The 144179-nt window shown below is 43.2% G+C and overlaps 2 protein-coding genes and 1 long non-coding RNA gene across 3 annotated transcripts; 2 read left to right on the forward strand and 1 right to left on the reverse strand.

The window, feature by feature from the left end:
- The first annotated feature begins 66462 nt into the window (after nt 1-66462).
- CCNG2 (cyclin G2) lies at nt 66463-75721 on the forward strand. Its single transcript, XM_080797065.1, has 8 exons — nt 66463-66745; nt 67697-67834; nt 68474-68611; nt 70090-70340; nt 70533-70611; nt 70699-70797; nt 72935-73140; nt 74279-75721. The coding sequence occupies exons 2-8, from the start codon at nt 67697-67699 to the stop codon at nt 74397-74399; spliced, it is 1032 nt and encodes a 343-aa protein (XP_080653191.1). The 5' UTR covers nt 66463-66745; the 3' UTR covers nt 74400-75721.
- A 20443-nt stretch (nt 75722-96164) lies between these two features.
- On the forward strand, nt 96165-98440 carry LOC308338624. Its single transcript, XR_013966423.1, has 3 exons — nt 96165-96456; nt 96919-97134; nt 98228-98440. It is a non-coding gene; the product is annotated as an uncharacterized lncRNA (long non-coding RNA).
- A 1528-nt stretch (nt 98441-99968) lies between these two features.
- Nucleotides 99969-100866, reverse strand: LOC308338391 (dolichyl-diphosphooligosaccharide--protein glycosyltransferase subunit KCP2-like; the record flags this gene model as incomplete). The annotated part of the gene is made up of 1 exon (XM_080796386.1): nt 99969-100866. The coding sequence occupies exon 1, from the start codon at nt 100401-100403 to the stop codon at nt 99969-99971; it is 435 nt and encodes a 144-aa protein (XP_080652512.1). The 5' UTR covers nt 100404-100866.
- Nucleotides 100867-144179: the final 43313 nt, after the last annotated feature.

Consider the following 144179-nt stretch of genomic DNA (forward strand, 5'->3'; position numbering starts at 1 on the left):
ATCAATACACGTTGTTTCTTGTCAAACATTTATGGGGGATGTTTGGAGAGAAAGGTAAACATCTTTCCAAAGTGTATTTTTAGTCTCATCACAACATGTTTACCGCAACCCTTACTTCTTCCGAGTAAAGGGAAAGAACTGTTTGGGGATCAGTTTAAATTATCCACAATCAGGGTTTCCAAGACTTCTGTCTCACATAACTAAGCTACTTCTATTACCAGACAGTGATTTAGTAAATACTGAGTCCCAGTTGCATACTGGGCTTGGTACTTAAGAGATTGGAAGGCATGTTATACATAGTCCTGTTTTTAAGACATCTATTCATTCAATCATTGTGTAATTTAATAGCATTTATTAGCTGTGTGTCAGTGAGCAAGTGAATCAGGTTCTCTATAACTTGACCTCAGTTTCATCATCTGAAAGATGAGGGTAATAAAATATCTCCTCGGTTTTTATGGGAATCAAATGGGACAATATTTGCAAAAGACTTAGAACAACATACAACACAGGAAACACTAACTGTTAGCCTGACTTAAGAGTCCTTTATGTGCCAGGCTTGAGTTTGATTTTTTTTTTTTTTTTTCACTGAATACAGTTAAAGATAGCCCATCCTCAAGCAGCTCTCAGTCTTGCCAAGGAGACACACACGTTAAGGAACATTATTAATACAACATGAAAAGTTTTATAACAGTTACATGCAGAATGCTATGGGGAAACAGAAAGGAGAAATTCTGTAGGTTGGTTAGAGGGTGCTTCTACAGACTTGCATGCACCATTAATTATTTGCTGGGGATCAAATTTACAAAATTATACTTAGTTGTGCAAAACAAGTATTTGGTGTCTCACACAGTTTCTGAGGCTCAGGAACCAGAAGGATCTTAGCTGGGTAGTTCTGATTCAGGGTCTCTAATGGGGCTACAGTGAAGTCATTTGCTGGAGCCGAAGTCACGAAAAGCCTGCTCGTGAACAGGCAGCTGGTTCCCCCATAACAAGTGATGAGAGAAATGGAGACGAACAGAAACAGAGAGACAGAAGCAACTCACTAAGTCCAGGCTATACTGAAGGAGAGGGGGATTAAACATCAAGGGAAGAGTATCAAAGAATTTGTGAACATATTTTTAAAACTCCCAGCAGGTATGGAAGGAAAAGTAAGGTTTAAAGCTACATAGATGGGAACAACCTTAAGCAAGGAAATAGCAGAAGCAAAAGAATAGAGCATCAAGGGGAAATTGTTATTCCCATTTTAAAGATGTGGAAACAGACTTGGGTAAAATAGCTTTGCCATCCTGTGTTAAACAGTAAATGGCAGAGCCAGGATCTGAACCCATATTTCTGGTTATAGAATCCAGATCTTATCACTACCTGTATTTCTCAGAGAAATGGAACCAAAAGGATGCATCCGTGTTGATATCCACATCTTGATATGGAGAAAGAAAGGGAAATTTATTCTAAGGAATTAGCTCACATGATCGTGGAAGCTTGGTAAGTCCAAAGTCTGCCGAGTAGGCTGGCAGACTGGAGACCCAGGGAAAAGTTGCAGTTCAAGTCCAAAGGCAGTCTGCTGACAGAATTCCCTCTTGCCCAGGAGAGGTCAGTCTTCGTTCTATGAAGGCCTTCAACTGATTAGATGAGGTCCACCTACTTTATACAGGGTAATCTGCTTTAAAGTCCAATTTAAATGTTAAATCTCATTCAAAAAAACACCTTCACAGAAACATCTAAAATAATTATTGACCAAAAGCTGGGCACTCCAGCCCAGCCAAGGTGACAGATAAAATTAGTCATCATACTACCCCATACAGTAGAGGTAATTTGGGGTTCAGATCGCAAAGGGCCCCAAGTGCCATACTAAGCAGTTTGTTGAATTTACATTTAACCAGTAGCTCTCTCATGGCCCTGTCATGTCTAATCAGACATGACCTTAAACATCTGATAATAGTGAAGTGTTCCCATAGAATATTATAATTCTGTTAGAGAATGTATATTGGAATATTTGTCTATCAGGTTTCATCTTCAGTATTTTTTTTTTTTTATTTGACAGATCACAAGCAGGCAAAGAGGCAGGCAGAGAGAGAGGGGAGGAAGCAGGCTCCCCGCTGAGCAGAGAGCCCGACACGGGGCTCGATCCCAGGACCCTGAGATCATGACCTGAGCCGAAGGCAGAGGCTTTTAACCCACTGAGCCACCCAGGCGCCCCTCATCTTCAGTATGTTTTGACAAATGAAAAATTTGGTTTTATTGGCATTATACTTTTTCTTTTCAATATTTTCCTTTCCAGTCCACATAGTTTTAGCAATTAGCCTTTCACATATTTCAGAATGTTTATTCATTTCAAAAATATTTTTCTCTATTATTTATTCTCCCTACTTGGGTTTTTTCTCTTAACTTTTTCTTTTGTTTCCATGCCTTATTTCAAGGATTCTTTTTAGCCATGCCTCCTACCAGAGTGAAATACGAAATTAGGAAGGAAGACAAAAATGTAGGTGGGAAAAAAAGTACCCAGTTCGTACACCAGCTGGGCTTGGTGGCTCTTAAAGTATAAACATTGTTGAAGTATCATCTCTTTGCAGAGGATGCATAAAGCTGAAAAGATATTTCATCCTTTCTGCTGGAGAGATTTCTCTTTGTAGCTAACATAGAGCAGGGAACTCTTTACATTTTTGCTGGAGCCTCAGAATTTAAAGTCTCACGGTCCCAGCCTGTTCTTTTGGCCCACTCCATTCTGGGTCCTCTGTCCCCTCGTCCATCGGAGGACAAGACACAGATAGGATGGGCAGGAGAGTCTTGTGAGGCTACTTGAAAGTGATCTGAATTATAGGTTTATGGTCACCTCTCTCCAGAACAGGAAAGAACAGGAAGCAAAGTCTAGAAAACGAGCAGAGTAAAAGATCCAATAAGCCAGAAGGGAAGCAAATATGAACTTGCACAATAAATGGGGACAGAGACCTGGTGGGAAAGCATAAAAAAAGGAAAGCGAATTTGGCGGTTAGTTCCATGGACATAGCCCACTTTTCACTTTCCCTCTTAAACACAGCATTATATAATTTACGAGTTTCAGAGTACCCATGGGTGGATAACACCACTAGCTGGTTTGGTGAATTCTATTAAATGAGCAGATTTTGTGGGTGAGTGAAGAAGACTTCAGCATCATTCGAAGGAGATGCTAGTTTCCTAAAAAAGAAACATTTAATGCATCAGAGCTGCTCCTTGCTACTGATCATCCTACGAGCCCAACCCAGTGTGGCGTCCATCTTCAGTGCTATAGGAAAAGGGTTTCATTAACAGCATGAAGAAACAAAGGTTTTACCCAAATCACTTTCTTTTTTACTTTCAAACATATCAACACAAATATTATGTTGATAAATAAAGGAGTTTATCTTTCTGTCTTTAATGAAATTAAATCCAACTTGGGAAAACAGTTTTCCTATTTTACCTTGAAAGATTGCCACTGGAGGTATGCCATAAATTCTCTAAGTAGTCCATCCACAGGAATATTCTCTACCATTTCATTGTGTTCCTTTACATATTTCAGGAAGCTATTCTAAATATATTACTCCTTTGGACTGCCTGATAGCAGAAATTAAGACCCCCAAATCTAACCACACAAAAATACTCTTTGGATCAACCCATGTAGAAAATGATCAGCTAATTTTGACTTAAATCTTATTTATATTTATAACCACTTGTATTTTAAAGTAAAAAAAAAAAATACATACCCAAAATTCGCTACTCTATAAGATAATTTCCATTCCTGAATCCATAATGTCTTCTAAATGCTTGAGGACAGGGTTGGGTAAGGAGGAAAAATAATGCTGCAGAAATATGGTGAGAGGAAACAATCTTTGTGCTAAAAAAAAATCAGTATTCTTTGGGAACTTCCCTTCCTCCCACAATATCAGATATTCTCCATCATGTCTCTCAGGGAGCGCTACTGATCAATTTTTATAGGTCCATTGAAACTTGGCCTCCTGACCACTATCAGGAATTTATAACATACATATAAATAGGTAATGAATATTAAAAGCCTGATTTGAATGCCAAGTCAGGTTTTTTCCACCCAGAGAATTGTTGAATAGAACAGACTTCCTTTGACAGCTACTCCCACATACGTTATAATATATGCACCATATTCGTTACTGTAGAAAGTTACCGTTAAGGCCACAGAAACTAGATCTTGTCTATATGAAGAAAACAAGGCTATATATGTTACTAATAATATTGTTTTGTTATTTATACATAGTATCTTGCTTTCTGCCTTTGCCTTTAAAATATATTTTATATATTTGTGCTTTAGTGTCTAAAACTATTCAAAAGCCTAAAAACTATTCACTAAGTTCTCCTGAGTCACTGAATTCAATTTATAAAAATTTTACTGTCAAGGAGTGGCTGTAGACTTTTATAAGTTTGATACACATTAAACAAAGGAACCAAGACAAAATGTAATTTCTATGCTAACAAAACCAGGATCTTTTATCATAACACTAAAATTAACCCTAATGTCAGGAGTTAAGTTAGAGTAAAAGCCAATATTAGAAAAGATTTTCAAAAGGCTTTTTTGGGGTGGAGGGCTTTTTGTTTGTTTGTTTGTTTGTAGTAAGAGTCAACCATTTTACATTTAAAAATTCCTTAAAGTTTGTAGCAATCAATACATATTCTCATTTCCACAGCAGCTCGAGGGGGTATAACCCAAGGGGTAGACGTCATGACAACAGGAATTTCTGGTCTGAGCATCCCCTGTGTAAATCCTGGTACCCCATTCCTCCGAGCACTCAAACTTTCTCCTTTCCCTCGGCAGGTCCTAGAAGAGTAAACTCGATCTGCTTGGCAGCTGTGGAAAGAATTTCATCTCTGTTCTCTGCCTGGTTGCCTTGGCACAGCTGCCCCGTGGGCATTCTTCAGATGGGTAATGACCTCGGTATGACACCTAGGGGTCACTGCTTCACAGTTTGTGCTTAACCAACCATCACCGTCCTCACTGCTGATACTGGATTAGGTCCCTCTTAGTCAATGTCTGTTATTCTAGGTGATGAGGGAGTGGAGTGAACCGGGGGTCTGTCTCTGCTGGTGCTTTAACCCTTTCCATGAATTTCCAAATGGGGTGGTCCTGCTTTCCATTTTTATAGAGCTCGCAGTTTCAAATTTTACATTGACACATTTCCTTATGATTCTTAGCTCTTATGCTCTGTCTCTGTCATCAACTTCTGTGGCTCTGGGTCAGGTAACATTTAAAGTGACCCCACGTAACTCCTGAAGAGTCTGGACACTTTGACTCCCAACTATTCGGAGTGAGTTTCCTGCCTACTTGAGGTCACCCCCAAAGAAATCAGGGGGCAGTCTCTCTGTCTCACCCGATCCCTTCCTGTGGAGACTACTGTGAGTTCCAGAGTATTCTCTCTCTCTCCCTCTCCCTGTCTCTGACCCTCTCCCCACCTGTTTCTCAAGATCCATAAGAGCATCTGGTGGCCTTATTTTTCAAAGTGCAGAAGTAAAGAAAGACCTTGTGTTAAACATAACTGACTGGGGCGCCTGGGTGGCTCAGTGGGTTAAGGCCTCTGCCTTCGGCTCAGGTCATGATCTCAGGGTCCTGGGATCGAGCCCCGCGTTGGGCTCTCTGCTCAGCAGGGAGCCTGCTTCCCTTCCTCTCTCTCTGCCTGCCTCTCTGCCTACTTGTGATCTCTTTCAAATAAATAAAAATCTTTAAAAAAAAAATTGACCTTTTAAGAGAAAAATTCACTTTCTGTCAACAAAGGAGTAGAAACATAAAATTCTACTTATAATAGACTTACAATGACTTATTCATAGAATGTTAATATAAATAATAATATGACTCTTCATTTAATATTATGGTTAGTTCAGAAAGAGATAAGGAGAAAGCATTGCTCCTGAAGATTATATTTAAAGTCAATCTTTACTATTCAGTTTTCTCAGTTTTATTTTTCTTATCAGAAACCATTTTATCTAGTTAGGTCAGCCATCTTGGTTCTGCAGAGTTGACTGCGTTTTTATAAACTGTTATTCACAGTCATTCACCATCCTCTGTGTGTGTGTGTGTGTGTGTGTGTGTGTGGAGCCTGTTTTCCGAGTAGGCCCCTCAGAGAAGCTGTTGGGAAGAATTATTTCCTGGGATGAACTATCCTGGCCAGAGCAGCACAGTCCGTGTTGTATTTGCCATGAAGTTGATGAAATTTTGCCTCATCAACAGAGTCCCCCACTTCTCCTTCTTTCAAGAGTAGCCATTTTCTTTCCTTTTTAAAAATGTTTTTAAAAAGCTTTTGTTTTTTTGTTTTTATTTGAGAGAGAGTGAGCAAAAGAGAGAGTGGGAAGGTCAGAGGGAGAGGCAGAAGCATGCTCCCTGCTGAGCAAGGAGCCTGATGCAGGACTTGATCCCAGGACCCTGGGAGCATGACCTGAGCTGAAGGCAGATGCTTAACCCACTGAGCCACCCAGGGACCCTGAGTGCAATAAACTCTTGAAAGCATATTTAAACACAACCTGGTACATTGTGTGGTGCAGACTGAGGTTAATGTCAATTGATTTTTCAAGCCACATTTACTAGTAAATTCTGTGGTTATACGGAACTGTATCTGATTCAATAAACAAATATCCAAATGTTTATTGAGCATCAGCTATGTACAAGGCCTTGACCTGAGTTAAAATACCAATCTGAGCACAAACTGACTGCAGAAGCAGGAGAAAATGTTACGAACACAAGTGTGCTTATTGGGAAATATGCAGGGATCATAATTTTAAGGAAAAACTGAGAACAGCTCTGCAAATATTTTGTGGAACTTTTTAATGTATTCTTAGGAAATACTTAAGCGTTTCCACTTTCCTAATATTCTTTTATCCTGTCTTTTATTCCAAGATCCAGGTAAAATCCTTGTGGGTCGATCTCATCTCCCAGGGCTCTTTTTATTGTCCCAATATAGGCTCCCTGTGAAGTGCTCCTTCGACCGTCTCTCCAGCCGCGTTCCGCGCTCTTCCTTAGGTTTATGGCAGGTTCCAGCGCGCACGGAGAGAATCATCAGAGGGGTCTGCACAACGGTGGCCTTATATAGGATAATGCCTATGTTGTCGACACACAAGACTCACAAAATGCAGATACCAAAGTGGTCGCTCTGTGATACGGAGAACCCAATTCTGTCCACCTTGTCACTTTTCCACACTTAGGGAGCCGGCTTCGTTTTTGTGCCTGACAACAGCTGCCCGCCGCACCCTGATTCCAGCTCACCGGACGGAGAAGGAGGGAAGGAAGCACCTGACCCAGCCCTTGTGGTCCGGCTTGCGGTCCATGTCCATGCACGTGCGTCGTTAGCTGAGTTCGGGTCTAGCTTAAACGAGCGTCGGCGTGGAAGACGAAGGGTATCGAGAGGACCCGTAATAACTCGGCCACATACCGCTATGGTCTGCAGCTCTCAAACTGTCTTTAAAAAACAACCAGCAGGGGCGCCTGGGCGGCTCAGTGGGTTAAGCCTCTGCCTTCGGCTCAGGTCATGATCTCAGGGTCCTGGGATCGAGCCCCGCATCGGGCTCTCCGCTCAGCGGGGGGCCTGCTTCTCCCCCGCCCCCCGCCTGCCTCTCTGCCTGCTTGTGATCTCTGTCTCTCAAATAAATAGATTAAAAAAAATAATAATAAAAACAACAACCGGCAGTGGGTGCTCGGGCTGGTCCATCGCTCCCATCCTCGCTCCCTTGAGAGTCTTACAGGATGTAGAGGTCGGGGGCGGGGGGCTAGGAAACAGGGAAGGAACGCCGAGGTCTGAGCTCAGCTCACTTCGCAGCAGTGTGTCTACGCTGACTGTCACCGCGAGCAAGCGTGACCTCCGCACGGAGTGGCCCAGAGAGCCAGTTTAGAGGACGGCTCTGCCCGGCACATCCGAACGTGCCCGGATGGAACAATAGGTTCGGGAGAGAAGACCAGGTCGGTCGACTCTGAAGCGGAACGTAACCCTTTCCCATGCAGCTGAGATCTCGACGTTCAAATGCCCTCCACTTTGCTGTCTGTAGGTAAGGGGTTTCCTCTTCGGCGGCCCTGCCGTCCTGGCTTCGTGCCCTGTTGACCCGCGCGTGCGGGTCTCCTGCTTCCCGATGCCCGTCGGGCGGGGCCGCAGCGCTCCACGTGCACCTGCAGGAAGCCGCGCAGTCTGCAGCACGTTCCGCAGGCCATGTGCTTCCTTCCTGAGCGACTCCGGAAACTGGCTGTACGCCCGGATTGTCTTGATTAGGGATCTCGGCTGATGGGAACAGAAACCCCGTCCACCCAGCTCTGTCGGTGTGGGAGGGAGGGTTGTTGGTTGAAGGGATTCAGGGGATCCAATTTCAGGAGGTAGAGTACTGTTTCACAGGAAGTAGATAACCACCCCCAAACTACTTTCCCTGGTGTCATGTGACCTCTCATCTCTGCCCCTCGGGGAATGTCCGTTTGTGCCATCTCCATCCCCATCGATTTCGGATCTTTCTAAGGCTTTTGAGGTTTGCTCCCCTCAGTTTCTTATCTGAGACTTTGATTTGCCGCGGTGTTATGGTTGCCCCAATCCTCCCACGGCCGAGAGCTCCTCTGCACAATGTGAAGAGCTTCAGTCTCTGTGTTTTGGTTCAGTCTCTGAGATGAGAACATCTAATTGGCTTAGGCTGAATGAGACGTCTACCCGTGGTTGAATCATTTGTAGCCAGGAAAGCAGAGTCCCCTGAGACAAGCATAACCAAAGGCTAGAAGGCAGGTTCTCCTAGAGTAGGAATGGGAAGGTGACTGATACATCTAACACAGACATAGTCTTAATATTTTTAACCCCAGTCCAAATTGGGCTGCCCAAGTTAGTCCTGGAATAGTGTTAAACCTCTGGTTAGTTACAGAATGCCATCTGACCAAATACCATGACTGGTACCAGGCGTGACCCCCCAAACGTACTACAGGTCAGCTCCTCCCGTGACCACATAACTTGCTGCCTCTTGCCTTCATCCACTCATGCTCAAGAACTGGCAGCTTCAGACTCTTCCATAGTGGTCTCGACTTATGGAAATATGATACATCTAAACACGAGGATTCCTTCTTATTTTGGATGTGACTTCTTCATATCTCCTTTTGAAATCTTTCATGATTTCCATCATGTTCCTTTGAATTACATGATCTGTGAGTATCATTTATTTTTTTTTTATTTTATTTATTTATCTGACAGACAGAGATCACAAGTAGGCAGAGAGGCAGGCAGAGAGAGAGGGGGAGGCAGGCTCCCCGCTGAGCAGAGAGCCCGATGCGGGGCTCGATCCCAGGACCCTGGAATCATGACCTGAGCTGAAGGCAGAGGCTTTAACCCACTGAGCCACGCAGGCACCCCTGTGAGTATCATTTAGAAACACAAAAATATACTTTATGAATTTACCTGCAGCAGGAGTACATTGAGGTTTCTGTGGGTGTTGAAGCTTATATAGTTTTAGAGACTTTTTTTTAAAGAAAAAAGAATATAAAATTATCAAGACAAAATTAAGTATGAAATTGATCCTCTATTTCAAATGAAATAGGAAACACAAGAGATATCTGTTTAATTAATGGTTCTTACATTTCACTGGGCATAAAAATAACATGGCAGTCTTTTCAAGTACAGATTTCTAGACAAGCATGCCTACTCTCACAACTTTTATTCAACATAGTACTGGAATTCTTAGCCAGAGCAATTAGGCAAGAAAAAAAAAAAAAGGCATCCACATCTGAGAGAAGTAAAATGATCTCTGTTTGCAGATGACACGATACTACATATAGAAAACCCTAAAGACCCACTGTAAAAACTGTTACATGTAGTAGACAAATTCAGTAAAGTTGCAGGATATAAAATCAGCATCAAACTTCCTGATTTTGAGCTATAGTAAATAAAACAGTATGGTACAAACAAAAAGACATATAGATCAGCAAAACAGAATAGAGAGCCCAGGAATAAGCCCACACAGTTAGTTAGTTTCTGACAAAGTTGTCGGGAATATACACTAAAAATCTGCATAGCAGATTTTTAAATTTAATAGATTTAAAAATCTGCATAGCAGGGCGCCTGGGCATCTCAGTTGGTTAAGCGACCGACTCTTGACTTTTGCTCAGGTCATAATCTCAGGGTCGTGACATGGAGCCCTATGTAGTCAGGCTCCACACTCAGCGGGGCGTCTGCTTCTCTCCCTCTCCATAAGTTCCTGTGTGTGCACGCTCTCTCTCTCTCTCTCTCTCTCTCAAATAAACAAATCTTGTAAAGAAAAAATTTCATAGAATAAAATAAAAAAAATATGAAAATCTGCGCAGCAAAGGAACTGGTCAACAAAATGAAAAGACAACCTACAGAATAGGAGAAAATATTTGATAAAACACACATCCAATAAGGAGTTAATATCCAAAATATATAATGAACTCAACAAAAACAAAACAAAAACAAAAAAAAAGAAAAACAAAACAAAACAAAATAAAAAATGGGCGAAAGACCCAAAGAAGACCTACAAATGGCCAACGTCTGAAAAGATACTCAACGTCACTCATCACAGTGAGATACCACCTCACACCTATTAGGATCTCTCTTACCAGAAAGACGCTTATCTTTACCAACCTCTCCCCATTTCCCTCATTGCTGGTGGAGATGTGGAGGAAACGGAACCCTTGTGCACTGTGGGTGGGTATATAAATTGGTGCAGCCACTCTTGAAAGCAGTATGGAGGTTCCCAAAAAATAAAAAACAGAACTACCATGTGACCCAGCAATCTCAAGGAAAATCATCATTATCTTGAAGTGTTATATGCACTCCCATGTTCATTGCAACATTATTCACAGTAGATAAAATGTGGAAAACCCCAAGTTCCTATCAATAGATCAATAGATCGATAGAAACCTAAGTTTCTATCAATAGATGATATATATATACATATACATATGTGTGTATGTATATATAGATATATATATACTTGATGGAATATTATTTAGTCTTTAAGAAGAAACAAAGCCTGCCATTTGAAATAACTTTGATGGACCTGGAGAGCGTCATGCTAAGTGAAGTAAATCAGACAAAGAAAGACAAATACTGCATGGGTCACTTATACATGGAACCAAAGAAAAAAAATCAAACCCATATAAACAGAGCAGGCTGGTGGTTGCCAGGAGGTGGGGGTTTTGGGAAATGGGGAGAAGTTGGTGAACACAGAACTGAAAGCCTTGTTCGGTTATGAGATGAGTAAGGGCTGAGGATCTAAAGTACAATTTGGTCACTATAGTTCTTAACGCTGTGTTATATAATTAAAACTTGCCGAAAGTAGAACTCTTTTTTTTTTTTTTTAAGATTTTAATTATTTATTTGAGAGATTGAGAGAGAGAGAGAGATAGAAAAGGCATGAGCAGGGAGAGGGGCAGGGGGACTTGACCCCAGGACCCTCGGGTCATGACCTGAGCCAAAGGCAGACTCTTAACTGACTGAGCCACCCAGGCGTCCCTGAGAGTAGAACTTAAGTGTTCTTAGGAAAAAAAAGAAAAAAGGTAAATATGTGAGGTAATGGATGTGTTCTTTAAGTCAAACGCGGAAATCCTTTCACAATGGATACATATATCAAATCACTTTATATACTTTAAGTATTTGCAATTTTATTTGCCAATTATAGCTCAATAAAGCTGAATAAACACACATATGAAAGAGATTTTGTAAAAGTGCTGCTTGTTTGCTACACTGAGGGAAAAAAAACCCCGGATTCCTGGGTCAACTCTGACTTATGGAATCAGAATTTTTGAGAGGAAGTCCTGAATCTGCATTTTAGCAGCTGTGTCCTCAGGTAGTCCGAAGACCACGTTTTGAGATGAACCTAAGTGACCTCTGTAGTGGATTAATAAGGTTTTAATGATACATTTTCTTTTTTTGTACATTTACTGGAAATTCCAATTCTTATCACTGTCAGAATATAAATTTTGTACACATACGAGGATTTTGTCATAAATGTATCTTTTAAGTTAGCTGTTTTGTAACCAGAAAGAGTAAGCCAATGAAGAGAAGAAAATCAGAAGCTTCGAACGGTAACAAGGACTATCATAACATGTCACAGAATATTTACATTAGTTGGGGAAGAAAAATGCCCCATGGATGTTTTTTCCATATCATAAAATAAACACATGAATACTAAAAATATAACCTTAAAAAATGAGATTAATTTTTAAAAATTACTCCAAAGACAATAATGACTATGAAACAAATATAGAATATGTTTTTAAAATACGAAGTATTTATGATACATGTATAAAGCATCACACACACAGATTTAATAATAGTATAAATATACTTTGGTTAACCTTATGAGTTAATATTTTGAGTGAATTAGTTGCTGATTAATTCACATTAACTGAATGTTAATATGCATAATGTTCAAAATATATATACATATCTGGGGGCGCCTGAGTGGCTCAGTCGGTTAAGCATCTGCCCAGGTCATGATCCCGGAGTCCTGGAATCGAGCCCCACATCAGGCTCTCTGCTCGGCAAGGAGTCTGCTTCTCCCTCTGCCAGCTGCTCCCCGTGCTTGTGCTGTCTCTCTCTCACTCTTGTTCTATCTCAAATAAGTAAGTAAAATATTTTAAAAAATACATATCTGAAGAGATGACTTACACATTTATTTATGACAGAAAAAAATCAGTTAATGGATTGACTGAATTAAGTTACTGAACTAAAATGACAGCCAAACTATAATACTCAAGCAAAATCCCTGTGCATTTCATATTTACAATCAAAACATTCCTCAGTTTGGGGGGGGAAAAAAAGCCTGACTTTATAGCTTCAGGAAAGTACCGTTAAGTAAACTTAGGGGACTTCCAGAGGTAGCAAAATGGGGTGGGGAAAACCGTAGCATGATCACACTTTTCTGATAATTGGAACTCAAACTCCTGGAACATAGCTGCACAATTTCTTCCCTGAAAGACTGGTTCTTTCTGAGGGTCCACATCCCCTTTACCTTACAAATAAAAGGCAGAGGTATGACCTCAGAACTGGGAATCCGAAATCAGATTCAAAGGGGTTGGAGAGGTATAAGTCAGCCCAGGAGACAGAGTTGTCTAGAATGGAGCTTTCTTGGGACACGAATCATGTTTATTTTAGACACAAAACTTTCTAGCTCCAAATAGAAAAAAAAAAAAAATCATTCTTACTTGATGAAAAATGTCTCTGTGCCAGAATGTTAGGAAACCACTGAGTCGTCCAAGCCCCGAGGCTCTGTGGCTCATTTGCAAAGTTCCCCTTCTCCACCTGCTGTCAGTGCCTCCTCCCCGGCTGTGCGCCCGCCGCAGATTCTCAGTTCCACCGTTGTGCTAAGCACAGGCGTGTGTCTGTGCCCTGCATTCTCCGGTGACTTTGTCATCCTGCCCCAGGTAAGTCCGTGTCACTCAAGACCATCCTTGGGACACAGAGGGCATGTTGTGCCGGAGGAAAGCGACTCTGTTTGCAAGCCTGCCGCAGAACCTGTCATTAGTCCCTACTCTCTGCTTCAGGGGAGGTTCCCACACGATTGTTAAAGCAGCTGCATGGTTTACAGCTTTATTAGCTTCAGCTGCAAACTCGAGCACATACACAGCCTCTATTTGCCGCTAACAAACGTGTGCTGCCCTGAGTGGGGTTGTGTTCCTTTGTGCAGTTGCCATGCACTGTAGCGTTGTAAAGATAAATCCAGGCTCTTAAAACTTTCCAAATTCCTGCAGAGCCTCATTTAGACAGTACCCGTATATTTACCACGACCACTTTTTAAAATATATATTATGTATTTATTAGAGAGAGAGCATGCGTGCGAGTGGGGGAGGGGTGGAGAGAGAGACTCTTCAAGCAGGCTCCCTGCTGAGAGCAGAGTCCCATCTGGGGCTCCACATGAGGCTCCACGTCCCGACCCCCAAGATGGGACCTGAGCTGCAACCAAGAGTCTGATGCTTGACTGAGCCACCCAGGGGCCCACCACTGCTTATAAAATTGGTTCCCAGTAGAGTTTGAGTCAGTGGATCTGGAGTACTATAATCTGATTTGCCTCCCTAAGACATCGAGATGGAAGCTTGTGGTAGCCTTTATGGGGAGCAGGATTTCCCAGCCTTGGCACTACTCATGCTTTGGGCTCAGTAATTCTTTGTTGAGAGAGTTGTCTTGTGCACTGAAGGATGCTTAGCAGTATCGAGTTTCCACTAGGCTTGGAGCTTGCTAGATGCTGTAGCTAAATGTAGTCAACAAATTTTTGTTTTATTTCCCCCTTCCGGCAGTAGGAGCTGATCTGCATCTTCCCTTAAATGGAGGGCTGTGAGCCCATTTTCCCCTTTAGGGTCCCTAATCTAATTATTGCCAGCTTCTGAGTCTGCGCTCTGCACACACCAGGAACTTCAACACACTCTTCGTTTTTGCTTTTCATTCTGTTCTGTTAGCTACCCCGTATCCTTCTAATGAGTTCATCTTACGCTGTTGATTTTTCCTCCAGTTTAGGAAACAGCAATTCCCCTCTTTCAGATGCTCAGACCAGACACTTTGGAGTCATCTTTGAGTCCTCGTTCCACCCCCCCCCACATCCTGCGTTGTTCAGGGTCCCCCCAGGATACAATAGCACACTCAAGGGGTATATGAGGAAAATTCGAAAGATTGTTTAGAAATATGTGGTCCGGTTAAGGGAAACTATTAAGAAACGGTGAAGCACCCAAGAGGTAGTGGGAAGACTTTACTACCCCAGGCCGGAGGGAGCCTGGGGTGGGGAGGGTTTGCCAGCGCCTGCGCGAGCTGTAGCCTTAATCGACCGCGGCCTACTGGGAGCTGTGGCCTTAGGTGGAGAAGGACAGTCATTGCCAAGCTGTAGGCGGGCCGGGAAGGAGCCAGGAGAATAAACATCCTGCTCTCGTTCAGCTTTTGCCCTCCAGTCTCCAGCTGTCTGAACACAAGCAGGGGAGGACAGGAGCGTCCAGGCGTGGGGTCTGCGGGGGTCGGGCTCCCAGGCTGCGGGAGGGAATGGAGCGTAGATCTGAAGGGGCAGCGGGAGAGTCTTCGCACTCTCGTCGGTGAATCTGTTCGCTCGACCTTGAAATACATCCAGAATCTAACTCGCACTCACTGTCGCCCTTATTTCCTTCCTAGTCCCAGCCACTATTTCTCACGTTGACCACTGCACTAGCCTCCCATCGCTGTCCCTTTACCCAGCTTTATTTTTTACAGCATTTATGACGCTCTAAAATATTATATATCATTTGATAATTTGCTTATTGTGTCTCTCTCTCTACTAGAATGTAAATTCCGTGAAATTATAAACTGAACCTGTTTTGTAATGCTATTACATTCCTTATACATTATAGGCAGTCAATATCTTTTGAATTAGCTGAGTAATTAATCTTAAATTAATCTGATTTGGTTTCTGTTACTTATATCCAAAGAAACTTAGGTGATTCAGGTGTGTGTAAGGTAATCCCAGTTTGGTTTTTGAAAAGTTTATTTGTGCTCATAGAAGACAATGTAAGTATATTCAAAATATTAGAAGGGATTACCACTGGAGAGTGGGACTTGAGGTCATTTCCATTTTCTTCTTTGATTTTAGTACTCCTGGAATATTCTACAATGAATGTATATGATCCTTGTAATCAGATGAAGAGAAATCCCTTTATTTTAAAGTACAGACTAGGACTAGATCAGTCAGAGGCAGAGAAGCTCGGCAATTCTTTTTCATGTCTGGCTCCCATCCCTGCCTTACCGTGTCGTTGCTGACCCTTTTCTACTCTTCCGAAGCTCTTGTGTTGAATCCATTCCCCACCTTATCTACCCTGCTCGGTGCCTAGGGAGGTGACCATGAGATTGCAACCACCTGGCTTTTGCCCTCTGGCTTCCAGCTGGGTTCAGCTAAGGGTTTTAGCTGAGATCTAGAGGGTGGGAGGACAATGGGTCAGATTATTTACTCCCCAGCACCCTTTGTTACCAGTTCCCTGCAGGTGGGGTATATCCCTTTAGGTTAGGGCTAAAGGCCCTAGTTCTGGTCAGATGGTCCTCTCCAAACAGCTGTCTCTGGCCCCCCCACCTTCCTCTGGCTCCTTCGGGCCTAGGGATGGTTAGAGCCTCCCCTATTGCCAGCCCTGGGGTAATGCACCATCCCCTCTTCCTAAGCCTTACTCACAGCTCTATCAACTCCCCTCAGATTATCCGGTTCTAGTGTTCCCTGTCTTTTCTTCAAGATCCGAACGAAGCACTCGACCTCATCCTCTTCCACTCACTCTTAGCAAATGGCCTTGTTCATTAGTTTTTACTGAGAAGGTTGAGGCTTTCCACCAGCTTTCTTGGCGTTTCTCACGTGTCTGCGCCCCATCACTCCAGTCACAGGGGTCCACGTCATGGCCCACTGCCACCTCTACTCCTCACTCCTGAGAGCACAGAACACATCTGGGAGCAGGCTCCGCCCTGTTTTTTTCTTACTTTGAGAACTTTACATAGAGAACAAACCGATGGTTACCAGACGGAGGTGGGGGGATGGGTGAAATAGGGGAAGGGGATTGAAGAGTATATTGAACAGGGTGAGCGCTGGGTGATGTATAGAACTGTTTGGTTGTTTTTAAAGATTTACTTATTTATTTTAGAGAGAGAGCATGGTGGGAAGGGGCAGAGGGAGAGAGAGTCTCAAGCAGACTCCGTGCTGAGCAGGGAGCCTGACATGCGGTTTGATCTCACGACCCTGAGACCATGACCTGTGCCGCAACCAAGAGTCGGATGCTTAACCGACTGAGCCACGCAGGTGCCCCTGTTGCTGTGTGTTTCATACGGAATGCGTCACGAATTTGCGTGTCATCTTGCACAGGGGCTGTGCCACTCTTCTCCGTATTGTTCCAGTTTTAGTGTATGTGCTGTAGAAGTGAGCCCTCGAATTGTTGACTCACTGTACTGTACACCTAAACTAATACCACACCGTGCTCACTGTAGTGGATTCACAACTAAAAAGCTAAATAATAAAAAAAGGAATGTTTCTCCTTCATTGGCTCTTCTCCCTCCTTGCATACTTTAACTGCAGATGTAGCTGATGTCTCAAAACTTGGTTTCATGCCATGACAACATTTTTTTAAAGGAGAAAGCATATCAGTTTGTACTACTTTATCACTTTCATGCAGATAATTTTTCAAATATACACTTGCTGTCCTATTTATTTAACCTAACTCTAGTCCTTTATCTCTCCAATCAGACTTACCAACATTTTACATGGATTTCCAATTATCTCCTCAAATGCAGTATCATTTCATCCTTCCTCTCACCTTTGCCTGAACTGGATTTTCTCCCATTTTCTGTATCTGTTTCCAATGGCACCTATATTCTTTTGGACTCAAGAGTTTAAAACAATTGAAATTATTTTTTAATGCCTCTATTTTCTGTGCCCCTCGACTGCAGTTACTTCCTGAATTCTATGGTTTTTTTTTTTCTTAAACTAATTTCTCACAGTTTGGTTTTTTCACTCTCACTATTGATTATAATCAATGTCCTTCATATTTTAGGCCAAGATTGTTTCAATAGTCACCTAACTTGTCTTCAAATTCCAGGTTCTCCCACTCCTACACAAGGCTTAATATTTCTAGAATATTGCTAATATCATGCGGTGTTATAATGTGACTCCAATTAATAATCACACCAACAACTAATACTCACTGAGTACTCACTATGTGCTGATGGCTGCACTAGGTTCCAGCCCGGACTGATTGTTTTAATCTTCAGAGGAATCCTACAAATACATAATTGTACAGTTGGAAGATTTATTTATTTATTTATTTATTTATCTCTACAATTCAGATTTATTAGATCCGTCCACAGTCAGCCGTGATGGTCTTCTTACTAGTCTTGCCACTTCTGGACCAAAGCACCCCGGCTTCTACAATATTCATGCTCTTGTTCCCCTTGCCAAAGACCATCCAACCACTCAATCTCAGTACAGTCAAAAAGTTGGTTTGTCTTGGGTCCACCATTTGCTATGGACAAGATCAAGGCCAGTGTGATTCGGGATGAAATTCTATTCGTTAAATTTCACCCCGTATATGGGCTTACCTTCAGGGCCATTATGAAATGAAGTCACCACCTGGCACATAAAACCCAGAATAATTCTGTGAAAACAAGATGCTTCCTCCCTAGTGCTCACAACATGGAAGTTTTCTGCTGTCTTTGGAAATTCATCTGCAAACAGCTGGAAGGAGATACAGCCTAAGAGCTCGCCACTGATGCCACATCGAAGAAAGTGGTAGGGTTGACCGTGGCTGGGTGGCACAGGCAGCTCGGGAGAGATGGTTTCTGCAAGGCAGAAAGAATTTTCGAACATTTAGGAAACTTCTGGAATCACCCAACTGCTAGTGCTTCTGGGATGCGAACTCCACATGAAACTAGAAGTCAGCTCTTAATCTCTATTTTTCTCTGCTGTCCACATCCCTCAACATGATTTCTAAAGCATGCCACAAATTACTCCCACCCCTCTGAGCTACTGTCAGCTTTTATGTCTCTTTACATTACAGTGAGTTCGCTAACACACTTAAGCGCGCCATGTTCATTTCAGCTGTTTGTTCTTATGATTGCACCTGTAGCTTTTCTCTTGCCATAAAATTAAATCTCTGCTTGGGTTAAGGTCTCACTCAAGAGCGCGACAAAACCTTCACAATTGCCATAGTACACCTGGATCTTTTCTTGGACCCTCTAAAACCACTTATGGTCTGCGCCATTAACTTTCACACTCAGTTATGGGGCACCGTAAGTTTTTATTTAACTGATATATGTACAGTTGCTATTTATTCATCCCAGAAGAAAATACTGAGCCCTTATTATTTACCAGGCACTGTGTAAGTGCTGGAATACAAAGACGGTAAGAGTCAGCCTCTGAAAGAGGTTAATCCAGGGGGCAATAGAAGTGTTAGCTGAAATATTACACTACACGCTAAGAGGTAATATTGGAGCATTGTATTGCATAATGCGTTAGCACATGAGTTCCAGAATTGTCCAGATCTAGGTACATTTTGCAGCTCTGCTCTTCAATAGCTAAGTGAGACTTACACAGCCTCATTCTGCTTCCTCATTTGCAAAATGGAGATACTAATAGTAGCTACTTTTTAGTAGAATTTACAGAATTAGAGTTTATAGAATTAAAGGAGTATAAAGTACTTCGGACAGTGCGTCGAAGTCCGTATTTACCCCTTTCCCCCATAACAGGAATTTGCATTTATTCTATACATACTCCTCAGTGGAATAGAGAAGCTGGAATGAATCGCTGAGCTTGGGCGGTCAGGAAAAGCTTAGGAAAGAAGATCAAATTTGAATATAGTCTTGAAGGATGAGAAGGAATTCACCTTATTTTGATTTGGTTAGACTGTAAGTAGAATATGGAGAAATATTAGTGGAAGGAGTCTGGAAAGAACATAGGCAAATTGTAAAGGGCGCTGTGTATGCAAAGGTATTTGTTTGCTACCTTCTTGTTTACTAATTCCTGAAAGGCTCCGGTGTTGTGCCAGCAGGTTCCAAAGCCACGGGGCCCCCAAATACCTGTCTGTTAAGAAAACATAGTAAATCAGACCATGTTATGATTCTTACAGACAGTAATTATTAAAATATCAATGTATTTTAAGGGATTGCTGAAATAATAGTGACTTTTGGGCACCCTAGCTCTGTCAATTAATGAGTTCTAAAAGAATTGATATATGCCCGGGGCACCTGGGTGGCTCAATTGTTAAGCATCTGCCTTTGGCTCAGGTCATGATCCCAGGGTCCTGGGATCGAGCCCTACATCGGGCTTCCAGCTCGGTGGGAAGCCTGCTTCTCCCTCTCCCACCGCACCCCCACCCCCCGCTTGTGCTCCCTCTCTCACTGTAAAAACTTAAAAAAAAAAAAAAAGAAATTACTATATGTCCTATGCCAGTGATCAATTTATTGCCTCTCAGCCCCAAATTCACCCTTCATAGCCTGCTCCACAAAAGTGGATGTAACGCTCGTCAATATTTTCCCTCTGCACCTGGCGCAATGTAAAACTTTGAGAGACATTTCAGGAGAAAGAAGCACGAGTCTCTCTGGTTCTTCCATTGAGAATGGATGGGGGAGGAGGGACTGTACTTGCAGAAAGACCAGTTCGTTTGTTCATTCATCCTTTAATTTAACAAAGACTTAGGAGAACCCACTCAAAGTCAGGCAGTGAAGACCATCAGTTCAAGAAGACACAGTCTCTGCTTCAAGAAGCTCAGAGGGCAAGGGGAGAGGTTGGAAACCACGATGAGGATTGTGCTCTGCACCGACCGAGAGAAGCCCGAGGTGCTGTGAGCGCTAGAGGAACAACCAGCCACGGCTGGGGGACAGAGGACGGTGCTCTAGGGGAAATAGTGGGGATTGAATCTTGAAGGAAAATGAAAATTATTCAGGTGCAGCATGGAGTATAGTCTAGCTAAAGTGAACCACGTGTGTAACGGGAGAGAACAGTGAAGCAAAAGGTGAGGATTGGAATGGGCTAGTGCTGGGGGCTGGTGAGAGATGAGGTTAGAGAATTTGGAACCACACTTTGGAAAGCTTTCCTGACTATTTGATATTCAGATTTTTTCCATGTTTTAAAACTTTTTACTTGGAAACACTCTCAACTTTATAGAAGAGTTGACAGAACAGAACAAAGAACTTTTCCTCCCTGAATCATTTGAGGATAAGTTGCCAAAATGATGTTTAAACATCTCCCCCCGCCTTAAATGCTTTAGTGTGTATTACCCATAAACCAGGACATTTTCCTACGTTACCATCATACAACCACCAAAATTAGGAAAGAAGAGTGGACCTATTACTACCATCTCAGCTTTACACCTTCCTCAATTTTCACTAGTTGTCCCCAAAATATATATTTTTAATACTAAAAGGGTTCAGTCCCAGAATAAAGCACTGTGTTTAGCTGCCTGGTGTCTCTAGTCTTGTTCAATCCAGACACTTTCTCACCCTCTCTTGACTTTCATCTCCTTGATCCTTTCGAAAATTACAAGTTAGTCATTGTGTAAAATGTCCCACAGTGTGGTTTTCTTGGATTCAAGCCATCCATCTTTGGTAGGCATATTCCAGAAGCAATGCTGCGTTCCTCTCTTGTGTACTATCACTAGTCATGTTCACTTGGATCATTTTGTTAAGGTGGTTTATCCCAGACCTTTCTGCTCCACGGTTACCCCCCGCCCCTTATGATTAATAAATATTTTGTGAGGAGATCTTGGAGACTATGTAAATAGCCTTTTCAAATGGTCAATCAATCTCTTTGTCTAAAGCATGTGTTTGAGTACAGACCCTGTTACCTTATTTCAGTCAGGGACTTAGGTATCGTTTTGAGATGTTCCCGATATTCCCTGAACCCTTCCTTACCTTTTGGTACCAGATGCTCCGGCCTCGTTGTACATTCCCTGCCCCAGCCCTGGGATCCGCTGTTTCTCCAAGGAAGACCGTTTCCTTTCAGAAGAAGAGTATCTAGGAACCAACATTTGGGCACTAGTGGGCTCGTTGTTATCAGGGTGACACTGCTCCTAGACCCTCAGGATGGAGACACATACATGTGTATACACATGCGTTTATATGTATGTTTATTTTTATCTTCTGTATCTATTTCCTTGTACCGAAGGCCGTGAGTTCACAACCAATTTCCCCAATTCTAAGCCAACAGCTCTTTCTTATTTTCTCTCTTTCTATGATTGTAACTCGTTTCTCCGGCAGTGGGAAACCCGGCTCCCTTACCCTTAGTATATTTACTTATTTCCTCAACCCTCTGTATGTCATCATTGCCACTAACTACTGTCACCCTCTCACCCCTGCAAATACCCTCCTCACTCTGACTGAGCTATGGCACCCCGGTCTGGGCCGCCCCTACACCCTCCCACGGGTGCTCTTCTCTCGTCGCCGGGCCTCCTGGCTTGAGTCATTCCTCTGGCTAGCTCCGCTGCAGTGGTACCTCGCCATCCCAGGTGGGCTGCCATGTCTCTTCCCCAACAACCCCTGGAGACACCCATCTTGCTGAGCCCCAGTCTACCGGGTTTTCGATTGAATTGCTCTGGGAGTAAACAGTTGCATGGAGCGAGAGAAGGGAAAGATAGAGAAGAAGAAGACTATTTCTCATTAAAAAATATTTATGATAAATAACATTCTCTCTTTAAAAAAATATATTCTATTTATTTATTGACGGAGAGAAACACAGCGAGAGAGGGAACACAAGCAGGGGGAGTGGGAGAGGGAGAAGCAGCCTTTCCGTTGAGCAGGGAGCCCCCTGAAGCGGGGCTCGATCCTGCGATCGTAATCTGAGCCGAAGGCAGACGCTTAAAGACTGTGCCACCCCGGCGGCCCAACATTCTCTTTTTATACTTAAATCTTTTTCATTAATTTAGATTTTCTTGGACAGATTCCCAGAAATCAAACTACTGGGTGAAATGTTATAAACCAAGTAACTTGTCTTAAATTTTACTTTTACCAGCAGTACATGACAGTGTCTGTTTTATCCTAGACAGCTTTTACATATTATATTTAAATTTTTTGGGTTAATTTTATAGATGAAAATAACATTTTATTTTCATTTTAAGATTTCATTTTATTGGTAATAAGGTTGAACATTTTTCTATTTGTTTATTTAGCAATTTTTAGCTTCTCTTTTATAAATTATTTTCTTATCCATTTACATTTGGGAATTTTTACATTTTTCTTAGAGTGATGTATTAATATTAACACTTAATCATATTTATTTCAAGATTAGCTTTTAAAGTAGCTTCCTCTGGCCACTCTTTTCGGAGAGAGTTCATGGAAGAGAGTTTAATTTGTACTTGCCTTTCTCTGCTACCAATCAATATTTTCTAAGATACAGGCAAACTAAGGTTAATATTAATCTAGAAAATATAAAATTTGAAATATAAATGACCTGTTACAAAGCCATTCAAAAATATGGTGTACTTTTTTAAAAATAAAGATCTATTTATTTATTTATTTATTTGACAGAGAGAGAGAGAGATCTCAAGTAAGCAGAGAGGCAGGCAGAGGGGGGTGGGAAGCAGGCTCCCCACTGAGCAGAGAGCCTGAGGTGGGACTCGATTCCAGGACCCTGAGATCATGACCTGAGCCGAAGGCAGAGGCTTAACCCACTGAACCACCCAGATGCCCCTATGGTGTATTCTTAATTTTAAAGAATTAAAAGCACTTATTTGTAATTCATTCTTATCTGTTTTTAATCTCCATTAGGTTGACAGATTTATCTAATTCTTCTCTCAATTTTTTTCACTTCATATAATTTGATGCTATGGTAGTAAAGTTATATTACTGGTACAGTGATTTTTTTTAATCATGTATCTTTTTTATCTCTAATATTTTTTTATCTTAAAGTCTATTTTAGTATAGTGACATCAGCTTTTTTGTTTGTTTTTTGATTGGTATTTGCATGCTATAACATTTTCAACCTTTTATTTTCAGCCTTTCAGTGTTATTATGTTTTGGGTGTGTTTCCTGTTGTGAGTCAGGATTCTGGTAGGAAATAAACAGGCAGGGCACTCAAAATGTTCATGGAAGAGAGTTTAACAAGAAATTCTTCACAGAGGCATAGAGAGTATTAACAGAACAAATAAGAGATGATGAACTACTCAGACACTAGAAACAGAGAAAAGCATTTATACTCTAGCCCTGATGGGTGAAAGAGAGGGAGCACTGTTAGTAGAACCCAATATAAGCTGTTGCTGGGAAAGAGGGCACCCGCGGGATCTGTGATTTTAAGTAGAGTTAGCACAACCACTGAAAAACTCTGGCCCAGCAGGGAGGTAAACGGGGGTGAGGGGGGGAATTAATACCCTTACTTCTCTCTCCTCCCACCCTGTAACCTGCCACCATCAGCTACCAGCCAAACCCAGCCAGAAGTTAGAGAGGGAAGGATCCCAGGGATACAGAACATAGAGCTGGGCTTGGAGCTAGACAGAGAAGAACCAGCACACACGTAAACGGCTCAGAGCCGGACTTTGTTGTTGTTATCCAGGCTAATAGATTTTCTTTTTGAGTGGGCATTTGGTTCATTTACTTACATTTATTAAGATTACTAGTGTATTATTGCTAAGATTTTATGTCCCACGTGATGTTTTTTTCTCTGTCATGACTACTTTTTGATTATTTGAGCAGTTTTTTTCTCATTTCATTCATTCCATCTCTATTATTTTAGTGGTTACTTCAGACATTTATACTATCTTGGGCACCTGGGTGGCTCAGTCATTGGGCGTCTGCCTTCGGCTCAGGTCATGATCCCAGGGCCCTGGGATAGAGCCCTACATCAGGCTCCCCGCTCAGCGGGAAGCCCGCTTCCCACTCTCCCACTCCCCTGCTTGTGTTCCCTCTCTCGCTAAGTCTTTCTCTGTCAAATAAACAAATAATATCTTAAAAAAAAAAAAAGAAAGAAATTTATCCTACCTTTAACTTCCTCCTACACCATAGGAAGATCTTTGGAACACTTCTGTTCTGAGTACCCCTCTCCTGACTTACATTTAATTGTTGTTGGGTATTTTAACCCAATAACATATTATTGTTATTTTCTATTTATATATGTTATATTTAGATATAACTATATGTTAATAATAGATAGTTATTAATATTTATTTAGATTTATTTACTTTCTTTCCTCACCTTTCATCTCTGTATTTTAGACTTTCCATCTTGAATCACTTTCCTTCTTTCAATGTTTTGGAACATTCTTGTTAAGGTTTATTGGTGATAAACTCTGCATTTTCTTTTTTCTGAAAATGTCTTAATTTCACCTTTTTGCTTGATATATAATTTTACTAGATATAAATTTACTAGGTATATAATTTTAGGTTGACATGTTGGAAGATAATAGTCTATTGATTTAGGCCTTTCATATATCCGTTGAGAAGTCTGATGTCAGCATTATTGTCATTCCTTGGAAGGATAGATTTAAAAATTTTTTTTGTTTATGGATTGCACAAACTATGATGTGTCTGGTGTGGATCTCCTAATACCCTGTTTAGGATTCATAGATAACTCTAAAACTGTTGACTGGTGACTTTCATTCTTGATCCACAGAATCCATGAGTATAATAATATCACCGTTGTTTTAGGATACCAAGTTTGGGGGAGTGTGGGTTCTTATTCAGCAATCCATAACCAGTTACCTGGGGACAAGGCCAATATAAGACTTTAACTTAAATTCTAGGCTTTAGAGTTTTTTGGGGAACAAAAATAGTGTAATTCTGGCTACAGACTCTTTAGGCTGGTAGAAGAGGTATTTCCCCCTCTACCCAATGCCATGGTTCAAGAGTGGCAGCTTCCTTGTGGGTCTATCCATGGTTTGGTTGTACGCGTAGGAGACAGGTTTATTTCTAGCTCACCCTTACACTGAATGCTTATCCCTTTGGTTTAAGGGAGCTTTTATGAGGTTCCTCACTTTGGGTGGGTCTTGTGTTTCATCTCCTGTTCTCAGCTCCCTGTAAACTAAAAAACAAAAACAAAAAACTGATGTTTACGTTTACCAGGCTTTGACAAGCACTCTCAAAATGAAACCAGTTTCACTGCTCCCTTTATTACCTAGTTTCCCACTTTAGTTTTTGGCCTGTGTGTATAAGTATATATTTGTTCTCTCAGCCCCTTGATGCATTTAACAAGATGCTTTGCATATTATAAATGGCGGTTTTGGTGTTTTTCAGCAGGTGGCTTGCTTGGAACTCTGTTATAAATTTTATGGGGGACACAATACAGCTCATATGTTGAAGTCCTAACCCCCCGTACCTCAAAATTGTGACTGTATTTGAACATAGGATTGTAAGGACCTATTTTATATTTTTATATTTTGGCCAGAGGCTTTCATTGAGGTTAAACAAAAACCTTGTTGTTTAACCCTTAAACTGTCCCTGCTCCCCTTCCCCCAGGGGATTCACTTAAAAACAAGTCCCGGAAACCAGCTCCAGGTAACAAAGCCCAGATACAAGGGTGGGTCAGGCCAGGTGGAGACATCGATCAGTGGGGGGTTGCATACTGTCTCCCTAGCTACCAAGGAGTATTGCGCCCCCCCCCCGCCCCTTTGGGAGCCTTTTGGGCGCCAATCCTACTCAAGGTGTAATAGGCTGGTTCAAATGTCTACTACGGTAAATTGTAATTCAGTTGGTCACCTAGCGTCACTGTGGAGTTTCCTGTGTGTGTTACAATCTCATTGGCCACCTGTGCGTGGCCAGGCCCGACCGCATGGCCTTTGCCCTTAAAAGCTAGACTGTGAAACAGAGAAGGGTCGCCCTCTCTTGTAAGAGGTGCGGCCCCGAACGTTCGGTTAGATTCTTGATGCTTGGCGTGAAATAAAGCTTTGCTTGACCTTCGCTTTGTATCAGTCTCGCTCCTTTAATCACGGACCCATTATCGGGGCATAACAAGGATATCTTTAAATAGGTGGCTAAGTTAAAATGAACATTACGGTGAGTAAAAAAGCCCTCTTGTGCTATTAGTGGGAATGAAAGCTGGTGCAGCCACTCTGGAAAATAGTATGAAGGTTCCTGAAAAACTTACAAATAGAACTACCCTACAATCGTTATGCCCGAGTTTTCGTGTCTGAGAGACCACCAAGGAAGCCAAGCACCGATGCAGTCACACGAGGGTTTGAGAAGCTTAAGCTTGGGCCCAAGTATACACGGCGCAGCACGGTAGGGCCTTGGACCCCGAGCTTAGTTAAGGCAGGGGTATTTATGGGTTCCCGTTACTGAAGCAGGGTGGGGGTCTCTGGAACCAAAGCAGGGTGGGGGTTCCTAAAGCAGGGTGGGGGAAAGTTCAGCCCTTGGGCACAGGGGTCTGAGGTGGCTGCCGGAGCTAAGACGGCTGAACTTATGCTAAGGCTAAACCTGAGGTGGGATGGCCTTGATTTTCTCGGCCTCCACATTTCCCCCTGAACAATTTTGACCCTTAAATCTTTAAGGTTGTTGAAGGTGGAAGGTCTCGTCTTCTGTAACTTCTTCCTGCTGAGTAGGGGTGTAGAGCTGTCCCTACCTACTCGGGTGAACATTGATCAGTTGGGGAATGTATAGGGGAATTATGAAAGCCAGAGGCAGCTGAGTCCAGGGGTTTAAATCAATCATTAAAGGAGAGAGGGACTGTTTAAAGTGCTGATCTGAGGAGGTCAGAACCCAAGAAATATTTTGTGATCATCTGGAACATCCAGATGGCTGCACTTATGTCAGAGCTAGACTCGAGACGGGTACAGCCTTGTTTTTCTTGGCCTCCACACAATCTAGCTATCACACTGCTGGATATTTACGCAAAGGATACAAAAACAGTAACACCAAGGGATACACGCACCCCTATGTTTCCTTCCGCATTATTTATAATAGCCACAGGATGGAAGCAGCCCAGGTGTCCGTGTGTAGATGAACCGGTAAAGAACGTGTGATACGCATATATCACACACACAGTGGAATGGCTCAGCCATAAAAAAAACGTAATCTTGGGGCGCCTGGGTGGCTCAGTGGGTTAAGGCCGCTGCCTTCGGCTCAGGTCATGATCCCAGGGTCCTGGGATCGAGCCCCACATCGGGCTCTCTGCTCAGCGGGGGGCCTGCTTCCTCCCTTCTCTCTCTCTGCCTGCCTCTCTGCCTACTCGTGATCTGTCTGTCAAATAAATAAATAAAATCTTAAAAAAAAAAAAAAAACAACGTAATCTTGCCCTTTGCAATGATGTGGATGGAGCTAGAGAGGGTAATGCCGCACAGAGTAAGTTCAGGGAAAGACAAATACCGCGAGATTTCATTCCCATGGGGACTGTAAGAAACAAAACAAATGAGCAAAGGAAAGCAAGAGAGACAAATCAAGAAACAGACTCTCAGCTCCAGAGAACAAACCGAGGGCCACCAGCGGGGAGGGCGTGGGGGATGGGCGGAGTCGACGGAGGGGACTCAGAGCACCCTCCCTGCGATGAGCACTGGGCGACGCATAGAATTGTCGAATCACTTTATTGTACACCCGAAACTAACAGAACGCCGTATGTTCACGATACTGGAATTAAAAGGAAAAGCTTAATAAAAAAAGAAAAGGAAATTAGAACAGAGATGTACAGGGGGAAGATGACACAAAGACACAGGGAGAAGACCGCCCTCTACAAACCAAAGAGAGAGGCCTCAAGGGGAAAGCAACTCGGCTGCCAGCACTTTGATCTCGGACTTCTAACCTCCAGCACTGCGAGGAACTCTGTTGTGGAAGCCATCCGTTCTGGGCTACTTTGCTCTAGCAGCCCTAGCAGACTAACACAGGAGCTCCCCCCCCACCCTTCATTTTGTAAGGACCTATTTTATATTTTTATATTTTAGCCAGAGGCTTCCATTGAGGCTAAACAATAATCTTGCCGTTTAACCCTTAAACTGTCCCTGCTCCCCTTCCCCCAGGGGACCTACCTAAAAATAAATCTTTTTTTTTTTTTTTAAAGATTTTATTTTTATTTATTTGTCAGAGAGAGAGCGAGCACAGGCAGACAGAGTGGCAAAGGGAGAAGCAGGCTCCCTGCAGAGCAAGGAGCCCGATGTGGGACCCGATCCCAGGATACTGGGATCATGACCTGAGCCGAAGGCAGCCGCCTAACCAACTGAGCCACCCAGGCGTCCGCTAAAAATAAATCTTGATTTGTCTCTGAGCTAGATCCATTCCTAAAGAATGGAAGGTGGGGGGTGTCCAACCTGTTTGAATCTGAAGAGTGCCCGACTGTGTGAATGTGTCTGTGTGGCCCCACCGCTTGGGCTACGGAGTCTGAGTGGGCTGCACCCTGAGCCTCGTGGGGCGTCGTATGGCGTCAAGGTCAGCTACTCCACGGAGTAGCCTGGTCCGGGGTTTGTACAGACAGACCTTAGCTAAGACGCTCCTAAGTTCCCGCGAGGGACGCGAGCAGGACAGCATCTGAAAGATCCCCCTCCCTTTGCCTGCGACATCATTCACGATGGTGGGGGAAACCCAGAAAACTCCTATCTTAAGACTGCACGCTTAAAAATAAAAGAAGGAAAGACGCTGGTATAGAAAAGCTGGTTTCTTTCTGTTTAAAAGGGCAAAGTTTTCTTAGGTTAATTGATGTTTAAATGGTTTTCTTTGCCTGCCCAGAGTTGTAAATGAGGTTTCTTTGACTCATAAGGCTTTTCCTTGATATGCTAAGTTACTCAGGGGAGTACTGCTAAACCAACGATAATTTGGGTAAATGTAACTATTCTAGAAGTTCTATACATTTCCTAAAATTTTAATGTTTGATAAGGGTCATCACTTGATACTTAACTGTTATGCCCCAATAACGGGTCCGTGATTAAAGGAGCGAGACTGATACAAAGCGAAGGTCAAGCAAAGCTTTATTTCACGCCAAGCATCAAGAATCTAACCGAACGTTCGGGGCCCGCACCTCTTACAAGAGAGGGCGACCCTTCTCTGTTTCACAGTCTAGCTTTTAAGGGTAAAGGCCATGCGGTTGGGCCTGGCCACGCACAGGTAACCAATGAGATTGTAACACACACAGGAAACTCCACAGTGATGCTAGGTGACCAATTGAATTATAATTTACCCTAGTAGACATTTGAACCAGCCTATTACACCTTGATTAGGATTGGCGCCAAAAGGGTTCCCAAAGGGCGGGGGCCCATACTCCTTGGTAGCTAGGGAGACAGTATGCAACCCCCTACTGATCGGATGTCTCCACCTGGCCTGACCCACCTTTGTATCTGGGCATTGTTACCTGGAGCTGGTTTCCGGGACCCACCTTTAAGTGAATCCCCTGGGGGAAGGGGAGCAGGGACAGTTTAAGGGTTAAACAACAAGGTTTTTGTTTAACCTCAATGAAAGCCTCTTGACAAAATATAAACATAAAATAGGTCCTTACATTAACTATATCTGTTCTGAGTTTTTTCATTTGTAATTGTTTTAGTTCTCTGGTAAGATGAATTCTGCCCTAAAGGAAATTCATATGGGAGACTTTCAGGACAAATATAGGTCTTTGATATGTTAAAATAAATAAATAAAAGCTGCATTCGGACTAAACCAGAATTAGTAACATGGGACTAGACGATCTGAAAGGTTGTAATGCCGTGTTTCTTAATGTTTTGTCTTATTTTAAAACATGACTGGTTCTGTAATGTTTGCTCCTCCAGACTAGAAAAACTTTTTAAGTTCTCTGTAACTTACAGAGATGTAAAAGTACTCATTTGTAAATGAATCAAGGCATTCAACTTTTCTATCTGAACTCTCTGAAACCAAAACGTCTCAGTTAAGTATTCTTTCTTCCTTGGACCTCATTTGCATAAGGTCAATAAGAATCTGTTCTCCTTGTAGCAGGACGGCATTGGAAACCCCGGTTATTTTACCAAGGCTTTGACTGGATCGTCATATTTGAAAAGACTCAGGTATGACCAGACAGCTTAAAGGAACTAAGGTTGACTTTACAAAACCTGGAGCCGTAAAGCCCTTTGGAACTGTTGGCCTGATCCCTTGCTTACAGAGTTCCCAGCAGCCTCACCAGGTGAGTAAAGAATGTCACTCCCTGGTAGGAGGAGGAGCCTCAGGATGCTCTGGGCACCTCAGGGAGAGGAATTCGCCCAAATCGACAGGTATTGCAGGCACGTCTGATGGCAACTACGTGGCTTGGCTTCTGGCCCGGAGAGGCTACTAAAAGTTCAACCTAGAGATTCCTTATAAGAAGTTCCAGCAAAGCAGATTCTAAAAGATCTATATGATTACTTACTGTTCTCGCTGAGTTTATGTCAATAATTAGGCCAAGTTTGTTAAAACTGGACTTGTTTTTCAAATGAATAGGTCCTGATTTGGATATCTCTGGAAATGGTTATTTTAGAGAGAAAAATTGTGTTTTAATAACATGCCATTATGGGTGTTAAATTCTAGATTAGATTGTTATTAAGTGTTTGTTTACCTAAGCTAGACAGCTTAAGGTAAACTTCAGAGAAGTTGCACGATAACTCCGTGTAGATGATCTTGTCTTTGCCTGTCAGTCAGCCCCAGAGATAAGGAAGCTCCAGAAAATGGAAGGATTTGAAAGGAAGAATCTGAGTTAGTGGGAATAGTAGACATAGCCGCTGAGGACTAAGGGTCACGCTTGCAGGGGCGACTGAAAGAGTTTTGACTCAGACTCTGAGGCCTTGGAAAAGACCAATAACCTATCTTAGCAAGAAACTAGATCTAGTAGCAGCTGGGTTCCCGCTTGCCTCCGCATAATTGCTGCCATGGCCCTCCTGGTCAAGGATGCAGGTATATTTACAGAAATGGACTAAATTAGACTATAAAGGGGATTGGGCTAAGACTAGAACAGGAAAGTTAATTCTTCCTCGAAGACGAGGAAGAAAATTAGTAAGCCAAATACATCAGGGCACTCATTTGGGGACGCGCAAGCTTAAAGAGCTTATGGACAAGCAGTTCCAGGTTTCTAAATTAGAGCATATGGCTCAAGAGATGGTTGGTAGATGTACTCAATGTCAGGCAGTAAATGAGGGAAGAACTAAAATGGGAAGAAGAAAAAGAGACAGAGGTTTGGGTTACCTGGGTCAGACAATGGCCCTGCACTTGTGAGCTCCGTCTCACAGATATTGGCCGAAGCCATAGGCACTAATTGGAAACTACGTTGTGCCTACCGGCCCCGGAGTTCCAGACAAGTAGAGAGAATGAACCCGACTCTTAAAGAGACCTTGACAAAGTTAATTCTGGAGACTGGCGGTGGGTGGGTGGATCTCCTTCCCTTCACCCTCCTCTGGGCACAAGGTACACCCTACTTAAATGAGGTGATCCCATTTGAAATAATGTTCCGGAGCCCCCCCCACCCCCGCCCTCGATGACAAGAGGTTGCTATAGCAGAAATGACGGATCAGTCTGTACTCCAGTCACTGCAGGCATTACAGTCTGTCTTAAAAAGAGCCCACGCAGGGATCCGGGCTGCCCACACTGGGACAGAGGCGGAGATGAAGCCACGTCCTTTCCAACCCGGAGATTTGGTCTGGGTACGCCGTCACCAAGTGGGAATCCTGGAGCCTTGCTGGAAGGGACCGTTTACTGTCATCCTGACCACCCCCATGGCAGTAAAAGTAGAAGGCATCAGGCCCTGGATTCACACGGGTCACGTCAGACGAGCCGATGACGAGAACGTCCCGCAGAGGTGGATGCCGCTGCCGATGGACCCCGCTGATCCTGGACTAAAACTAAGACTCAAAAAACAATGAGTTCATTAAACTCATTGTTGCCCTTGTTGTTAAGATATAGGCGGGAGGTATAAGCAATTACAAAATAACAAAGCGGGGGCTTAACATACTGTTTCTGGGTAAATCACACTGGAGTCATTAAAACAGTCTAGTAGCCGTTAAAAGGAGGCATAGAACCTGCTGACGAGTCAAAGATTTGACTAATCTCCAAAGAAAAGGGGGGAATGTAAGGACCTATTTTATATTTTTATATTTTAGCCAGAGGCTTCCTTTGAAGTTAAACAATAATCTTGCTGTTTAACCCTTAAACAGTCCCTCCTCCCCTTCCCCCAGGGGACTTACTTAAAAACAAGTCCCGGAAACCAGCCTCAGGTAACAAAGCACAGATACAAGGATGGGTCAGGCTAGGCAGAGACGTCTGATCAGTGGGGGTTGCATACTGTCTCCCCAGCTACCAAGGAGTATGGGCCCCGCCCTTTGGGAGCCTTTTGGGCACCAATCCTAACCAAGGTGGAATTGTAATTCAAGGGACTCCTGGGTGGCTCAGTTGCTTAAGCGGCTGCCTTTGGCTCAGGTCATGATCCCAGCATCCTGGGATCGAGTCCCACATCGGGCTCCTTGCTCCGCGGGGAGCCTGCTTCTCCCTCTGCCACTCTGTCTGCCTGTGCTCACTCTCTCTCTCTCTCTGACAAGTAAATAAATAAAATCTTTAAAAAAAAATTGTAATTCAATTGGTCACCTAGCAACACTGCATTTTTCTCTGTGTGTTACAATCTCATTGGCCACTGTAAGGACCTATTTTATGTTTATATTTTGTCAAGAGGCTTTCATTGAGGTTAAACAAAACCTTGTTGTTTAGCCCTTGAACTGTCCTCGCTCCCCTTCCCCCAGGGGATTCACTTAAAAACAAGTCCCGGAAACCAGCTCCGGGTAACAATGCCCAGATACAAAGGTGGGTCAGGCCAGGTGGAGACATCCAATCAGTAGGGGGTTTTATACTGTCTCCCTAGCTACCAAGGAGTATGGGCCCCCCGCCCTTTGGGTACCCTTTTGGCGCCAATCCTAATCAAGGTGTAATAGGCTGATTCAAATGTCTACTAGGGTAAATTATAATTCAATTGGTCACCTAATATCACTGTGGAGTTTCCTGTGTGTGTTACAATCTCATTGGCCACCTGTGCGTGGCCAGGCCCGACCGCATGGTCTTTGCCCTTAAAAGCTAGATTGTGAAACAGACAAGGGTCGCCCTCTCTTGTAAGAGGTGCGGCCCCGAACGTTCGGTTAGATTCTTGATGCTTGGCGCGAAATAAAGCTTTGCTTGACCTTCGCTTTGTATCAGTCTTGCTCCTTTAATCACGGACCCGTTATTGGGGCATAACAGCCACCTGTGCGTGGCCAGGCCCAACCGCATGGCCTTTGCCCTTAAAAGCCAGTTCATAAAGGAGAGCGTGGTCGCCCTCTCTGTAAGAGGTGCGGCCTTGGCCGGCCAGTTTGATTCTCGATGCTTGGCATGAAATAAAGCTTTGCTTGACCTTCGCTTTATATCAGTCTTGCTCCTTTAATCACGGACCCATTATTCGGGCATAACAATTTGGTTAATCAATAGCTGAGAGCACCAGAACCATTATTAAGGGACTGGTTATTGAATTTGCGACTGTGATGCTTCTTCTCTCCCCCCTGCTGTCTCCCTTTTGACCATCTCATTGCCCTTCAACACTCGCCCACACCATGAAAGAGGAAAACGGAGGCAAGAAATCCCCATTTCTTCCGCTGTGCCCCCTAGCTCACGTCTTGGGTTCTTTAGTGTGATGTTGTCGGGGGCAGAACATTTTAGGCCAGGTCAAGTTTTTGTATCGCTCCATTTATTATTCTGGGGGACTCCACATATTTTGATAAAACAGCCTCTTGTTGTATTGTTACACATGACACTGCATAGGCCAAGGTGTAATCTATGCTAAACAACAAATGTCAGTTGAGTAAATTTTAAAGATCAAGTTGAAACCACTTGAAAGCATAAGGTCGAGCAGAAATCAAAATGGCTGCCCTAATGCTTCACCGAAGCTGGTTTCCCTCTCTCCTGCAAACCTCCCCTCTTCCCTCCTTAGCATTTTGTTTCAGGAACCCCGTAGTACCCTGAAAAACCACCACCCAGCCTGACAACACATAAATAATTCCTGTCGAAACCAGCTGGAGCCTGTGTTTCCTTATAAAACCCTCCAGCCCCTTCTTCTGGGCAGCCCTGCGGGTTTTGAAGGCCGTAGCCGGCTGCAGCCTGCTCTCTCCGGCAAAGCAATACAGACATGGTTCCTCTTTATCCCAAACTCTGTCCTCGAGTTTTATTTTGGCTCTGAAGCACAGAGATCGGTTTTCAACAACATTCCTGGCTTTATTCAATAATTCATAAGTCGGGCAGCATCCAGAAAGGAGCTCCAAGGAGCTGTACAAAATGAAAGACTTTTATAGACAGATGGGAGTTGGAACAAGGAAGTTATACTAGACAAAAAAGCGAATGGTTGTGGCCCGTTCACTTTCCTTTCGGGATGGCAGGGCGCTATCAGGCAGACAACCCAACGAGTGATTTCTGATTGGCTGGTTTGAGATTCTACTTCTGGGAGAGCCGAAACTGTAATTCTCAGTTGGTGACATGGGGCTTAGCATTAAGCGACTCCATTTCGGGCCTATTGTCTTGTTTTTAACATCTGCAGTATATTGTATATTGCCCAAGGTCCATAGGTTTTTAAGCTACTCAAATAACATAGCAAAGTAAAGTGACAGGGAAACCAGCAGGGTGGTTTTATCAAGTAGTTATATTTTTTGGACATTTTAAATTAAAAAAACACCCCTTAGCCCATCTAATTTTTGTAATTTTAGTTCCAAAAATAAATACTTAGAAAAGTAGAAGGGATCATTACTTATTACTCAAATTAGTGCAAATTTTACGACCCAGGCAATGAGTCAATTTTCCTCAGTGGAAATCTTATGCAGGCTTTTCTAAAAATTTTACATTATTTTTGGAGATAATAAGATGTAGCACAGAAACAGATGGAGAATCAAAAACAAATACTTGTTTTAGCAAAGTAAGTTGGACTTGGGTTTAAGTACCAAGTGAGTCACAATGTCTGTTCTGTCGGACCAGTTTAACTTCATTATAATTACTCAGGCCTAATGAAATAGTGTTCACAACGTATGTGTGATACTATGACTTAAAGAAATATATTTTGGTTCTCGGAATAGCCAAAATGTGTTTCTTAAATGTATTTGGTCCTCCACAGTCCCTGGCTTGCAGCTGCCCAAACCCTCCTTAGTTCCTCAGGGTTGAAGAGCAAGGTGTCTTTTGTTACGTAAATGAAGCGACTTTTCCATGCATTTGAAGGAAGGGGGCTCCTCGACTGGAGAACCAATTCTATGACCAGAGGTGTGGCACTTTGAGCTCCACACCCGCACCATCAGGAGAGGAGCTGGAAGTTGAACCAATCCAATGGCCAATGACTTAATTGGTTGTGCTTCTATAGGGAAGTCTCCATAAAAACCCAAAAGGATGGGGCTAAGAGAGCTTTTGGGTTGGTGAGCGCACGAGTAGTTGGGGAGAGAGTGTTATGCTTGGAGAGGGCATGGGCGCTCTGTGCCCTTTTCCCATACCTGGCCCCGAGCATCTCTTTGATCTGGCTTTTCTGGGTTTTATCCTTTTACAACAAACCTGTGACCCAGTAAGTAAGAAGTTTCTCCAAATTTTGGGAAACACTCATTCAAATTACTGGAACTCAAGGAGAGGATTGTGGGAAGCTTCAGCCGGTAGCCAAGAGATCCAAAGCACAGGAGATCAACCAGGCTTGCTTCTGGTGCATGTGTGGGAAAGGCAGGCTCAGAGGACTGAATCCTTAGCCTGTCGAATCTGATGCCATCTCCAGGCAGGTAGAGTCAGAATTGCTTGTTGGTATATGGGGAACCCTCACACGCACTGGAATTGACACCAGGACCCATTTTAATGTGAAAAAGGCGTGATGTCACATATATGCATTTGGTTGGGGGAATCTGGGGATTCCGGGTCCTCTAACGATGGATGCTGATGCGGAGGGGACAGGAGGGAAGCTGAGGACAAAGCGGAGAATGACGCCCGGCACCCGCCCACCATGGGATATATGTGACATTCCTCAGGCACTCCTGGCTGCCCTGGAGGAAAAACAAATGGTTAACTCGTAGAGATCACAACCCTGCGAGACCCGAGTCTCCCTCGGTTTACAAACGTCCTCGTGGTTTACAAAGAAGCAGCTTTCTTAGCACCAGCCTCACTTCCAGGGAGCCGCGACTCAGTTCCTGAAGCCCTGACATCGCCCTCCCCTCCATAAAACTGCGGGAAGCCGAGGCAGAAGGAAATGTAAGCAACGTTGGATTTCTTCTAAACCTGAAGCTCCTTGACGATGACGTGTGATAGGAGGAGTGTGACATCCCACCAGGCAACTCCCAGCTGTCTTCATGTTGGTACCTCATTAGAGGGAAAACAGCTCGGCTTGATACTAACTAGCTCTCCATTACCCTGAGAGTCTTCTTACCGTATGACAGTCCTTCTGGACACCCTCGTTGTCCTCACCTCCCCAGCTTCCGAGTGTATCATCAACCGCTCGTCCGGATTGCAGGGCAGCAGCTCTTTCTGCCCACGGGTCCTGTCCCTGTGCCTTGATAAAACACCGTTTTGCACCAAAGATGTCTGAAGAATTCTTTCTTGGTCCCGGGCTCTGGGCCTCACTTACATTCTAAAATTCCATCACTGAAATGAGGCTTTAAAAAAATATAACAATCTTGGGCGCCTGGGTGGCTCAGTGGGTTAAAGCCTCTGCCTTCGGCTCAGGTCATGATTTCAGGGTCCTGGGATCGAGCCCCGCATCGGGCTCTCTGCTCAGCCGGGAGCCTGCTTCCTCCTCTCTCTCTGCCTGCCTCTCTGCCTACTTGTGATTTCTCTCTGTCAAATAAATAAATAAAATCTTTTTAAAAATCCAATATAAAAATATATATGACAATCTCATTCTTTTGAGTACCTCAGGCATTTATTAAATCAGAGCATTTCAAATTTTTCAGAAAAGAGGTGATATAAAACTCAATTTCCATAATGAAAATATAATCGGATTCCCTAGAAAAAGTAAACTATGCATCTTAGTTCTTAAGAACATAGGAAGGAGAAATGTTAACATTTGGAAATAGAGAAGGCAGTGGAAACTCCTGCTCAGCCCGCCCAGAGAGGGGAGGCCCAGGAGGTAGAAGAAGGGGTGTTCTAGAGAGATCCACACAAGGGGAGAAAACTCGGCGACCCCTGAGGACTCCTGGGGACAGGACTCCTGGAAGCCTATCAGATCCTCCTGTAGGAGAGCGCGGTGCGTTTTGCAGACAGACTCACGGAGCTGTAATTTTTTTTTTTTTAAGATTTATTTTATTTATCTGAGAGGGTGAGAGAGAGCAAGAGAAATTTATTCCTACCCAAGTGTGAGCAGTTAATCAACGGAGGAGGAGAAAGTACTGACCAGAGAAGTCTGCGTTGTTGGGTGGGGAGGGAATTCCGCGTGGAGGGCAGGAGAGGTTGCGGAGAGCCGCGCGGGGACAGGAGGGCGCAGGGTTCCAGCCCATCGGGTCTCCCCTCCGGTGTTTCCTGACGAGTAGCAGAGGCTGTGAAGGCAGTTGGGGTGGCAGCCCTGGGAGTACTGGCCCAGGCCCCGTCCTGCTACCGAGGTTGTGAAGCAGAATTTATGGGGCTGATGTTAGGGTCGTGCTCGGTCGCCAGCGCCAGCCGCGGGATCCCAAGGACCGTCGTCTTCACGGAGCCCCGGGAGCTGACGTCCCCTGGAACGGAGTCAGGCTAATTTCTCTAACTTCTTGGGCTTTATTCCACAGAGTGATCATCCCACCTTTTTTTTTTTTTTTCCCCGTAACAACTCAGTAGCACTTATTAGGTACGACCTTATTTTACTTGAGAACCTGCCTCGTCCCACAAAGCGTCCCAGGCCGCCGGCAGGAAATACACTTGATCGGTGCGAACCACTGCCTTTTGCTTAAGCAGTGTTGGGTCTCGTTGCTGGTCCCTGCGAGGGAACAGAAAGCCGGGTCCACCCGCGGGAGGGAGTGAGCTGCTCTCCACCGCCGACCCGCCCCAGGCCGCTGCCGGGGCTGGGTGACGTCGGGCACCACAACCAGCCTTTGTGATTCAAACCCTACCAGTCCAGGGACTCGCTCTGTCGACGCTGCCTCCCGGAGTCTTTTTTTTTTTTTTTTTTTTTCTTTTTTAATGGGCACTTGGTAATCCAAATACATCTTCTATAAATGGAGGAAACCTTTTTGAGGGATGTGGAGGTCTTCCAAATTCCTCATTATGAAGCCTTCTTAAAGTCGCCTAAAGACTTCTTTGGGTAACTTTTTATTTTAAAAGTTGCATAGGAAGTACATTGTTACTGTAAAAGGACAAAAGCAGACAGATATTCAAGTTCACCTTCCCGGAAGGTCTTCTGCCTTTTCGAGAACTGAGGCCCTTTCCCCGGGGCTCTGGAGAGTGGTGAGGAGAGCGGGGCTGGGTGAGGTACCTCCTTGCTTCTGCTTCTGCATGGTTCTCTGTATGAGTCAGGACAGGCTCTGCGATTTGCAGCAATAAAGAAACCGGAAACGCTCACTCAGCTCACTCACTCATGCAAAGGGTCCTGTGGGTCCGGTAGCTCTTCAGGGCAGCTCCCCTCCAAGCGCTGACTTAGGAACCGGGTTGCTTTCATCTTACAGCTTCTCCAGAACCACAAGTCTTGCAGCAACACTGAAGCAGGGGGTGAGCGAGAGTGAGAACACGTATGTGCTCTCAACGGCCATAGACTGGACGTGACACAACGTTCCCACTCTCAGCTCTTTGGCCGGAGCTCACGCAGGGCCCCTTCTTGAGTTCCAGGGAGGCTGGAAAGTGCCTCTGTGTGCCCAAGACCGAGAGGGAAACCAATTACGATGAGCACCACTAAGATTCTACCTTATTTCCTTTCTTCCTAATGTCCTTTGCACGCAGCAGGGATGACCCCAATGTCCTCAACTTGTTTGCAGGTCTCTCTAGACCCATTCCCGAGAACTTTCCTCAGCAGGAAGCTATCAGAGGCACGTTGGAGGCTAAAGAAGGAGAGGGTTTGGACAGTGTGTGTGATACCTGTAAGGAACGAAATCTTTCAAAGGGTAAGATTCCGACGCTTGAGAAGAGAGAAACCAGTAGAAACCAATTTTCCTTGCCCCAAAGCCATTTGCCATCTAGCCCCACCATGGTATTATAATGGGGGTGGTGGAATTCTCCATCCCACCCTGCCACTGAATAATGACGGGATTGGTTACTTTCTTCCCATGAGCATCAGTTTCCAGAGAGGAGAATCGAATTACTGCCTGGTCTGTGAGAGAAGAAGAGATGACAGTGTAGGAAATTTTCGGAAATACTTAAGATTTATCCTCAGAGATCTATGAACTTTCTGCTTTCTTGCTTCCAAAGTATCCTATGCCTATCTGTCCCTGGCTCCCCAAACCCAGCTTTCCCTCTGACTTCACACCTGTAGGTATTTACACTCGCATTTAAAAAACACACACATACACAGTCAACTTCAGAAATACTCTCAGGGCCTCTGGGTGGCTCAGTTGGTTAAGCATCTGCCTTTGGCTCAGGTCATAATCTCAGGGTCCTGGGATAGAGCCCCGTGTTGGGGCTCCCTGCTCAGTGGGGCGTCTGCTCCTTCTCCCTCTGCCTCTCTCCCTGGCTTGTGATCTCTCTCACTCACTCTCAAATAAATATATAAAATCTTTTTTTTTAATTATTTAATTTTTTATTTGACAGAGAGAGAAATCACAAGTAGGCAGAGAGGCACGCAGATAGTAAGGGAGAAGCAGGCTCCCTGCTGAGCAGAGAGCCCGATGTGGGGCTCGATTCCAGGATCCTGGGATCATGACCTGAGCCGAAGGCAGAGGTCTAACCCACTGAGCCACCCAGGTGCCCCTAAATGTATAAAATCTTAAAAAAAATTCTCTAAATCAGTTTCCAAAACCTTCTGTTTCTACCCCTAAGTCCTCAACCCTGGTGGAGCCAGATGATTATTCGTGAGTTAAATATCTGGCATAATTTGTGGTTATAAGAGCCTTTTTTAATTTGTAATTCAATCTAGATGTAGTTTATGAGCAAACATTTTAATTAAGCTATTAATTCCATTAGTGTTTGGGTTTATACATCCTATGCAATAAGATCTTTGCATTTTTCTGATTGCTCCTTATTCCCCAATTTGCTCTGACTTAAGACCTTCAGTTACATAATTTCTATATCATGATATTTCGGCCAACCTATTTCCATTCCTTCAAAAAGTGAGGGCTTTCTAGAATGATCTGGCCAGCACGCTGTAGGTATACATGGTCAGATGATTATAGACAGGGAGAAAGTGGTCACCAGTTTCTCAAGGTTTAAGGAGGAGGATGGCCAAAACCCAAAGCAGAGTCAAAGAGGCCCAAGGGCCCTTGCTAAAGAGGAAGTAATATCCCTTTGGCAGTAACCTCATCAGATTCACCACTCAGATCTCTCTGCCCACCCCCTCTCTATATACATACAGAATGAGACCAGTTTGCCCGTGTACGTTAAGGTGGATAAGCAAAGACAGGCTCATCTTACCTCTTCTCTACCCACAACTGAGTGTGGAAGCTGATTCTAAGTTTCCAGGAATGTGTTCTCTAAACATGAGAGCTTCTAGGTTCTCATTCACAGCGTATAACATGAAAAGGGTTAATACAAGAAGAGACGTTCGAAGATGTAGTTCACCTGAAGCTAAACAGACCATTTTAAGGATTTATTACCCTGCCTTCCCAAAACGAGAGGCTTTGAGAGGTTCGCTGACTTCATTTGGATGTCCAAGAGAAGAGAGGTCATGCTAGCATCTCTGGGTTCTCAAGTCACTCTTACAGCCACAAGACCACATTTCCTTCCTCTCTTACTGAGATGCAGAGAGCAATGTGAGATGTAAGCAGCCGGGGTGGGAACAGGGCACGAAGGAAAACTCCACAGTGTTACTTAGCAAGTGTGCAGCATAAAATCTGAATTTAAATGACTCTTTTCGGGCATTGCTTTGTAAATTCGATGGACTACTGTCACTATGTGTTTTAAATCAATGAAAAGTTTATTGAAAACCTACCATAGCTAGGCACCGTGAGACGTACCAGGCGTACAAAGCGCGCACACAACGAAGCTCCTACTGGCATGTACTGAAAATCATCACTGAAGAACCGCGAGGAGCCGCGCGGTAGACGTTCCCAGCCCAGATCCCTTTTACAGGCCGGGACAGCCATCCTTTGGCTGCTGAACACGTCTGGGCTAACAGCTTAGAGCTGTGACTTGCTTCAGAGACCTGACCTGGGCTAAGTAGGGCCATCTCACTGGAGACCTCTGAGAGGTTACACCCTCCCTTCTCCAAGGGTGACCGAGGACTGACTCATTTCCACTCTTTCATATTTTCCCCAGATTTTACCTGGGGCCATATCGCGATGCAGCTCCTTTCTATACTGCTCCCTCCTCTCCTTACACTCAGGTTTTTCCTAAAAAGTGTTCGCTCAATAAAGTATGCATATCAGAATCCCTTCTTGGGCTCTGCAACTACAAAACCCGACAGGTGTTGTTTGAGGTGACCTAGATGTGCTGTCTAGGGGAGGATTAGGAACATTATGTAGGTCCTCAAGAGTCTTAAAGGAGACCCCAACATCTAACATGCTGCCTTATATCCCCCCTATTTTTCTTCTAAAGACTAAACAGTCTAGTTTTTCAGTGCCACTTTTTCATATTTGTTGGCACTTAGAGATATTCTTTGGGGGGCGGACCAACAGAACAGTAAATATGTATGTATCTACCTCAGTAGTATGTGTTTTCGCACTTTCCCACAATTGTGTGGTCGTTAAAAGCCCTTCAGTCAAGAAATGCTTTTTGGGGTGCCTGAGTGGCTCAGTCGTTGGGGGTCTGCCTTTGGCTCAGGTTATGATCCCCGCATCCTGGGATCAAGCCCCGCATCGGGCTTCCTGCTCCGTGGGAAGTCTGCTTCTCCCTCTCCCTGCTTGTGTTCCCTCTCTCGCTTGTGTCTCTGTCAAGTAAATAAATAAAATCTTAAAAAAACAAAAAAGACACGTTTTTCCATGCTCCTTACAGATTGATAGAATAGAATGTATCCAGGGGGAAACTGGTAGCTTTCCTATAGAGGCAATCTGCCTTAGCAAAGCTCTTACAAAGTGTTGGGAGGTTTAGCTATTGTATTCATCATTCCTGCATCTCGACAAGTGAGTTTATGACCACATGCTAAAGAACGGAATCAATGGAAACCTTTACTAAAATTGAAATTATTTTTATGATAATGCCAGGTTCTTTCTGGTGGAGGTACTTCCTGCTGTCCATTCTCCTAACTCTTACAGGCTGGTCCCTCCAAGCAATCACGTGCTCTTTTTCAACTCTCCTGTGTCGTTACAGCATAACCATTGCATCACCAAATCCTAAATATTAACAAGTTAGGTTGAATTATTAGAGACAAATTAAAATATAAGAACCATCTCAAGAATGCGTCTCTCCTCCCACACTGCACAAGGATGATTGATTATTTAAAGACAAAACCAGGGCAGTGTTAAAGAAAAACTTGTTCATGCTCTCGTTGGAGATGGTAAGGCAGACTTCACTCCAGTGGGGACTACCTCCTTGGAGTTCTGTCGTTGAAGACATAGATCTGACTCAACTCGGACTCCCACAAGGACAAGCCAAGGGGCGTGGGGAAGTCAGTGGATGGAAAATTGCCAAGAGGAAACATTGTGGGTCAAGAAGGACTCCTGCAGGCAGGTTCAATAGAATTCTTGCTACAGGCTGGTCCGAGGGATAAGAAATCAGTAAACTGATTTAGCAGGATTCTTGTTCAGACTGGGTTCTACAAGGACAAAGAGGGAAACCCGAGGTCTGGCCTAGTCTGGCAGAGAGCTCATGGGAAGCTGGTTAGAATGAGGTCAAGGAGACAGTCTTCATTAGCAGTACCCAAGAGTCAGTGGAGGTTATAAAGTTAGTGTGATAATAACTAACCCTTAGTATGGCCAATGCTATTCCAAGGGCTTTGCAATGTTAATTAATCTTCACAATAATCGTGGGTGGATAATGTTACCATTCCCATTTTACAGGTGAGGAAACTGAGGCACAGAGAGTTTAGGTGACTTTCCCTAAGCCTCCCAGCTATCATCTGAAGGACTTGAACCCAGGAAGTCTGGTTATGAGTCCATAGTCTAACCAGTAAGACATACTGTCTTTTTGTGCTAGAGATATATAGAATCCAAGTCTACGATCTGATTATAGACGTTATAACTGACAGAATGAGCCGGAAGCTCTGACAGAATAATTTATAATCTCCTTTCATTGGTTACTGTACCATAGTTACAGACAGAATTTTAGATTAAATAGGTCAGTTTCTTAGATGAGTTCCAACGCCTTAAATGAAAAGGGAGCTGAAAGTATGATTAATACTTATGATAAGGCACGTGAACATCAATGTTCCTTTTTAAGAAGCCAATTCTTACTGGACATTTGTATATCTGCATTTTCAGAGGACAGAAACTGCAAGTTCTGGAAAACTCCCACCTTTGGAAACTCTCTTAGGGCTCATTAAAAACTGCATTTGTTCATTCTCTAGGATGTTAGAAGGTATTGCACAAACACAGACTCCTTGGGATTTTGCATGCAGTGCCTCTGATTTATAACATTATTTATTCTGCAAGAACACAGTGTGATGGCTAAGATGTGCAAACACAGACAGCAATTACGAAGTAGATCTGGAAAACAAGACTACTGTTTGAAACGGAAACAGAAGGAAAGGCCAAGACCCACATTTTAGGAGAAATGGGTTGCATTGTAAGTAGCACATGGATGGGCCTCCTTTCTTAACTCCTCTTTTTGAATTGGCCCAAGGTTGTTGCTACTGTCAGAACCACCTCCTTAAAATGAGAAATTATATACATCTAATAAACATTTGTCTTATTTGGAATGGTTAACAGTATCCGACCATTAAAACTGTAACACAGATTACTTCAGCTGTCATCATGAAGCAAAAGGCTGTGATATAGAGAGACAGATAATACTTGGGTAAAGGACAGGAAAAGAATAGGTCTGGGATGTGGGACATTGCGTGAGGGACGGCCAGCCCAGGTCTAGTGGAGCACGAAGCACATTGGAGGGGGGCAGTCTGCAAAGGGAGAGTTTTCTTAAGTCATATTTTGGCCTTGTTGTTAGGTGTCAGAAAGTGATTTTGTTGTTTGTTTGTTTGTTTGTTTTTTGAGGGTGGTAGATCTGGAATGTCTTTTCCCAAAGCCATGTGATGGAGCCTCATCAATGTGGAATCACTTAAGAGTTGTTTTGGTGAATGTGATGGTGATACATGGTTCACCTTCTGTTGGAATCAGCCAACAAACACCACCCCTCAGCTAATTTCCCCATCTGATGATCCACAGTGATAAACCAAACACTCCCCACCCTCACATCTTTCCACCAGCATTTCCATTTTGTGTTCGGTAGTTCCTTGGCTCTGCCAGTAGGTTGCAGTTCATTGTACCAAGGGTGAGTGTTTGACCGAAGCTAGACCCATCAGAGTACTTTTTCTACAGATTTAGAGTTGAGGTGGAGGGAGAGTGGAGGGAGTGAAGAAAGCAAGAAGGAGGAAATTGAGGCCGTTTCCCTGGGAAGTCAACTGTGACCTGCATACTCAGGAGTTGCTTACTCTGCCAGAGAGACCGAGAAACAGGAGAGTAGGGGGTGCGGACGGAAGAGTGCAGTGGTTACACAGAGAGAAACGTGATGGAGACACAGAAGACATCCAGGCACTTTCTGAGGCTGAGCATCTCTTTAGGCTTCTACGAGAGGCCCCTGCAGTTTATAACAAATTCTCCCTGTTTGCTTAATTTAATTCAACTGGATTTTTTTTTTTTAAGATTTTATTTATTTGACAGAGAGAGAGATCACAAGTAGGCAGAGAGGCAGACAGAGAGAAAGTGGGGCTCGATCCCAGGACCCTGAGATCATGACCTGAGTCAGAGGCAGAGGCTTAACCCACTGAGCTACCCAGGCGCCCCGGATTTGGTTTTTTGTGACGAAAAGAATACCCTCTTGTCTATGACTCTAAAGGTATGTAGTTCAATTACTTTTCTTTTTTTGAACCAGGAGGAAAAAACAACAAAGTCTCCAACTACACAGTTCCCTTGGCCTTATCGCCTCTGCGTGTTGCGTGTTTCATGGCTTGTGGAGATGGAAATCGTCAACTTCGTGTGCTCCCGGCACACCGGTTGTGTGGGAGCGTTGCTGGTAAACACGCTTCAGGGAGAAAGAGGACTTAAATGGAGATCACGACGGGAAAGCACCTTGCACGATGACTTCCCCAGTAGTTAGGAATTAATTGGGCCCCAATGGTTACAAGGAACACTCAAGTTATTTAAAAAAAGAAAAAACAAAATAGCTCTTGGAAGGAAATACATAAACGAAAAGAACCTTGGCCAAGAGCTGAGGTCTGGCATGGCAACTCTGAGAACTGGATTTTCTAGTCAGCCTACTGAAGGAGTTGGTTGCCCTCTGCCATCCCAGAGACTTGGTTCTTCTTTGTGTCTTCCTGCTTTGCCCGCTCTACTGACCAACTCGGTCACCCTCTCCACAGCCCCCTTTCCCACCTCATCCTTTTCCTCACCCCGTCTGTCTCTTTTCTTGTAACTTCGGCTTATTATAGCTTCTATATGCTTGTGACATAGTTCAGCCCTGACTACCCATTTCTTTCTTTCTTTATTTAAAAAAGATTTTATTTATTTGAGGAAGAGCTGGAGTTGAGCGGGGGAAGGAGGAGCAGAGGGAAACGGAGAAGGACACTCTGCTGAGTGGGGAGCCTGACTGGGGGCTCCATCCCAGGACCCTGAGGTCACGACCTGAGCCAAAGGCAGAGGCTTAACCCACTGAGCCACCCAGGCGTCCCCTGACCACCCCATTTCTGATCTGCATGTTTTTTTTCACCCTCAGCTTCTATGTCATCTACACTTGCTGATTCTTTTCTTTCCTCTAGTTACGTTTTTCTTTTTTTAAGTTTCCATTTAAATTCCAGTTAGTTAACACACAGTGTGATATTAGTTTCAGGTGTACAATATAGTGATTCAACACTTTCATACCTCACCCAGTGCTCATCACAGCAAGGGCGCTCCTTAATCCCCCTGTCACCTAGTTAATCCCCGTCACCTAGTTAATCCCCCATGTTAATCCCCCATCCCCCACACACCTTCTTTCTAGTAACCATCTGTTGGTTCTCTGTGTTAAGACTCTGTTTCTTGGTTTACCTCCCTCTCTCTTTTTCCCCCTTTGCTCATTTGTTTTGCTTCTTAAATTCCACTTATGAGTGAGATCATACGGTACTTTCTGTCTCTAATTTATTTCACTCAGCATAATACTCTCTAGCTCCATCCATGTCATTGCAAATGGCAAGATTTCATTCTTTTTATGGCTGAGTAATATTCTGTTGTGTATACATACCACACCTTCTTTATCCATTCATCAGTCAGCAGACACTTGAGCTGTTTCCATAATTCAACTATTGTTTCCATAATACTGCTATGAACATTGGGGTGCATGTATCCCTTTGAATTAGTATATTTGTATCCTTTGGGTGAATACTTAGTAGTGCAATGCTGGATCATAGGATGGTTCTATTTTTAACTTTCTGAGGAAACTCCATAGAGCTTCCCAGGGTGGCTCCGCTAATTTGCATTTCCACCAACCGTGCAAGAGGGTTCCTTTTCCTCTGCGTCCTAGCCAACACCTGTTGTTTCTTGTGTTGTTGATTCTAGCCATTCTGATAGGTGATATCTCACTGTAGTTTTGATTTGTATTTCCCTGATTATGAGTGATATTGAGCAACTTTTCATGTGTGTCTTAGCCATCTGGATGTCTTCTCTGGAAAAATGTCTATTTATGTCTTCTGCCCATTTTTAAATTAGATTATTCATTTTGGGGGTACTGAGTTTTATAAGTTCTTTATAGATTTTGGATACTAATCCTTTATCAGATATGTCATTTGCAAATATTTTCTCCCATTCCATAGGTTGACTTTTAGTTTTGTTGATTATTTCCTTCGCTGTACAGAAGCTAGAAGTTACTGTTTGTGTTCTCTTCTAGGATTTTTGTGGTTTCAGGTCTCATATTTAGGCCCTCCATCCATTTTGAATTTTTTTGTGGGTACAGTGGTAGAAAGTGGTGCAGTTTTATTCTTTTGCATGTTGTTGTCCAATTTTCCCAGTTTGTTGAAGAGAAAGTCTTTTTCCCATCGGATATTCTTTCCTGCTTTGTCAGAGGTTAATAAACCACATAATTGTGGGTCCCCTCTGTTCTACTGATCTATGTGTTTATTTTTGTGATTCCTTTTTTTAAAGTTTTGCTTTGAAATTTTGGAGAGAGGGAATCCAATTTCTCCTTAATCTCTGTTTCAGGAGAGTTCGTGCGTTTAATGTCCTTATAACATTCTGGTTGCTGTGAGATTCTATATTGGGTGCCCTCAGTCCAAAGTCATAGCTAGACAATAATAGGGATGCCAGGTGTTATGAAAGGACTGTATGGTCTCATGGTAAATCATGGAAGCCTAGAGCTCTTCTCTCTCAGGAGAGACTGAGGGCATAATTCATTTGTTTAATAGAGCTCTCAATAAGACCTTTCTCTCTTTCTTTCTCTCTTTCTTTCTTTTGTAATGACTGGGGAAACATCTTTCCAGAAATGTTCAATCTTTCACATTTGTATTGTCCTTATATATATATATGTAAACTTCCCAGAAGATGACCTGTGGCTAGGTGTTTTTCCAATCGTCTTGTGCAATAGTTCTCAAAGTGTGGTCAATAGACTTCCGGGGTGAGCGTCTCTGGAGCATCTCTAAATTATTTTTATTATAATACTAAGATGGTGCAATCTCGTAACGCTGTTTCTCTGTGTCAACATTTGCACTACTGGTATAAAGCAATGGTGGTTAAAATTGCTGGCATCTCAGTAGGACTCAAGGCAGTTGTGCCAAACTGTACCAGGAGTCATCGTATCTTCTCACAGCCATGCGCTCGCAGTACAAACCAAACAAAAAAAGACAGAAAGAGAAAAAGAGAAAAGAAGGAGAAGAAAGAAAGCCAGTTTCCCTTAAGAATGTCCTTGATGGGGGTGCCTGGGTGGCTCAGTGGGTTAAGCCTCTGCCTTCGGCTCAGGTCATGATCTCAGGGTCCTGGAATCGAGTCCTACATTGGGCTCTCTGCTCGGCGGGGAGCCTGCTTCCTCCTCTCTCTCTCTGCCTGCCTCTCTGCCTGCTTGTGATCTCTGTCTGTCAAATAAAAAATTAAAAAAAATATTAAAAAAAAAAGAATGTCCTTGATGGAATGATACAATAAATTGCATTTATCTTGATACTTGGTTATATATTTTTTAATATCTTATGTCAAAAATGCAGCACGTCTGCTGCAGAGAGAAAAATACAATAGTTGCCTTGAGTAAAAGTACTTGAACAATTGCTGGAGGTGCAAGCTGAACTAGTTGCTTTTCTTAGGAAACATCATTTCTTGAAAAAATGGCTAACATAAAATGATGGTTATGTAGATTTGGGCATTGGCAGACATTTTACTTAAAAAAAAATGTATGAAGTGAACCTGTCACTTACAGAAAAACAAATGATGGTGCTTTTGCCAAAGAGAAAAATAGGACTGAAAGTTAGAGTTTTGGGAAACGTGTCTCCACCACAATGAGCTTGATAGTTTCCCAATACTTTAAAGACTTCACTGATGAGATTGGTGGTGATATTGGCGAAAATAGTTTTTGACATTATATAATGAAAAAGTCAACATTTGGAAGATCTGCATAACTCAGGGAAATAATACTTTCCAAGTAACCCATGTTTTATTTTACAAAATCATGCTTGGTTAAAGATCCACTCAAAATGCAAGATAGGGACGCCTGGGTGGCTCAGTTGGTTAAGCGGCTGCCTTCGGCTCAGGTCATGATCCCAGCGTCCTGGGATCGAGTCCCGCATCGGGCTCCTTGCTCCACAGGGAGCCTGCTTCTCCCTCTGCCACTCTGTCTGCCTGTGCGCGCGCGCGCTCTCTCTCTCTCTCTCTCTCTGACAAATAAATAAATAAAATATTAAAAAAAATGCAAGATAGACCAATGGATATTCTTGAAACAGAGTTTAAATGTATGGTTTCGGGTTCCACATTATGACTAACCTTTAGGAAACTGTCACTTTTTGAGTATTAGCGTATTATCAAAGAAAAGTGTCCTCAATTATCTGAAATGTCTATTAAAATACACACTCTTCCTCCTTTTTCAAATAACGTATGTGTGGGGCCACATTTTCTTCACATACTTTAAACTACATATCACACAGAATGAATGTTGAAGGAGGTATGGGAATCCAGCTGTCTTCTCATAATTCATACATTGAGAGATTTGCCAAAATGCAAAACAATGATCTTCTTCTCACTAAGTGTTTTTTGTTTTGAAAAGTATACCTATATTTTATAAAAATGGTATTTATGTTAAGTAGTGGGATTATTGTTGTTATTATTATTTTTTTAAGATTTTATTCATTTATTTGACAGAGAAAGAGAGATCACAAGCAGGCAGAGAGGCAGGCAGAGAGAGAGAGGGGGAAGCAGGCTCCCCGCCCAGCAGAGAGCCCTACGCAGGGCTCGATCCCAGGACCCTGAGATCATGACTTGAGCCGAAGGCAGAGGCTTAACCCACTGAGCCACCCAGGTGCCCCGGATTATTATTTTTCATAGAGCTAAGAAATACAAATTTCAAGAATTTCTCAGTTCTAATTTCTAATGCTATAAATGCTTGTAGCTATAATTTACATAACCCCAAAGTCTTTAAGTTTCTCAGTAACATTTAAGAATGGAAGGCAATGGTGCGTTGGAGTTGGCTGGCACCAGCTCATGGAAACCACTTGTACGGATCTCCTTCCAGCTCCGTGTTCGATGACATCATGCTGATAGCTTGAAATCGGCCATGGAGGAGGTGTTTACAAAACAAACATCAGCAAATGCTACCAATCAGAGCTTTTCTTTCTTTCTTTCTTTTTTAAAAACTGTTTATTCAACATTTATCAGTATATTACTCTCCAAAGGAATACCAAGATCAGAATATTGGTGAGCCCTGGTCTGTGACTCCTCTATCCCTGTGCTCTGTCATTGGGGAAATTTCCTAGATTACTCTTTTGCTCCTTTGATAAATATTCACCGAATGTCTCTATTTTCTAGGCATTATCTTGAGAAATGGAGATGCCAAGATGAATAATTTGAAATAAAGAATTCTCCATTTAGCAGTAATATAAGAAAACAGGCATCCACAAGATTATACGACAACTGTTGTGCCGGGGAGTTGTGAATGGTGGTAGTACAATGGGAAGGAAATTTCCAGCCTAGAGTGTGGGATGGGAGGAGGTGAGGGAATCCTGGGAAGGTGTCTGTATCAGTCCGCGTCCTGTCAGGAGATAAAACCGGACCGAAATTTAACCCAAGGAATTATTAACCGCATACAAAGTTGCTAACTAGGAAACTGAAAAGACAAAAGAAAAACACTAAATTGTTAGGAAGTAACAGTTGCTGGGAATAGCCGCCACTCCCAGCCTGGTGGAATAAAGAGATGTCGGAATTACTAATTTAGAAGACTGGTTGGGGCCCCATGGAGCTGAAATTCAGATATTAGAGCCCGAGATATTGCCCAGTCCGTGCTGGTATCTGTCAGGTCTTCAAGAGGAGCCCTTTGGGCTGGAAGCCAGATCTCCGAGGAAGCGGTGCCTGCTGCCTCCGTTGTCTCTAAAGTGGAGCAAAATGAGGATGTTCTGCAAGTAGAGGAAAACCTGCACGTGGTGTTAAGCTGCTGCTCTGGGAGGAAGAGGAGTGGTGCCGGTAGCGTGAAGGAATGATGCTCGGGCAATGCTAGGGCAATGCTCCCAGGTGCGGAAAGCAGGCAGAGAGAAAACACGTAGCAAGTCCCCTCATCCTCCTCCAGCTTCGCCGTATCCTTCTAGAATACTTCATTGGCGGAGCCTAACAGGAAACCAGCTGGCGAGGCAGAAATGTGGGGGTTCCTGTCAAAGCGCCGTGAAGCAAGAGTATAGATGGGTGCATGTGCCGTTGAGAGAACAGCTTCCTGACGGACGCAGTCTGCCCTCGGCTGCACAGCATCCATGCTTATCTGACTCCGCATCGAACTGGCGGCGAAAAGAACTCTATGTCCACCGAGCGAGACTCAACTCCTCTTTGTACGAATGAAGATATTTTCCCCTTCCTGCCACAGTGCTAATAATCGTCGAGTCACTTTCTGGGCGTCGGTCCCACCGCCTACGTCTGGACCCTATCGAGTCTTCCTCCAATGCGGTAATGGTCTCACCACACGGTTCTTCTCCCGCAGACGAACTTGTAAAGGTAGCCTGCAGCCAGACTTGGGCAAAAACGGTGAGGGCAAGAGGGACAGAGAATGAAATCGTCTTTCTCTCTTTCCCTCTGTGTATACACAGACGCACACGTTCACAATAAGCAGGGCAGGGAATGTACGGAGCTGCCGCAGTCTTTGTTTCTACAACTGGTCATGGGACCGTAGTTGTTACTAATATTTTCTCTCTTCCTGTCTATTTCTGATTTGTCCTCGGGTAGGATCTCAGCTTCTAGGACTTCCTTGCTTGGTAGGACAATCTAAGCTTTCAGTACCGAAACATCTGAACACGCAGTTGTCTGTCCTGATTTTTCTTTATGGCTGCCATTTTCCATTAATTTGGCGCAGCGAGAGGGTCCTCTAAGAACCCCCGGGGTTCTGCCTCCATTGGGCAGCAGCAGCGGTTCTGTGTGCCTCAGCGCTCTGGGACTATCATTCCCGTAGTCTGCAGTATACATTCAGCAGGAGCAAGAAGAGGCCCAAAGAGTCAGGTGTCGACCTCAACTTCTTGGTCACTGGAGTCATTGTCACATGGCAAAAATCTTCTGCCCATTGAACCAAGATCTCCACATCAACAGAACCGAAAGATTCCAAGGATGGGCGGCCGAACTTCTGGGAGTGGTCTTTAAGTGTAATATTGAGGGGAAGCATTTTCGCTTCCTCCTTGGTTCCTGAACCCATGTATTTTGGTTACAGAAGGGACGGCACTATATACTAGTTGCGGATACAGAGTATTTTTTACCTTGTACGCTAGAAGCCCACCCCTTAGTAGACATGGTGAGTTCAGGAGGCTCTCCCACCATCCCTGTAAGCTAACTGCTCCTGAGTGACAGTTACGGGGTAAGATCGGTGAATTCCACAGGTGAACCCATGGCTGCGCTTCTTCGGTTGTGAAATGAATTCTTTGACCAGGAGCAACATCGTACAGAATGCCGCGATGGTGGATAAAGCACTCTGAAAGTCCACACATGGTGACACTTGCAAATGCCTTACAACCAGGTCAGGCAAATCTATATCTGACATCTATGTCTATTTCGGTGGGGAAAAATCTGTGCCTCTCCCATGGTGTAGGGACCCACTGTAATGAGCCTGCACCTGGGAGCTGGCTGGTCCCCCAGGGACTCAGTGTGGATCCTTTATGTCAGCCCGTTATGCGGCCTGAGTGGCGAGGTCAGTCCACGTTGCGAAGTTCCCAAACAGCCTCCGTGCTTGCGACTGCGATCACGTGACGCACGGGCCCTGTGAGCAAGGCCTGTAGTGGCCGGTGAAGGAGCTGCTGGGCAGATACAGACCGCCCCGCCCCCCCCCCCCCCCCCCGTTTCCCTGCCTGCATGACCACCGCAAGCCGCCCTCCTGATGGACGCTCTTTGGAGGGTTTTCACAGACAACTTCACTCTCTCTGCTTGTAACGAGAGACCCGTTCACATGTCTTTGCCACAGACCCTCCTCCTCCTCATGCCAATCCTATTTTTTTTTTTAACAAGTCCCTGAACATCCATCCAAGCTGTCATCGATCACCCATGAACCATGGTAAGTCCATACCTCTGGCCGTCTCTCAGTCAGAAAAAGTGGTCAACGAAATATGTGACTCGAAGTTCTGCCTTTGGGGTGCATGTTCCTTTACCACTGTCCAGAGACTCCCCCCGAGTAGAACTATAATGCTGCGACTGTCCGTCCCAGTTTGTCCCAGGGTACTGTTTCACTATCTGTAAATTGGGACTCAGCTCCTTTCTGCTCATTCCACTGGTCGTAAGAAACTCCCCTGTGTGGCTATAGATACGGACTGAAGACGGGCCAGGAGTTGATATTGAAGGAGTATAAGCCACCTGCTTAGGCAATTTAATTGTGCCTTCTGGACCTGCTTGGGCTCAATCTCTTACATACTATTTCCATCTGATGACACATGGCTTCTGTGTAGTCCCAGCCTTATGGCTAGAAAGGTCACCTAGTTCATAATGGGACATTCAGAATATACGTAAAGCGTTCAGTTCTGATATCACACGAGAAGCTGTTTCTGAAAAGACTTTTATCTGCAGCAGAGGCCCGGATCGGCTTCAAGACCTTGGGTTCTCCGCTTAATTCTCTAACCGTTGCTTGCCAGCGACTTCCGGCAGCTTCCCATCTGCCACAGAGAGTCCAAGTGTCACTGAGTTCGCTGGGTCACAAGAGGAGCGGCTTGCCCCCCCAGCCTTGCTCTGGTCCCCCTCAACGCTGGCAGCTTTGCAGGCGACTTGATACACACACGGTGTGTATCACATCTAAAGTCCAAACAGGTCCACACAGTGCCTCTTCTTTAGAGGTAGACTGTGCACGCTGCGGCAGCTCTCTTCCACGTCGAAGGACACCCTGAGGTGGTCTGTAGCATTTGATTCCCGGGAACTTCACTTATGTAATGAGTCTCTGAAGTTTCGTGGGGTTTATCTCCTATTCTCCGGCTATGTCTGTCTAAATTATAGAAAATACCTGCTACTTCCTCTTCAGGTCCTGATCAGGATCAACCAATGTAATACCATCAATGCAGTAGATGTGATTTCATGTGGACTGTCAAGATAACCACAGTCTTTGCAGACTCTAGTATGGCAGAGGGCAGGGAAGCTGACTTAGTACTGAGGCTGCATCAGGTAAAAGCAAATGGCATCTGGTACAAACCGATGTGGGAAAAGGAGCATTTTCGAATCAATAGCTGCATACCAGGTGCCAGAGGCTCTTGATGTGTTCCAGGAAAGGGATCCCATCTAAAGAGCTGCTGCGTCGGGAAGGGCCCTGATTAAGTCTGCCGTACTGCGCGGTCGTTCCCAAGCATCCATCCAACCTCCCTATGGCTCAAATAGGCAAAGTACATGGGGATACTACAGGTCTCATTATACCTGCTTGTTGTCAAATCTTTGAGGGTAGCCTAATCTCTGGAGTTCTATCCGGGATGAGGCATTGTTTTAAGATTACAACCCCAGTAGGATGGAAATTTCCAGAGCTTTCCACTTGACCCATTTTTGCCATAACGGTCCTCAATGTGCAGAGATTCAATGCAACGGTTGTAGAACATATGACAGAAGCATCCGATTTCTGAGTTATCCTACCTGCGTTAAGAGAGAGCTGGGCTACGGACCCCCCATTCGGTCATTGGTTGAGGGTTGTTCTCACGTACAGCCCGAGCAGACTCTGAGGGCCGGAGAAAATGAACAGGGCGCCTGCAGCTTCTGCTACAAAGTTATTGGAACGGGACAGTTTCTAGGTTCTGTTTCCAACATGCTGTGAAGTTAATGATATCCAGTAGGCTGTCGGGTTAGTGAGTCAGAAATTCAGTAGAGAAGATTTTAGCTCCCCCTCTGCACGTCCATGGCCTTGTGCTCACATCTATTATAGCATTTACTATATTTTTATTTGAGTGACCTATCAATGTGTTTGCCTTTTGAGCAAACTGTGAAGAGCTGTATCTTTCTTTTTTCCAGTGCCCATCACAATACCTCGCGCACAATATTTGCTCATGAAGTGCTCACTGAGCCAAAGTGAATGTTTTCTTCCTCATCCTTTTTCTTTGTGCTGTTTTAGAAAACTTTCCAGAAGCGACAGAGTAAAAACTAATAAATAAGCAAGAGGATATCAACTGCATTTTGGATACCGGTATCGTGCCTAGCAAGTCCCAGTCAAGCTCTCTTCGGGCAGTGGGGAAAATCCTCTTCCAAAAGAAAATTGAAGCAGTCAGAGTCTGTAATTAATTTAGAGTGTGTATGCTAATATATTTCTAATATCAGGATAGGATGTGATATAAGTGTGTTTAATTGATTGTCTCGCACCTCAAAGTAATGCCAAGTCATTTACTGACACCATATACCATTCTTAAAACTTAAAAACTGGCTGATAATCTTCATACAGGATTTATTGTTCCTTGAGAACAAAAACAATGAATTATCATCAGCAGCGAGGCAAATATATGAGTCACACCATTTTTTTTTCAAATAGGAAATTGATGATCACAACAAACCCATATATGAAAGGAAATAAAACATGTGTCCTGAAACAGAATGCATGTGTACACTCTAGAGTCATCGAAACCCAACGATCAAGTTCCTTCAGTTGCATTAACAAATAAACAGGTGTTTGATTCCCAATACTTGTGCAACTGGCTGGGATAAGATCAGAAGTGACCATGATCCAGTGGCTTCTGGGAACACACAGTGCTGTATATTTATGGAGAAATAAAACAATATCTACTGGGTTTACATTACTGTTATTTTGTCTGCCACATACTACAATACACCAAAAATTTTATACTTTTTAATTGTATATCACTTAAGTTTCTTTCTTTCTTTTTTTTTTTTTTTAATGGAATCACATAAATGGTTAGCATCACTTGGAGCCAGATTGTCCCATACAGCTGTCTGCTTTCCCTGGCACGTTGCTAATCCGAATTTGGGTCACGATCTTCTTGGAGATGTCTGACCTCGAGGGCTGTAGGGGAAGGTGAATTAAGCCTGTGAGAAGTAACATATGGCTTTTCTCCATGGTCACCCACCTTGTCCACCTCTCAAAGAACATGGGAAAAAGACAGCTGGGTGGAGACAGCCAAACTCATTTGGTTGTAGAAATGGGTAATATGGAAGGACAGAGTACAGATTTGTATCCTGAATAAGAAAGAAGTAGGTCACGATTGAATTGTCCTTATATGAAGTAAGCAAGCATTATTAATTCTTATCAAACATTTTATGAGTAATAGTCATCAAATAATAGTGATGTTGATCCTTGGGCTTTGCAACAATATTCTCAGCACACAGAATCTGTTTACATAGTTTGTGTCCAGGTTGGCTCACCCCGTTAACAAGAAGAGCAGGCTCGTTTTTCGTAACGGCAGTTAGCTCTGGAGAGAGGAAAGATCTGTTCTCTTGCCGTGGCTTCATGGGTGTCCAGTTTGGGTCTCTCTCGAATGCAGTTCGTTGACCATGTGGGCAGTTCAGTATAATCTATTGTGAGTATTTGAAGAGTGGCTCAAAGCCATTTTTCCCCTGATATGGGTAATATCAAAGATAAGAAATAATAGTTACCCTTCTAAGTCCTCACCATCCACTCTGTGCTCAAGTTTTCCTTATGTTATTTCATTTAATCCTTATAAAACTGTGATTTCCAGGTAAGAAAAAAGGCTTTAGAAAGTTAAGTCACTTGCCATATAAGTCATAGAGGTATTAAATAATAAAGGTGAAGTTTGAGCCTCAAATAACATTAACAATAATAACAATAATAATTTACATTTATTTAGCACTTTATGGTTTACTGCTGCCCTCCCCGGCTCGACTTCATGTTTTTGAGCTACCTGCTTGTTTGCCTACAGCTAGAGCAATTACAATAACATGTCACATCGCATGAACATGCCACTCTCTATCATCTTACTGTGCATGGACTTCGGGTTTCCTTCCCGTTCATCACTGTTATAAAAACGTCTGCAGTCCATGCCCCCCACCTTTTTGTGCACACATCCAAGAGTTTTTCTCTATTAGATTCGTGTAAGTGGAACGTTGAGATCTCAGGGCATGAACATTTTCAACTGAACTGAGTAACATCAATGGGTTTCCAGGGCCGTTGAACCAATTTCCACTCCCATCAGCTGTCTCTGTGAGAGTTCCTGGGGTAGCACATCCTCGCCAATATGTTACCTGTTTTCATGATCCATAAAAATAAGGGTCAGAATGACTTATACCTCTGTATTGTCTTCTTTATATAAAGCTAACCACAGAGCAGATGCGCAATAAAAATTCTCTGGTTGCTCAGATCATGATCTGAGCTGACCAGAGACTTAACCCACTGAGCCACCAAGGTGCCACAATATATTCATGAATATATTCATTTTTAAAACTGGGCTGCTTCTGTCCTAAGAACAGATGAGCAGCATCTGAACTACTCAAGAGTACATGGTGGTAGAAATATCACCTTCAGAATGTTCTTTTAACACTGGTATCTCTGAGATATTTGTAATATTCATTATTTTAACTAAAACTACTCCAAGTTACATTTTATGATTTATTTAGGCTAAGTCAGAATATTGCCATTTCCCTATAAATGGAGTACTTTAATATATTTTCATTATGACTATAATAAAAACACATTACAGAAGATGTAGAAAAAGGAATCACCTATAGCCAAACCATCCAACACAACTAATGTTATTGTGGTGACATAAAAATCTGCTGGTCTCTTTTCTTTCTTTTTTTTTCAGTTGTGCTGTGAAATATACATACAAGAAAGAATATATAGTTGACACACAATTTAAAGACCTTTGATAAAACAAGTGATTATATATCCACAGTAGATATAGTCACATGGTAAAAGCAACTTTTTTTTAGAAGCAAGCAAGAACCCCCTCCTCTGCACAGATTTACCTAATCTCCCTTCCCTCTCCTGATACAACTTCTTTCAGGGTCTTGCTGCTATACTTTGTACACAGCGCTAGAGTTGTACAAATCGCATATATATCAAATCAATACGTAGAATATAAATGGTATTGAAACTTCTGGATGCCTTACCCAGGTCACATCCCCCACTCTCTCTCCCTAAAAGTAGTTCTAGTACTAAATTTTCAGTGAATCATTCCTTTCCTTTAAAAAAATAGATTGCCTTTTATATAGCCCTGAATAATATATACTGTTTCGTGTTTGAATTTTATGTAAGTGGAATCGCACTGAATACATTTCTCTGTGACTTCTTTTAACAAGAAGCATAACCAGCCACGGTAGGGCAATCAGAGAGTTTGCGGCTCAAAATCTCCTGTTTTTATTTTTATTTATTTATTTAACAATGGATGAAGTGAATTTTTTTTTATTTTATTTATTTGACACAGAGAGAGAGAGAGATGACAAGTAGCCAGGGGCAGGCAGAGAGAGAGGGGAAAGCAGGCTCCCCACTGAGCAGGGAGCCTGATTCGGGGCTCGATCCCAGGACCCTGAGATCATGACCTGAGCCAAAGGCAGAGACTTAATCCACTGAGCCCCCCAGGTGCCCCATTCTCCTGTTTTTATAAAGATAAAAAATACTTATACATCATAAAATGGACAACAGCCCAAATGTCTACAAAATAGCCCAGTATTAGGACCAATAAGAACATAGCAGCAATTTCCCTCTGGCACAGAAATATTTGCTGGCTACTGATATGATGTACTCACATGATATTTCAAGCCTTTAGACATCTCCCTGCAATGTCTAAAGAAAGGCAGAAAGAAAAGAGCCTCTTTTTTCTTCCCCTCTTGGCTTTCCTGGGATTTGAGTGGTGCTCAAAACAATTGGCCTGCTTTGTTAGAAACACTTAATCCAAACTCCAAGGTGAAGGGTTAATCCTGGTAGGCCTGGTCTCTATCTGGACAATTTCTTTTCAGATTAGTTTGGTAGAGAAAAAGCAGGTTTCTCTTGCTATTTAAGAGAACAACAACAACAAAAGAAAAACACATTACGAAAGTATGCAGGTGAATAAGTTACTGATTAATTTTCCTAATAAAATATCCAAATCCAAATTGTATTGGTTTCGGCTAATCTAAACTACCGATGCAACCATTTTACATGAATTTAATTTTTTTTTTTTTTTTTTTTTTTTTTTTTTATTTGACAGAGAGAGGGATCACAAGTAGACAGAGAGGCAGGCAGAGAGAGAGAGGAGGAAGCAGGCTCCCCGCTGAGCAGAGAGCCCGATGCGGGGCTCGATCCCAGGACCCTGAGATCATGACCCGAGCCGAAGGCAGAGGCTCAACCCACTGAGCCACCCAGGCGCCCCATTTTACATGAATTTAATAAGAAAAACACTAAATGGCACAAGCTTATGGCCGATTTGGAGTTTTATTCTCTTTCTTCCTGATACCAGAGTAACTATGGAAAATAGTGGTTAAGAGCGTGGATCATGGAATCAGACTGTCTGCTAGCAAACACTGAATCTGCCACTGTCTGGTGTGGGATCAAGTTACTTACACCCTCTAGACCTCCCTTTCAGCATCTGTGTGTGTGTCACAGGCATTAGAATTATGTCGATACACATAAGTCACTTAGTATAATGCTTGACCGGTAATTATTGATTACCAAGTGTGGATTTACGGTGAAGCTAATGAAATGTAGCTCACCCTCGCACGTTCTTTCTGAGGTCTCAGGATGGGCTCTAGCAGACCGTCCGCATACATTTCTTTTCCTAGTTTTGCAAAAGAAAAACATTTTACCGGTACTCAGTTAAGGCTGATGTCTCTCTCTAAGTCAAATTCCGCTGTTCCATGTTCTCTTGTGTTTGGAGGTGCTGGAGTGTCCACCAGTATTTTGGGATGTGGGGAAGGGGAAGTTGATCTGGGGACACCGATCTGAACTGGGGACACTGTTTTAACTGAAATTTGGAAACATGCAAATATTATGCGTTAGGATTGATGTCTTATTTAAGAAAAACTTTATCCACTCTTTTCATGTATTATGATGTCCAGAATGAGTTGTAAAACTGAATGAAATGTTTTAAGATACCAATAATTTTTTTTTTAAAATGATAAGTCATCCTAGAGGAAAGACTAAATTTTAAAAAAATTTCTATGGGGAATTGTAATCTTGTGAAGAGGTAATCAGAGATTTTGAAGCCAGAATCTTTGGCGAAAAGTTTTATAACTATGCCTTAGCAGTTTATTAATAAAAATTTCTTGCTGATTTGGTCTAAAATATTGACATTGATCAAGATAACATAAAACATAAATATGCTTCTGCAATAAGGAAACAGACAAGCTAATTACTGAGAATGGCCAGTTTTCAGTGATGTCCTCAAGTTTTACAGCTTGTACTGTGAATGAGAAAGCTCACAAAGATCTTTGTAAGTGGAAGAGGAAGACAAAAGAGTCAGAGTTGAGAAAGATTAGAAGATTCTACAATGCTGGCTTTGAAGATAAAGAAAGGGGCCACGAGCCAAGGAATGTAGTTCTCTCAAGAAGCGGGAAAAGGCAAGAAAACGTATCGTCCATGGAGCCTCCAGAAGGAACATAGCCCTGCCGACACCTTGATTTGAGTCTAGTGAGACTCATTTCAAATTTTTGGCCCCGCAGAACAATAAGATAATCAATTTGTATTGTTTTGAGCCCCTACATTTGTGGTAACTTGTTACAGTAGCAATATGAAATGAGTATAGAAGTGATGTGATTGCCAAGGATAGTTCATGAAAGGAGATGCCGTGTTCACCTGGTTTTCTTCAAGCTCTGTCACCAAGCCATGAGGAAGCAGAAAGACCACACAGAGAGACCACATACGTAGGTGTTCCGACCACCAGCCTCAGCTAAAGTCACAACCCTCTCCAGACATGTGAGTTGAGCATGCCACAGGATGACTCCAGCCCCAAGCACCATCTCAATGTAACTTCGTCAAAGTCCCCGAGAAAGGATAGCCTTGCTGAGCTCAGCCGACCCTAGAACCGTGAGTGATGATAATAAAATGATTGTCGTTTTCAGCCACTAAGTTTTAGGGTGATTCACCTCAAAGTCATAAATAACTGGTAACAGTTAATATATGTAAACTTTTAAAAATTTACATTTTTTCTTGATTTGCTTCATGTTAAATATTCACTTTCTGATTTCGTGTTTGTTAATTCTACTCTTTTTGCTAGAGAGAACTCCTCCCAACTGTAAAGCTTCAACCCCTCCATAACAATTTGGTTCTGGTCTTGCATGTAGCCAGAATTTCCTATTCGGAACGTGGTTAAATAGCATACTAATATATGCAATTAGGCAGACCTGAGGATCTGGGCTATAAAGCTATCTTTATTTTTAGAAAAAACAAAAACAACAACAACAAAAAAACCTTCGTTTTGAAGACACTTTAAAGCATTAACAAAAGCAAAATTTAAGCTTATTTTACTTATTCATATCATCTTAAATGTCAATTGCCTCTTCATTTGAGATCAAAATAAGAGATAATTACTTTCACAGAAAACGAAAACTTCCTTTAGGATTAAGATGATATATTCAACAGATGTCTCCTAAACGATTCTTTGCTGACAGTATCAACTTCCCATAGCACCGTGATGGCAAGAAAAGACAGGAAGTATCAGACTTAGGTTATGGTTCTTAAAACAAATCATAAAAGAATAATGTGTCATGTAAATAACATAACACAGCCTGGGTCACTTGAAATATATTTGTTTTGCGACAGACCCACCATTTTGAGATAATCGGCTCTGATTTCAAGCATTGCCGTATTATCAGCGGCATAATCCTTTAGCAATCTCTTGATGCCCTGTCAAAGCTACTCCATTCATTTTAGGTAACTTTTAGCATAACAGAAAGAGTTCTGGATACTAAAGTCATGAGTTGGGACAGTGAGGTCCAATGCACACGGAGTTGGAGGGTTTCAGAGATAGTTTGCAGAAGGCTAACTCACGTGCGGGCTAGTGGAGCCGGGAGGGTCTAGCCGGGCTGGCTGGAAGACCTGCTGTGCTCATCCAGAAGGTCTCCACGGTGTGGGTAAGTCCCACAGTTTCAAGACTGAGCACATCACTATCTCAGAATTAACTGTGTTATGAATGTCACTAACCGTTGCATTGGTAAACACTCCCTTGGAAAGATACAACATGCTTCCATCATTGACAACAACAATAACAAGAGATCTATAGAGTAAACAGATTATAAATGTTGCATTTGCTCATTTCAGATTTGGAGTTTGCCCATGAGAAAGTCGCAAAGGAGAACCTATGAGATGTTCACTCGTTTATTCTGATGGCTTGAAGAAAGGGATGAATTGTCTGCATATAAATTGTCTCATTCTTCCAAGTTCAGATTAAAAATGTGAGCACTTGGTTGAAAAAGCTGAGTCACTTCAAGGTGGCACCGCGGGTTAGTCTCAGCTTGCCCTGTTCCTCTCCCTCCAGCAAGCATTCCTGTCCCCTTTGGCAGGCTCTGCTGGCGAGGGTCACGTAAACAGGAAGTTTGGGGCTGCAAAACACCTCGGTGAGAAAATAGCCAAGACTTGGAACCAGAAAGACTGAATGGAGGGGAAGGGGATGCGGCGTTATGTCAGCTTTACCAGTCTGGATCCTGACGTTCTTTCCTTTCGGGCCTGCTTTCTACCAAATTCCTTTGATAAAGTTAGGGATGGTCCCTTCTTTTTCCTCAAGAAGTCACAACGTTGTGCAAGTCCTAACAGGGAAGGTGGATACAGTAAAAGGACTTTTACAAATGTTTTTATTTAGGGACGCCTGGGTGGCTAGGTAGGTTAAGCGCCCCCCTTTGGCTCAGGTCATGATCTCGGGATCCTGGGATCGAACCCCACATCGAGCCCCATGTCGAACCTCATGTCGAGCCCCATGTCTGGCTCTGCACTTGGCAGGGAGTCTGCTTCTCTCTCCGCTCCCTCTTCCCTGCCCCACTCATGCTCGCTCGCAAGCTCTCTCTTTTTCTCTCAAATAAATAAATAAATAAATAAAATCTAAACAATAACAAAAACAAATGTTTTTATTTGATATTTACATATGAAGAAGAAACAATTACCCCCTGGTGACTATTCCCCCCTATTTGTTTTTTGGATTGGAAAGTTGAGGTTCAGGACAACTGACATCATTAAAGGTACTTAAGGTGCTATTTCTATTAAGTGAGAAAGCTGGGTCTCAAAGTCAGGTGTTCTGATTTCTTGCTTAGAGCTTTTGCCTACACTTCCGTGTACCAGGGCATATCGTGGGACTCTGTTTTATTTACATATTTTTGTATCCCTGAGGCCTAGAACCATGCCAAGCATCGAGTATATATATTCATTAAATGTTAGATGAAAAGTTAGGATTTATTGTTTAATACTTTCCCTTGTGAGGAGAAAGACGCTATCTCAACAGTTGTAAGGGAATTTTGGCGCCTTACACAGTTTGGGAAGTCCCAGTATACGGCGGGAAGGGAAGCAGGTTCAGAGCGGCTTGCCCACACTCTCTTTTCCTTCCAAGGTAGACGCTCAAATGTTGAGTGGTTTGAAGGACTCTCCTCAGAGGTCAAGGATTCACTGAATGATGGCATTGTTTCTGTGGGTGTGCTACTGCGTATTTCCTGCTCTGTGCTCACCTTCTAGGTTCACAGTCTCAGATGTCACTGAGGACAACATGTTCCCTGTCTGTCCTTCATGAGGTTACTGGGGACAGGGTGTCACCCAATCCCACTGTGCTGTAGGAGACCAAGTATCTTATAATGAAATAAATCCCCTCCAAGTCTTTCCTGGGGACTGCCAGATGCCTGATTCCCTATTTTGTATGGGTGTTTGATGCGGGAAAGTCATCCCCACGAAAGCTTAGAAAGGCCTGAAAGGCAGCTGACAGGTGCCTAGGGGAGAATGTCCTTTAAATAAATAAGACCCACAGCTGTAGCAAAGTAAACCAAAGTGATAAGGACAGAAAAATAGAGCCTGGAGAAAGTCCGTCATTTAAAGAAAAGTGAAAAATGAAAAAATAAAGGCTGTCATAACAACCAACCAAAAAAATCAGCAGAACAAAAGGAGAAAACTTGCATCATTATCTGCCCCGGAATATCATCATTGTTGAAAGGAGTGTTTTGAAACAAAGGATGATGTTCAAGTGGTTATACTTGACCAGTATTTTTTTAATGAGTGCCGTCTCCTTTATCTTGGAAAGGTAAGTGGACTGAAGTGGACTAGGGGCTCCCTTTGGGACCATCGGATCCGTCTTTTCTCCTGTACTGAACAGAGTCTGCCAAGACCAGGAAACTGAAAACCACCTAGCAAGCTTTCTTGTCTTACAGAACTGCTCATCATTCAAAAGGCTTCCTGATCAAAGATACAAAAAAAAAATTACCAATTATGAAATATCACATAGTGTACATTTTGTATAACTTTCTAACAGTCAGTGATCTCAGCCAAGGACAATTTCTTGATCTCTTCCTTTTTGCCTTATGCCATCTCTATTTTAAAAACCTACCACACAATTTTACATTTCCTCTTTCACATCCCTTATTTTGTATCTTATGTTCCTTTTCTAACTTTGCCCTCCTACTTGAAAAAAGTCCCCAAGCTCCGCTGTGTTTTGGCCACACACTCTCCTTACTCTCATGGTGCATGTTTTCTGTCCAGCTGCTTTCGGTCTCTCTCTGGAGCCTCTTTATACACTGCAATGAGCTGTCCTCTATGCAATTCTAATCTTGGTTTTATTTTCCATGTTAGTTGCATACCCTCATTTATGTTTTTCAGCTTAGATCTCCAGCAAAAAAGTTTATGTCAAATAAAAACAACAGCTTTAATGATGTTTAAAAAAATCACACAAGTATTGCACAAAATGAGGCAACCTGCAAACCATTTAAAAGTAACCTGTTAACGTAATTTTCGTTCTTTTCCAAAACCCTGAACAAGGCCCCGTCTGCCTGGAGCAGGATTTGCTCTTCTAACCCCCCGTCCCCCCCCCCCCCCCATTGCTGCAGATTCTGGCGTTGAGTCCCCGCTCATCGGTAAAGGGATCTACTTCCGAAACGGCTCCGCTGCTCTGGGAAGAAGATAAAACCGCTTCTAAAGCTGTGTTGTGCGCCTTCGTGTATTTCACAGGGAACACAGCGATTCACGGAATACACGCAGGAGAGCAGACGGCAGAAATCTGTTCCTCGGGCTTGACTCAGATGAGAGCTCAGGAGTGTGCGCTGCCTGGATCCGTGTGCTCGGCCGCCGGGGGACCCGAGGCGAGCGAAGCCGGCGACCGGGAGTCTCTGGCCCCCCAGAGACACTGGGTGTGAAGGTCTCTCCGGCCTACGGCACCACCGGCTCTGCTCTTGGCTCCTCCTCAGAAGAGGTGCGGCCTCTTCACGGTAACGTTAATTGCGATGCGGTCAGTGATCCGGCGCGGGTGGCCGAGGACCCGGCAGCCTCTGGAGTCCTCGATCGAGCAGCAGCGCGGCCGCCGCCTCTGGAGGCCGGGACTGTGGCGATCCCCGTCCGTGCGCCCACGCCGCGCACGGGCCAAGCCCCCTTGGCACCTTTGCTTTTACGACGGAGACACGTCAGGGTCCATCCATTAAAAAGAGCAGCGACGACGAGCCCTCCCGCACCCACCACCCACCGCCTCCGACGCGACTTTTCGCTCATCTCGCTTCACCCGCCTCCACCTTCCCGCCCGGTCTGAGACACTGAAAAGCACCCCCGGGAGGCGGGACCGTTTAATCGCGTACATTCCTGCAGGCGCCCCACGCTCTTAGAACTCGACAGGAGAGAGCAAGATGGGCCGGCGGCACAGGGTAAAGGCTGTCCCGCTACCACAGCTCTCTGGAGGCTAGAGGGGGACACTGCAGGGACCGGCGGCGGCGGCTGGCAAGGCCCGGACCCCGGGGTCGGGTCTCTCTGCCGGCGGAGCTTCAAGCATGCGCCATCCGGACCCCAGAGTTGCTAAGGCCCCGAGGAAGAGAGAAGCTTCGGATAAGAGGAAAGCCAATCAGAGGGCTCGAAGACGACTCGGCCAGCCAATCCGGACTCGCGATTGCATCAGCTGCTCCGCGTTCTCATCGCTCGACCGGTATCCAATCGGAGAGCGCGCTGCTTTGGGCGGACTTTTCAAAACAGCAAAAGCAAAACAAATGGGGACCTTTAAAAGGTGCACTGCGACCAGAAACTATCTCCTTCCGCCTTCCCAACCTACCGGTCCGTTTCCTTCCCCGTCCCCGGATCAGTGCAGAAAGCCGACTTCCAGATCGCCACCCTCCGCCCGGGATCGAGAGGGAGAGGCGGCTCGGCCAAGCCCAGGCGAGGGGATGACGGCGCAAACCCGGCCGCCGACCCTGGCCCAGGGCGGGACTCTTTTTCAAAGTCTTCTGCGGCAGCCGCGGATCCCTCCGCGGGGAGTCACGTGCCCCGCCCCCTTGGGGGCGTCGAAAACTCAAAACAAAAACACGGGATCTGCTCCGGCCTCCGCGGTGGAGGCAGCGGTGCCCGCCGGGGACTGGGCTCGCGGGGTCGGCGCTGCGCCCCAGCTGGAGGGTGGGCGCCCGCGGAGCAGGATGAAGCGCGGGCTGTGAGGCCGAGGCGGCGGCGGCAGGGGCTGGGGGGAGGGTCCGATGCGGGTCCGGGGGCAGCGCTGAGGCGGCGGGTCCCCGGCCTCCGGAGACGGGTTCGGACGCCCCCGCTGCGGCCTGCGGTCGCCGGTGGTCGCCGGACCGTGACGCCGCGGGTTGGTGGAGGCGCGGCTCCGGCGCGGTGAGTGGGCTCGCGGGGACCGCGGGGTTTCTTTGTTCGCGGTGGGGACTGGGCCGGGGGTGGTGTCGGCGTCCGCCCTCGTCGGCCCGGGGGCGACTCCAGCCCTGCCGCAGCGGGCGGTGGGCTGTGGACGCGGAGGGGTGCTGGCGCGAGGGGCGCAGTCGGCGAGGCCGAAGGCAGGTCTTCGGTCGCCCCCCCCCCCCATTTTATCACGGGGGTCTCTGGGTGGTGCTTCCTGGATTGACAGCCCCGGGGCTCGGCGCGGTGGAGGCGCCTGGGCGCCCGCGGACGGACGGTGTCGTCGGGCACGGGCGGACCGGACTGACGGGCCCCGCCGCCCTCCCGCTCTCGGACCGCGCTCTCGCCCCTCGGGTGGGTCCGGGGCCGGTGGATCCGGGGTAGGCTCCGCGGCGGCGGCTGCGGACGGCTCGGGGGTTGGACGTCGGCGAGAGGGGCTCCGGGAGCGAGGCTCCCCGGGAGAGGCGGGGCTCGGCAGTCTCCTCCCCCCGCTTCTTTGTTCGGTCGCGAGACTTTCTCTCCCCGCCCCCCCCCCCCCCCATTGTGCGAAGCGCCCACCCCGGCCCCAGCGCCGCGGCGGCCCCGGGGCCTTTCTGCGGGGAGAAGCCCCTCCCCCGCGGCCTCCGGTGGGGCGGCCGCCCGGACGCCGCCGCCCGGGGCCGGCTTCCTGTTTGCAAGGCGGCCGAGAGGCCGGGGCTGGCCGGTCTGACCCGGCGCTGGCCGGCGGCCGGACCGCGGCCCCTCCCCCTGCCACACCTCCCCGGAGGCGGGGGAAGCCTGCTCTGGGGCTCGGGAGGACGTGACGGATCCCCTCGCCCGCTGCTCCCCGGGCTGTGCGGGGGCGCCTCCCGCCCGAGGTACCGGCGCTGGCTCCCTCCTGCCCCCAACCCCCCCCCCGGGTACCCCCTAACTGCGCGGTGTCTTTTGCTGCAGATGAAGGACCTGGGGGCAGAGTACTCGGCGGGTCGAGAAGGGGTGCAGCTCTTCGGATTGCTGAGCCTCTATCTGGAGCAGGAGCAGAGATTCCAACCTCGGGAGAAAGGGCTGAGCTTGATCGAGGCTACCCCGGAGGTAAGCGCCCGGAGGAGCTCCTTTCTCAGGCAGCTGAGCGGGCTCGGAGAAGGACGGCTCCCCCTGCCCGCGCCCCCACTTAATTCAAGGTTAAAGGCTGCAAAGTTTCTTAAGACCAAAATTTGTCTTCTGGAATACTAAGCTGCATCTTACAGGGTTATGCAAGAATGAGAGTGCCGCTAGCTGCAGAGAAGTGTTTCCTCGGATGTGCCGCCCGCAGCCTGCCCCTTCTGGGTGGGAGACTCCCCGGGAACTGAGTACTTCGTTTGTGGGAATCCCCTCTGCCCCTGAGATACTCCACAGTAGGCTTTTAGACTTTTTATTTAATAAAACAAACTGTCTCTATTATAGGGGAATTATTTCTGTTACAATCCTCTGGAAGTGTGACAACAGTTCACTTTATAGTGGATGGCTGAAGCTTTTATGCTGTATATATATATTTTATGCTGTATATTTTTAAAAAGCCATGATATAGATGTGTGTCTTGTATTTGAAAAAGTGTATCATTAGTTATATGATACCACTCTTTCTTCCCACAGTCTTGAAGGTTAAGAAAAAAAAAATTATTTGATTCTAACTGTGTATTTATCCATCTAGTTCTAGGAAAGTCATAACTTTGGCTCTTGGTTTTAATTGCAGGATGATAACACTTTGTGTCCAAGATTGAGAAATGCCAAAGTAGAAGATTTAAGGAGTTTAACCAACTTTTTTGGATCTTGCACTGAAACTTTTGTCCTGGCTGTCAATATTTTAGATAGATTCTTGGCTCTTATGAAGGTATTGAATCACTTTTGTATATGCCTCTTTATCTCTCTAAACCTAGTGCTCAGCACAGTGCCTAGCATACAAGTGTTCGATAAACGTTTGACAAGTGAATGTAATTATGTCACTACATACAGACATTTTTAATTGAGATTATGATCTTCAGTGCCAGAGTGAGGGACTACAGAATTAACTGTGTTTTATTTTATGTTTTGCTGTTACCGTTGATAAACCTTCTCTTTGATAATGTGACAAAACGGAGACAGCTGTTTTTAGATATTACTTAACGTACCTACGCAGTCCTTAGAATGAGGTTTTTGTATTTTTATCTCCCATCATGTTTCTCTTGGAGCTTCGTTCTTTCTAATACTGAAACATGACAAACGGAAGTATAAGGGTATATTAAAGGTGACCTACTGCCTTCCCTGTGCGAGAAGTCTTTTTTCAAAGCAGGGAGCCATAGTCTTACTAACCAGCAACTGTTAGAAAAATGTGGTGATTCTTGGGCCAATAGGATTGCTGTCAGCTGCTGGGTCAGTTTTCAGGACACTGAAAAGAAAAGGGCAGCCATCTGTCCACGGCAGCTTTTACATATGCTCGGCTCTGCACAACTGATGCAGTATTTCTCTTGGGCAGATTTGCACTGAAATGTGGGTTGATACTTAAATAGAGAAGATAAAAAGATAAGTCCCATGTATTATGTTTATATCCAAAGAAGTTTATATTGTCTTGGTGTTGAAAGGCTTAATTTATTTTGGGTGAGACTACTATTACGAATTTCATGTTTGAAATACAAAGTATGATTCAGTGTTAGAAACCTACCTTCTGGGGTGTTGGGTGGCTCAGTCGGTTAAGTGTTTGCCTTTGGCTCAGGTACTGACCTCAGGGTCCTGGGATAGGGCTCTTTGCTCATCAGGGACTCTGCTTCTCCCTCTGCTCTCCCCCTGCTTGTGCTGGCTCTATGTATCTCTCTCAAGTAAATAAATAAGAAATATTTTTTTTTTAAATTTTTAAAGATGTTATTTACTTATTTGAGAGAGGTCACGAGCAGGGGGAGGAGCAGAGGGAGAAACAGAGCCCTTGCTGAGCAGGGAGCCCTATGCAGGGCTCCATCCCAGGACCCTAGGATCATGACCTTAGCTGAAGGCAGACGTTTAACCGTTTAACTAACCAACTGAGCCACCCAAGGCTCCCATATAAGAAATCTTAAAAAAAAAAAAAAAAAAAAAAAAAAAAAGAAAGAAAAGGTACCTTTTGAATTTGCATTTAAATTACTTAATTTAAATGCTTAAAATGCCTTTTTAAAATGGGAAGTTAACTCAGTTTAAAATGTAAAAATGATTCAGTATAATTGTGAGTAAGAGTAAGTACTTGAAGCAGCTAGATAGTGTTCTGTTTTAAGAGTTAGGGACATAATTACAGTACTCTTGGGGCCTGGTTTGCTAAATCAGAGTGATGGTTGTTAGAAGAAGCCTTCATTTTTTGTTTTTCAGGTGAAACCTAAGCATTTGTCTTGCATTGGAGTCTGTTGTTTTTTGCTGGCTGCTAGAATAATTGAAGAAGAATGCAATATTCCATCCACTCATGATGTAATCCGGATTAGTCAGTGTAAATGTACTGCTTCTGACATCAAACGGATGGAAAAAATAATTTCAGAAAAATTGCACTATGAATTGGAAGCAACTACTGCCTTAAACTTTTTGCACTTGTACCATACTATTGTCCTGTGTCATACATCAGAAAGGTCAGTGGGATGACAAATAAAAATTTTGTACTTAGCATCGCTGTAGCTAACTAACAGTTACAATGCCAGTGAAATTTATATTTTTCCTTTTCTAAATTTTCAACTTGGACTTTCAACAGCAAATTCTTAGAGTCATCTAAATCTTTGGAGGTTTAATAAATAAATATTTTGCCCTATTTTTTCGTTGTATAGGAAAGAAATCTTGAGTCTGGATAAACTGGAAGCTCAGCTGAAAGCTTGCAGCTGCCGACTGACCTTTTCAAAAGCAAAAGTACGTCGATTTCTTACTTGCCTATGTCTCGCTGTTTTTATTTTGAATTTAAAAAAAAAAACTTCTTTTTCTTTTTTCTTTTTTTAGCCATCTGTCTTAGCTTTGTGCCTTCTCAATTTGGAAGTAGAAACTTTGAAATCCATTGAATTACTGGAAATTCTTCTCCTTGTTAAAAAACATTCTAAGGTAAGTTATCTTCAGTTCTTGTTCCTGAAAGCAGATTTCTCTCCTGATGTTTCTTTTTTTTTTTTTTTTTCCCTTGTGATTTAAACATTAAGTAATACTTTATGGGGCTCTTAACTTTTGTCCTTTTTCTTGTCTCTCAAGTGTTGAAGTTCTCAAAATGTAACTTTGGCGCAGACAGTATGAAGCTGCAGGGGGTACCTGATTACTCAGCGTCGCTTCTTTCCGTGTTCACAAGTTGTCCTTTCTCTGGTATTCTCACCAGTTGGTGACGTAGCGGTCCACATTGCTACATGCACATTGTTCTAAAATACATACTAGCTAGGAGACTTAGTAAATATACTAATGGCAGGCCATTACATCTGTAGGGCTGAATCATCATCCCACTAGTGGCATAACAAAATAACTTTAGCCGTGTTTTTCCTTTTAAACCTCTTACTTTGGCCCACTGAGAAGTTTTGCAGTCAGGGGTGTTAGCACTACTAGGGAGTGCTTTGGCTTTTGTTAGGACAGACTCAAGCACTGTGACTGAGAGTCCAGTTGGACCAATAGAATCTTCAACAATGATAGTTTGGGTAGCAAAGGCTTGTGGTCAGGAAGCTGGAGGACTAGTAGGATTTGGGAAACATTTAAATGTAGGCTTACAGTTAGAATGTCTAGGGGTAGTCACCAGCAGGAATAAGGATATCCAGCTCAAATAGTTTCGGAAGCCAAGCATGGAAATGAGTCAGAGAGTCACAAATGACCAAGATTTGAACCTAATGATGGGAAGAATATTGATGCCATTGAGGGAAGTTTGGGAGAAATGAATTTGTGATCAAAGAAGCATGATTTTAGGTTGTTGCAGGTCTTTCAGATAGGTAGGTATTTAGCAGATAACTTGGCAGCCTAGAATAAAAACTCAGGATAAATTATAGTTGGAGATTGAGATTTGAGGTTTCTCATGAAGAAATAATAGTAGAAACCATAAGAAACTTGTGCGAGTTCTTTGCTTAGGGGTCAGTTGAAACTCTGGGTTTTCACTGTTGGTGATTTCCCCTTAGGAGGCAAGGGAAGGATGGTCTGTGACACAAGTGCACCGTCAGGTTGGAAGAAGGTTTTTGAGAAGTATTTGCTGCTTAAAGAGTATGGAATTTCAGTGAGCGACCCGGTATAAAAAGAACCGAAGGAGGCTCTTAGATGGGGCAGCAGGAGGTGTCTGTAGAACGAGAAGCGAGTCAGCCAGACTGCAAGGGGGTGGAGATGTAGCTGGATTAGGTGCTAATGGAGACCAAGATGATAACATTTTCTGTTGGTGATGAAAGTATTCGTGAAGCATTTTCTTTTTAGCTGATAACTTCTAGTTTTCATTTAAATCCTGGATTTATTCATAATTTAAACCTTTAGTAATACCTAGAAATACTTTTTTTTTTTTTTTTAAAGATTTTACTTATTTGACATAGAGTGCACAAGCAGGGGGAGTTGCAGGCAGAGGCAGAGGGAGAAGCAGGCTCCCCACTGAGCAGGAAGCCTGAAGCAGGGCTTGATATCAGGACCCTGGGATCATCACCCGAGCTGAAAACAGATGCTTAACCAACTGAGCCACCCAGATGCCCCTTTCTGGAAATATCTTGAATGAAAATGTATTCATTGAAATAAATTGGGGCACTCCTCAGTGGGGGAGGAACTGTGCTCTTTGGGGGAAATGCCTCTTCTGTCATGTTGCTAACTTTCCCATTAGCATATATCTGGTGTCCTAATGTAAATGCATATTTTCAGCAATCCACACAGTGCTATGTTATAGAAACCTAAATTATGTTAAATTCCTTTCACTGAGACTGTTAAAGAATATACTTAATAATAGGTTGCTTAACCAACCTAATGTTTTTGGGTCAATGTATTTCCTTAAAATAGGCAAGGATTTTTTTTAGGGTCTGTGTAAATTATTTATACCTATAGTGCTCCTCCCTTAAACAGTTGGTTACCAGATTTCGACTGCGGATTAGAATCGCTTGGGGAGCTTTAAAAAAGTCTTGATGCCCAGCTTATATTCCACATCAGATAGGAACATCTGCCGGTGGGAGCCGGGCATCAGTGTATCGTAGGCATTACAGGGTGATTCTAAGGTAGCAAACCTCTTCATTAAAGTATTTTTTTGCAGGTTAATGACGCCGAGTTCATTTATTGGAGGGAGTTAGTTTCTAAATGCCTCGCCGAATATTCTTCCCCTGAATGTTGCAAACCAGACCTAAAGAAATTGGTTTGGATCGTTTCGAGGCGCACAGCCCAGAACCTCCACAATAGCTACTACAGTGTTCCTGAGCTGCCAACGATACCAGAGGGGGGGTGCTTTGATGAAAGTGAAAGGTAAGCAGGTTCCTTGACTAATTAGACTTCCCTGTAGCAAATAATGCTGATTTTATACTCAAAATGGAACCTGGGAGTATTACAGGCTTTTAGAGAAAGCCCCCACTCCAATAGCCTCATTTCTTCAGGTGAGAAAAGAGCTAGAGGTAAAGTAGGTGGTAATTTAGAAGTATATGCTCCCCCCCCCCGCTTTTCTTTATTAAAAAAAACAAAAACAAAAACGGGATGCTCTGTTAGTACGTCCCCAGGACTTGTACCTGGAAGTTCGCCCCTGTTGACCGCTCCTACCAGTTCTCATGCCTGCCCTTGGCGACCACCGGGCTGTGAGGTGTGGCTTTTGCGTTTGTCATTTTTAGATTCCACACACAAGTGAGATCGTACGGTGTTTGTGTTTCCTCTGTCTGACTTATTTCATTCCTTCCCTTTTTGAAAACTGGTCGTCTCACATCTCCCTTGCTCTTCGAAATAGAGTTCAGTTTAAAAACAACCAAAACCTGAAGTGGCGCTCGGGGCTTCTCGGGGTTGGTGGGGATTCCTCACGTGGTGCCGTGAGAAGAGGGTGTGGGTGAGACGACCGGAGGGTGAGGGGCCACCACTGCCGCCACGGACTGCCCGGGATACTTCGACCATTTTGTCGCATGCCACTGTCTCGTTCAGTTAATTTTTGTTCATAAGATGAATAATTTTATTTGGTTATTTTATGCTCTAGTGATAAAGAACAAGAAGTTTTCACTTTTATAGCTGCTGGTTTCTTGGCTTGAGTGTATCAGGGATACAGTTACTAACACAAGAAGGACCTCAAAACTGTGGGACACACGTTGTCCCTTGTCTCCACTTGCTGGATTTGAACTGCTTAGAATTGTATAGGTGCTGATATTTATTAATTGGTACAAGAATAATAGTTTGGCAGATAGTAATTTGTCTCAGCCTGTTAAAATACGTGTTTTCTAAGGACATCATAATAGATTACAGTTGATTTTAGGAAGTCCCTATAAGGTAAATGTTGTCTCTGTAAGGCTTAAATTTTGAATATAAAAATCCTGAAACTGGAGGTACTCGTTCAGTAGTTTTATTTGGCTTTTAAAATCTGTTAAGTATTTTCTAAATGGAATCTTCTTGTCTTTCTCCCCCCCTTCAGTGAGGACTCCGGTGAAGATATGAGCTGTGAAGAGAGTCTGAGCAGCTCTCCTTCCAGTGATCAAGAGTGCACTTTCTTTTTCAACTTCAAAGTGGCACAGACACTGTGCTTTCCATCTTAGAAACCCAATTTCTGTGTCAGAATTTAGTGTGTGTACAGGTTTCAAAGCAATAAATGGGGGAGTAGGTAGTTTTCTGGTCCGTCCCCCATCTAGACAGAAATCGCATAGACTGGGATACCTACCTTCTATTTATTATTCAGATCAGATCTGGCCTATTTTCATATTTAATCCTAAGCCATCAAATGGGTTAGTGCCTCTTAAACGATTAGCAGTGTTTTACACATTGGCACTTTATTTTTCTCATCGATCTTTAGCTGTTTGGGGGAGGAGGGAAGGTGCTGATACCTTCAGTTTGTTACTTTTCAAGAAGATTTTTAAAGATGAATAGTGTAGCTTATCTTAAAACTTTTTATAAAGCCTTCACCTGTCTTTATTTAAACAGATTGGGAGTGTACGAGTACTTTCTTCGCAGGGACTGTGGATGACCCTTGAATGGTTTATCATAGATCTCCCCTACTCTCCGGTCTCAGAACAGAGAATATATTCTCCAATGTCATACGTATTTTGTTGTTTTGTTACTCTTTAAATGATCACTTACTCTCTGATGCAGACTCTATAAACTTAGGAATTATAATACTGACATTTCTGTGAATTTTAGTATGTAATGTGTTAATTGAAGTTTCTGCTGAAGCAGAAATACTTGACAGGCTGTGGTTGTTAGATAGTTGCATTTTTAATGCCTAAGTATTGTCAGACTATAGTATTATTTTAATGTTGTTAAAACAATCCATAATCTGTTAGTTATGCATGCACCTGTATGAAAGCAGTGCAGGAAGTTGAAGAGAACTAGGTAACTGTGGAATTGATAAATGTTGATCTAGTAACATATTTTATTTCTTTTTCTTATATTCAAGAAGTCTGCATGATTATGTTATTTCCTTTGTAATTCACATTTCAAAAATAATGGTATGAGTGTATGGGTGCCAAGACTGAACATGAAGGTTAAAAAAAATAAAAAAGTTAAGTGTTTGTAGTATTCTAGTTTTAAGCATATCTGTGTGGTGGTACAGCCATAAGAATAGGGATTTACAAACTCTGTACACATGAGATTTTGTACAGAGAATTTTTTTAACTTTATAAATTGTATATGAAAATGTAAATCTTAAAAAATGTACATAAAAATACTGTATTTTTTTACCCTGTGTGTGTGGTAGTCTAGTCTCATTGCATGTAAATATAATTTATTGTGTATTCTATATTATAAATCATACATTGATGACTTTTTTTAATGGTAAGTCATCATTCATTGGATGTTTTCTGAAGTGGATCTTTTTGAAGTAATGATAGATTACAACTTAAAATAAAAACGTTAATGAATTCTACTCTTTGTTTGCAGTTGTATCTTAATATTTTGGTTCAAAAGAAAAAGTGCGTGCTGTGTCTGCATGGGAAGGCTTGGAGTGAGGCTGGAGTGCCTCCAAGATAAGCTCTCTCTCTGGTTACCAGAAGTCCTCTAGGTAGTGTTTCTTCGTCACAGTTTGGCCCTCAGTCTTGGAGATCCTGAAAGCATATCTGTCACTTGAGAATTGACCTCTCCCTGGGGTAGACTCATGCGAAACGGAAGAGTGATGTGTTGACCTGAAGGCCTATTAATTTATAGTGAAAGGCAGCAGGTATCAAGTACAGCAGGATTCTCGGGTTGGAAGATCAGTACGATTTCTTTCTGCAGACCGGCCATGCACTAATCAGAAAGTTGCTTGGAAGTAAACGCGAGAGTGCTGCGACTGACCCTGCCAGCCTCTGGCTCTTTGAACCTCTCTTCCCAAGACTTAGGCTTGTTTCGCAAGTCATGGTGGGGTTTATTTGGATGAAGGGGTATATGTTCCACCTCTGGTTTGATTTTGTAGACCTTTGTTTTCTCTAGTTGGTTGGAAAATCATATACTGAGTGAGGTTTTCATGTAATACTAATACCTCTTCTCTCTTAGTGATACAGCCGTGTTTTCCTAACTCTCCCAGTGGAGACTCTCGGCTTGAGGATGACTTTCCCTTCTTATTATGCCATTAGGGTAGATAGTAGTAGACAGTATATTCTGCTGTCAGATTTTGTTTTGTTGAGATGTGAAAGTTGTTTGTGGCTTTCCAGATCTCAAAACCCTCTTCAGTTCTCCAGGATTTTGATTGCCTTTCTTTTCTTTTTTTTTTTAAAGGTTTTATTTATTTGACAGATCACAAGTAGGCAGAGAGGCAGGCAGAGAGAGAGGAGGGGAGAAGCAGGCTCCCTGCTGAGCAGAGAGCCCGATGTGGGACTTGATCCCAGGATCCTGAGACCATGACCTGAGCTGAAGGCAGAGGCTTAACCCACTGAGCCACCCAGGCGCCCCTTTGATTGCTTTTCTTAATAGATGCTCGTACTATGTAAATCTACACGCATAGTTTCATCTGTTCCCCTTTATGGTTTTCAGCATATTTAGTCTAGCGGCCTTTACTGAGCTCCCAACTTGTTTTTTCACAACTGGCTACCCCACCTGGAAGTTTCCGATTCTTCCAGACCTGCTCTTCCTGTGTGTCTGTCTCGATGGAACGGTATTGTCTACTCAAGTTGGAAACTTAGGCGATCTCCCCATCTCCTCTCATCTATTTACTGGACATTTCCATTTATCGTTTATATGAGGTCATTTATACTGTCTGGCTCTACCTGTCTCCTGTTTTCTGCCACTGGCTTGGTTCAGTCCTGTTCTCTTTATCAGCAGGGTCACTATAGTGTCTTAGTCATTTCCTAGGATGTGGCAGGCATGCTTCGTAGCTTCTGCCGTTCTGCATGCGGTGGCATCACTGCCTGGTCCCTGGGTCTGCACCCAGTTGACCCTCAGGAAGTGAGATTGGACAAATGGCCATGTTTTCATCGCCTGTCAGCTGTGGATGCATTAGTTGCAGAACACTTCTCATGACAGTTTTAACCATTTTCTTTGTCGAGGATTTGAGATCTCCCTTCATTTCCTTTCACTTCCACACTATAACATGATGTTCCTCCCCCTCGCCTCCTGCCTTCCCCTGTGCACATACCAGTGGCTTATTTAGGCAACCCATTTTTATCAGATTCCTATAGGGACAAAGACCATGTAGTCTGCATTTGTCATTTCTGAACCGAGTTCTTCTAATTTTTTGTACCAGAAATGGGTGAAGAACCTACCGTTCTTGTGTTTAGCAAGTCAGGTTGTGTGGTAGATAGATAGTTTCCCAATAGCGATTGGATCTTCCCAGCCCTGTGCACACACTGGCTCTTCCCGCCAAGAGAGGTGGAGTCTGTTCCCCTTGAATTTCAGCTGGCCTTGTCCCTAGTTTTCCTTGCTAGAGTGGAAGAAATTCAGTGTATGTCCAACCCTATGCTTTAAGAAGACTGGCAGCCTCCTGTTCATCCTTGGAGGCCGGCCACCATGCTGCTAAGAAGCTCAGGTTGGATTACTGAAAGATGAGAGGCCAGGTAGAGGAGAAGCTCTTGAGGACGAGAGATCATCTCGGATGTTCTAGCTTGCCATGAGGTATCTTCAGGTACAACACACAGAACTAAGGAACCACCTTGCTTATCCCACTCAAGCCACAGACTCATGAAAAATAAATTGTTTCAAGCCACTAGCTTTTGGGGTGGTTTCTTAATACAGCAATAGTTAATCTAGACAGGTTGCTTGTTACTTATAGTCCCATGGTGTTTATCTCTGAGTGATGAGATGATGGGGATTGTTCTTCTAATAATGCTTATCTCTAGTTTCCACTCTCCTTTAAAAATGGATTTAAATGATTAGTGTATTAACAGAAAAAAGAATGAACTAGAAAAAAGCACACACTGATTATGTCCTTTCTTTGATTAAAATCCTTAATGGCTTCACATTGGTCTTCAGCATGAAGTTCAAACTCCTTACCATGGCTTCTAAGACCTTACTTGATTTGATTCCTGTTCCAGCCTGTCCCTCCCGGCATCCGCACACCTTTCCAGCCTGATTGCATTTCAGCTCCTCCCGTTCATCGTCCTTTCGCTCTCCGCAGTGAGTTCATGCACACTTTCTCATCTGTCTGCACATCTTCATGCACGTTTCATTCATCTTTCCTGGCATCCTCACCTGGCAAACTCCTGCTTTCCGCTGTAGGACTCATTTTATTTATCCCCGAGGTATCCGAGCGCCTCTCATGTGGCAGGTGCTGCACCAGGAGTTTAAATAGATAAAACAACACACTGTGTCCCTGCCCTCATGCGACTTACATTCGCATGGACAATTCACAGCAAAGAATATCATTTTTAAAGGTTATGATGATATTTTCTTCCAAGAAATCTTTCTGGAACTCCTTTACTTCCTATCTCAGTGCTACATGCTTCCATAAAGCTGTGTTTTTCTTATCCTGGCAGTTAATGCCTTGCTTGTCTGTCTCTGTGTGCTCACCTTACCTGTCTGACTGGAGAAGGCGGGGGCTGTGTGTCTTCCTTATTCATCCCCGAATCCCCAGCCCAGTCTCTGGCTCCAACTCCTTCTCCTGCAGCCGTTCCTTACTGACCTTACTGATCACTTTATACGTTTCAGGAACTTTGTAAGAATTATTTAACTTTCGCCACAACCTGTTAGACAAGTACGGCTGTTGGTCCCATTTTACAAGGAAAGAAACGAAAAGGTGAGAGAAGTGTTTGGAGGACGTAGATGTGACGAGGAGCGGGGCTGAAATTCAAACCACTCTGTCTGGCAAACTATGTTCTTTCTTAAACCACAATGCTAAAGTCATATCCAGATGTCGATGGTGCTCATTGAGCAGTTACTGAATGAACGAAATAAAGTTCTTATAAAGAAAGCCCTACTCATTACACCAGTAAGATAAGCCACAGTATTCTCTTCGATTTTTAAGTGCTTTCACCCATATAAGGAAAAAGCGGCTAAGAGAGTTAAAATATCTTGTGGTAATATCAAAATTCAAGACAGTACAGTGTAGAGAAAATGAGGTCTCATCAAAACCTGGGGATTTTAATTTTCCCCAGAAACTTCTTTGTGCTCAGGCATGCGGACCCTTCCCGATGCCTAGTTCCTTTTCATGCTTAAGTTATAGTTCAGACTTTATCATTACCTTGGGTTCCAAGGCCCACAGTAATTCAGGGTTCAAGGGGGTGGAACCTTGTATTAATTAAGGACTGTTTTGTTAGAGGTTTGCTTGCCCTTTGCCTGTCTTACTATTATCCAACATAACCACCATTTCCCACTTACTCATTTATGTTCTGGGATTTTTTCCAGTAATTATTTCATGTGCCTGTGGTTTATCCTTTCATCCAAACTCTAAGCTACTCTTGAGAAGAGGCCGTGTATTATGCTTCCTTTTCATCACTCGCGGTGCCAAGGCTAATGCTGGGCAAAGCATGTGTCAACATTTTTCTACATGTATCCCACCTGATGGTGTCTTTGCCATTCCTGACCGCAGTGATTCAGAGTTCGGAAACATGAACTTCCACGCGTGCAAGGATGGATTCACCCTCTCCAAAGGTAGGATTTCACGACAATACTGAGGCAGGCAGGGGGCCATCGCCCACTGCTACACAATTGTGCACCTTCCTCCTGAGTAAGACGTAGTGATCAGAAACACTTTCCCTCTCACCAGAAGGTCCAGGTTTGATCCCAGTTTGGCCACTCAGTATGTGACCTGACTGGCTGTTATCTAAAGTGTTTGTGCCTCAGTTTCTCTATCTGTGTAAAGGGTCGGTAACATTACCTACTTGTGTTGGACACAGAAATGTGTTGCCTAGATGCCCAGCTGTTGGGAGTGCTTTTGGCCTAAAACCTTCAGCTAAAAACTCCTCTGGGGCAACACACCCCAAGAGCAGCCCCACCCAAGGTCATGCCTTGCCCAGGAGGGCCCACATCTATGACAGATTAAGGTGAGAGGAGGTGTAAAGGTTCGGTCACTTTGGTCCAACACAGGACAACCTGATGGATCATTTTGGTCTCAGAGCTCCCCATGGCTTGGCCGAGGCTGCCGTTGGGCCTGCACTGGGGCTCACTTTCTTGCACCCAAACTTCCTTCTTTCCCTTCTCTGCCATGGATGCGGGTCCTGAGGGTGCTTCCTAATGAACACCCTGTACCCTACACTTTGTCTCAGAGTCGGCTTCATGGACATCACCACCAGCCAACACTGCCTTGTGGGGTTACCGCGTATATTGAATGACATGATGATACATGATGAAGAATTTGAAACAGCGCCTGATACACACCCAGTAACTATTAGCTATGGTAATTATTACCCCACTTTTGCCCTACCTTCTTACTTCCCTAACGTAAGACTCGATAATTTATTCAACTATTATTGAGCTACTATGATATACTGACTTCTGTTCGAGGGCTGAGGATGCAAAAACGAATCAAAAAGTTAAAAAACAGAGCTACTCCATGAGCCGGCAATTACACTACCCAAAGGACACAAACAGTGATCTGAGGGGCACCTGAACCCCAGTGTTTAAAGAAGCAATGTCCAACAGCTGAACTATGGAAAGAGCCCAGATGTCCACCAACAGATGAATGAACAAAGAAGATGCGGTACACACACACACACACACACACACACACACACACACACTGGAATATTACTCAGCCATCAAAAAGAAGGCAGTCTTGCCATTTGCCACAAAGTAGATGGAACTGGAGGGTATCATGACGAGTGAAATAAGTCAGTCAGAGAAAGACAATTGTTATATGATTTCACTCCTACGTGGAATTTAAGAAACAAAACAGGATCATACAGGAAGGGGAAAAATAAAACAAGACGGAATCAGACGCGGAGCCAAACCGTAGGAGACTCCTCACTACAGGAAACAACAGAGTTGTGCAAAGGGAGGTGGGCAGGGGCGTGGGGGATGGGGTGGCCGGGGAGGGACATCCAGGAGGGCGCGAGATGGAATGAGCCCCGGGTGCTGACGCATCCCTGAGCTCTGCCTCCGAAACGAGAACAGATGAAACAAAACAGAAGGAAAACCGGGGCGTACCCTGAGAAGCTCGCACTCCGACGGCGAGGCCGCCACGCCCGTTACCGTGCACTACGGGAAGCACAAGGACGGGAGTGTTCAAGGCTCGGGGGACCCTCCTGGCCTTGCCTCCGAGCGGATTCTCTCATCTCGGGGTGGACTGAAGAGCACGTGGCGGGGCCTCCGTCACCCCAGGGAGGCCCTGACGGTGGAGCCGCTTTCCCGCGCCCCTCACATGCCTGCTTCCCTCTCGGGCATCCTGTCATTCCCACTTTCAGAAAATCTTTCCTTTCGCTGAAGACTTTCCCATCTGACTAACCGCGAATGCCTTGAACAGGGCTTGCACGTCCGTGAGAGTCAGGCACGATGGTGCGGGTGCCCGTCGCTGAGGGGGCGGGGGTGAGCGCGAGCGCGCGCTCCTGCGGGCGCCTGAGGCAGCTGCGGGTGAGGAGAAGCCGGAAGAGCAGGGGCTCGTCCGCGGGCGGCGCCTGTGGGCCGGAGCGTGGGAGGCGGGCGGGCGGGCGGCCGCGGGAGCCGGCGCTGGGAGGCGGGCCTGGCCGAGACGCGCCCCGCCTGGGCGCCTGGGACTTGGGAGCGCCCCGCGCCCGGGAGGACGGCCGCGTGTTGTGTGGAAACGGCCAGGCCGAGCGCTCCCCGGGCTCCGTGGCTGACCGCCGTCCGCTCCCCTGCGAACAGGGCCGCGGCGCGGGCGCTCGGGTGGCCCTGAGGGGGCGGCCCCGGAGGCTGACGGCGGGCGCCCCGAGGCCGCAGAACGGCGGGTTCTCTCCGGACGGAGATCCGCGCGGCGCGCCTCCAAGGCGCGACGGCGCCTGATTTCTCCGAACGTATGTTGTCATCTGGAAGGGGGAGATCCTGAGACTTGCCAAGACAACGCCTCCCGAACCCCCGCACGGAGAGACTCGAGCAGCTTTCCCCGGGCGGCTTGAGGCCGTCCCCAGGGCGGCGGGGGGACTTGACCGTCCGCTCCGGCCCGCCGCCGCCCCCCCCCCCCCCCCCCCCCCGGCCCGCAGCCCTTACTGAAACGGGCTGACAGGGGCGAATCCCTTCTCTAGCCCTTTGATAGGCGCAGAACCCCCGTCGCTCGGGAGTGTCTTTCTCAAGGATCCGAAAGCCACTCCCCTGCGAGGTCATCATGCGGGGGGCCCGGGCCGCTGTCCCCGGCCTCTGCGGGACGAGGGGGCTGGGCCGGGGGCAGAGCGGCCGCAGCACCTTCGCACCCGCCACCTCTGTGGCTTTTCCCTGCGCCTCTGCGCGGCTCCTTCTCCTCCGAGTGTCTCTCTTCATCACTTGAATCAGTGTCTAGTTTTCTCTTATTAACTCATTTTATTCGCATTCAGTCAGTGAACGTACGCTGTGCCCTGACTTTCAGAGGCAGAGGTCGGTGACTCACGAGCTGCAGACAACACGCAGGGCGCGTCCCGTCACGGGCCTCCTTCGTGCCCGTCGCCCTGTTACCCCACCGCCTCCCCACCCGCCTCCAGCCGGCCTCCGTCCGTCTCCCGTTAGTCCTGCTTGTCCTTGGCAAGACTGAGACCGGCCTTTCCCACCTCGCGGTGCCGGGAGGACGGGGCAAGGTAACGGAGAAAATAAAAAAGTATTTTGCAAACTGCGAAGTTCCTCACAGATACAGGTGGGTGTCAGTGGGAAGGAATTGCGTGTGTTTTCCTGAGAGACAGTTTAAAAAAAAATACATCAAAATATTTTTACTGTCAATGTATCTCCTTTCTAAAAATGTAAACAATAAAGAAAAAGTGATAATACCTACAAGGCCACCCCTTGCAGATACCATCAACCAAATATTTATCATTGGATTCTTTTTAGGCAAGCATAAACATGTAAACTTTTAAAAAAAATATGTAAGTGGGATTCTACTCTCTATACTCTTCTATATCCCACTTTTCTCATGTCACAACGTGTTAGGCTATATGTCAGTGTTAACTGATAGGGGTCGCCTTCCTTTTTTTTTTTTTTTTTAAAGATTTTATTTATTTATTTGTCAGAGAGAGGGAGAGAGCGAGCACAGGCAGACAGAGAGGCAGGAAGAGACAGAGAGAGAAGCAGGCTCCCTACCAAGCAAGGAGCCGGATGTGGGACTCGATCCCAGGACGCTGGGATCATGCCTGAGCCGAAAGCAGCCGCTCAACCAGCTGAGCCACCCAGGCATCCCTCCTTCCTTATTTTTGATAGCTGTGAGTGTTTCATTGTATGCTCGTGTGACTAAGATCCTCTTCTAACGGATATTTTGTTTCTTTCTTTCTTCTTCTTTTTTTTTTTTTTGGATTTTTAAATTTAATTTGACAGACAGAGATCACAGGTAGGCAGAGAGGCAGGCAGAGAGAGAGGAAGGGAAGCAGGTTCGCCGCTGAGCAGAGAGCCCGATGCGGGGCTCGATCCCAGGACCCTGGGATCATGACCTGAGCTGAAGGCAGAGGCTTTAACCCACTGAGCCACCCAGGCGCCCGGATATTTTGTTTCTAATTGTTCAGTATTTTTATTAAAACAGCAATAAACATCCTCCTCCATACATTTCTGTTTACCCATATAATCATTTTTTTAGGATCCATGAAAACATTTTTTTCAAGTTTATTTTTTCAGTGATCTCCACGCCCAGTGTGCTGCTCGAACTCACAACCCCACTGTCAAGAGTGGTGTGCTCTTCCGACAGAGCCAGCCAGGCGCCCCTCTTCAGAATACATTTCTAGAAGTGAAATTCCTGGGTGTATTCTAAGGAGATGTACATTTAAACTTGACGTATTGTGGGTTTGTTCTCCTGAAAGTTTGTGTGGATTTACTCTCCCATCCATGAGTGTGCCACTGAGTTTCCTTACTTCTGTACCCCGGGGATTCTGATGGGGATGGGGGAGGGGGAGAGCCGGAAGTGTGCATGGGCTCATTCGATTCCTGAAGGGCTCACGGGGTGTGGTCGCTGTAGAAGACACGGAGGAGAGGAGGTGAGCACTGATCCCGAAAGCTGGGTTTAGAAAATAACTCGCTGCCTGCTTTCCAAATGGTTCTTTTCGGCTCCAGGTCCCAGCTTGCCTGCTGTCGGGCAGCGCACAGGCCGAACCCCCAGAAGGCCAGGACGCCTTTTCCTGGGAGGTAGCAGGCCAACAACTCTAGGGCTCTCCTTGGGCCCGGGCAGGCGGAAAAAAAGCCTTTCCGCCCAGCACTGCAGAAGGCCCTGCCTGCAGCCATGCCCGCCCGGCTCGAGCTCTTGTCCCATCTTGTACATTAAAGAGGCCCGAGGCTGACGTGTCCCACAAAGGAAAGCTGATCAAAGGCGAGGCAGGGTGCCGACTCTCAGAGGTGGTGCTGTGCCTGAACTTGGGGCCTGCTCCCAGGGGCAGACGTTGATCTTGGTTGCTCCAGGGAAGACTTTCCTGCGATTTTTGGGTGGAGTGCCTGGGCGGCGGGAGGAGGGGAGGCTGACAGGGAGCCACAGTTTTCCTGCTTCCATACTTCTGGTATACCAGCAGCCATAGTTCTTCCCTTTCTTCCTCTCTCTCTCTCTCTCTTTTTTTTTCTTATTCATTTTTTCTTAAGTTGATAAGATTTGAGTGCATAACTTTTATGGAAAAAAACTGAAAATACAAATCAAAAGGTCATCCATTATCCATTCTAACGCCATGAATGTCTTCATGATCTATATTATCTGCCAGTGGCTGTCTCAGGGGTTAGTACTCTTCACACAGATTTGGAATCCCCTATTCATTTGCATCTTACACTAATCAGCTTTGGGGCACAATGGCACAGCTGCTCAACAGCTGTGGCCTGGACTTCGGGCAGGAATCCTCTTTGAGGTTCAGTGACATGGCTTCTGTAAGCGGTTTCCAGGGCTCTGAGATTTCAGGGACAGCCAGGGCTGCTCAAGCAAGAAGTGAGATGGTCCTACAGGATATGCTTCTCCTCTGTCCGGGGAGCAGAGAGAACTTGGTTTGCTTACCTGTGGCCAGTCCCAGCATGTCTCAGGAATGCTTTCCCTTCCTTTTTCGATGCTACTAGAGGAATGTGAAAAAGATGGCACAGAGGCATGTAGACCTAATTATCTGTTTCCTCAAATCTTTACTACCCACTACAAAGTCAACAAGGTTGTGCACTCTTGAAGGGCAAATAACTTACCAAACCCAAAGCCACGAAATCATGCTCAGGAGGTATTTGGAGGTTTATCAAGTTGTAGAAGCTGGAAAGGGCCCCAAAATGCTAAAGAGGGAAACTGGCTAGACATTAGGGCCATGCTCATGGTGACAGTACTTTTATGGGGTCACCGGGATGTGGGAAACAAAGGCAGAAGAAAAATTATTAAATTTCCTTACTACCTACAGCCCACTGACAAGTCCTTGAAACAGGCAGAGTGACATTCCTCCGGGGACTCAACTGCCTCAATGTTGACACTTTGTTAAGGGCAAAAGGCAATCCTAGCCTGACCTCCACCCCTCCCCAGGATCCTGTTAAGTCTAACATATACAACTTCCTTTATCTCAACCCCTCAAGATATGTGTTGGCAATCACCCCCCAAGCACATGATCTACTGATACGCATCTGAAGGGTCTCATGACTAGAGTTTTATTAGACGGTCATAAATGACCTTTTCCCAACAACGGCTAGCCCTCTCAAGGTCCTGGAAACCCTGCTTCCAAAATTCCATACAGACTTTGCTGTCCTAACCCCTTTCCAGCTTGAAAGTACACAATGGGCCACTCCTCGCGACCCCATTGCTACTCCTTCGGCCCACGGGTCCTGCCCCAGGTTTGCACCAAAGATGTCTCGAGAATTCTTTCCTAGCCATCGGCTCCGAACCCTCACATCTTTCCTACATCAGCTGGAGGTCAAGGTCAGAATAGCAGCTCCGTAGGCTCCGAGCTAGAGTCTAACACATGGAGTGCAACAGCCTCTTAGTGGAAGGAAATGCGAGTACCAGCTAATTAGTTTATATTAGAAGATTTCCCTTCCTTGGATCTAGGAAATGCGAGTACCAGCTAATTAGTTTATATTAGAAGATTTCCCTTCCTTGGCTCTAGAATGTTAATGCCTGCCATCAAACACATGCCCTTCCTGCCGGCAGACTACCCAGGAAACTGAAGCATGGACTGAGAACAATGGGTTTGGTTCTGTGCAACATCCCATGCAGCCCTGATAAAATTTGGGGCTCAGCTTGTCTCCAAGCAGCTTTCTGCGGTTAACGTGATGGCACTTCGTTGTTTTGTTGTGTATAAAATTCTCCTCAGTCTTCCATTTCCATGGCTATGCAGAGAGTTAATATCACCCATTACATTTTGATCTGATTATATTACAGAAGACTGTAAGTCCCCTACAGGAACTTTATATCTTTCCTTGAAGTCCCGAGGGCCCCATGCAATCATTTCAAAACCTGCTCTGCTCTCCCAGACGTTCTTTAGTATGAAGCCCTGGGAATTCAGTAGCATTATTTTTCCAGGAGACTTTCTAGTGTATTTGTAGAATTATAATTTTAAAGATAGTTTGGAATTTCTATATGCATCAAGCTCTTCTTTTTTTAAAGTACTAAATATAGAGGACATAAAGATAGACACACGTATTGGTTTTCTTCCTCTACTGATCACAAAGACATGGAAAAAACCCAAACGTTTCAGGGACAGGAAACACACGGGACTGAGAGGAATGCAAAAAATCCTGGGACGGGGAAGCAAGAGAGAAGGAGAGAAAACTGCAAATGACAAAAGAGAAAAGAAAGAGGGGTGCAGGGTGGATGAAAATATGGACAAAGCAGAATTAGCTGTGGCAGCCAGTGTGGCCAGGCAAATTCAGCGTGGACAGCTGTTGGAAAGAGCCCGACCGAGAGTGAGGAATCTGGGGGGTTAGTCCTGTATCTGTCAAGCTGTCTGACCTAAGCAAGTTACTCTACTGCTTTGGAGCTAATTTTCCCTTTATAAAGTGAAGAAATTGGGCAAGGTGATTTTCTGAGGTCCACTGTAGCTTTGTCATTCTCATTCCAAAGCTTCAGAAGAAAATGCTAAAGCAACTTAAAACTCTTGTCTTCTGGGAGAGCGTTTCCCAAATCCTAGATCAGAGGACTGTCATTATTTCTAGTTATAATCTTCTTAAAGATTATATCCAGTCTTTGATCCAGTCAAGTCTGCCTTGAGCTTTGTTAATTTTTACTTAGAAGGACAGAACTGATAAATGATTATGTAAATAATTATGGTGGGAAAATGGAATGATAAACATTAATAAGTGGAAATGAACACATTTAGGACAAACACAGTCTGAAACCAAGACAGGGGGAAGTGGTTTAATGCAGACATCCTTGAGAACGTGCTGCCAATGTGCCTGGTGCAGAAATAGTCACCGTTTGGGCAGCTCCATCATTTTTCAAGCCCTGGTGAGAGAGAAGCCGTCTCGGGCAGGCAGCTATCAGCAGAGGCCATCTAAGGGTGGCACCAGACAATGCCAAGCAACATAGATTGGCAGCAAATAAGCCACATCCATATTTAATATCCAGTGCATGTAGGGAGGCTTATCACTCTGAAAGTCTCTGAAGTTGTATCTCATAGAGGATGGGAAACTTAAAGTATTTAGTTTGCAGAAAAGCTCTGATGAGCGACTCACGCTTCTTTTGGCTTACATCTCATCTCTTCTGACCTTTTTTTCTAGTTTTATTTCACTTAAAAACAGCTTCTATGAGATTCTTGGGAGAAGGCCCGTGTCTTCCTCTTTGTTGTATGCCCAGCACCTGCCAGAGACCCATCGCATCGCGGCTGCTTAATAAATGAAGGTTGAGTGAACAAACAAACAAAGGAAGCCACTTGAGGGTTCCTCAGAGGAAATTATGCTCTAGAATGGAAGCATTTTAAAGGGCTGCAGCAGAACTGTGTAAGACGCGAGAGGGAGTGGCAGTGGGACTTCTTCAGAACCCAGAGAATTGAAATTGTAGAGTCAGCACACGATGGAGGAGTGTTTTGGAGGTTTGGAAGGTTTTGGAGAATTATCCGGAAAGCAATAACAAAACAAACAAACAATTGAACAACAAAGAAAATAGAATGTCTTCCAGGTCCCAAGGTGGGGAAAACAGGGCTTGGCTCTACGGCATTCGGCATTCCGTGTTGGAATCAACATTGTTAAGAAAGCAGAAGCCAACAGAACAGGGTTGATTTGAACGGAAACTGAAAAAAAAGGAGTCAGGGAATTAGGGATCAAGTCTGTTCCCCAGTGTCGTCTGGGAGTCTGGATGTCCACACGCAAGAGAGGTGTGCCTACATTACGAATATCCTCATGGTGAAATGGATTAGTCAGAGGAGGCTAGTTTGTTCTCATCTTGTATTCTCTTAGCACAAATATTTGATTTCCATGGAGATTTCCTTATAGGGAATAGTTCTGCTGATGTATCTCTTCGCTCTCAGCTCAACTCCTGTAGGGAGCAGATGCTGAGAGAGAGTTAGGAGTACAGAGACCTATTGGGGGGGTGATGACCGTGAACGATAAAGGGAGAGGACACAGGACGGGGCAGGGGAAGTCTTCAGGCCGCAGTGCCAATCTGACACCTGTGAAAAGAAATGCGGAAGGAAGCAGAATTGTGCAGGGAGAGCCTCAGACCGTGATGTGGGATCTGAACAAGCCTCGACCGGCTCAACAGGGCGCTCTGGAGCAAAGTTGAGAGAAGTCTTGCATTGGGTACACACGCCCAGACCCTAGTACTCCCAGTTTGTGCAGTACTGGCTGATGGCCTTGGCTTGAACATGAGGCATATCCTTAAGGTACTGCAGCTAGAAGCCATCAGCCAACTGCCCTCTCAAAGCTGAGCAGTGAGCTCTGTTGAGGGGAGGCCTGTGCAGCACACCTCCCCAGCTGGTACACTATCCAAGGTCTTTTCCAAATCTTGTATTCGGTGCTGACTCTTACCACTGAATAGTGGTTGGACAGTTCGATGTTTGCTTTCTCAGCCTCCCTGACAATTAGAATGGTCATGAGACCCGATTCATGCCCATGGGGCTGGTGGGAAGCTAACTGGGGTAAAAGACTAACAAAGCCTTATGAGAAGAGATCATTTTCCCTCTCTTTCAACCAGCTACTTGTTTTCTGATTTTGAATGCAGTGTTGATGTCTGGGGTGGCAGCCCTCTTGTAACCACGAGGCCATAAGCAAACATGCTAAATGGTATAATACCTTGGTGACGTTGATGAGACTGATCGATCTTCTTGTTGAATAAACAATAAATAATATTCTTATGGTTTCATTGTTTTTGTTTTTTTGCTGTTATTTGCAAGTGATACCCTCATTCCCCAGTCCTCATAATATAGCATATATGATGTTCCTATATCATGTATGTTTTAAATTCTAAGCTGGCATTATGCCTTACATATCAATTTCTTTTTACTTTGGTTAGAGCAAATCAGTCCTTGTGAAATAAATATTCACTGAGTACACTGAGAAAATTAGTTTCGAGGCCTGAAAAGCCAGAGACTAACCCTCGAAATGAGTGACAATGTATATTCACTCAGTGTCTTCCCTTCGTTTGAGTTTCCCAATCTTAGCAAAGAGAAATGCCTTTATTAAAACCCTAGGATAAAGGAAGGCTATGTGTTCTAGTCAGCAAGAAATTTTAAAGCATTAAAAGCTTGAAATCTGTAACCTGTTGGGTTGGTTTTCCTGTAGTAAAGAAGTGAAGCAGAAAAGAAGACTTGTGAGAAGATCCGTGACCTCAGTTGAGGGGACACAGTTCACTTAAAAGAGGGAGTCAGGACCTCATACTCCTTCCTCCCTTTGCTCTCTGCAAGGGCTCCCTGTTTGCCACACCAGAAGCCTCTAGAGAGCAGGAGAGCCCTGTCATACAGCCCATCAAGCCCGCTTTCTGGGTAGAAAGCACAATTGAGAAGCATGGAGACCGGATCTGAAAGACGAAGGGAAGGTATCCAGTTCCTTCCTCTGTCCCTGGGCAGAAAAGGTGCTCAACATCTTTAGGACTAAAGCACGGAAGGGAGAGAAGGAACCCAAGGCTGGATCATCTGCAGAGGAGTATGAGTTGTTCTTCAAAAACAGAGTTTCTGAAAACACAAACAGATTAAAACTTTGGGCTTTCAAGTAAGACCCAGATTCAGCCGGCTCTCCAGGGAGGCGCTGAGGAGGTTGTTTGCAAATGTACCTTTGGCTTGTATCAAAGGAAGAAGAGTTCTCGTTTAACAAGTTATTTCATCCATGAAATAAGGTAATGAAAATGCATATGGAAAGGAATATTCAAGTGGATCTTTCATCCATTTTGAGTCATTTTTCGTGCATGATTTAAGGAAATGGTCCAGTTTCATTCTTCTGCATGTGGCTGTCCAGTTTTCCCAACACCATTTGTTGAAGAGACGGTCTTTTTTCCATTAGACATTTTTCTGCTTTGTTCACCAATGAATGAATAGATAAAGAAAATGTGGTATATACATACAATAGAACGCTATTAAACTTTTGAAAAGAGGGACGCCTGGGTGGCTCAGTTGGTTAAGTGGCTGCCTTCGGCTCAGGTCATGATCCCAGCGTCCTGGGATTGAGTCCCACATCGGGCTCCTTGCTCGGTGGGGAGCCTGCTTCTCCCTCTGCCTGCCACTCTGTCTGCTTGTGCTCACTCTCGCTCCTCTCTCTCTCTCTCTCTCTGACAAATAAATAAATAAATCTTTAAAAAAAAAAAAACTTTTGAAAAGAAAGAAATCCTGCAACATGCGACAACATGGGTGAACCCGGAAGACATTATGCTAAGTGAAATAAGCCAGCCACAGCGGGACAGATACTGTATGATTCCAGTTATGTAAGGTATCTTAAACGGTCAAACTTACAGAGGCAGAGAGCAAAATGGTGGTTGTTGGTTGGGGGTTGGTCAGAAGGATGAGGGGAAAATCAGGAGTTCCTAATCAATGGGTTTAGAGCTTAAGTAATGCAAGGTGAGTAAGTTCTAGAGACCTGACATATAACATTATGCCTATAATTAAAATCCTATTGTATACTTAAAAAATCTGTTAAGAGGGGTGCCTGAGTGGCTCAGTCAGTTAAGCGTCTGCCTTCGGGTCAGGTCTTGATCCCTGGGTCCTGGGATTAAGGCCCGCATTAGGCTCCTTGCTCAGCAGGGAGCCTGCTTCTCCTTCTGCCTGCTGTTCCCCTCCTGCTTGTTCTTTCTCTCTCTCTCTGACAAATAAATAAAATCTTTTAAAAAATCTGTTAAGAGATATAGATCTTATATAAGAATATAATTCTTATATAAGAATAGATCTTATATTATCTTACTACAATATAATAAATATAATATAATTATGTATTATGTAACATATGTAATATATATAATAATATAATATAAAAACAATATAGTAAAAATAAAATAATACATAATAATGTATAATAAAAATAATAAAAAATAAAATTTTTAAAATTAAAAAACCTGGGCTGTCTGGTTCCAACTTTTGGACATTTCCTCTGTCGATCTGCCTCCTTCCATTCTGGCTCTAAGGGCAAGTGAGAAGACCTAGGAACCATGGTTATGTACTTCTTATCATTTACAGATACACACTGATTAAGGGCTAGAATGTATGGAGGACATACCATGTGCCAAGAGCTTTCCATGGATTATCTTGTCTAATCAAAGTAACCCAGGAGAGCTTCTATTACTATCCCATTTTACTGACATGGAAATACATCGGAAAGATGAGACAACTTTCCCAAAGTGCAGACTTAGAATTCAGAGCCCCAACTCTGCCTGCCTGTATTTATAGATCATCTCAACAACTGTGAGGACATTTACTCATTTTCAGCATTTTCAAAGGGAGCATTTATACCCTTTTAAATGAAAACCTACAAATCAAGGTGTTTTTTGAAGCCAGGTTGCCATCAGCCCTAAAATACTATGGGTCTGTTATCAAGAGTCTCTCTTGATGTTTAGCCCTAATTCCCTATGTCTTGCATATCACAGTAGCTGCTGCGGCGGTCTTTTTCACATGTTCTCTTTGAAATGAGACAACCTGCGGCAGCTGTCAAATCCCACAGAGCTTCCTCAAGACCCCATATGTTGGAAGAGGTTCCCTACAGTGACCTCTGCAGCAGCTCATCTCTCCACCACAGACCTGCTTCAGATCCAGGAGCTCAAAAAAGGCAGAAAGTTTTTCAAAAAGAAAGGAAGGAAGGGAGGAAGAGAAAGAAAGGAAGGAAGGAAGGAAAGGAAAGGAAAGGAAAGGAAAGGAAGAGGCAGCATTGTTATTCTCTGTGGTGCACATTCCTAGCAGCAGTTCTCCAAGCGCTTGGATTTTGGTCGTATTTAATCCCACTGTTACTTCATCCAGTAAGGGTAGTATCTTGTCTTTATCTGGAATGTTCTTAATGAGTACTATGGGTGCCACCGTCGATTAAGTGTCCAACTCTCGATTTCGGCTCAGGTTGCAATCTGAGGGAAGTGAGCTGGAGCCCCACGTCCGCGTGGAGTCTGCTTGAGTTGCTCTCTCCTTCTCCCTCCTCCCCTCCCCTCCCTCGAACTCTCCCTCTCTCTAAAATAAATAAATCAATCTTTAAAACACTCTATCCATGGATAGTCGACATTTAACATCATTGTTACATTCCGTATCATGAGTTTTGCGATGGCATTGTTACTTCCATTTCATTTCACTGAATCCATCAAAATCCTTGCGGTGAATACAGGCAGCAACCTCTCTGATCCCAGACAGCCCACGTTTTGAGTCCTTCTCCGTCTCCTCTAATGCCGCGGTCTTCACTCAGTCTCTTTACTTCTCAGGACTCCAGTCCCTTCTCTGACTAAGAAATGTGTCTTTCCTCTTGGGCCTCTGCTTTGGCACTCTGGTACTAATATTGATATAAATAAACCCAATCCCTTCGTTAACTTCCACAAACAATCCATTCACAGGGAGCATATAATGATCTTTAAAAAATTCTGACTCTGGATCCATAATGACCACAGAAAGATACTTTGCTGCACGGAGTGCCCACAATCTCACTTGGAAAACCTCCATTAGATTGATCTCTCCTCTTCCCTCCCGGTCCTCAGTCATTGTCTAAGAATGCGTTCAACCCCGTTTTCCTTCCCCTTTTCTCCTTTATTATCTGGAGAAAGGTGCTTCTTCTGCCAGAACGCTTTTGTAACAGGTGTACAACTATTGCTCTCTTCTTTGTAACAACTGGCTTACCAACAGTTGGCTTCTCTCTCCTTAGAAGCAATTCTTTTTTTTTTTAATGTAATTTATTTGTTTTGTTTTTTAATTTATTTCTTTTCAGAGTAACAGAATTCATTGTTTATGCACCACACCCAGTGCTCCATGCAGTATGTGCCCTCCTTAATACCCACCACCAGGCTCACCCAACCTCCCACCCCCCGCCCCTTCAAAACCCTCAGATTGTTTTTCAGAGTCCATCTACTCTCATGGTTCATCTCCCCTGAAGCAATTCTTTTACCAGCTATAAGGAAGATAAATTTTTCTCTGATTATTGTTATTATTGAACTTCTTAACCTGTAGAATTCCATCAGTGATTCTATTCTTGGAAAGACACTGTATTGGATATTTTCCGTTTGCTCTTCCAAATGAAAGAGAGAGACTTTAGGGCATTGTCACTGTGTGTTGGATACAACCTCTACCAAAGACTACTACAGAGCTTATCCCTTGTCTGTTGATCCTTCCCTGCGGTGACTCTTCTGGCTTCTGGGAGGTACTTTCTCTCCTTGTAATTTCAGGCCTAGAGATGGTCCCAGCTCCCGCTGTAGCTGGCCCCAGGGATGCTTCATTTTTTCTTGTGGTTTTCCTTCACCTTGTCTACACCGTTATTAATGGTGAGCTTATTAAACTCCTCTCAATCGTATCATTTGAATTTGATATTTATTTTTAGATTCAGCAACCTGGACATTTATCTACAATTTCATTCCTTCATTCCCTCAAAAATCACAGCCAGGAACTATCCTAGGGGCTGGGTCATAAAAGTGAGTAGGAAGACATATTTCCCATGAGCTCGATTTTGATGAAGGAGAGAGACAAGTGAGCAGATGTTAACAATGGGGTTGTAACGAGAAGTGTATTAGCTTCTTTTTTTCTTTCTTTGACAGAATATGAGGGAGGTTCTTAACTTACTTTGGGGAGTCTGATAGAGAAATGCTTTCTGAGAAAGACAAAGCTTGTGTCGATCCTCGAAGGATGTGTGGGAATTAGCCAGGTCGATGGGGGGAGAGGATGTACCAGAGGATGGAACAGTGTGGGGAAAATGCTAGAAGGAGGACCAGTCAAAGGGGACAGAGTAAAGGTAGCACTTGAGTGATGGAAGACTGGATCAGTCAGTAAACGACCTCTCTTTACACTCTTAACAATGGAGAACAAAGTGAGGGTTGATGGAGGGAGGTGGGTGGGGGGATGGGATGGATGGATGAAGGGTATTAAGGAGGGCACTACTTGTGGTGGACACTGAGTGTTGTATGTAAGTGATGAATCACTGAATTCTACTCCAGTAGAATGTATTGGGCTATATGCTAAGTCAATATAATTTTTTAAAAAATGACCTCTCTCTCTCCTTCCTCTCTCCCTTCTCTCTTTTTTGTTTGTTTGTTTTTTACTAAGCAAGAATTTTGTCTTTCTCCTGAACATGATGGGGAGCCAGAGGAGGGTTTGTTCTAGAAAGACCTCTCTGGATGTAGTGTGGAGAATGGTCTAGAGGGTGGTACCTCGAAGGTAGTGAAAACAGCAGGAAGAGTAGAGAAAAGGAATAGGTGAGAAATAAGGGCGTCGACTACGGTGGTGGCAGGATGGATGCTCAGGTAGGAGGACTCAAGAGAAAGTCTGTGTGGGTGGGCTTTTTACTACACTGGCAGTGCTTTCTCATTTCACACAGGGGACATCGAAATATAGGCATGACGAGGAACTGGAGAGTTCTAAGTCTGTTTATATTCTCAATTAGATTTGCGCATTCTAAAAGTTCAATATCGTATGAACGCTGTGAGAGATCAAACAATACTATGATGTATCTGTATCTGTAACACCATCAGCCCCAACCAAGTAATGAGTTACAGAGCAACACATCCACGCTTCCAAAGGGCAGACCACCAACACGGAGAGTGCTCTCTTCTGTGCTGGTAGGGACGGTGGCCCCCTTCCAACCCCTGTTCGCTGGCTGCCTTTGTTCTTCAAAGAACAGGCACGGGATCCGAGCAGTCGTCAGAATGCGGGGAGAGCAGCGATTACGTCTGGTGAACCACCTACTGGAATCAGTCCAGCTGAGAATGAGTTAGGAGAACTGAAACTGGGATTGTTCTTTACACAAACCCTGTTTCCGCCTTCACCAGTTCAGACTTGGGTGGAGAGAGAGAAGACAGAAAAGAAGGAGGCTGAGTAGGGTCTGGATTCTGCGGCAGTTCGCCTTGGTTCAAAAGTAACAGAATTGAAATGAAGCTGTTGAAATAAAAGTCGGAGAGCTTTTCCTGCACCGTCTCTCTGGGCCTGTCCCTAAGGATGGCTCCTGGGATGGAAAGAACATTTTCCTCTTTATTCTCTTGTGGGCATGAGGGATGTCGCATTGGAAAAAGGGATCATAGGGTCATGACAAGTTGTTACTGGGTCTGCCCTTCAAATACGTTTTCTTGACAACCTCAACTCCGTAACTTAGTGCTGAAGAGCAGGGCCTTGCAGTTCGAACGGCGGGGCTTTAAACCCCGGCTCGGACCCTTGCTAGCTGTGTAACTTGGGGAAAGTTGCTTAATCCTTCTGAACCTGAATTTTCTCATTCGTAAACAACAATGTCAATATTTAGCTCAAGGGGGTCAAGGGTGAATTAAATGACTCAGAGTAGAGATTACCTGGCCCAGAGCAAGGACTCAAGGGGTGGTAACTTTTACCATTTGAACAGTAAATGGGAGATGAAGTTGCCAAATTAAGAGCCCAAGCCGGGCCTTCATGTTTGTGCTCCCTACCTAGGCTGGGAAGCCGTGAAGAACGTTGCCTCAGGCTTGGGTTGGCTTTCACCTTGAATAAGGATGATTCAGTGTGGAATGCTGGCAGGTCCTCCACAGTGAGGATTCTCATGGGTCTAGTTTTGAACTGGACTATCTGGTATTTGAGTTTTCTGTCCAGGAAATCAACTGAGAAAACACTGAGATAAGCATGTGGTGAGAGCTTCTCTAATTTGGTAAGCTGTACTTTTACAATGTTTACATGACTTATAAAAATGTTCTTTTTTTTTTTTTAAAGATTTTATTTATTTATTTGACAGACAGAGATCACAAGTAGGCAGAGAGGCAGGCAGAGAGAGAGGGGGAAGCAGGCTCCCCGCAGAGCAGAGAGCCCGGCGCGGGGCTCGATCCCAGGACCCTGAGATCATGGCCTGAGCCGAAGGCAGAGGCTTAACCCACTGAGCCACCCAGGCACCCCATAAAAATGTTCTTACTGACTTCTGGGCCTGCAGAAGCAAGTGCTCCCACTCCAATTGTCTCTTAGCCATGAACTTGGTATCAGTCCCAACTCATACCTGCGTTATTTATACCTTTGCAGTGCCACAGGAGAACCGACCATTTCTCTCTCTTGAAGGTACCTCTTTTGGACTTCTCAGCATGCCATGTCCCCTTTCTTCTTCCTTCCTTTCTGATAACAGAGAGGCAATACAGTGTGCTGCCTAAAAGCAAGGATTCTAAAGCCCGGCCGCGTGGGTTCGAATCAAGCTCCGTCACTAACAGGCTATGCTGCCTGGGGCCAAGTATTCCTTCTCTGATGGCTCAGACTCCCACGTGGAACAGAAGGATGAATAATGGGATTGTTGCGAGCATAAAATGAATCAGTACCTATTGGAGGCAGAACAGATCTGGGTAAGGTAAGTGCTGTCTGTGTGCCATGAACTATCCTAGATGCTTTTCGTACATATTAATCAACCCTCACAATAATCTTACAAGTGAGCACGATTTATTTCCATTTCACAGGTGAGCAGCTGAAGCTTACAGAGGTTAACTAGGGTGAGAGCACAATGCTAGTAAACAGAGAAGTAAGTCTAGTAGAGAATTAAACCCAGGCTTGTTTGCCTACTTTCAAAGTCCATGGTTTTTTTTTTTTTTTTAAAGATTCTATTTTTATTTATTTATTTACGAGAGAGAGAGAAAGAGCGCGAGTGCACACAATCAGGGAAAGCAGCAGGCAGAGGGAGAAGCAGACACCCTCCTGACCAGGGAGCCCGATGTGGGACTTGATCCCAGGACCAAGACCCAAGCCAAAGGCAGATGCCCAGCTGACGGAGCCACTCAGGTGTCCCCAAGTTCATGTTTTTAACTACTAATTACCCTGTCTCCCATAGTAAGTGCTATGCTTTATTTTTGGATTTCAGTGTTGTTTTTTACTTTTTATTTTTTAAAATTTTTATTTATTTATTTATTTGAGAGAGAGATAGCTAGAGAGAGCACCAACAGCGGGGAGGGGAAGAGGGAAAGGGAGAAGCAGACTCTGCACTGAGCAGGGAGCCCCACACAGGGCTTGATCCCAGGATCCTGGGATCATAACCTGAGCTGAAGGCAGACATTGAACTGACTGAGCCACCCAGGTGCCCCTAGTGTTGCGTTTTTTTCTTTTTTAAATTCACTTAGCCAGCGTGTAAGTACATCATTAGTTTTTGATGTGGTGTTCAGTGGTTCAGTAATTGTGTATGACACCCAAAGCTCATCACATTATGTGTCCTCCTTAATGCCGATCACCTAATTACCCCATCCTCCCACCACCTCCCCTTTCACAACCCTCAGTTTATTTCCTGGAATTAAGTCTGTCATGGTTCGTCTCCCTCTCTGATTTCTTCCCGTTCAGTTTTACCTCCCCTCCCCTGTAGTCCTCTGCCGTATTTCTTATAGTCCACGTATGAGTGAAATCATATGATAATGGTCCTTCTCTGATGTGTTGTTTTGTAAAAACACATTCTTCTCCAGCGTATTTGGCAATCTTGATGTGACCAGGCTACCTGAGAAGAGAATCTCTCTTCTGACTATGGATACATGAACGCTCAAAATGAAAATGGATGACTGGAATTAGCAAATTCTCGGAAAGCACTGGTAGCAATCACAGAAATAAATAAATCAATTTGTTTCTAGTTATTCACTGACTTACTGCCTTACACTTGGATATATCCCAGCTCGATTCCAGCTGGCCTGTTAGCCTCTAGCCTTATCCCATCCTTCAAACAGCTTTGGGATTCATCTAAATTTTCAAACTTTTGCTCTAAATTACCCCAAACATGGAAAAGTGCTTCTAGCAAGTCTAGGGGAGGCATAGTTTAAAGCAGTCTACTATAAGCACAAGATTTCTTTGAAGACTTGCATTTTATCTTAAAAATCCATGTGGATTTTGCTTATCTCCTTTTCTTATCTTTTCTTTCAAATAAATGTTTCATTTATGAGTAATTTTAGATTCACAGGAAAGTTGCACGGACAGTTAAAGAAACTTCCTGATTCCCTTACCCAGTTTCCCCTAATGTTAATATCTTACATGGTCCTGGTGCATTTGCCAAAACTAAAAGATTGTATGCACCAAAATCCAACCTTTATTTGGATTTCCCCAATTTTTCCACTAATATACTTTTCTCTTCCTGGATCCTACCCAGGGTACCATCTTGTATTTAGTTGTCATATCTCCTTAGTCTCTTCTGGTCTGTGAAGTTTTTCAGTCTTTCTTTATTTTTCATGGCCTTGATTAACTGTTTTGAGGGTACGAGTCAGTTTTGTGGGATGTCCCTTAATTTGGTTTTGTCTGATGTTTTTCTCATGATTATTTTGGGGTTATGGGCTTTGAGGAAGAATACCATGGGGATGAAGTGCTCTTCTCATTATATTTAAGGGTTTTTAATAGCAACATGACTTATCACTGATGATGTTAACCTGGATCACTTGGATAAGGTAGTGTTCCTTAACACCAAGGCAAACACTACCAGGTTTCTTCACTATAAAAGTATTTTTTAAAGTTTTTTTAATTATACTTAGTTAACGTAGAGTGTGATATTAGTTTCAGGTGTATGTAAAATGATTATTTTTTCCTTTCCGTACTCTGTTCTTAGGAACCTGAGTCACTAAGCTCAGCCCACACTCACAGGGAGGGGAATTAAACTCCACCTCCTGTATTGGAGAATATGGACATATATTATTTCAAATTTTCTGTAAGGAAGATTTGTCTCCCCTCCTCTATTTATTAATTAAATCACTTATTTATATCAGTTTGGCTCATTAATGTCTAAACATACTACTTCCTACTTCCAAATCTGTGAATGGAATTAACTTTTCAGAAACATGTATTCTGAGGATTCTGAGAAACACAGACAAAACCCAGGCCCTACTAGTCACTTCCTTGCTTCCTCTGAATCATAGGCTTTAATGATAGTTGTGAATGAAAGAATAAATGAATGACACAGGTGAGCATGATCATTAGTGCTGTCTCAGGGTAAGGATGTTTGACTCTAACACCGGTGTCTGACCAAATAGCTACTCATATTTTTTCTTCCTTCCTTCCTTCCTTCCTTCCTTTCTTTCTTTCTTTCTTTCTTTCTTTCTTTCTTTCTTTCTTTCTTTCTTTCTTTCTTTCTTTCTTTCTTTCTTCTTTTCTTTCTTCTCTCTCTCTCTCTCTCCTTCCTTCCTTGGTTTCTTCTTCTTCCCCTTCCTCCCCCTCCCCCCACCTTCTTCTTCAACAAAGAATCACCTTTATTGAACATCTGGGGTCAGTTTCTCTGTTTGTCCTTCCCGGTGTGAGGAATGGAGTTGTTGTCTGGCACAGAGTGGAGGAGATCTTATTGATGTCGTAGAGGCCAACCATGGGAAAGGTGAAGCAGGGGGTAATGCAGACTTGGTGGATGAGGCCAGATGCAAGGAGAGCCAACAGGAGACAGGGAAGAATCTCAGGGAAGATCTTTGCTTGGAATCCTTTGCCAAAGACCACATTCTCAAGATTCCTGGTGGCGGTGAGAGAGAAGACTAAAAGGCTGGAGCCCAGCAGGCACCCCTTGATGGTGAGCCACTGCGTGCAGGCCAGCTGGAGGTGATACACGTGCATCCCGAGGAAGAACAGCAGGGACAGGAGCGGCGAGAGTGCCAGTGAGCTGCCCGTACCCACAGTCATCATGCCCTGCCCTTGGGCCCTATCTTTGAATTGGGCCAAGAAAGAGGGGAGCCCAACTGCAGCAGTTGTGTGTGTATGTCAACCCTTCCTATTTCTCCTTTTGATATTCCTTAAGACACACTCAACATGTTTTATTCATTTTTAAAGACTTATTTATTTTTGAGAGAGAGAGAGAGAACATGCACACACAGGGGTGGGGCCTAGGGGATAGGGACAGAGGGAGTGAAAAACTCAACCAGACTTCACACTGAGCTTGGAGCCCCATGGGGACTCACTCTCACAACCCCTAGCCCATGACCTGAGCTTGAAACCAAGAGTGGACCCCTAACCACTGGGCCACCCAGGCACCCCTAAAATTCTTTTATATTAAGACTAAGTGCTAGAGGAGGAGCTGATTGAGCCATTCTTCAAAGGTGACTCTAAACTACTCCTTTACAAGGTCTTCAACCACTCGGCAGGCTTTGCAATGCAGTAAAAAACAAAAACGGAAACAAAGAGGCAGGGTAGTGCCTCTTTAATTATTTTTTCCTTTTATTTATTTATTTATTTATTTATTTATTATTTCTTTTCAGCGTAACAGTATTCATTGTTTTTGCACCACACCCAGTGCTCCATGCAATCCGTGCCCTCCTTAATACCCACCATCTGGTTCCCCCAACCTCCCACCCCCCGCCCCTTCGAAACCCTCAGGTTGTTTTTCAGAGTCCATAGTCTCTCATGGTTCACCTCCCCTTCCAATTTCCCTCAACTCCCTTCTCCTCTCCATCTCCCCATGTCCTCCATGTTATTTGTTATGCTCCACAAATAAGTAAAACCATATGATAATCGATTCTCTCTGCTTGACTTATTTCACTCAGCATAATCTCTTCCAGTCCCATCCATGTTGCTACAAAAGCTGGGTATTCATCCTTTCTGATGGAGGCATAATACTCCATAGTGTATATGGACCACATCTTCCTTATCCATTCGTCAGTTGAAGGGCATCTTGGTTCTTTCCACAGTTTGGCAACCGTGGCCATTGCTGCTATAAACATTGGGGTACAGATGGCCCTTCTTTTCACACAACACAGATAATCATATCAAAAAATGGGCAGAAGATATGAACAGACACTTCTCCAATGAAGACATACAAATGGCTATCAGACATGAAAAAATGTTCATTATCACTAGCCATCAGGGAGATTCAAATCAAAACCACATTGAGATACCACCTTACACCAGTTAGAATGGCCAAAATTAGCAAGACAGGAAACAACGTGTGTTGGAGAGGATGTGGAGAAAGGGGAACCCTCTTACACTGTTGGTGGGAATGCAAGTTGGTGCAGCCACTTTGGAGAACAGTGTGGAGATTCCTCAAGAAATTAAAAATAGAGCTTCCCTATGACCCTGCAATTGCACTACTGGGTATTTACCCCAAAGATACAGATGTAGTGAAAAGAAGGGCCATCTGTACCCCAATGTTTATAGGGTAGTACCTCTTTAAAATAGGAAACCTAATGAGAAGACTCGGGCATCTGGGCACCTGGAGGCCTATTTTTTTTTTTTTTTCCACAGGCCTGAAATCCTGGACCAATTGCAGAGTGGCGGTAGCTCCTGGGTGTTCTCACTGGTCTGCACCCAAGATGAAGGCGGGGCTTTGACTATAAAAAAAAAAAAAAAAAAAAAAAGGAGGCTGGTGACGTTGTTTCTTGCTCGGCTGCTGTAGGGTGTTAACGGTGGTTAGTGAGCGAATGTGAAATTTTACAGTCCTCCTAGTAGCTGGTTAGGAGGGGTTGAGTGGGAAGAATCAAACTTCTAGATTTTAAGGGAAATCGGGGGCAGCTTACTTTAGAAATGAAAGGCGAATGAAGAAAAAAGACATGGGAATCTCAAGCAAACAAAACAAAACCAGCTGTTTGCAGACAAAATGTCTCCTAGGAGGCTCTGGTCACTTTCTGAAGTCATTTTACCAGGCATGTCTTCTTTGAAATACAGATGGAGGAGAAACTTTTCTAACTGTTGGGGTTCCTAAAGGGAGTTCTTGGAGGAACAACATTGAAACTTCCAGTTTTCTTCTCTCATGCTCAAATCTCACTTAGAAGTCACCTGCTTTTAATTGGCTTCTCTTTAACCTCCAGCTTAGAAGATGTTTCAGCAAAATCACTCTTCCAGCTACCTTAGTGCGGTTGTATAACCTTCTAAGAGTACATGGTTCCTATGCTTGAGGCACATTCGCTAATTTCCGTTTCCTCACAAAAATCTTTTAAATGTTTTTTCTAGCCTTCATCTGGAGTTGTAAAGTCTCGGTTGGAAACTCCTGTCTAAAGTAATGGCAGAAAAAAGTAATGGCAGAAAGTGAGGGAAAACTACTACTTTCATTTTGGAGACTAAAAGTTAGACCAAGCTTAGCTGAAAATTAAGGGCAGAAAATGTACAGTATTTTGAATTTCATTTCTTCGAGAGAAGGAAGTATCTTTAGTGATAAATACTAAAGTGGTAAAGTGAATGTCAAGCATCATGTGGCTTTTCAGTCTTTTTTTTCCAGGGAGTTAAGGTTTTTAGCCACAGCCCTTTAGAAAGCAGTTGTCTGACCTGAAAAGGATAAAAAGAAAAAACAAAAAACAAAACAAAAAAAAAAACCAAAACCAAACCTGTGGGCTGAAACTCCCCTACTTGAATGTACAGTTGAGGGGGAAATGTATTACCTCACCTTGGACTCCTCCTTAATTTCAGAATTGTTTAGCTGAGAGAAGTTTCCCGATGAGTAAATGGTTAGAACCCTTTGCAGTGGGGGATAATGAGGAAACAAGCTGTTTAGATGGTTATCCAGAGCACTGTGAGAATTGAGGCTTCCCTGACCTTACTGAGGAACAGTGGTTGTCTTAGAGAAAGGGGATAATGTGGCATCTTTGTAAGAGATTGATCAAGAGTATCCTATGTGATGGATCTATTGACTGTGATCTCCTAAGTGCTACCTAGCAAACTGTAGTGCAGTTTGTGTTCAGCCATGTAAAGTGGTCTCTTGTAAAAATCAGACTATACCTAAACACCTAGGTCTACTTGTTTTGAGAAAAACCTGGAAAAAAAAAAAAAAGAAAAACCTGGAAAAATGGGGCAAAAAAGCCCAAGGATACACAACTTTGTCTACCCTCATCCCAATGAGTGGGAGTTAATTCTGTTAATACTGTACTCATGAAGGAAGCTGGGTTCAAGAGCAAAGATCTTGGGACGCCTGGGTGGCTCAGTTGGTTAAGTGGCTGCCTTCGGCTCAGGTCATGATCCCAGCGTCCTGGGATCGAGTCCCACATCGGGCTCCTTGCTCGGTGGGGAGCCTGCTTCTCCCTCTGCCTCTGCCTGCCACTCTGTCTGCCTGTGCTCGCTCCCTCTCTCTCTGACAAAAAAAAAAAAAAAAAAGAGCAAAGATCTTGCCTTATAGATCTTGTGCTCAGGATGTGTATAGTTCTGGGTAAGCAATCTGCTTGATGCAGAATCTCTTAACAGATGAGATTGGGTATCTTGAGTCTCAGCCTTTCCAAAGGACACTGCTAGTTAATGGTTACAATTAGAACTGGGTTGTTGGGTCTGTGTGGGGAAGGGACTCCAGCAAGAGGAAGCCCAGGGGTAGCAGGGAGTGGCTTAGCTTCTTCATGGCTCCCAACACAGAAAACCAATTTTCTCATTACTCATCCTGCAGGGTTCTCACCTGTAACTGTCTCTTTGTTGATAGCAAAGTTTCTCTGCTTCTAATAATTCCAGAAGCTGGTATATTAGTGATTTAATGGTCAACCAAGAATTCACTTAAGTATAAGTGAAATCGAAGATAAAGTGCATGGTATATTTTGTCCACTAGCCCTCTTCCCATTTCTGTAAACCTCACTAACTACACAGGCCAAAGGATATAACAAAAAGCAAACCATATTCCCAACTCCAAATTGACAAAATACTTAAGTGGATAACTGGACAAAATACTGGCCCTTCAATGGAAACCTGAAGACCCTGAAAAGTGGGCTTTTCTCACCTTAGAAGTGCTGGACAAAACCATTGATTCCTACTGTTGGACTAATTAAGGACTCAACTGCAGATGAGTCCCATGAAGCTGCTGTCTCTATGTTGGTGTTACTGTAGGGGCTTCTGGGGCCTCATGGCTCTGATTATCAAACCAAGGTATGACGAGAGGTGGGTTAGGAGACCACCTTGTTGTAGCTAAGACCATAATTAGGGACAGGAGAGAAGAGGTTGAATACCGTCAAACTTCTTAAATGTCAAACTTCTTTTAGAACAAAACCTGTAGTAGTGCAGGATTCTCTGCTGCCAATGGGAATTTAGCCATGATTTAGGGCAAGTCCTCTCTGTGGATACCTCTGAGCTTTGGCCTGATGTGCAGTCTGCTTTCTGGCCCATTGACCTCATCAGCCCAGCCCTCTTATGTTTTCTTCTAAAACTTGTCTGAGATTTAGCTCTTCGTAACTCAAACCCTAACAAGCTCTCACGGTGGCATTAATAGAAATGATTCTGTTGTGTCAAGACCATTTTTGGGTTCAACTCATTTCTTGGGTTTCTGCTTAGTATCTAGTGTTTACCTAGCACTGCTCAAAACCAGAGTTCACTGTTACTTTCCCAGGAAACTGGTTGTTTGCTGGATCTTATTTCTTAGCACCAAATTTTAAAGTGTCCCTAGTCAAAGGCCAATCTCCTTGCCTTAATTGTAGTCAGCCACTGAGATAAGTACTAAGCGAGTAGCAAAACTCAAAGGCAAGAGAATACAATTATAAATTGTAACCAGGTGAACCAAAACTTGTGCCTCTAGAAGTTGTAAGTTTCTCAAGGGTATTGTTAAAGGTAGTGCTCTGAATATCGAGACCATTTCCCACGATAAATCTACATGGACGTGAGGCAATATTAGATATCCTAATTCTAGCAAGTGGGCTTTAAACCCTTTTTTTTTTCTTTTTAACCTTGATGCATAGCAAAGAAAAGCCTGCTTTAGGAGCAGCAGGGGCAAATATATACTTTAACCAGCTTGCTGCCCCAGTTGGCCCAGAGAATATACAAGGTTATTGGGGAACATAGTTGGAAATGTTTAAATACGATACTTAGGCTTGTTGAACTCACCCATCTTTTTTTTTTTTAATATCTTCCTATTAAGACATCTCAAGCTTGAAGCTGTGACTATAGCATTAACTTCTCCAAATTCTCAGGGTCTGTCTAGGGAAACTCCATTTCTAGGCCTAATCTCCTTTCTTCCTCTGGCAGACTTTTGAGTTTGAGTAGAAATGATCTCGCTCTGGGTCTTCAGGCTTCTGTGATGTGTGTTTCAGTGTTAAGTTTGAGGTCTTCAATGGAGCCGGAGTTGGAGAAAAAGCTCAAAAGGAATCTGCAGCCTTCATTATGGGTCTGAGTACTTTGATGCATAAAGCAATTTGCTTACATAACGGCCTTTTCACAAACCTGATTCTGCTAAACTCCAAAGACTGGCCTTTCTTCCTCTTCCTGCAGAAGTTTGTGGGTGGGACCTATGGTGGTTAGAAGTTATCCAGGTCAGTTTTCCCTCCCCCTCCTCCCAAACCAGAGCCATGGTCATGAGACTGGTGACTGCAACATGTGACTGGCTGCGAGCAAACAACTCTTCTCTGAAGATTGTGTGTTGAGTGAGATTAGTCTCTAGGCAGGGAGATTGAATACCCTTGTGCTGAGCACACTGTGGTAAGGGAGTCTTGCCCTTTGGGAAACTAGAGCACAGCTTAAGGAGGAACACAAACACCCAGATACAGCTCAAGGTGCTTAATCAGTTGCAAAACAAACTCCACAGAAGAGGGTGAGGGAAAGCATGCTGGCCATCAGAACCAACTTTGAAGTTTGGCTGTTATTCTGAGTTAATGTTAAAGTGTTGTAGACTTCATCTTTAGCTTAAACTTCTCATTAGAATAAAAGCCACGATGACCTTATTTAAAACTTGGTGTCTAATCCAGGCACAATCTTACTCAACTGGGGGATAGAAGGGGCTTTTGAAGAACTGAAGTATGGAGTGAAGGAATGAAGCTTCACTGCTGTATCAGGAAAGCCCCTGAGCTGACCACAAAATGTAGTCCCACTTCCCCAGTGGGATGGTCTGATGGAAGCAAGGCCATGTTTTGAGCTGAAGGAGAAGCTTGGAAAAGCCCAAGGTGGTTTTTGGTCTGTGCTACCACTGGTGAGGTTTCTGAAGCATTCAGAGAACTGAGGCGTGTTTATATTAGAGGTAACAGACTAAAGGACAAAGAATAACTGTCAAGACACCTGATGTGGTGGGGAGGGAGAAGACAGGTAGGTGACCCTTGTTTCATCTACTCCCTTGAATTCAGCTAGATAACTCTCAAATCATTCTGAACACCTGTGATTCAACCTGAGCTCTAAAAGAATTGCTGAAATTCTATGAATAGAAAAGGGACAACTTGTTCAGGGTAGGAGGAGCAACGAAGTGAATCTGAGGGGATCAGAAGATAAATCCTGCATGGAGGGAGCCTCCATCAGGTGGTTACCAGAAAATGATACAGCAGTGTCAGGTGAACGTGATAATCACTACACTATGGAAACTCCAGAAAATGATACAGCAGTGGAGTGCAAAATTGAAACTTCTGGAAGCCTAAGGGACCTCCCTGCCTGAAAGGTGCTCGGGTGAAGTGGGACACAATCCAGGTGGAACAGTGTGTGGTCTCAGGATCCCTGGGGTCACAGAACAGGGGTGCCTGAATGTGGCAGAGTTTCCAAGCATTGGTACGGGGAAGCCAGCTGCAATGAGTGAGTTCTGGAGTGGGTTCTCAGCTGTTTGCCATAAGCAGTGAACTACGGCCTAACCAGGAGACCTCACTGCAAGCTGGGGTTGAGTAAGCCACAGAGCTGAAGCAACCCTCCTCCTTCCCATGGGAGGAGTGGCATGGTTGCACAACAGTCTGCAGAGTTTGGCACACACAAATGTGATTGACTGCTTTTCCCTGAGGATGTACTGAAGAGTGGGAGTGGTGATCATTCAGCTCCTGGGCTGAAGACTGGGGTGCTGCCATCTCCCCACCCCCCCCACCAAATCAGCACAAAAAGCCTTCAGGGAATAAAAGCCACAGAGAGCAACCCAAAGTAGCTCACAATGAGCCTGGCCCCTGGCAAGGGGCGGTGCAACTCTGCCCAGACAAAGACACCTGAGAATCAGTGCAACAGGTCCCTCCCCTAGAAGGCCAGCGGGAACATCAGGTGAATCCCAAGTATGGATCACACAGAACTGAAACTCCTGTGTTGGAGAAAATAATATAGAGAATTTGAGGGTTTTTTTTTCTCATGAGTCTTTAGTCTCTCAGTTTAAAATTTTTATTTTCCTTTTCAATGTCTCTTTATCAACTTGTTAAGTCTTCACTTTCATTTTTATACTTAGCTTTCTTTCACTGTATTCAACTTTATTTTTGTATGATTTTCTTTACAATTTTGGGATCAAGGGTCTTCTAACATACCCAAATACACCCAGGACCAAGTGTATCACCCTGTTTTGTCCACCTGAGAGATTATATTCTTTCACTTCCTGGTCTTGGGTCTCTTTGGATTTGTCTAGTGTGTACTTCTCTGGGGTTGTGGTCGACCCTTTTGAGTTTGTTCTCTCATCTACTCTCTGGACAAAATGACTAGAAAGAGAAATTCACAAACAGATAATGATCTCTGCCATAGATTAAATTGATATGGATAGAAGTATGTCAGATGTAGATTCAGAAATAATTATAAAAATACTAGCCAGACTTAAAAAGCATAAAAGACATTAGAGAATCCCTTAAGTAAATTAGATTTAATTTAATTTAGATTAGATTAGAACTAAAATCTAATCAGGTTGAGATAAATGCTTTAACTGAGATGTAGTCTAAAATGGATGCTCTAATGCATAGAGTGAGGCAGAGAATAGCAACATAGAAGACAAAATGATAAAAAGGAAGCTGAAGAAAAGAGAAACTAATGGATCGTGAGGGGAGGCTTTATGAAATCAGTGATACCATAAGGCAAAACAATACTAGAATTATTGGGGTCCCAGAAGAAAGAGGGACAGAGAAGATATATTTGAACAAATCATATTTGAGAACTTCCCTAATGTGGGGAAGGAAACAGGCATTCAAGCCCAGGAGGCATAGAGGAATCCCCCAAATGAATAAAAATAGATCAACACCTCGACATACAATAATGAAGCTTGCAAATGTCAGATAAAGAAAAATCCTGATGGTATCCTGAGACAAGAGGTCCTTAGCCTACAAGGGTAGAAACATTAGACTGGCAGAAGACCTGTCCAGGGACCTGGCAGGCCAGATAATGCTGGCATAATGTATTCAAGGTATTAAATGAGAAAAACATGCAGCCAAGAATACTAAGCAAGCAAGGTTGTCCTTCAGAATAGAAGAGATAAACAGCTTCCAGGACAGACAGAAACTAAAAGAATTTGTGAGTAATAAGCCAGCCCTGAAAGAAATATTAAAGGGGACCCTGGAAGTGGAGAGCTCCAAATTCACACAGGCCAGAAAGGAACAGCAATAAGGGACTTTACAAGTAATAAAATAGCACTAAATTTCTCTCAATAGTTACTCTGAATGTAAATGGGCTAAAAATTCTAGTCAAAAGGCACTTGGTATCAGATTGAATAAAGAAGACCCTTACATATGTTGTCTATAAGAGACTCATTTTAGACCTCAAGATCCCTCCAGATTGAAGGTGGATAGGGGGAGAGCCATTTATCATGCTGATGGGCATCAAAAGAAAGTGGGGGTAACCATCCTATCAGACAAATCAGACTTTAAACCAATGACTGTAGTAAGGGATGTAGAGGGACACTATCATAATTAAAGGGTCTATCCAAGATCTAACAATTGTAAACATGCTTCTAACTTGGGAGAAGCCAATTACATAAACCAATAACAAAATTAAACACCTTAACAATATAATAGGGGACTTCACCCCACTCACAGCAATGAATAGATCATCTAAGCAGAAGATCAACAAGGAAATGACATACTGGACCAGAAGGACTTCACAGATATATTCAGAGTATTCCATCCTAAAGCAACAATATATTCTTCTGAGTGCACTTAGAACATTCTCCAGAATAGATCACATATTGGGTCACAAATCAGGCCTCAACAAGTACAAAAAGATGGAGATCACACCATGCATATTTTCAGGCCACAATATCTTTAAACTTGAACTCACTCACAACAGGAAATTTACAAGGAACTCAAATACTTGGAGATTAAAGATCATTCCACTGAAAAAAATGAATGGGTCAACCAAGAAATTGAAGAGTTAAAGGTCATGGAAACAAATTGAAAACACAACTGTTCAAAACCTTTTGGGATGCAGCAATGGCGGTCCTAAGAGGAAAGTGCATAGCAACAGAAGCTTTTCTTAAACTAGAAAAGTCTCAAATACATAAGCTGAACTTCCGTCTATAGGAGCTGGAGAAAGAATAGCAAGTAAAGCCTAAACTCAGCAGAGGAAAATTAGTGAAGATTAGAGCAGAAATTGATGAAATAGAAGCTAGAAGAACAGTAGAATAGACTAATGAAACTAGGAGTTAGTTCTTTGAAAGAGTAAGATTGATAAACCCCTGGCCAGATTTACCAAAAAAAGAAAGAGAAAGGACCCAAATAAAATAATGAAAGAGGCTCTCCTTACCAACACCCAGAAAATACAATTTTAAGAACATATTATGAGAACTATATGCCAACAAAGTAGGCAATCTGGAAGAAATGGATGCATTCCTAGAAACTTATAAACTACTAAAACTGAAACAGGAAGAAATAGAAAACCTGAAAAGAACCAGCAAAGAAATTAAATGAGAAATCAAAAATCTCCCAACACACAAGAATAGTCCAGGGCCAGATGGCTTCCCAGGAGAATTCTACCAAACATTTAAAGAACTAATACCTTTTCTTCTGAAGCTGTTTCAAAAAATAGAAAGGGAAGGAAAACTTCCCAGCTTTCTGGTGCCAGCATTACCTCAATCCAAAAACCAGACAAAGACCCCACTAAAAATTAGAACAATATCCCTGATGAACATAAATACAAAAATTCTTACTAAGATACTAGCCAACAAGATCCAATAGCACATTAAATGGATTATTCACTATGACCTCGTGGGATTTATTCCTGGACTGCAAGAGTGGTTCAATATTCACAAATCAATCAACAGGATAGATCACATTGATAAAAGGACAAGAACCACATGATCCTCTGAACTGATGCAGAAAAAAACATTTGACAAAGTAAAACATCCTTTCTTGATTTAAACTATTCAGTGTTGGGATAGAGGGAACATATCTCAATATCATAAAAGCCATATATGAAAAGCCCACAGTGACTATCCTTCTCAATGGGGAGAAACTGAGAGCTTTTCCCCTAAGGTCAGGAACATGGCAGGGATGCCCATTCTCACAACTGTTCAACATCGTACTAGAAGTCCTAGCCTCAGCAATCAGACAATAAAAAGAAATAAAAGACATCTGAATTGGCAAAGAAATCAAACTCTCTTCACAGATGATATATACTTTATGTGGAAAACCCAACAGACTCCACCCTAAAATTGCTAGAACTCACATAGGAAATCAACATGGCAGGATATAAAATTAATGCACAGAAATTAGTTTCATTTCTATACATAACAATGAGACAGAAGAAAGAAATTAAGGAATTGATCCCATTTACAATTGCTCCCAAACCCATAGGAAACTAGGAATAAACCTAATCAAAGAGGCAAGGGATCTGTACTCACAATAGCCAAACTGTGGAAAGAGCAGAGATGTCCTTCAACAAATGGATAAAGATGATGTATATGTATACAATGGAATATTACTCAGCCATCAGGGTGAATACATACCATTTACATCGACATAGATGGAACTGGATGGTATTGTGCTGAGTGAAATGTCTTTCTCTGACTTACATGGTTTCATTCATGTGGAAGATAAGAAACAGTGCAGAGGATCATGGAAGGGAGGGAAGACTGAATGACAAGTCATCAGAGGAAAACCATGAGAGACCCTTAACTATAAGAAACTGAGGGTTGCTGAAGGGGTGGTGAGTTGGGTGATGGGCAATAAAGAGGACACGCGACGTGAAGAGCACTGGGCACTGTATACAACTGAATTATTGAACTCTACATCTGATCACTTCTAGGCCTTTTGGCTAAGATCAAGTGTGAACTCTACATCTGAGACTAACATACTACATGTTGGCTAATTAAATTGAAATAAAAAAAAAAAAACCTGGTGTAACATTTTTTTTTGTTTGTTTGTTTTCAGGACTGAAGTTTAGGAATTCCCAAGTAGATGGGATGTGGAATAAACAGCATCTTGTAATCTTGTCTAGTTCTTTGAAATCAAGTTCTCATCCCAAAGAACCCTCAACTTCTGAAACAGCACAAGTGAAAAGCTTCTAGATCACAAAGTTCTTGGTATATTATCTTTATAAAGAATTTCTAGGAGACTCCAGACTGATGCTGTCCAAGAGACACATGAGAAACAAAGTACAAACCAGACTATAATCCTAAGTGTTATAGTAACTCCATTAAACTGAATTTTAACCCAATAGATGAAATATATTTCAACATGTAATAAAAGAAAACAAAGGCTTATATTTTGATACTTTGTAACATTTAGTATGCATTTTAAGATGACAGCACATCCCCAATCGGACTAGCCCTGTCTCAAGTGTTCAGTGGCTAGTGGCTGTTCTGTTGCAACAGATGAAAGGTATTTGGAGGGGGGGGCAGGAGGGCGGTGTCCTACTATCCCTCTTCAACTTATCTTAGAGAGGTATCGTTCTAAGATGACCTGTGTAGAATGCAGTTTCATTATTGCTGTCAGTTGACTGCAAACCTTTGAAGAAGGAAATTCCCAGGAATCAGCCCCTGGAGCCATTTAAGCTGTTTACTTGGACTTTGTCAGAATGATTGCCTCTGTGTTTCACGTGATCCTACATTAGCAATATGGCCATCTTCCACATTCCTAGCAAGCACTTGATTGGATTATTGCTGACAAACTTTGTTCTGGAATCTTCAATGCCATGTATATCCAGACCACACAGGCTAAAGCTTAGGTTAGTAACGCACAGCTAGTCTAAGTACAGGATACTGGAAAAGTACCACATATAGCTCTTACCTTTTGAGTATTTTCTAATTAGTGGTATCCTAAAGCGATCAAGTACTTAAGCATTTAATATCTAACTTAACAGAGCCTCTGCTCTTCACTACAATCCCAGGCCTCCAGCATGCATACCAGAGTTTATTCAGTGTGGGAGAGACTGTCTTGCACTGTGCTGAATTACACTCCAGTTAGGTTGAGTGCTCTTCAGTGATGGTCTGTTACCGGAACTGCTTATACGCCAACTGAAGTATAGACTTAACCTAATAGATGGGTTAGGTGGGGACTTACCAGGACTGGAGATGATGTGCCTGTATAAGGACCAATGTAAATGGATATCAAACTGAATTAAGTTTTCCAGAGAGTAGGGGGGAAACCTTATAACACAACTACTCAACACTTTCAAAGTAAACTGATTGTATCTGGACTGACATTTAGTACTACTGGGCTAATTTCCCCCCAGGCATTCACATTCTTGGAGGCACCTACTTCTGCCAAGGGGAAGCTATTGTACTGAGAGTTGTAGAGAAGTGCTGATGTGTTGGGAAGGTAGAGAGGAGAGTGTCTCCTTCCTTAGACCTTTGTCAGAAAGCTGTGGTGAGGCTGAGCCCCAGGTTGAAGGTGGGCAGCTATAGGGTCAAGATGTCTGGTGTATGGAAGCAAGGCAGTAGCCTCATTTAAGAACCATAGTTGCAATCTCACATAGTGAAAGGAAGGGAACGCAGGTCTCCTTGGCACATCTAGAAGGTGGGAATTTATTAAGCTAGTAGCACTTCCCTCAGGAGCTTTTGGGCAATTGACATAAATAAGGCCAGAGCAGAACTGGAACCAACTTTTTCATGAGCCTGAGGCCCAGAAATGATAGGGTGCTCTGGGGAAGGTCTTGCTACTGTGGGGGTGGTGGTGATGGTAGATGTAAGCCCAAAAAAACTGTTTTCGATGTTATCCTGTTCTGTCACATAGGGCTAAATCATGAGAGGAGCAATTGGGGTTTCCTGTTTTAGAGGCATACCACTTCAAATAATATACAATGTAAAGCTGTAATATCTGAGCAGTTATAGAGTAGAAGCAGAGTCAGTGTCTTTACTGTGTGCCAGTTAAGGAAATACTTCATAATGGGTAAAAGCTATCCACTTGCTGATACTGCAAGTCCCTTAGTGATGCTAGCCACCAGCAGCCCCAAAGTTGAGAAATGGGAGCCTAAGCAATGTCAATGTGGCTGTTGATTGTCCAGGTGGCTGCTACTGAGATCTGTGGGGTGGTTGAGCCGGCACGTGCAGCATCTGCCTGATTCTTCAGAGCTCCCCAGCATTGCGGAGAGGAGGGGGATGCTTGTGGTGTTTCTAGATCTTAGGCTACTTTAAAATTTAGACCTCAGGTTGATGGCTAACATGCAGATATGTTTTGTAGCATCTTGTGTACAGACAACCCAGACATCCTTGAGCTGCAACAAAATTTCGGAGGCCTAATCAGGTCATCGGAGAAGTTGACCTACCGGTATTAGCTCTTGTTAAATCATAGCTGAGGGTAGCATCTCTAAGCTGGTAGCTGTACTGTAAAACTCATTACATGACTTGGAGTTACTAAAATGTTTTGGAATAGCTTAAGACTTGGCACTACTACCATACAACATCCCTGATTTAGTTGCAAAATATTGTTGGAAATTTTTCCTACTTAAGAATTCTACCTTAAACTTCTATGTGTTGTTCCATTATATATTCGAGGAAGCTGGGAGCTCATTTATGTTGTCACGTGACGATAATTCTATGTCACCTGGAAGCTCAGGTGCTTTGTCCTCACTGCTGTATCTCTGGATTTCTTGAGATTAAGGTAATGAAGAGTCAACAAGTACAGTCTGTGGCTTTGGCTCAGCTTCTAAATTATGCACAACAAACTGTACAATAATTAAAGCATTTTCTCAGAGTTCTTAACCAGTTAGCTTATAGAATAGGCTGGGCCAGCTTTTAAGTAGGAGTCAGTAGTGATGCAAGAGTGGTTTGCTTCACCTTATGGGCCACTAGGAGTTAGGCTTTGGAGAGACAAGTAATCCTTCATGTAGAAACTGGAAAGGTTTTTACCTAAAAAATTTTGTCCAGTTACCTTAACCTGCTTCTACTGGCGTTTGTTGTTTTTACAGGGAGCACTTTCTTTGTTCTTTTGAACTACTTAGAAAAGTTCAGATCTCCTAGAATAGCAGTGGTCCCTTCTACCCAGTCTTAAGGTGAACATCAGTATTCTTCCCAAGCTAAGCTTTGGCCACTATTCCAGCCATAAACATTTGTCTAGGAGAAGTCTGCAAATGCCAACCAGTCTTGACCTAATGTAACAAGATTACTTTGGAAGACCACATCCAAGAGACTGGTCACAGATCTGACTCAGGATGAAGGCAGTTCTTAGACACTTACTCTTAGGTAACAGCCCTTGACTATTAAAACAGAACCAGTCTTGATGTAAATGCTTAAATACAATAGACTAAGGCCCTAGGCATGGGGAAATGGACCAGTATTTGACTTGACTCAACACTTTTAACCTGCCCTACTGCCAGCTGTCAAATACCAAGTTTGTCACCATTAGGTAATGCTAACATGTGAAGTCTAGTCAATGTCTTTCCCCATCCAAAGAATCTACAGGATTAAGTGGCAAATGATCTTGTCTGGTAACAAAGCTTCCTCAAATAGATACTCTAAATTATAACTGTGATTCACAGGGTTTTTCCCTTAAAGTTTTCAAACCTGAAAGCTTGGAAATGTATTTTACAGGATTTGTTTTCATTTATGATCAGATGCTAAAAGAACTGCCTGAATCTTGGCAACCTGGTTGGTAGTTGGAATATCCCTATTACTAATAATTGGAATTAATAGACCTACCTGTTTAGAAGGGAGTTTGGAAGTTTCCTAAAGTGCTGCCTGTTGCCTACTTTCCTGTTCTCCTCTCATCCTCCTCATTTGTTGGAATTGTGGAATTGGGTGTTTTAAAATGCTTATTTGAAAGGTTCCTCTCTCAGGGGTGAGGAAGATTTATCAGATCACTTGATGAGTATGATAGGATGACTAAATGCCATGGGAACCCCAATCTAGGCAACATAGGTATTATTCAAAACATTAGAAATTCAAGTTGAGGAAGCCAGGTTTGTATCTATTCAGTGTTCTTCAAAGTGAGTACTTCATGAATGCAGCTTCTGTTCATTTCTTCCTGCTAGGTTGAGTGTGACCCATAACTGGAAGTTATTCTATTTTTGTGGTCAACTTAAAGCAGATCTTTAAAACACCCTGGATCCATGGCATAGGGCCCCTTTTGTTTGGGTTATTCTGTATATTCTCCTGGTTACATTCTCAAATCTCCATACTAGTTATGCTCTTGCTCGACTTTCTACCACTTTTGGGCTACTCTTATGTTCATTCTATTCCCAATCCTCAATCCATTTTACCATTTGCTTTAAACTTTAGTGGATATTGAGGATTCTGGTTCCCCCTTTTTTCCATAGGTTATCAAGAGTTTTCAGTCTATATAAATGTTCATTGCTCAAACATGTAGAACCTGGTCATGGTTACGTGAACAGTGGATCAGGGTCATGACTGACTATATAAAACATGTGCAGATATGGACAAGGCATAATAGCAATAGTAGCTAAGACATCATACTAGTCTGAATGTTTTACATATTTTGGTTCGGAGTGGCTTCATTTCATAGAGAAAAATCTGAGGCCCAGAGGTTGTTACTTTCTCAATCTCTCAACCTGGGAAATTGTTCATCTTGGGTTAGGTGTCTTTTATACAATTAAACTGCCCTTACAATGACTTGCTATAATGTACTGATAGAACAAACATTTCATCAAATGCTTCATGTTATAGTAAGTGTTAGGTAACATATAAATAGTAAACAATCTCTAAACCAAAACTACACCAATCAGGTGGATGCCACGCCTACCTTGCTTGGCAGGAAGCTAGACATCTCAAGGGACTTGTCACTTCCTGTACGTCTTAACTGCTTTACCCAGTTCCTGGGTACACTGACTCAAATGTCAACCATGGGTAACACGGGGCATCTACCATTATGTGAATGGAAGCTTTTGCTGTGGCAAGATGACTGATTAAATGTGGCAAGATGACTGATTGAATGTCGTGAGCTTAGTCATGTATACATTTGCTTCAGACTAAATGACCAAATAGCCATAAAAAATGTGGTATAAATCTGTCATAAACACTTGGAATGCATTTTTCCATCTTTTCCCATTTTTATGGCTTAACTCTAATAGATCTTTCTGGGTTGTCCTAATAAACTATAATCATTTAAGGGCTGCTGCTTGATACATGTATGCACTTAATTCTATGTAATAGTAAAATCTAGATTGATGTAACAGACTACCTATCCGATTCAGTGAAGCAATCAGTACCTGTCATCTGATAAGCTAGAACTGATGTAGAAATCTTCCTCTGAGGTATTACAACAGTCAGTTTCTACTTCTACTAACTTACCGGAGAATGCATGCACGTACTGGCCAACTGCTGGTTAAGTGAATCTCAATTACTCAGTCCTAGGTAGTTACCAACTTTTATAGGTGAGACTCAGAGGCTAACTGTCTGAAGCCTCCCTTATAAGAGGTACTGGGATTTGAACCCTATGTCTGGTTGAAAGCCAGATATTAGTTCTGTTACATGCAGAGGGGTAGGATGGTTGTGGAAATGCTTCCTTCAGCCTCTGACTCCCCTTACTGTCCATTGCTTCTATTCTTTCTTGAACGGGTGGTTAACACCTTTGTTATCCCAAGCAACTAACTTATTCTACTCACCTTGTCTTCTCTTTGGCTGTTCAGCTATGCATACTTCAGTACTATTAAGACAGTTGTGCATCTTCATGGGGACCTCCAGACCTCTCTGACCCCTTTGCTTTATCTGAATATTCGAGCTGCTGCTTTTATCTCCTTGTTAACTTGAATTCTTTCCCAAGTAACAATCTTAAAGGCTTTATCTATCACGCCTTTCTGATAAACCTCAATCCTGTCTGAATCTAAGGGTCTACTTGGTCCTAACACTGCGAAGGTAGAGCTTGGATGAATTCTTAAAGATGAAGGCAGATTTACACCTCTAAGCTTACAATTGAATTTGGATTCTCCCAACTGCTGAATATCACAGAAGGAAGGAGAGAGAAGGAAGAAAGATGAGTGAGAGTTATTAGGCAATCTTAAGCTTAGACTCCCCTTGTGCCCTCTCCCTGTCCCCTGCCCCACCAAAACCAGGTAACTTTTGCTTAATTTTTGAGCAGAAGTTTCCCCTTGCCTTCAGAGATTATAAACAAATTGGTAAAACATGACATTAATAACCATAAATCAATGTGGCGCAGGAATTGAAATTGGTGTGTTGGTCTTTATCCACACCAGTTCTTGCATGTTAAACTCACCAACCTAAGTAGCTGCCATGTTCTAAGATGGGTTGCACCCACTGACTTCCTTCTTTTTGAATCTCTGGTCTGATTGTTGGAGGCTAAGTCCTGGGTCTGTCCCTAAGCAGCAGGGACACTAGGAGGGGGCCCTTGCGGTGTCAAAACTCAAAGTGAAATTCTCAAATGGTTCAATAGCTCTTAGGCATCTATGAACATGACAGCTCTACAACTGTGCTGAATGACTTGTCCTAGGAGGGCTTTGGTGACTGTTTCTAACCAGGTCAGCAGACAGCTGAGGCTCGTCTCTTCTCTGGAAGATTGTATGAAATTGAGAACAGGTGTCTTAGGGTAGACACCAACCAAAGTGTTTTGTTATATCTCTGCCCCGTGGTAAAGCATTCCCTCTTTAAAGTGGCAGTGTCCACCCTGGGAACCCCAAATTTTCCAAGCAATTTAGCAAAAGCAGTCACGGTTTCACAACTTAGCAAGCTCTCGTCTTTTTCGTGGTTGTTAAGTGCCCCCTGTTGGAAGACGTGTTAAAAGCTCTAACTGGTGATCATGTCCTGTATGTTTAAATAGCAAGATCCCGCCTGTTGAAAGGACCGAGGTTCTGCAAACATGAGGGCATGGTGTTAGACTCTATTGTTTCCCTCCCTGTGGCATTTGCTTTGATACACATTTGCCATAGTCTTTGTTACCCTGGGTCTCTTATCCCAGGGTAATGCTTTTTAGAGTTGGTGTCAGTATTTATAAATGCCACTCCTCCATTTCTCCCTGTAAAGGCTAGTTGTTTTGTCTGTATTTGCTGAAATTTGAGAATGGGTAGAGCTGGAAGTTTTAGACTGGTTGAGACCCTGAATGCTGGCTTCTGATATTATCAAAAGAAAAGATTTCTTCCAACAGCTATCTTCTGATTTTTAGGTAGACGCTTTTGAGCCTGGGCTTAATGGGGTGGCAGGAGTAAAATGGTTAATGTTCTGGTGGTAATAACTTATCAAAGAAATTATAAGGCTGGGTGCCCCAGACAGTCTGAGATATACAATTGGATGTCAGGTCAGTTTGTTTCTAATCTGTTGCGGGCCAACTCTTCATAGAATATAGTGAAAATAACCAGAAAACCAATCTCTAGTAGGCCTGATAGATGCAGAAGTATATTTTGAAAACACTCAAAGGGGAAGAAATAAAAATTTTATCCAAAAGGAGATTCTTTGACAGTAAGGGGAATGGAAGTCAAAGGGCATAAAATCTAGAGGCTGCAGAGAAGGGGGTATTTACAGCTTACAAAACTGGAACACGAAGTCCCATAGCAGGGTGTTATAGCATGAGTCTTTCCAATCACTTCCGGTCATGGCTCACATGGAAAATACTTGTAGGACACCCAGACTTGAAGGGATTTGGAAAGCTAGCTGAGGCTTCTCATGGCTGCAGGTCCCAGCTCTCCTGAGGAATGGGAGATTTTTTAAAGAAGGATTTTTTTTTAAGATTTTATTTATTTATTTGTTAGAGAGAGCACAGGCAGACAGAGTGGCAGGCAGAGGCAGAGGCAGTGGGAGAAGCAGGCTCCCCGTCGAGCAAGGAGCCGGATGTGGGACTCGATCCCAGGACGCTGGGATCATGACCTGAGCCGAAGGCAGCTGCTTAACCAACTGAGCCACCCAGGTGTCCCAGGAATGGGAGATTTATATCACATTCCTATCAGTATAATTCACTCTACTATGACTCACTAGCTAGGGAGCTCTGGCCATGGGTACTGACTCTTTAGTTTGGAGAAAATAGCTCTGAAGATAGGCCTTGCCAGGAGGAGTAAAAAAGGCATTTCATATTATGTTCTGCACATGAAGAAAACTTGGAAGTGAGTCACTCTTAAACATAATTGCTAGTGGGCAGGCAAAAGGTAGGCAGGAAAGAGGACTTGGTTTAATGTCTAGAGCATCCCATCTTTACAGATGAAACGTCTTAGCTCCAACCCAGGCTCTAGAGCCAATTCTACTTCTTATGGTGTAATAGTCCAGCAGTGGTTATTTGCCATTAAGTCAGATCTCTTATTGGTCCATGCCAATCTCAGCGAACTTTAGTGGCTGATTACTTGATCTTCCCATCTTCTAAATTTCCACATTAAACCCCCATCCTAAGAACTGGATCTCTGCTTAGATCCTCAAGCCTTCTTGGACTATGGCAATGTATACTATGAAACCTACTGAGGAACAATGGCTGTCCCTGAGGAAAACTTTCCTGTATAGTGTCCATGTCTTGACCAACCCTGGTACAGCTTGTTCCACCAATGAAGTTTACACTGAATCAGTTCTGATCTAGGTAGTCTGCTTCTTCTGAGGTTGATGTTCATCTATAGAGAAAGGTTAAGGGTGGAATTCTCAACTACTCAAAATAGGACTTATAGTGGATTTCTCTTGGTGAGACTGATGGTCGGGGAAAGAAGGTAATGGAAACATAATAGAACTGTCTTGACCTTGTAATGTACCACTTCAATATAATATGGAATCATGTCTTAATGATTCTACCTTGCTCAGAGTTTTTTGATCAAATTGTGGGTAGGAGTTGTAACTAAGAAATATGCCCAGACATGGGCTCAGGGGCCTTCCCCATGCCTGTTTGTACAAGAACAAGTATAACTATCTCTTTTCTATATTGGGTTTTCTCACTGTTCCAAGGATATAGCCTTGAGATAATGTAGTGTTGAACAGCTACATGGTATATTTGAGTCTACCCAGTTAAGGCATCACTGTAAACTCTCAAGATTTGGTGAGTGGGTGTGGGGATCCATTCATCTTGTTGATCCCCAAGACAAGTCTCATATCAGTTCCCTTTACTTAATCTGCTACCTATCAAATTGGAATGCCCTGCCTCTTTCTTTGGTCTCTTACTGCCCTTTGCATACAACTTCAGATTATGTCTTGGTAACTCCTGAGAGCATTGGGAAATGAAAGATCTATCGTTAGATCCTGAAAGGCAAGGAGCCAAGAGCTGCCTGAATAATATAGTCTCCTTGATTTTAGGGGGAAAGAAGGGATGGGATTCCTAGACTAGGAGGAGGAATAGTGAAACACCAGAGGCATGGGAGTTGGAGGATTGAGGCAGTGGCCACTGGTTTGAGTGGTGCCAGAAGACCATGTAGAACTAAGGGGTAGGCAGTGGAATTGCAGGGAGAAGCCTACTTTGCATATACTTGGCCATGTGTTTCTTGCAGTGCTGATTGACAAGGCTATAGTTACATCTTCAAATGCCAGGAGATGACCAAATTTTACTGTAGGCATAAGACTCTCAATAACATTTACTAGGTTTATGTTAAGGAAAAAGAAATAGTTGGGGGTACATAATGTGACTAATAGGGTTTCTAGCATTGGAGCACCCTAGAAGTAATTGTTGGTCACATGAAAAATACAAGTTTTGTTTTCTTGCAATGTCTCGTAAGAGGCAGCTATTGGTTCCTTGAATAAAGGACAAATTCAAGGAAAAAGTCCAGGTTGACAATTAGTCTATTTAATATAGAAAGGAAATCTGTCTTGGTGCACATAGCACATCTATAAAATTCTCACCTACAGTTAATTTCTTAAAAGTGGGGTAAAACCTTTGTTAGGCAATTGGCAAGTATGGAAAAAGGCTTCGGGCTTTACTTGTTTTGGAGTTTGTTGCTAGACAAGGCTGGCTGCTTTTAGTTCATAACATCTTTTATGTGTTGGATAATGTCAGTTTTGTTGCCCCAATATCCATTGGGATGCATTACCAGAGGTCCCTTGGAATGGGAAGTAGAGTTGGGCAAGAGTTGGAAGGCTGTTTAAAAAAAATTGTGGGGGCACCTGGCTGGCTCAGTTGGTGGAGCATGTGATTTTTGATCTCAGGGTTGTAGGTTTGAGTCCATGTTGGGTGTAGAGTTTACTTTAAAATCTTAAAAAATCCTGGCTCATGGGGTGGTTTTTGTGTCCCTGTGAAATAGAATTTGTTCTCATTGTAATATTAGGGACTTTTCTAGTTTCTGTGTCCCTATCTCCTCACTCAATTTTATCCAAGGGAAGAACAGGAATTGGTTTGAGACTGGGAGGATTCATGGGGCATATGTAGCTGAACGCTTCTCTTCAGCTTTGTGCAGTCTGCCCTCTTCAGTTTGTAAAAAAGCTGTCCACCAAGCAAGAATTCTTTATTTATTTTTATTTTTTAAATTTAATTTAATTTCTTTTCAGTATAACAGAATTCATTGTTTATGCACCACACCCAGTGCTCCATGCAATACGTGCCCTCCAAGAATTCTTTATGGTAGAAGGCCATCCAACCAGGTTCAGGGGGACTTTCAAGCTTGGTTCTTTTTTGGTGTAACAATGGTTGTCTGATTCTGTGACTTCTAGTTTTCAATAGGTTCAGAACCACCTGGGGAAATGAGGGGACTATGGCATCTCAAACACCAACCTGGGATCAAAATTTCTGTGGTGTCATGACAAAGTAGCCTAGAGAGACACATTGGTTAGTGGTGCTAATCTCCTATCCATGGCTCCACATAAGTATGCAGGAGAGTTGAGATCAGGAAAAGGGTTTTCAAGGTTCTCAGGAGCTTCCAACAGTGTGTGGACCAATGGAGTACAGGACCAGGTTCTCCTTTGTGGTGGTGGTGGAGTAGGGATACCACAATTCTAGGTAGTTACTGTAAAGATAGGGTCAGACAGATCTGGAACTCATCCATGTCCTCAGATATATGGAAGTGAGTCTAATGTCCTTGGGCATTGGAGTCTGTCAGGATCTTATAATGTGCCCTATCATATATATTCCGGATATTTCTTCCTAGATAGGTTGGTTTGGGCACAAAACTTGGGATTCCTAGGATAGACAAATATCTAAGTCTAATCTCCTGGAAGAATCTGGTCTTATGAGAAGGTCTTGGGATATTGAACAGCTTCATGTGCCATACAGCAAGTTGAAGAGAGTGTTCAGCTTTTTTCCTTGCTATATTTAGTTCTTAATTCGTTTGTTGGGAGTAAACCCATAATAGCAGAGTCTACATCAGGGATTTGGAGGAATGACCTTCTCGAAGATTTTAGAGATGGGTTTCTGTTGTAAGTGGTAACGTCAGATGAGGTTGTGGAAAGGGAGATGAAACAGGGGCAGGCAGAGAAAATCTTCATGCTTCTTTGTAATGCCTGAGAACAAGGTAGAAGGGAAGAATAGAAAGAGCCTAAGACTACAGTACAGCTCTGCAGTCTAGTCTCTGCCAACCTAAGGTGGAGTTCCAATGCAAAGATGGCCAGTAAAGTGGTCTTGGATTAGGTAGAAATGGCGAGACCTTAATACTGCATTGTTCTCAGCCTTTGGATAATTGCTCTTGGGGAAGAGCATGTCCTCGGCTTGCAAGCTGTAATAGATCCTGAAGCATTGCAGCTGGAAACTCAGTGGATTCAAATGTTTATAGTGGATTCTGTCTTAAAGAGAGATTTGAGTGCCATCTTCTTGGCTACAACAGCCTGACTTTTGTGCTAGACAGATATATCTCCAAAATCATTTGGGGGAGAAAGTCTTTCATGATTTTTATGGTCCCCTCTTCCTGAGATGAGTCTCATAAGAGATTAGTGGGAACTACATTTCTCCTGTAATTACTTTCCAGGCTGTATTGTTACTTATCTCCATCCTCCACTTGCCATTCTAAATTTTCCTTATCCTCAGCTCTCCCCCCTCTACAAGTCATGGTGGCTTCCCTCATGCCTGAAGCTTCTATTGTCATAGAAACCATTATCTTCTGAGACCAGGGTTCCTATCTATCTTTTTTCAGTTACAACTGGGCAAAGGCATATCAATCCACTTAGATCACCTACGTTCTATAGACCTTCTTCTCACTAGAATAGCCTTACCACTTGTTGATGATAAAGGTCAATTATTTTTGCTAAGATGGTGACTCTTTTGTGGGTTGGTTCCTGGGCATGAAGAGTCAAAAGTACCATGGTAACAAGTTCAGTGAAACTTAATCTGGATCCTTTGGTAAGACTGCATATCTTTTGTAGTTGATGATCTCTAACCCAGCAGAGCCAAGCGTTGCAGGTATGAGAGTCACAAAGTCCCCCAGTGGGTCACTGGGAGATAGTTCCTAGAATGAAGGGAGTGTACCATACTCACTATGTAGTTATCTTACTGGGGACCCAGCACCATATAGGCCTCTCCCCCTCTGTGCACACACTACTTCATTAGCGGTTGGAGCCCCATCCTTATAAAGTAAGGATTGGAGGTGGTAATTCTGCTTTCAGCAGAAAATATTAACACTGAGGCCAGGAGCTTCTGGGTGGTACAATGCATGAAGTGACCAGTGGATCCCGGTCATAGGTCATCCCAATCTTTGCTTTGAATTGAGCCTCCTGGTCCTAAGCTATGACATGGGCAATTTTTTTTTGTGGATTCCATGAATACTCTGGATAGTGTTGCAAGTTGAGTCTTGCAAGCCAAGCAGGAAAATCTATGCTTGGATAGGCATCTTACTAGGAGAAGCAACTTCTGGCCCTAGGATAGAAGGTGCTCAAGAGTTAACTTCCCCAAAGTAGCAACTTGGTACTCAAGTAATACTGTCAGTCTGGGGCCTCCATGTTGTCCAACCTGTTAGCAACAGAGGTTGTGCATAGATTGTTATAACTAGGCTGGTTCTGGTAAGAGCAAGTGTGTGATGTTGGCCCTGCATATGGCCCCTCTCTCTGCCTGTTGCAACTTGATTTATGTATCCGTGTGACTGAAAGACTGGCTAATTTCAGGTGGCAGTCATTTTAACTACTTGGTTATTCAGTACATCTTCTGTGGTAGGTCCTTTCTGGTGGGTGTTAACATGGGATAAAAATCTTCATACTTCATGCCCAGTACCATATGTCTGTATTATTTTATGAATATCACCTTGTTTCTGACTTTCAGTCTTTCTAGGCTGCTGACCAGATAGCTAGGCCATAGCCTATTGTCCAGGTGTTTATGTATATTCTCACCTCAGGTACATTTACTCTCATACAAAGTAGATGACCAGATGTACTCCTTGAAACTTCATGCATTTGAGAACTGGGGCTAATACTTGACTGAACCTGAAGCAGTCTGGTCATTCTCTAGTATCTGGTTTATTTATGAGTCAGAATATAGGATTAAATGGAGATAGAAGAATCACCAACTCTTTTTGCTTGATTCTTAAATATAGCACTAAACTTGGACACTCTCATGGAATATTTTTGACTTAATATTTTGGCTGTGGTTGGACCAGTTTCAGAAACTTGCAATTTGTGTTATCCTGTTATAACTCTTATTTCACTTGCCAGGGATCCAATGTAGGTATTTTGATCCAAATGCCAAGTGTGTTAATCTGTTATATAGTCAGACATGTGTAGTAACTTCTGGATGGGTCCCCAGACCTATTGCATTATTTGTCAGCCAAACTTTGGCCAGAGTTTCATTTATTACTGGACCCCCATATGTCTGTATTTTAACATGGGGTCATGATCCTTTGGGTCTCCAGATGTCCATGTCAACTCAGATCTTCTAATAGTTCTCAGTAGAACTCAATAGTTCTAATAGTTCTCAAATTGCCCATATTCCAGTGTATATTAATGTGAATAAATGGCTATAAGAACACTTGCCTCCCCAGCTGGTCTGATCTCCTTAGCTATACCCCCAGAGGTCTTGGCACTAGAACCCCTGCTTCTATAGGCATTAAAACTGAGGCCAATGTGAATAATGACTGATCCAGTCTTTGGATGAATCACCCTTTTTTTTTTTTAATTTTATTTTTTCTGAGTTCCAAGATTTATTGTTTATGCACCACACCCAGTGCTCCATGCAATATGTGCCCTCCTTAATACCGACCACCAGGCTCACCTAACCCTTTACCCCTCTCCCCTCCAAAATCCTTAGTTTCTGAGTCTACAGTCTTTCATGGTTCATCTCCCCCTCCAATTTCCCCCAATTCAATTTTCTCTTCCTTCTCCTAATGTCCTCCAAGTTATTCCATATGCTCCACAAGTAAGGGAAACCATATGATAATTGACTTTATCTGCTTGACTTATTTCAGTCAGCATAATCTCCTCTAGTTCTATTCATGTTGATATAAAATTTGGATATTTATCCTTTCTAATGGAGGCATAATATTCCATTGTATATATGGACCATATCTTCTTTATCCATTCGTCTGTTGAAGGGCATCTTAGCTCTTTCCACAGTTCAATGATTGTGGCTGTTGCTGCTATGAACATTGGCATAATATTCCATTGAATATTGCTGCTATGAACATTGGCATAATATTCCATTGTATATATGGACCATATCTTCTTTATCCATTCGTCCGTTGAAGGGCATCTTGGCTCTTTCCACAGTTCAATGATTGTGGCTGTTGCTGCTATGAACATTGGGGTGCATATGGATGGTCAACCTTATGGGAAGGATTGTATGATGACAATAGAGCATCTTGATACTAGAGAAAAAGCACAAAGGTCTGTCATGGGGGGAGGGCCACAGAAAGAGCCCTAAAATAAGTCTCACAGAACTGTTTTCTCTGCGAAAAGGTAGAGGTTGAGAACATGGCTTTCATGTAGACAGGCAAAGACTATGGAGAACCTCAAGAAGTTTGGAATTGCCAGTACCAAGCTGGAGAGGGGAGCAAGTTTTAAGACAGGTATGTTACCTGAAAGGTAAGACATTTGGTCTTTAGGCAAGAGTATCATGGTTAGAATTGAATCTTCAACATTCTAGAACATTTCAAGTAGGAAAAACTGCCTTTTTTGGAACTAAAAGGTATGTTCAAGTGTGGGTACTAATATGACTAGCTTATAGGTTTCTGCTATAGGCATCCCTGAGTAGATAAAAAAAAATCTAGCTTATGATGGGTAACTCCAATTGGGATATTTCATTTTTGGGACTAAATCTCTATCAGGGCACAATAGTAAGTCATGATCTGTGTTTCAAGTAGAGTATAATTCACTGCCATAAAAGATGTGGCCTTATGCTAGAATCATAGGGATTCTAATTTGCCTGTTAAGGTTTCCCAAGACTTAGAGAATCTTTATGTATCACAAGTACCCCTAGCACCACTGGATTTGGTAGATCAAGGTAGATTTAAGGCACCTTGTACTACAGCCTGGATGTCAGTTTTCCCATGGGTCTGTAGGCTTACTGGATGCTTCTAAAACCATGGCACTTGTCTTTTGTTTGTTTTTAATTTTATTTTTTCAATGTTCCAAGATTCATTGTTTATACAACACACCCAGTGTTCCATGCAATATGTGCCTTCCTTAATACCCACCACCAGGCTCACCCATTCCCCCCCACCCGCTCCCCTCCAAAACACTCAATTTGTTCCTCCAAGTCCATAGTCTCTCATGCTTCATCTCCCCCTCCAGTTTCCCCCAGTTCACTTTTCCTTTCCTTCTCCTAATGTCCTCCATGTTATTCCTTATGCTCCACAAATAAGGGAAACCGTATGCTAATTGACTTTCTCTGCTTGACTTATTTCACTGGGCATAATCTCCTTCAGTCCCTTCCATGTTGATATGAAAGTTGGGTATTCATCCTTTCTGATGGAGGTGTAATATTCCATTGTATATATGGAACCATGGCACTTGTTTAAGCATAAACAATTTTCTCAGGATGAACCCACTGTGGGGTGCCTTCATCTCATTCATTCAAAAGAAAACTTTTGAGAATGTCCCAGTTTCTTAAGGATATTACTTTTCAGCACTGACTGCCTCAAGGTATCAGATTCCTATATACCAGATGGTGGGATGTAAATGTTCAATTTCAATGCGCTTAAGACCATGGAGACCTGCCTTTGGGTTGGTGCTTACTCTGGCACATTCTTCATGGGTGACATATCTATATTCAACTGCTAATCACATGGATTCTTAACAGCTGCCAAGGAAATGAAACCCCATACCCAGTGGTAGGTTGTTTCCTCCTAGAGGGGTAGGAATAACTAGAGACTGCACAGGAGGTTGGGAGGCCTTGGTGGTTGAAACCATCCAGATCCTCAGGTGAAAAATACAGCTCCAGAGTACCTGAGATAAGGCTGAAAATCAGAGCAGGTACATATATCTGTGTCTGGTAAAAATGCCTAAGATGAACTTTATTAATCTCTTTAAGGCATTTAAGGTTTAAGCCCTCAGAGGCTCTTTTAAATACCACAATATAGATAAATGGTACAATGTGACCCCAGAGTTCCCCTGAACTTTGAGGTAATGGACTAGACCAGGTTTCACATCTGTTAGGCTTAACCAATAATAAATATGAACATGGCTTCAGCCATCTGTATTATACCCTTATTGTCACTTGTTTCCCTTCCTTGTGTCACTCAGACTGCCTTCAGGAATTCCAATTAGTTTTTGACCAGCTCTACGCTTCAACTAAGATTTCTCAGGATGCTAACACACAAGTAAAGCTCATGAAATTCTGTAGAGGAATGCTTGTTCTTGATTTCTTCATAACATAGCTGGGAGAAGGGCTTAATAGTCTGTTCAGCTCACCAACAATGGTTCTGAGGTTCACAATTCAACCTAGCATTTTCACACACTTTAAGCCTTCTTAATGAAACTCTTGTGTTCACTTAGAACTTACTATTTATAGCTAACATGGTAGACCTGGAGATGTACTGAAGACTTAGGCAAATAAATGAATTCTTTTACCCAAGGTTCTGCAGCCATCTTGCACTATTTAAATACCCATTTGGATGACCCGACCAACTTACATCAGTTTCTTTAAGCTGAAGTTTGATGTAGAGTATTAATTGGGGGAGGGAGCTGTCCTGTGTATTGTAGAATGTTAAGCATCTGTAGCTTCTACTCATTAGGTACTAGTAGCTGTCTCTCCCCATCTGAAATATCTGTAGATGTTGCCAAATGTGCCCTGGGGGGACAAAACTGTTTGAAAACTATTGCCCTGCAACTTTTTGCTTTCCATACTTGTTGTCCCATTGCAAACCTTATCTGGAATGACTAAATATGAGTTAAATATACTAATCAATGTTCTATTTTGATATAAACTTTGACCTTTTAGATGGTGTCTTATTCCCCAAATTCATGTGTTTAGGTCTCTGACATCAAGATCTTAAGCTTTCTTTCCCTCCAATCCCTTCATTCTGGTCCTATTTACTTTCTCTTCTGGGATCTTTGCCTATGAACCTCCAGGTACTTTGACTAACCCCTTCATACATCTTCTTGCTGGTAATTCATCTTGGACTTAGATAAAATAGCAGGTGAGTATTTCACATTGGGTTGTGACATTGAAGCCAATAGTGTCTTAATGCTACCGCATCTCTAGGCTATGAGCTGCCTAGGTTCTCCCTGATTTACATTGATACGAATGTCACACCAGGGACTCTGCTCTAAGCAAATAGTAGACCCAGCAGACCACATCCTGTCTAGTCAATGCTTTCAGCTATCACTGTGGAAACATGCTGTAGAGTGGAAATATCTCAGTGGGACCGTCATTTCTGTCCTCTCCCAGAGGGGAAGTTACTTTCATAGTATACGGGAACCTCTTCTGAGTGGCCCTTCAAAAGGCAAGGCCAGGCTTCTCTAGAGCCTGACTAGGCTTTTTTAAGATTAGAATCTTCTTTATAGATCCTGGATATCAACCTTTTGTCTGTACTGTCATTTGCAAATATCCTCTCCCATTCCATGGGTTGCCTCTTTGTTTTGTTGACTGTTTCCTTTGCTGTGCAGAAGCTTTTGATCTTGATGAAGTCCCAAAAGTTCATTTTCGCTTTTGTTTCCTTTGCCTTTGGAGACATATCTTGAAAGAAGTTGCTGTGGCTGATATCAAAGAGGTTACTGCCTATGTTCTTCTCTAGGATTCTGATGGATTCCTGTCTCACGTTGAGGTCTTTTATCCATTTCGAGTTTATCTTTGTGTACGTTGTAAGAGAGTGGTCGAGTTTCATTCTTCTACATATAGCTGTCCAGTTTTCCCAGCACCATTTATTGAAGAGACTGTCTTTTTTCCACTGGATATTTTTTCCTAAAACAGGAAATTATTTGACCATAGAGTTGAGGGTCCATATCTGGGCTCTCTACTCTGTTCCATTGGTCTATGTGTCTGTTTTTATGCCAGTCCCATGCTGTCTTGGTGATCACAGCTTTGTAGTAAAGCTTGAAATCAGGTAACGTGATGCCGCCAGTTTTATTTTTGTTTTTCAACATTTCCTTAGCAATTCGGGGTCTCTTCTGATTCCATACAAATTATAGGATTATTTGCTCCAGCTCTTTGAAAAATACCGGTGGAATTTTGATCGGAATGGCATTAAAAGTATAGATTGCTCTAGGCAGTGTAGACATTTTAACAATGTTTATTCTTCTGATCCAAGAGCATGGAATGGTCTTCCATCTTTTTGTGTCTTCAATTTCTTTTATGAGTGTTCTGTAGTTCCTTGAGTACAGATCCTTAACCTCTTTGATTAGGTTTATTCCGAGGTATCTTATGGTTCTTGGTGCTATAGTAAATGGAATCGATTCTCTAATTTGCCTTTCTGTATTTTCATTGTTAGTGTATAAGAAAGCCACTGATTTCTGTACATTGACTTTGTATCCTGCCATGTTACTGAATTGCTGTATGAGTTCTAGAAGTTTGGGGGTGGAGTCTTTCGGGTTTTCCATATAAATAATCATGTCATCTGTAAACTCAACACACACAAAACAGACAATCATATTAAAAAATGGGCAGAAGATATGAACAGACACTTCTCCAATGAAGACATACAAATGGCTATCAGACACATGAAAAAATGTTCATCATCACTAGCCATCAGGGAGATTCAAATTAAAACCACATTGAGATACCACCTTACACCAGTTAGAATGGCCAAAATTAGCAAGACAGGAAACAACGTGTGTTGGAGAGGATGTGGGGAAAGGGGAACCCTCTTACACTGTTGGTAACCCAAAACTTTTGTTAGAGTTGTAGGTGGTGGTGGTAGGACTGCTTTTGTTGCATCCCGAAGGTTTTGGGCTGTCATGCTTTCATTTTCATTTGCTTCCATGTATTTATTTAAATTCTTTAATTTCCTGATTAATACATTCATTTTTAGTAGTGTATTCTTTAATCTCCACATATTTGAGGTCTTTACAATTTTTTTTCTTTAAATTTCAGTGCATTGTGGTCTGAAAATACGCATGGAATAATCTCAATCTTTTACTGGTTGAGAACTGATTTGTGACTCAGTATGTGATTTATTCTGGAGAATGTTCCATGTGTACTCAAAAATGTGTAACCTGCTTTGGGATGAAATGTTCTGAATATACCTGTTAAGTTCATCTGGTCCAGTGTGTCATTCAAAGCCATTGTTTCCTTTTTTAAAATGAATTATTGTTATGTTAGTCACTAAACAGTACATCATTAGTTTCTGATGTAGTGTTCCATGATTCATTGTTTGCGTGTAAGACCCAGTGCTCCATTCAATCTGTGCCCTTCTTTTTTTTTTTAATTTAATTTTATTTTTTCAGTGTTCCAAGATTTATTGTTTATGCACCACACCCAGTGCTCCATGCAGTACTCCATGCAGCCCTCTTTAATACCCACCACCAGGCTCTCCCTTCTTCTTCTTCTTTTTTTTAGATTTTATTTATTTGACACAGAGAGAGATCACAAGTAGGCAGAGAGGCAGGCAGAGAGAGAGGGAGGGAAGCAGGCTCCCTGTTGAGCAGAGAGACCAATGTGGGGATCTATCCCACAACCCTGAGATCATGCCCTGAGCCCCAAAGGCAGAGGCTTAAACCACTGAGCCACCCAGGCGCCCCCAGGCTCTCCCTTCTTAATACCCATCACCAGGCTCACATTAGGAGAATAAGGAGAAAACCATTGTTTCCTTGTTGATTTTCTGCTTAGATGATCTGTCCACTGTTGTAAGTGAGGTGCTGCTACTACTGTATTATCAATGAATTCCTTTGTTTGTTACTATCTTATATATTTGGGTAGCTCCCAAGTTGGGGGCATAAATACTTACAACTGTTAGATCTTCTTGATGAATCGACCCTTTTATTATGATTAGTGCCCTTTATCTTGTGTTATAATCCTTAGTTTAAAATCTAGTTTGTCTGCTATAAGGATGGCTACTCTGGCTTTCTTTTGACATCCATTTGCATGATAGGTGGTTCTCCAACCCTTCACTTTCAATCTCCAGGTGGGTCTTTAGGTCTAAAATGAATCTCTTGTGGGTAGCCTATAGATGGGTCTTGTGGATTTTTAAAAAAAATCCATTCTGATACCTTACATCTTTTGATTGAAACATTTAGTCCATTTACATTCAGTGATTACTGATATGAATTTAGTGCCATTTCATTACTTGTTGTCATTTTAAGAGATTTTCTATCTTTCTAGTCTTTAAAAATTTTTTTTACTTTTTTAACTTTTTTACTTTAATTCAATTTAATTAACATATGCTGTATTATTAGTTAGACTTTAGTGGTTCATCAGTTGCATACAACACCCAGTACTCATTTCTTCAAGTGCCCTCCTTAATGCCCATCACCGAATTGCCCCATCCCCCTACCCATCTCCCTCCAGCAACCCTTAGTTTGTTCCCTATAGTTAAGAGTTTCTTATGGTTTGCTTCTTGTTTTCATCTTATTTTATTTTTCCTTCCTTCCATTCTGCTATGTTCATTTGTTTTGTTTAAATTCCACATATTGTCTTTCTCTGACTTATTTCATTTAGTATAACACCTTCTAGTTCCACCCATGTCATTGCAAAGCGCAAGATTTCATTCTTTTTCATGGCTTTAATCTTTATCCATTTATTTGTCGATGGACATATGGGCTCTTTCCATAGCTTATCTATTGTGGACATTGCTGCTATAAACATTGGGGTGTAGGTGCCCCCTTGAATCACTATATCCTTTGGATAAATACCTAGTAGTGAAATTTCTGGGTCCTAGGGTAGCTCTATTAATTTTTTCTAAATTAAAAAAAATTTTTTTGTTAATGGATGTTTGTTTTTATTATGTTACTCACCATACAGTACTTCATTAGTTTTTGATGTAGTATTCCATGATTTATTGTTGGTGTATAACACCCAGTGCTCATTGCAATATGTGTCCTCCTTAGTACCCATCAATGGGCTAACCCAACCCCCATCCCCCTATTTTTAACTTTCTGAGGAACCTCCATACTATTTTCCAGAGTGGCTGTACCAGTTTGCTTTCCCACCAACAGTGTAAGAGTTTCCCCTTTCTCCACATCCTCACTAACATCTGTTTCCTGAGTTGTTAAATTTAGTATATTGAACAGTGTGAGGTGGTATCTCATTGTGGTTTTGATTTGTATTTCCCTGATGCCAAGTGATGCTGAGCATTTTTTTTTCATGTGTCTGTTGGCCATTTATATGTTGTCTTTGGAGAAATGTCCATGTCTTCTGCCCATTTATTGACTGGATTATTTGGTCATTGAGCTTGATAAGTTCTTTGTAGATTTTGGATACTAGCCCTTTGTCTGATAGGTCATTTGCAAATATCTTCTCCCATTCTGTAGGTTGCCTTTTAGTTTTGTTGACTGTTTCCTTTGTTGTGCAGAAGTTTTCATCTTTAAGTCTCAATAGTTCATTTCATTTTTTTTTAACAGTTAGTGGCATTGGCAGAAACATTCTCTTATGCCACATCTTTCATTCTTTTTCTTTAAATTTTTTATTTATTTTCAGCGTAACAGTATTCATTGTTTTTTCACCACACCCAGTGCTCCATGCAATCTGTGCCCTCCCTAATACCCACCACCTGGTTCCTCCAACCTCCCACCCCCCACCCCTTCAAAACCCTCAGGTTGCTTTTCAGAGTCCATAGTCTCTCATGGTTCACCTCCCCTTCCAATTTCCCTCAACTCCCTTCTCCTCTCAATAGTTCATTTCTGTTTTTGTTTCCCTTGACTCTGGAGATGTGCCTAGCAAGAAGTTGCTGCCTGTGTTCTCCTCTAGGATTTTGATGGATTTCTGTCTCACATTTAGGTGTTTCATACATTTTGAGTATTTTTGTGTATAGTATAAGGAAATGGTCTGGTTTCATTCTTCTGTATGTGGATGTCTAATATTCCAAACACCATTTGTTGAAGAGATGGTCTCCCCACCCCCCTTTTCTGCTTTGTCCATAGATTGGAGGACCCATTTATGGGTTCTCTATTCTGTTCCATTGATCTATGTGTCTATTTTGTGCCAGTACCATGTTGTCTTGATGATTACAGAGTTGCAATACAGCTTAAGGTCCAGAATTGTGATGCCTCCAGCTTTGGTCATCTTTTCAACATTTTTTGGCTATTCAGGGTCTTTTGTGGTTCCATACAAATCTGAGGATTATTTGTTCCAACACTGAAAAATGTTGGTGGTGTTTTGATAGGGATTTCATTGAATGTGTAGATTGCTTTGGGTAGTACATTTTCACAATATCATTCCAATCCTTGATCATGGAATATTTTTCCATTTCTTTGTCTTCCTCAATTTATTTCATAAATATTGTATAATTTTTAGAGTGGAGATCCTTTACCTCTTTGGTTAGGTTTATTCCTAAGTATCTTATGGTTTGGGGTATAATCGTAAATGGGATCAATTCCTTAATTTTTCTTCTGCCTCACTGTTACTGTATAGAAACGCAACTGATTTCTGTGCATTGATTTTTTAAAAATTTTTATTTATTTATTTATTTATTTATTTATTTATTTAAAAAGATTTTATTTATTTATTTGACACAGGGAGAGAGATCACAAGTAGCCAGAGAGGCAGGCAGAGAGAGAGGAGGAGGAAGCAGGCTCCCCGCTGAGCAGAGAGCCCAACGCGGGTCTCGATCCCAGGACCCCAGGATCATGACCTCAGCCGAAGGCAGAGGCTTAACCCACTGAGCCACCCAGGCGCCCTGATTTTTTTTTTTTTTAAATATCCTACTACCTTACTGAATTCCTGTATCAGTTCTAGCAATTTGGGGTTGTAGTCTTTTGGGTTTTCAACATAGAGTATCATGTTGCCTGAGAAGAGTGGCAGTTTGACTTCTTTTCCTATTTGGATGCCTTTTATTTCTTTTTGTAGTCTGATTGTTGAGATTAGGACTTCCAGTCCTTTGCTGAACAACAGTGGAGAGTATGGACATCCCTGTTGTGTAGGATCCTGATGTTAGGTGTTGGAGCAAAGCTATTTTTCCCTGTTGAGGATAATATTTGTTGGGTTTTTTTTTTGGTCGTTGTTTTGTTTTGGTAGATGGCTTGTAATACTGAGGCATGTTCCTCTAACCCTTTGTGGAAAGTTTTGATCAAGATGGTATGCTGTGTTTTGTCAAATCTTTTTCTGCATCTATTGAGAGGACCATATGGTTCTTGTCCTTTCTTTTATTAATGTGGTTTATCACATTGATTTGTGGTTGTTGAACTATACTTGCAGCCCAGGAATACATCCCACTTGGTCATGGTGATTAATCCTTTTATTCTACTGTTGGATCCTATTAGGTAATGTCTTGGTGAGAATTTTTGGATCCATGTTCATCAGGGATATTGGTCTGTAAAGTGGGGTCCTTGGTTCGTGATCAAGATAATGCTGGCCTTATAGAATGAGTTTGGGGATTTTGCTTCCATTTCTACTTTTTGGAACAGTTTTAGAAAATAGATATTAGTTCTTTAAATGTTTGGTAGAATTTCCTTGGGAAGCCATCCAGGCCTGGACTACTCTTGTGTTTTGGGAGATTTTTGATTACTGCTTCAAGGTTGTTGCTGGTTAATGGTCTGTTTAGGTTTTCCATTTCTTCCTATTTCAGTTTTGGTAGTTTATATGTTTTTAGAAATGCATTCATTTCTTCCAGATTGCCTAACTTGTTAGCATGTAGTTGGTCATAATGTATTATATTTGTTCATATTTCTTCAGTGTTGGTTGTGAGCTCTCCTATTTCATTCACGATTTTATTAATTTAGGTCCTTTCTCTTTTTTTCTAAAATTGTCAGAGAGGAGAGGGGGGAGAAAGAAAGAAAGCACACAACCAGGGAGAGCAGCAGGCAGAGGGAGAAGCAGGCCTGCCCCTGAGCAAGGAGCCCAATGTGGGACTTGATCCCAGGACCCTGGGATCATGACCTGAGCCAAAGGCAGACGATTAACTGACTGAGCCACCCAGGCCTCCCCTTTCTCTTTTCTTTTTGACAAGTCTGGCCAGGGGTTTATCAATCTTACTAATTCTTTAAAAGAATCAGCTCGTAATTTTTTGATCTGTTCTACTGTTCTTTTGGTTTCTAGTTCATTGATTTCTCTTCTAATTTTTATTCTGTTCTCCTGCCGGGTTTAGGTTTTATTTGCTGGTTTTCCAGCTCCTTTAGGTGTAAGGTTAGTTAGTGTTTTTGAGACTTTCCTTGTTTCTTGAGAAAGGCTTGTATTACTATATACTTCCCTCTTAGGACTGCCTTTGCTGCATCCCAAAGGCTCTGAACTGTTCTCATTTTAATTTGCCTTCATGTATTTTTTAGATTTGTCAATTTCCTGATTGATCTATTCATTCTTTAGTAGGATGCTCTTTAACCTCCGTGTATTTGTGGTCCTTCCAAGGTTTTTCTTACAGTTGACTTCAACTTCTGAAGCACTGTAGTCTGAAAATATGCATGGAATAATTTCAATCTTTTGTACTAGTGGAGACCTGATTTGTGACTCAATATGTGATTTGTTCTGGAAGATGTTTCATTTGCACTTGAGAAGAATGTGTATTTTGTTGCTTTAAGATTAAATGTTCTGAATATATCTGTTAAGTCCTTCAGGTCCAGTGTCATTCAAAGCCAGTGTTTTCTTTGATCTTCTGCTTAGATGATCTGCCCATTGCTCTAAGTGGAGTGTTAAAGTCCTATCCATTGTATTATCAATGTGTACCTTTAACTTTGTTAACTGGTTTATAAATTTGGCTTCTCCCAAGTTAGGGGCATTACATATTTACAATTGTTAGATCTTCTAGTTGGATAGACCCTTCTATTATGACATAATGTCCTTCTTCATCTCTTACTAGTCTTGGTTTAAAACCTAGTTTGTCTAAGTTGGCTACTCTAGGTTTGTCTAAGGATGGCTACTCCAGTTTTCTTTTAGTGTCCATTAGCATTATAAATGGCTCTCCACCCCCTTGCTTTCAATCTGGAGGTGACTTTGGGTCTAAAATGAATCTCTTATAAGCAGCGTATTAATGGATCTTGGTTTTTTTTTCTATGCATTCTGATACCATATGTCTTTTGATGGGAGCACTTAATCTATTCACATTTAGAGTAATGATTGAGAGATAGGATTTTAGTGACATTACCTCTGAAGTCACTGTTCCTATAGATTGTCTCTGTTCCTTTCTTGTCTTTGAGCTAAGAGAGCTCAAAAGTAACAAAGAATCCCCTTTAATTCATGCAGGGCTGGTTAATTCACAAATTTCTTTAGTTTTTGTTTGTCCTAGAAACTCTTATTCTGAAATGACAGCCTTGCTGGATAAAGTATTCTTGGTTGCATATTTTCTCATTTAGCATCCTGAGTATATCATGCTGGCCCTTTCTGGCCTACCAAGTCTCTGTGGACAGGTCTGCTGCCAGCCTTATATTTCTAACCTTTTAGGTTAAGGACCTTTTGTCCCATGCTGCTTTCAGGATTTTTCTCTTTATCTTTGAAATTTGCAAGTTTCATTTTTATGTGTTGAGGTGTTGACCTATTTTTTTGAGCGAGATTCTCTGTGTTCCCTGGACTTGAATGGCTTTTTATTTACCCCAATTAGGGAAGCTATCAGCTATAATTTGTTCAAATAAACCTTCTATCCCTCTTTCCTGTTCATCTTCTGGGACCTTTATTATCTGGATGTTCACATTATGGTATCATTGAGTTCTCAAAGTCTCCCTTCATGATCTAGTAATTGTCTTTCTCTCCTCTTTTCAGCTTCCTTATTTTCCATCATTTTGTCTTTGTCACTCTGTTCTCCCTTGTTTCCCCTTGCTATTAAAGCCTCCATTTGTGACTGCATCTCTGTATGTTTTTAACTTGACCTGATGAGATTTTAGTTTTTCTGTTCCCAAGTAAGGGCTATGCACTAGTATCCTCTATGCTTTGTTTCAAGCCCAGCTAGTATTTTCATAATCATTGTTTTAAATACAACTTCAGACCTTTTACTTATATCCATATTGATTTAAATCCTTGGTGCTCAGTATTCCCTCTTGTTCTTTCTTTAGGGGTGAATTTCTCCATCTTGTTATTTTGTCCAGAAAAGGAAGGAAAGAAAAAAACCAGCAAAAATGGCAGTAACAAAACTTCAGAAAGTGTTTGTGTTGCTGTGTGCACTCTGCTGTTGTGTTTTGGCTGCTCTTTCCCACGGGTTCTTCCTCTATAGAGTTCCTTCTTGCTTGTAGTGGGAAGTGTTTAGAACTTTAAATAGACGTGCTTTAATTTGCTTGTCAAGATAAGCCTATAAAGGAAAAAAAAGAAAAAATGAAAAAGAAAAACAATACACAAAAGGCTAATCCAAGTCAATAGAAAAGGAAAAGGGAAAAAAATTGCAAAATCAACTATAAGCCCGATTCTTAAAAAAAAAAAAAAAAAAAAAGTAAGGAAAGAAAAAAAGAGAAAAATAACCCTGATCTGAAAAATAAGCAGGAAACAAATGAACAAACAAATGAACAAAAGTTTATAAGCCTGATACAAAAAAGAAAACATATACAAAATAAAGGATAAAGAATAAATCATAAACAGAAAAAAAATTTAAGTGGGGTGGAAAGAAAAAAGCATGATCCTATTTCCACTGGAAGCTGTTCAGGAGTTTTCTTTAATCACTAGACTTGGTAGATGGGGGAGGGGGAGCCTGTGTTGGTCTTCCAAGGGGGAGGCCTGCTTTGCTGACTTATAAGCTGACTTGTTCTTGTAAAGATGTCCCTGTCTGCCAGGTGTGTGTGTGTGGGGGGGGGCAGGGTTTAGTGTGGGGAACTCCAGCCTCCACTGGAGGTGCTGCGTTTCTCTTGAAATCTGACTGGTGGTGGGTGGGAGGAGGATAGGGAATTGGAGAAAGAATATGGTGTCACCCTGCCCTCTTGTCCCTGGGGAGTGCATCTCCTGGCCACTGCTGTTCGGGAGGCCCTCTTAAAAAAATGAACAATTTCTTGTGCCCCAGGCTTTTGTCAGTTTCTTGTCCTTGATCTGTCTGTGCCCCAGCTGTAAGCACACCCAGAGCCATAGATCTGTATTTTCTCTCTGGCCAGTGGCTGTCATTCAAAACTCCAAGTTTTAAAAAGGCTTCTAAGGTGCAGGCCCACTCCTGACCCCCAGTGAAGGGGCTCTGGGAATGCCCAGCACAGTTCTTACATGGAAAAGCAGTCATGCATCATGCAGTGCACATGCAGAGGCTAGAGTTCATTATAATGCTCCCTGAAAAGCTGGAGCCAGGTTATTGGCTGTTTGCACTAAGCTGAATCCCTTACTCTTTTTTGTCCCAGAAAAGCTGTCTCTGTGGCTTGAATCTTTTGAGGCCGACAGCTAAAAGTGGCAGCCAAGTTATCTGAAATTTGCTTCTCTTTTTGCTCAGTTCTGCAGAAATTCAGCCACTTCACACACACACACACACACACACACACACACACACACACACACACGCTTAAGCCTATTATGGCTCACAGAGAAAGTTGAAGTTTTCTGCCTTCTGTGTGTACCTCTGGATCTGCTGATGAGCACTGCTCAATAGCTCCCACTGGACTTTTGTTCTTGGGGGAGGCAAAGTAAGTTCTTCCAAATGCCTTCTGGTAAGGGGTGCCAGCTCTCCCTTTACTACCCAGGGGATCTTCTCACAGGGGCTTATTGTGTGGTCCTGTCTGTGGGAGCTCTCCCACTTTTCCCCCTCTCCCTGACTTTGCTCTGGGAAAGTGTTCCCACCCTGTTGTGGCCTTGAGGCTTCCCTTTCCCCCAACTCACAGCTCCGAACCTCACATCTGCCATGTTCTCTCCCTCTGTGCAGATTATTTCCTTAATCCTCAGATTGTTTTCCTAGTTCAAAATAGTTAATGTTGACCTAGCTGTACTTGAAGGATGAGGCAAGTTCATGGTCCCTGTACTACACTGTCATCTTGACTCCACCCCTCGATTCCCATTCCTTTCTAGTCTTATGGTCTCTCCTTCTCACTCAGTCTCTGTTAATATTTCTTGCAGGAGTGGTTTAGTGGTCACAAACTCCTGTAGTTTTGGTCTGGGGAACTGGGGAACTCTTTATCTCTCCTATTCTGAATGATAGTCTTGCTGGATAAAGTATTCTTGGCTGCATTTCCCCCCTTTAGCATGTTGAATATATCCCACCACTCTCTTCTGGCCTGCAAAGTTTCCCTGGAAAGATCTGCTGCTTTGTCTTCCCTTGAAAGGGTTTTCTTTTCTCTCACTCCTGTCATGATTTTTTCCTTATCTCTATATTTTGCAACCTTATCTATGATAGGTCTTGGTGTTGGCTTGCTTTTGTTGATTTTGATGTGGGTTCTCTGTGCCTTATGGATTTGGATGTGTGTTTCCTTCTGAGGTTAGGGAAGTTTTCAGTTAAAATTTCCTGAAACCCTCTGCCTCCTTTGCCCTCTTCTGGAACTCTTATGATACAAATGTTATCATGTTTTATGGAGTCACTGAGTAACCTAAATCTTCATTTGTGATCCAATGTTTTTCTTTTCAGCTTCATTATTTTCCATAATTTCTTATATCTTCTCCTGCTTATTTATTCCTCTGCTTCGTCTATCCTTCTGGTCATTACATCCAGTTGGTTTTGAATCTCAGTTATTGCACTTTTCATTTTGACCTAATTTTTATGTCCTTTATCTGTAGTAAGGGACTCCTTGGTGTCTTCTACGCTTTACTCAAGCCAAGCCTTGTATCTTTATGATTGTTGCCTTAAACTCTGGGTGAGGCATAATATTTATGCTTCAATTTAAATTAGATCCCTGGCTGTGACCTTTTCTTTCTGTTGGGATGAATTTTTCCATCTTGGAATTCCATCTAGTTCTCTGTCATCTTTTGTATGTTCAGAAAGCCTATTACTTTTCTGCTCCTGAGAGTAATGGCTCTGTAAAGAGGTTATGTGCTGTGCAGTGCCTGGCACTTGGGGAAATGTCTCTGTTGAATGCCGTGTACCCTCTGCTGCTGGTTTTTTTTTTTTAATATTTTATTTACTTATTTGTCAGAGAGAAAGCACAAGTAGGCAGAGTGGCAGGCAGAGGCAGAGAGAGAAGTAGACTCTCTGCTGGACAAGGAGCCTGATGTGGGACTTGATCCCAGGACCCTGGGATCATGACCTGAGCTGAAGGCAGTGGCTTAATCCACTGAGCCACCCAGGTGTCCCTGCTGTTATGTTTTGACTGCTCTTTGCCCACTGCAAGCAAGGAGAAACTCTGCAGAGAACTGACCTGAGGGACTCTCTGGATCTTGGCCAGAGTGTGGCAAGTTTTAACTAGGTGTGCTCTGGTCTGCTTCTTAAAAGAGATATGTTGTTTCTGCTAGATCTGAAGCTTTGCAGCACTCTGTGGTCAGTAGATGTGGTGCATGTATTTTGGGGGTTGGTGCTGGTATTTTCGGGGAGGGGACTGCTGCTTTGGTTCTCAGACATACTTAAAGAGACAAGTAGCACCTGAAGAGTGCAGAGGGGTGGGGCTTGCTGTAAGCAGGTTAGGAAGCCACTTTCAGTGCTGTGTGGCTTACTGAAGTTGGTTTATGCTGAGGGGTGGGGGAAAGAAATGGTGCTAGGCCCCTCCCTCTTGCCTGGAGATGGGAGTTCATGCCTTCCACTGTCCAGGAAGCCCTCCCAGAAGAGCAAACAATCTCCCCTCATGTTTCCCAGGTATGTCTCAGGTACCTGCCTTCATCCTGCCCATGTTTGGGCCATTTGCCTGCCCAGCAGTGCACTGTACCTGTTTTTTTTCTTAGACAGGTGCGTTGAGTTTTAAAACTCCAAACTTTGGGGAACTGGCATGGCATGGACCCATGCTGGTCCTCCATGGAAGGGTCTCACCATGCTGGGACTGATGAAGATTTGTCTCAGAAGGGCATTTGCACCAAAATGCAGGGACATGGAGTTATGAGTAAAATATAGCAAAAAGCCAGTGTTCAGGTTAGCTGCCCTCAGCAGGTGTTGTCTCTGTACCTATGCTGAGGGGTGGAGGAGGGTAATGGTGCCTGCCAGCTCTTTTTCCTTGGAGAGGCAATGCCACCTCTCCCAGATGTGCTCCAAGAAGGGAGAGTGCTTTCTTCCAGGTCATCCCAGGGGATCCTCTGATCATGTGGTCTGCTCCAGGGCTATCTGCCCTCCTTCACAGAAACACTGCTGTGCCCTCAGGGTTCCACACCAGCCATGCCACAGACCTCTAAAACTCCAGGCTTTGAGCCTCACTGGTTGTAAAAACTCATGAAAATCAGCCCTTCTCATATTTCTAGTCAATGGCTTTGGGGAAGTGTTTTTCTTGTGCACTCCCCTGTGCACTTCTGTGTGTGTGTCTGTGCATCTGTGTCTGTCTGTCTTTCTCCCCTCTGGCCCAACCACCCCTCCCCCCATGACCAGGACTCCTTCCCTGTGCCTCTCTCTCTCTTTCCATGTGACCAGGGCTCCCTATCCTCTATAGCACCAAGATCCATTTCTCCCACAAATCTCATCTTCATACCTCCTAGCTTGATGTGGCCTTTTCTCTCTCTAGTTGTGCAGGTTGTTCAATTAGTCCTCAGATCAATTTCTTGGGTATTCAGAATGATTTGATATTTACTACTCTGTCATTTTAGCTCTTTCCCTGGGACCCCAAACTTCTATACTGATGGTTTTTGTCCTTTGAGATTCAGATATCAAGATGGAAATAAAGAAAATTTTTAGAAAAAGAACTGAGAAAAGGGAGCTGAAGGATTGAAATAGCCATTAGAACAATGCCAGTCTGACTCTGTGAAGAAAGGAAAAATTTGGGTTAGAAGTGGTGTAGACTGGTGTAATACCAAGTGCCTTGGTAAGGTCAAGGGCAAGTAACAACAAAAATCAAGCATCAGAGGAGCTCAAGTCTCCCATTAATGGGACTTCCTCAATATTCCTGCTGTACATGGATATAATCCATAGGATATATGACCTTTTAATGACCACCACAGTCCGACCCTTGTGCTGACAGATCTTATCTATCCACGTCCACAGAGCAGAAACTGCAGAGCTCCTAGGTTACAGAGGGGAGACTGAGACAGGATGTAAGTAGAATGAAATACAGCTCTCCTTGCTGGAGCTGATCTTGGATTATTACTGGAAACCCATCCTGTTCCTCCTCCACTCTCTACTGTAAATTTTCTTCATCCTTGGCTGTCATATCAAAGTTCAGCTTCCTTTAGTGGTGTGACCCCAGCTGTCATCCCAAGGACTCTGAATACTTACTATTCAGTTTTTCAAGCTTGGACTGCTGAAGTATTAATGATAATGAGACAAAGAAGGAAATATGGGGGGATACCCATGTGGATCACACGGTTTCAATGTGCATTCTTATATGCTCTCATCACACTGAAGTACCCCAACTTCTTTCTGATCAGTTATTCCTGCAATTATTATTCATGAAATGACTCAGTAGGTGACTGAAAGTGAGGGACGATGGGACTGCTCTTGTCCTCATCCTTTGGTTCTTGTACCCATGTGGCTTTCTTTCTTATTAGGGATAAAAACCTACAGATGATACCTTTTTAAGGTACAGACTCCATGCTGACAGAAGGCATCCTAAACTTAAAGCATGTTAACTCTGAGTTAGTACTTCTGCTATACTGTCTGTATGCTTTCAGCTTTCTAAGAAGACAACTGCTTTTGAATTGTTATATGATGTGATAGGACCAGTGGGCCCCATGATTCAAGGGCTCATTCTCTACCTCTTCTGTGAAATGAGTCCATTGATCAGGTGTTTCACTACGGTATCCAGGCCTATTGGATAGAGCATTGCAAAAGTCACTAGAAAGTAGTATTGTTTGAGGTTATGTATGCAGAAAAAACCCCACCCATTCCAAGGATAGGTATCTAGTCCCAGGAGGCTGAATTTATGGCTTTTTTTCTTTTAGAATGGAGGGGGCTTAATGTAGTGAGGGTAGTCAACTTCTGTCAAGTGGCAAGTTGGTCTACTTAACAAATAGTGCCATATTTGGGATTCAACAGTTCTCTCTGACAGGTTGTGTATTCAGAGGCAACAGTAGCTAGTTTGTTTGAAAATTGACATTCCATGTAGTTAGACCCATATGTAGTCTTCAGCCCTGCAACCCTGGCCACTGTAATCATTTGTCCATTGTCTGAAGAAGGCTGGCAGAATCATTTCGTCTGTTCAGCTACCCTTCAGTCTTCAGTCAGGACTTGAAGGTATTAACATGTGGTATGAAA

The sequence above is a fragment of the Martes martes genome (assembly GCF_963455335.1).
Source record: "Martes martes genome assembly, chromosome: 2".
NCBI lineage: Eukaryota > Metazoa > Chordata > Mammalia > Carnivora > Mustelidae > Martes > Martes martes.

Bases quoted from the DNA above. Each gene is read 5' to 3' on its own strand.
- CCNG2 (XM_080797065.1), top strand. From the start codon at position 67,697: ATGAAGGACCTGGGGGCAGAGTACTCGGCGGGTCGAGAAGGGGTGCAG. The intron at 70,341-70,532 runs GTCAGTGGGATG...TTCGTTGTATAG, and splicing joins CTGTGTCATACATCAGAAAG to GAAAGAAATCTTGAGTCTGG. The intron at 73,141-74,278 runs GTAAGCAGGTTC...CCCCCCCTTCAG, and splicing joins TGCTTTGATGAAAGTGAAAG to TGAGGACTCCGGTGAAGATA.